This window comes from Melitaea cinxia, chromosome 1 (genome assembly GCF_905220565.1).
Source record: "Melitaea cinxia chromosome 1, ilMelCinx1.1, whole genome shotgun sequence".
In the NCBI taxonomy this organism is placed as follows: domain Eukaryota; kingdom Metazoa; phylum Arthropoda; class Insecta; order Lepidoptera; family Nymphalidae; genus Melitaea; species Melitaea cinxia.
The window spans coordinates 9,390,178-9,534,356 of record NC_059394.1 but is presented as its reverse complement, the minus strand read 5'-3'; the positions used below and the strand labels follow the sequence as shown (position 1 = coordinate 9,534,356).

The following is a 144,179-nucleotide window of genomic DNA, read 5'->3' as shown; positions in this document are numbered from 1 at the left end:
AATAATCTGCAAACATTGACTTTATTATCGTTATTTTTCTTCAGATAAATTATATACTTAGGATAATAACTGGAAGTCTGGAACACATACTTTATATTTTATTTCATTTCGCGAGAATAACAACTATCAACCTCAAGTCATGACGGACTGATTATATAACACTTTTTTTTTCTAATATAGTTCAGTTAATTTGTGTTTTTATTAGGAAAGTTTTGGGGCAGTTCTGATTTGTTTCACTCTATATGTATTTTGGGGTGCTGAATCCGAACCTAAAATTTGAATCAGAGTTATGAAACATGATCGGACTTACATGTCAAAGTATGCTTCGATATTTTTATTTGCTGTAAAACTAAATATAATCTAACAAAATATAATCAGTCCGGACACGACTACCGATATTTAAGGGGAGAATTTTTCAGGTATTTTACTGATAAATCCACTTTTCTACAATGTCATATCTCTCTTCTTACAAAATGGCAGCTATTTTAATTTATAATAGTTGGAATGTTGAGCTGATTCGTTTGCTTTTTTATAATGTCCTCCTTTTAAAGTTTTTTGAAGTGAAACTTCTTTAGGCGCATGAGGGTAAAATGTTTACGGATGAAACGGCAACGTCTTGATGAAACGGCAACGTTTTTGTCGATAGCGCTGGAACGGAAATCTAAAGCATTAGATCTGTATGTATATAAATGAGACTTAAAATTTAGTTTGCTAAAGATGTTTCACTTCTGGCATGTGTACTTTGTACACACACACTTTTTTTAATTAAAAGGGCTATAAACATAATTAGCAAGTATTAAGTAATTTTTCTCCAATTGGCAAACATTAACAAAATACTAAACCTATTATGGCAACGTCAAAATAAATCTCCTAATGTGCGTGGTTTATTTCTAATCGTATAATTATTTTGTTCTGTCTAAAAGTTGCAAAGATATGTACCTATATGCTAAAAAAGCAAAGGAATATTAGCTTTTAAATAAAACATTGCTATTTTTTCAGCAGAGAACAAACTAAGAAGGAAAAACACGGACAAAGCAATTAAAACATTTTTACGAAAATTTATAAAACTGATATAAATAAAGAAATAAAGACTGCTTTGTAATAAGATTTTTATGGCCAACATTGTCCATTTAAATATCTAGGTTTACTTATTTTTAAATTTGAACAAAAATTCAATTTGACATTTTGAAAAACATGTAGGTATTTTTCAACGTAATATACATTTCCAGGCGTCGATTAAAATCTAATTTAATTAATTATTTTGTTTTGTCTGTTAAGTTGTCAGTCCCGGTTGTTATCATAGATACCCGATAGCGCTCGTTACCCACAGTAGACGTTTACATACATGCACAAAATCACGCCTCTTTTCCGTAGAGTAGGCAGAGACTACTTATTTTCACTTGCTACGATCCTTACATACTTCTTTCGCTTCGTCCACTTTCATTATTCCCTTCATACACGCTCTTCGGTTAAGGCTACCTGGCACTTTGACCTGGCCTTTTTTCAAGACGTCCCTTATTTGGTCCCGAAACGTCCGCCTAGATCTACCCCTTCCAACTCTTCCATTCACACTGGCCTTAAACACTTTTTTCACTCATTCTCTCGACATGGCCAAACTATCTGAGCGTACCTTTCTCAATTTTTGTCACTACATCTTCTTTCAGACCACAACGTTTTCTTTTCTCACTATTTCTTATCTTGTCACTCAGTTTAACTCCTATCTAGTAAACGTTTATTAACTATTAATTATCTTCCTGACAAATTTCCACCTTGTAGGATAAAAAAGATGAACTTTCATATAAACTTGTAAGAGAGTTAATAATTAATCTAATCTGTTTAAGAACTCAAGATTTAGGCTTACAAAATAAATATCCACTCGGGTAAAAAAATAAAGTCACTATTCCAAGTAAACAAAAACCGTGTATAGCAGCATCACTTTCTTTGAAAATTGCACAACTGTCACTGGCAATGATCGGATTTAAGCAACAATTTTCTTAGTGTAGTTATTTTTCTTAGTGCAGTGTATTTAGCTATAATGGTTCGTACACAGACCCGTCTTTTTTTAATTTTATGCGATTTCTGTGATGGTTAAACCGTATTTGTGTGAAAAGATTGTATGGGGCTTTAGATTTTTAATTGTGTCACTTGGAGATGAATATATTATCTTTTATTTGAAACCAAGATATCTTCGCAGTGTGACTTCTAATTAATTAAAATGGTACCTGAAAAACACTGATATTTGTGAAAAAATGTGATAGCGTCCTTAAGCCTAACTGTCACTCTTTTATGTAAAAGTTTTTATTTCCCTTTTCTTTCCTTTCGCAGAAAAATAGACATATCTTACAGCAAGCAGACATGTACCATAATAGTTATTCTTATCCATGTTTAATTCTTTATGAACTGACTTCCAAAAAGGAGGTTCTCAATTCGATTGTTTATCAGCAAGCAGACATGTACCATAATAGTATTCTTATCCACGTTTAATTCTTTATGAACTGACTTCGAAAAAAGGAAGTTCTTAATCCGATTGTCTATTTTTCTTTTTTTTTGTATGCTGTTATCTCAGAACTTTTTATTGGGTGGATCGATTTCGAAGATTTTTTTTAATCGAAAGGTTTTGCGTATCATGTGATCCCATTTAATTTAAATTGAGATCTAACTGGTACTTTTCGGTTTATATATTTAATAATCTGTATTTACTTGACTATTTTTTCATCTGATTGGAATATTAAGAGCGTGAATCTCAGTTTTATCAAAATCATTGGTAATTTAAAGACTTTCCATACAAAGTTGCAACCCTTAAGTAATCCCTTTAGGGCTCAAATTTTTTAAAATCTTTCCTTAATGTACGTTCGCATTTTGAATTAAAAAAAAAACTATCCAAATTTCATGTTTCTATCTCATTGTACAGATCAATGTTCTACCTTTATGCGGTTACGTTTCTTCGTGCGTCAGTATGTCAGTGGAAACTTTTCCTTTTATATAGTTCGATTTCGAAAAATAATCTTAAAATTATAAGAGTTACTCTGAAAAATTTCTTTCGTAATTTAAATATATATTTATTATTATACAAAATAAAATTGTGTGCGTTTTACATAATACATTTTTTTAATACTATAAATTTTAATTACTCGAATTGACCGACCGCCGACCTCGCTTTTCCAACAAGTTTCATTAACGCTCTACTGCTTTTGTCTGTAGACTTTGTTATATAGCCTTTCTCGATACCAAACACTAAATCTAATAGTTCCTGGGATTACGACATTCAACGGAAAAAAACTCTTCAGCTTTGTAATAATAGCATTGATTGTTTTTATTAAGGTAAATAAATATTTTTCTCGATCCAACTGGCTGACATTGAGAACAGGTATAGATGTTTCAACTCAGTCTTGCACGCGATCATATGTGTGCGTGCCCTCTTTTTTGTTCGTAATGAGTATGCTGTTGGCACTAGCGGCCTTTAGAGCGTCACCGGGTGCGGTGGCCGAGTACTGAGACTCAGCCGTGAAAGAAGTGTGTGCCCTTGTAGCTATGCAACTTTTATTGGTCTTAGAGTGATCAAATATTTCCTAATACTACAAATTATGTAGATGTTTTCGGATTTTATCGCGGTTTATTAGCCAATTCAAAATTTTATTTACGACTTTGAGCGCTAAGCTCTTTTTTCCCGTAAAGATCACTAAACTATATTAGATTAGATAGATATATAGATTTTAATAATAATATTTAAATATTATTAAAATCTAATGAAGCTGGTGAAATTCACTAATTAATTAGTTACAGCACTAGTATTTAAAAAAATACTTAGATCGTAACTGTTTTTGAGACGTTTTGTAATAATTAGACTATAACGCAAAAAGAATACTGCCTATCCATCTATTATTTTATTTAACGCTTCTATCATATTATTTAACGCTCCAAAAAATGTACGTATTTTTTAAAAACATTTTGTGATATTAATAATTCTTTTATTGATTCTTACATTTTCTACCAAATTAAGTTCTAGGGCATTTGTCAAAAGTCAAAACGGGCCTATTATATTGTGATAACTATAGCTGACCTGCCGAACTTCGTACTGCCTTCTTTTATTCATTTATATAAGAATTACATATACTCGTACATATACTGATAATTAAAAATATTGCTCAAAATACTTGACTTAGTTAAAAAATAAAGTAAGCCATATATAACTGAGGTAGGGCACAGCAGGAATTTCCTGCTCAAAATATGGAGCAGCCCGACTGGGGTAGTACCTCGACCTTACAGAAGATCACAGCAAAATAATACTGTTTTCAAGCAGTATTGTGTTCCTGTTGGTGAGTAAGGTGACCAGAGCTCCTGGGGGGATTGGGGATTGGGTCGGCAACGCGCTTGCGATGCTTCTGGTGTTGCAGGCGTCTATAAGCTACGGTAATCGCTTACCATCAGGTGAGCCGTACGCTTGTTTGCCGACCTTGTGACAAAAAAAAAAAAAAAAAAAAATTTATTACAAAACTGATGACAAACTTTAGCAATATGGCAGCAGAGTTCTTCGACTACCGCCATATCATCCCGAACTTAATCCTATTGAAAATATCTGGGGAATTATAATTATATATATCTATTATTTTACATAATGTCGAACAAAATGTGACAGAAATAATGAAATTTAAATGTTTATGGAAAATTTATATAGAAACCGTACGCAGTAGAGAAGTGATAGAATGTGAGCATTCCGGCGAAGTCAAATTGGAACCCACCCGAGCTTTTTGCGAAACTCAGAAATGTGGTCATATTTTCTAAGTCAAAATACTTACGAAGCGAATAGAAAGGTTTTGAATACCCTCGAGTTTATTTAATTGATCTTCCCTGAGGTCGAGGTAACAGGTGTCGGCATAGTCCAAAATAGGAAAAAGGATGGATTGTGCCAACGCAATCTTGGTGGGAATTGACAAAAGATTTCGTAACCTATGAATGGAACTAATAGCAGAAAATATTTTACGATTAATTCCCATAATCTGTGAATTCCAGGTCATATTTTGGTCAAAAATAATACCGTAAAACCGTAAGACTTTGCCCAGATTTCTTGCGAATTTTAATTCAACTAAAAATATATTTTTAAATAATACTATTTCTAATGTGTTATTGCGCTATACAATTGGTAAATGTAGTGTTCTTTGCAGAGAATTTATGATAATATCAAGATAATGAATATTTGTGTGCCAAAAAACCTCTATTAGGACACCGGGCCAAATATATAGTATCTTTTACAAGTTTGCCCATTTTGCGGAAACCTTTATAACTTCGGTATTTTCTACCTTAAGAACACCAGATTTAGGGATAATTATAGAAAAATGCTTACTCTATTATAGGACCATAATACTAAAAGTTTAAATATTTATATTACCTGTCAGTCAATTTTTTTTTTTGTTTTTTCATACAAATGAAAGGATGAACAAGGGTTGTCACATTTTTTAATCAGTACGGTGACTAATCTAAAAAATTTTGAACTATCATACAATTTGCAGTAGTGTAAAGTACATGCACGTATTACTGGGTAATTTTCCATCGAACAAATCAGTCCGTGAATTTTACAACACATTTATAGACTAACACCACGTTTATCAATTTTTTTTTTCTCTTCGTCAGTGAGCTTGGTTTGTCCTCCAAGTGATTTTAAGTGAATTTTATTAACTTTATTTAAAATCGTTCATCGAGGGATCCCGAACCTCTTTTCTGTCTCCCGATTTGACATCCTGTTATTTTCTACCATATCAACCGCTAAATCTAACATTTCCTCTGAATGATTTCGGTATGCCTATCCTAATATTATTAATATATAACTTCTTTTCTTGTGTTTTTAGGCTTAGTATTCTGCATCCTGAGATAAATTTAAAAATAAATAAATTCAGCAAAATCAACAAATACTCTTATCCAAAATCACCCTAATTATGTTGCAAATACATTCAATAATTAATATTTTCATTTTTAGCTCATGTATTGATTACAAAATCGAATTACAAAATTAATGAAAAAAAAAGGATTATGAAATCACTATTTAGGTATGAGCTTGGGTAGTTTCGAAATTAATATAAAAAAAAAAAAAATAAGTATCTTCTTATCTCGAACCCAATTTAACATTGAGGTGACAACCTTAACGATAATATTTTGTTGGGCAAAGCTGTAACAACTACTTTAGAAAAACTAATTTGACATTGCCTAACCTCATATTTTTGAAGTTAAGAGAGATTTCGCATCTGATATTCGATCTTTCTTGTATATTTATCATAAACTAACAATGGTCCAAAACTTGCCCACCTGGGATTATTACAAATCGAGTTTTAAAGAAAGTTTTATACATGAATTTTGGCCCACAAATATACCACCAACTTCAACACAATTTAATAGCCAACTGAAGTAACGCAAGGAAAAATCAGTTACTTAGTATTGCAGGAGATATATTCAATTTTCTTTCATAGTTTAAAAATTAAGCACAGCAAAAAACTGTTGCCGGTTTGTTTAATATTTGTGAAAAGTACCTTGCTGGGCAAACTCGCCGCCGCGTTGGCGCAACGGTTACAGCCATGGATTGTACCTGTTGCGTTGGCGGTTGTGGGTTCGATCCCCGCACATGACAAACATTTGTATTGGCCATACAGGTGTTTGCCGTGGTCTGGATGCTTTGTACAGTCCTTGTGGGTCTCCCCACCGTGCCTCGGAGAGCACGTTAAGCCGTCGGTCCCGGTTGTTATCATGTACACCTGATAGCGATCGTTACTCGTAGTAGGGAATATATCCGCTAACCCGTATTGGAGCAGCGTGGTGGATTAAGCTCTGATCCTTCTCCTACATGGGGGAAGAGGCCTATGCCCAGTAGTAGGATATTACAGGCTGAAGCGGGCAAACTCAGATAAGCAGGGCAATCTTGTAAGGTTTTACGGTACCTATTTTTTTTTTACTTATGAACTGTAAGGAATAACATTGTTGTTAAATATAATTGACGGCAAAAGAGAGTGATCCAAACGATAAATCAAATGGTGGCGGCCAATAATAATAATAGCCTGACTTTTCACAGGATTTAGTTTTAAACCAAATGAGTTACTCCAATTAATAATTTCACTTAAGTTAATTGTGTGGTAAATGTCATCTAACCTAGAAGAATATTATGGAATTTATGACGTGCATACGGAATTTATAAAAAACCTCGTTGAAAGCAGTGGTACTGAAAGTTCCTCTTCCGACTTTTTTAGTAGTGACGTAAATGAACATCAACAAAACAAAAATAATTTTATTTTTGCGAATGCAAATTAAGTGCCATTATTAGATAATGTTTAAAATGTAAATTTTATTTAGTTGGTAAGTCAAATAAATAAATTATGTAACATTACTAAATTAAGTTTTTTTTTCTTATACAAAAGGTCTATTTCACTGTGCCACATGTCAAGCACACACATTCGTTGTCTCTACAAGGCTTAACGCACACTTATATAATCGCGCACAAGACTGAGTTAAACTTACTATAAAAAGCTGTTCATCACCCAGCAATATGCATCGTACGCAACCGCGCGGAAGGTTGTGTTTTTGTGTGTCAATTCTCAAATTCCCTTTAACAGTTCAACGTCAAACACGTGCTGTTGTAGGGTTTAATTAATAAAGTCTTAATTTATATATTTTTCATTACTTCTTTTATAATTAAAAATGTTTACGCTCTGGTTTTTCATAAGTATAGCAGTATCATGTTACGGAGCTGGTGATGTCGGTAAGTCGTAATTAAAAGTAATATAGTAAGGAATAAATTGACAAATTAAAAAAGTTATTATGACAATTAATATTAAAAGTGCAAGAAGAAAAAAGTGTATGTACATTTTATCGTGTTGTGCTTTTAAGCAGAAGTGTGTCAACCCAGAAAAAGTATTTTTGATAAAGTGTTACATCAAAAAAGTACCAGAAAAGTGTATTTTAATCATAAAACAAATGAAATATCATGTATACAACATTTTCATTACGTCATTAGGCTCCTCAAAACTTTCGTCAATGTAGTTAGTGCCTTCTATTATCACGGTAAAAATGTTGACACTATGTTATTGCGAAATATCATTTAGTGGTTTAATGCGCGTCAAGGCACAAACAACTAACTTCCAAAAAAAACATAATAATATTCCCTCGACAAACCAAGTTTTACTTAACTGTTTTATTTATTAACCGTTGTTTTAAAGTAATTGTTCGCTATTCATTTTTTGTGTGGCTATGGTACTAAAGAATATAGCTACCCCTTCTCTTCCCGTGGGTGTCGTAAGAGGCGACTAAGGGATAACACAGTTCCGCTACCACCTTGGAACTTAAAAAGCCAACCGGTGGCGGGATAACCATCCAACTGCTGGCTTTGAAATGCACAGGCCGAAGACGGGCCCAACCCGCCTGCCCAGCGTGGTGACTATGGGCAACACACATGAGTACACGCATTCTTGGCGCGAACTTATGGAGGCCTATGTCCAGCAGTGGACTGTATAGGCTGTAATGATGATGATGATTCATTTTGGGATAACCAACATAAATCAATTATTACGGTGATAAGATTTTATTTTAGTAAATATTTTTTTTATTTTAGTGGTAAGGTTTTTCAAGGAGTATTTTAAAAAGATTCGATTATGTGGACAATATTATTTGTCTATTATATTTTTCAAAGGTAAACTTCATACTTCATTTGTAGTTTGGTCAGATTATACATAATTATTATTAGATAACTAATTTCTAATTAAATCACCTTAATTGTCAGTCAGTCTGTCAGTTTTGCATATTGAAATCCACTGCTGGACATAGACCTCCCTAAGTTCGCGCCAGACATCCCGGTTTTCCGCAAACCTCATCCAGCCTACGTCAGCAATCTCACGTAAATCGTCAGTTCAGCTGGCCGGAGGACGTCCCACACTGCGTTTGCCAAGACGCGGTCTTCACTCTAGGACACGTCTGCTCCAACGGCCATCGGTCCTGGAGTAAATAAAATGAAAGTAAAAATAATAAACCCTTAATTGACTATTGTTAAATACTAAATAAATTTCAGAAAATATTTGACTTTTTCAAAATTTTACATAGTTATAAAGACATATATAAGACAAGTAGGTATACTTGTACAAATTATGCGATCAAAATTTCGATGTAAATTCAATCAAGATTGTTACCACGGTTACGATAAGACAGACATATAATGTGTCTATATTTTCTGTAGTTTAAAACTACAATATCGAAAAAAAAAGAGGAATCTAATACAATAATCTACTATTGGAAAGTGGTAGTAATATGTTGGGAAACCGTAACTCTAACATAATATCGCTACTGTAAGTTATAAGTTAGAAAACGTCTTATGTCATAAATAAGATATGAGTGATGTGATACAAGTAATAAAATTTATTCGAATTTTAACAAAGGAAAACGTTCATAATTCGGTTGAATTATTTTGTGTATGCATAACGATTAGTAATTTCTTCACCGATTGTATTTTTTTCCTTTGTGAAGTGAAGAAACAATAGAGTCTTAATTATACATGTGTTGAATTACGTATCGTTGTTAAGATTACTAATGCCACAAGTTAAGGTAAAACCGACATTAAAAGTAATATGTTTGAATCAAACTATGGTGGGTTATTTTACCACTGAAATCGCGCGTAACGTTTATCAAAATATAATTATTAATAAGTAGCTGTACCTGCGACTTCGTTTGCCTGGGAGATTGTATCTGGACATTTATTATATTTTTAACAGCGTGATCCTGATCCCGTGGGAATAATGGGATAAAAATCTGCCATGTGAACTCTTTTATCTTATTTGGAGATTTTAAGTTGTTTTTGCTGGCATTAATTAAGAAATATTTGGTTATTTTTCATATCTTTCTGGGGTGTAGGTACTCGCGCGCGGTAAATGTGGTTTTTCCCTCGTAAATCTCGATTACGCGAAAATTCCGGGATAATAAGTAGCCTATATGTTGCTGCATAACCACCTCTATCCTTCATTAAAAGTCCTATAAAAATCGGTTCAACCGTTCCGGAGATTAGCTCGGAACAGAAAGACAGACAGACAAAAAAATTAAAAATTTGTTCGTTCGTGTCTAGTATCGTGTAAATAACTATATGCCCTTAAAAACAGTTATTTTGAAATTACAGACTGACACTTCAGTTTTATTTTTAAGTATGTACTTAGTTGTATAGACATAGGTACATAGATGTAAAGATTACGGCGGCATCAAAGTGCATTAGTTGCTAAACGTTTTCTAATAGAAATATTTGTAAATGAATAGTTTAATTGCGTATCTAAATATCTATACTTTTTACATATAAAAAATGTATTTTTAAGATGAGTTAGATTTTGATATTTTTTGCTGATATTGTCGCTAAATATTTCCAATCAGGAGTTCAGTAAAATAATTAAACAATCAAAAATCAAAAATTCATATTTATACTAAATTTATTCTAAAAATAAAAAATAAAGTTTTCTAAACAAGCTAGGAATTTTACCGGTACCTACTGACTTTTTGAGCGCTGATGTCACTAATATGGCGGCCACGTGTATTCATAATATAGTGGGAGTTGTAGACTCTACGTGTCATGTGTATATAGTGTACACGTAATTTTCACTAAGGCAAATAAAAAAATTTATGGTATGGCGGAAGTTATAAAAAAATTATCAATTTTAAGCACTGTAATTTAGTAATATGTAATAATAAATGTAATTTAGTATAAATGATGAATTTTAAGCAATGTAATTTAGTAGAGTTTAGGCTTAAAATTCAATATTAACCATGTTCGTTGTTGGTCATTTTAATTAACCAATATTTTGACACTCGCAAATGCCATGGTCATGGTTGCCCTCTATTCAAATTTGGTAAATATCCCATTTTACACATAAATCACAGTGTCTGTGATCAAATAGGATTAAAAACCTAAATTATTTATAGAGCTAATTAGAACTGATACCAGTAAATTCTACATGTGCCTACTTATCTGACCTGTGAAAGACAATAATAAGTCAATGTCCATTTTCTTCTAGTTATAGTGATTGAAATAGATATCATTGACGCCTTGTCTCATATTAATAGCATAAAATACAAGTAGCATTCATGATACTAAATACTACACACCTACAATTAATATCATATTACTGATAGAAGTGTATTTAGAACTTAAAGAATATTATTTTAAATAACGTAAAGAGATATTACTGATATACCACGTATGTCTTTATGGATAATTAGCTGACCTTCGCTAGTTTTAAATTTTATAACAATAACGCGGCACATTAGGCACCTACTTTCCTTCCGACTTGAAGAAAAGCTAGTTATTATGTTAAGTGACTACTTGCTGCCCGCGACGTCGTCTGCGTGAACGCTATACAGCACCAAAAATACCTACGATTACACCTTTTAAAATAACATTCATGTGCCCGTTTCTTATTTAAATTTCATATCTACAGAAAAATCTCATAGATGGCGCTGCTTTAAAATTGTCTTGTCTACTTATATTCATTTAATTATGTTTATCGGCTTAGTTACTTATATTGCGTGATTTTTATAGTGTGTAGCTAGCTTATATAGCATGGTTATTAACATAACAACAACATTCAAATATGCGTCGTTAGATTACACGTTGTTACAGAAGGCGTTGAGGAAATAAAGGTTCACTGCTCGTTCCCGGTAGGTGATAGCATGATAATATGTAGCCTATATGTTGACCCGACTTCTTAATAATATTCGTGCCAAATTTGAAGTAAATCCATTCGGTACTTTTTGAGTTTATTCCGGACATACATACAGACAAACAGACAAAAATTCTAAAAACTATATTTTTTGGCTTCGGTATCGATTGTAGATCACATCCCAAGTATTCTTTTAAAAAAATATTCAATGTACAGTTTTGACTTTCCTACCATTTTATTATAAGTGTAGATTATTACTGAAATAAAATATGGCCTATAACATTCAGGAATAGTGTCGATTTCTACGGTGAAAAATTATTTTAAGTTTTTTTCTGTAGTTTCTGAAATTAGCCTCTACAATCCTAGAAACAGACACAAATCTTACTTCTTTATAATATTAGTATTTTATAACCATAAATTTAAACTGACATCATTTTCTTATCTATGAAACACTTGTTTTGCAGATAAATATCTAAAAATATGCAGCCGAAGCTCACCGGACGTGAACGATTGCTTAGTGGATGCTGTCCAGGCGGGCATTGCAGTAATGGCTGACGGCATCAATGAAATAGGAGTTCCTCCCTTAGACCCCTATTTTCAAAAAGAACTAAAACTCGAGTACAAAAATAATCAAGTTAGACATTTTTTTTTTTGTTTTGTTAATATTAAGATGATAGAACAATCGTAAATGTCCTAATTACGAAAAATCTCTGTATGAGTAATATGAACCTTTGCCCCCATAAGATTAATCCATAGTGGTTATTTACACTTGTAGAATATGTATATTTATTTGATAAAAATGTTAAATTTGCATATAATTAATATTATTATTATTATTATTATTATTTTGTAAATTGACTGTGTAGTCATAAACATTGACTATCGTTTTATTAAATAAACCTTTATAATAATTAATGCACTAACTTTCATACATTTTTATTGGTATTTCCTTATTAATAAAAGTTTTATGATTAATCATAACCAATATTTTACTTTTATATAGATACAAGCCAAGATGATCAACAAGAACATACGTGTGCTCGGCCTTAAAGACTCAACGGTCCGTGATGCAAGGTATAAACTAGGAAGTAATTACTTTAATAATTTAAAATAAAATATTATTGTATACGTTTTAACAAAATATATATTACGACTAACCCTGACACCATTCGACATATTTCAACGTATTATTTACGATTGTGTCCCTCCACTGAACTTGACCACATATCCTAAGTGGATAGTAGGAAGGTCTTATGTGTAGGTATCTGTACGGGTTATTACAAATCTGCATACATTGTTTCTCGACCAGTTTGCGTTCTGAAACTAAGTGTCAAATTTAAAGATTTGTAGTAACAATAATGTAGGGTTAAAAATAACGTTTAGTATCTAGCAAGCGTCATAACATGGTTGACACCGCAAGAGACGTTGACTTTATAATTTACTAGCTTTTACCCGCAGCTTCGCTCGCATTGAATTTTTTTTAATACAAAAGTATCCTATGTTACTTCTAATACCTCCAAGAATATGTGTACAAAGTTTCACGATGACCGGTTAAGTAGTTTTCGCGTAAAAGCGTAACAAACAAACTTACATTCACATTTATAATATTAGTAGGGTTGCTAATATCATTAAAAGGAAATATATGATTTTTCTCTTAAAATGTAAAAACTCTAAAGGCTCTTAATAGAGAAAAATATACATTATTATCTATTTAGCATAGTGCTGATGCGCGTTCATATTTTACCAATCGCAATGCTACTAATAATTAGTACTTATATATGAAAAGTTTGTAGGGTTGTATGTATGTTATTCTTTCACGTAAAACCTATGAACTACTAACTAAATAATACTATGTATAATGAAGCTCGATATGTACGACTACATAGGTGGAAATCCAGAATAACATATAGGCTACTTTTTGTCCCGATATTCCTATGGGAACGGAAATTAGTCGGGTGAGCTTGCCGCGAGGCGTAGCTTGTTTGATGTAATGTGTTTATATCTTTTATCATTGACTTTGATAATTTCAGATTACGGGCAGAAGAAGATAGTTTTCATCTAGAAATCGACATGTACACCCCAGCTGTGACCGTGAGCGGCGACTATAAAGGCAGCGGCAGCTTTAATGATTTGACTTTTGTTAACGCTCAAGGAATGTATGTTACCAATATGAGTAAGTCAACGGTTATTTATGAAGCTATGTATACAATTAAAGAACATATCCTGCCCAAAATCTGGTGCAGCCTGTCTGGGGAGGTAGGTGCCTCAACTTTACTACTTTGAAGATCAGTACTAAATAATACTGCCCTCAAGTAGTGTTGTGTTCCTGTGGGTTGTGGTGATCAAGGTGGCCAGAGCTCCTCGTGAGGGAGGATCAGGAGTAGGGTTGCCAACACTCTTGCGATGCAGTTAGTGTTGCAGGCGTCTAAACTCTATACTACTGCTACCGCTTACCATCAGTTGGCGCGTATGCTTGTTTGCAGACCTAATTGTATATATATAGATATCCCATATCATGTCTTTAAAAAGATGGATAGTATTTACAGGGGGGACCTTTATCGTATTTGTTCCATACGCCATCTTGCGAGAATTTGTTTTTTTTTTGGTTTTTTTTCTACTTATCTCACTAATTAAATTTATTAGTACTCAGTACAAAAATTAAAGACATTCCGTAATTTAAGGACTCTTTAAGTAATTTAGATGACAGCAAAATAATTATTAACAATAATCAGGCGAGAATTATTTTTTTTTACGTGATCTATATTTATTTTCTCTTACACAGTATTTATACCTATATTTATTTTTGATAGACGACCCATAATTGATTCTAACGACAAGATAATAAGATTCATTTTTAAAATATACTTCTTAATTCTATATATATTAAAAATTATGTACAGACCTACCTATCTACTAATGTGTCCGTACACTTTCCCCTTCTCCTTAATAATTGTTTTAAAATTATTTATCATTTAAGAATCACTTAGTTGTAGAGACTAGTTATTTCAAGGCAACAAGACAACATCATTATCCTATATTATTAAGCGAGCGATATTTATGTATCGAGATATATCTATCTATACCTACGCTTATGTGTAATTGAGTTCCAAAAATGGCTGCGACAGTTTTGATAAAGTTTCAGTTGATCTAAGAGAGAAAAGAAACGAAAATTTTAAGAAGCCTGCCGCAATTACTTAAATACATAAGTAATAATTCATAATTTTTCAACTTAATCACCTAAGTAATAAAAGTTTATCTTAACTCTTGAGCAATACATATACAAGAGGGGAAAAATAAATAAATGTCGTCATATTCCTGCGTTGAATTTTAGTATTTATCAAAAGAGTTTATATAATCACATAGTTATCATTATATTTTCTTTCTATGCTTTAAGAGTTGAGATTTGTAGCTGAAAAAAACATACGGGTTAACAACTAAACATTTTTTTTTTGATTTACTCACTATTATGATTACAACCTGCAACGAGCCAGCGACTCTTCAGGTCTTACAATTATTTAATTATAGCCGTATCTTACACTAATTACAGCTGACCTTGTGTACACGTGGAAACTTGACGGAAGACCTGAGACTATTAACGATGAAGTATATATGAGAGTCACAGCATTCGACATGAGGCCTGATGTTACTAACATGCATATTCACTTAACCAATGACGCACTGGAGAGCAAAGACTTGAGTAAGTATATAAATCTGATATCATAAAGAAAAGTAGGTCGTATGTTATGGAAAGCGAATTAAGGACTCTCAGTAATATAGATTCTAAAATCAGGAACGACTCTGTACCTATAAATACCGAAATATGGTATATGGTATTATTAATTTATGTTTATAATAGGATAGAAATTCACACTAATATGTGTACATACCTCATTTATATTTAAGGATTCGTGATTGTGACAAACTTTTTTTTAATTCTTACGATTTTTTTTGGAACATAGATCAGTATAGCTAATTATAAGATATTTTATCTTTACATACATGTACAAAGTAGGTAATTATTTTCATATAAGTTCATAATTATAGCTACGTAGTTATAAGACAACCTATAATATTCAAATGGTAAATGTCTGTAATAAGCATTTAATAAATAAGGTACGCAGCATTTAATTTCAAGGAGTACATAAATACAATACCAACACTTATTCAATTATTGTATGACCTTTAATGATTTTTTAAAACAATTAAATATGAGTCACGAAAAACCAACTTCGTTATTCCAGTAGACGTTTTTTGGTTTTCTGGTTTTTGTTTAATTTTTTTTTTACTGTTTTGGAAGCAATGGCGTTGCTAATTTTTAAAGTGCCCTCTCTGGCCATGATTCTTTTATCCACTGGGTATTCTGATAAATTTTCGAGGGATATAAACCTACTGGGTATAGGCCTTTTTCCCCAAGTAGGAGAAGGATCAGAGCTTAATCCACCACGCACCATGCTCCAATGCGGATTGGCGGATAACTACTCTGAAATTATGTGACAATTGTCCGAAAATAGAATGACAGTAACTTTTTACAATAGTGTAAGGGTAAGACCCCTTTATGCTGCACATACAAATCCCTATAACATTATTTTTTTATAAATCTTAGAGTTCCATTGCGGAGGCGGTTAAAGGCAGTCCTGACTTCGAATAAATTTTTTGAAAGGTCCATCCCATCCTTCTTAAATAAAACCCAAAGTACTCTATTACGTAAATTCAATTAGTCATGTAGCCCAGGGCCTCGTTAAAATTGATACTGCTTACTACAGCAATGGTGGTACTTTATACGCCCCAGGGTACAAATCATAAAAAAAGAATAACAAAAAACTTAAAAATGATAAGATTACATCGTTCAAACGGCAAGTAAACAAAAAATAAACGCTTTTACTAAAATTAAAAACACAAATTAAAAATGCAAATTACTAAGAATTTTCGTAAATCTTCGAAGTCTGTTATTAAAATAGTAATAAACAGTTTCGTAATAATATATACTTAAAAATTGTAAAATTACACTTCATCATAGTAGATTTTTTATGTGTCTGAAAATAATTCAAACTGTGCTATAATTTGAATTTATACAAACTGATTAGTAATTTAGCAAGCTTATGTTTAATAAAAAAATGGTGATTTTACAAAAAAAAAATTACAGTGAATAAATCTCTACGTTAAAATGTACAATATTATAGTTTTTAACGAAATTCAAGAGATTATTTTAACAATGTAACAGATTTTTTAATTCTTTATTTTTTTTTTCAGCTGATCTAGGAGTGAGATTAGTAAATGAAAATTGGAGATTGATTTATAAAGAATTGTTACCTTTAGCTCAAAATAATTGGAATAAAATAGGTCTAAAAGTGGCTAACAAGATTTTCTTAAAAATGCCGTATAATCGTTTGTTTCCTAACAACTAATATTATAATCTGTACAGAATCAAAGAAAATAATGTGATAAGCATATAAATGTTATAGTTTTTATTTTTGATTTTATTGTGTTTTGTCATTGGTGTGTTGTGTGTGTATTGTCCTCAGTTAATTCAAATAAAAAAATATATAATGAAAAGAAATATAATTTATACTTAATACAAATTTATTTTAAATCTTATCTTATTCTGAAAAAAAATAAAGTAGCGTTTTGAACATCATGATCTTTAAATAAGTATTACTAAACTTAACAACACACTGTGGCTGACAAGAACCTATATTATGGCTGTGGCATTGTTTTCCTGTACTTTTTCGAAATTAAATATAATATAAATATATATTGACGACACATCAGCGCAACGTTCACAGTGCTGTATTGTGGCTGTTGCACTGGAGGTTGCAGCTAAAATCTCAAAACAGCCTTGGTAATTTAATTACTTTTATACGTACATCAGCTATCAAACTTTACAACTTTAAAACTTTTATATTAAGCCTTACAATTTTATTTTCAATCAAAAGTACACCCCTAAATTTTTTTTTTGCTTTTCTTTATTTTATTTATTTTTTTCCTACCTCCAATGTTATTTTTCAACCTTTATATTAAATATATAATAATAAAAAATTTTAATGTTAATAATAAATGTTACATATATGTCAGCACTTTTTAGTTTTAGCGAGAAATCATCAGATATTATTTGGGACTAATTGCAACTATATTGTAGGTGTTCTTTTTTTAAATCAAAAGGTGCGTTTCTTTACAAAATTCAACTCACAGGTAATGGTTTCTGTATTTATGGAAAATCTGAAGAACTGTACTTATTATATTGTTTTTCGTAGTTGTTATAGTTTATAAGGGTATAAAAAATAAAAACAAATTAATTAAAAAAAATTGAATTTTGTTGTTTTATTTTGTTTTTAAAATACATGTATACATGTCGGCACGAATATTGAGGGCTGACCATCAACCTGCTTAGAAACAAAATTTCGGGTCTGTTTGGTGGTAGCATTGAGGCACAATAGCAAGATAATAATATTGTCGTACAATGATTGGTCAGTCACCCTTGATCTATGTTTGATTGTCTAGTTTCATAGTACAAAAATATAGGAAGTTCTAGTAGTAGTTTTTATCTTTTTTAAATTAAAATACATACCTTAATTCAATTTTCTTCAAAAGCATTTTTAAATCATCATTTTACAACATGTCAATTTTTAATCAATACGTTATAATTAATGTGAAGATATGATGATGATAGATGTGAGCTGATTCCAAATATAGACTCTGTTTGGTAAGAAACATTAAAAAACTAAAATTTTATTCTTTTAAAAACCGCCAATCATTTTGTATTCAGTCAGTTAGATAGCCAGAGCCACCTTAGGGATATATAATAACATATTTATTTATCTATTATTATTAATAACAACCATCATCATCATTACAGCCTATACAGTCCACTGCTGGACATAGGCCTCCACAAGTTTACGCCAAAAATAACGTGAATTCATGTGTTTTGCCCATAGTCACCACGCACGTAATAATAATATATTAATTTATTTATTTATGGTCTGTTATTGAATAAAATGCTGGTCGTTACTTTATTAATTATACAAAAATTATTATAATTTATTTCGAGAGAAAGAGAGAGATTTATTTCGAGATTTTTGTGCTGCAAAAACTACTTAAGTTAAAATAAAAGTAAATTTTGTCAGATATTCGCTCCATAAGATCGGGGACCTGGTGGCAAAGACGGAACTGGTTGTAACTTAGCCTTAAATATTACGTTACTACTGATATAAGCAGACCAGCAGATCTAAAGGTTAGTAAAGTAAATGTATGACAAAATATTAAAAGTAACAAGTTTTGCCCTTACTCGAAGTTTATAGTGATTTATACTTATTTTTGACAACTTATAAAATGCTATAACAAAAATTAATTAAAATTCTTAAACGTTTCTTGAACACAAAACGTTATCTGTGCAGATTCTGATGACATTTACTTTGTCAGTTTTCTGTAATGATGAATTTTTCAGAAAATACAATATAACAACAAAAAACCGGCCTATTTCTACTTTTGTCTTTAATACTGAAACGAACTAGCTAACTCGATCACACCGATTAATCTCCTTCGTGTCTTCTCCATTCTAAGTGACATTGACAAAACCGACTGTGCATTACTGGCACGACAGAAAGCCATTAAACCCAATAACAATAATAACTATGAGACTACTTTGATGTGAAACTTAATGTTCATTCCGATTATTTATATCAAATGGCTTTAATTCTGAAATATTTTGTAGCTGGTTTAGTGAGATATTGGCTTATTCACACAGATTATTGGCAGACAATTGCAAACCGAGTTGAAATAGCAACGCCTCTAAACTCATGGAAAAGGTTAATTGAGGGAATTTATTTATATGATCATGGGATAGATCCATACGAAGGAGACTCCTTTCATGAGTCTCCCATTATGCTGCTGTTTTTTCAATTCTTGTTGAAAAAAGTACCATACCTCTTACCGGTTATATTTACTTTTATGGATATATTAACTGCACATATTCTGTATAAGACATCAAAGGCATTTGTGCAAATTTTTGAAGAATCACAAGATAAGATAAAAGAATATGTTGCAAAAGAATCTAAAACAATGCTCCTTAGTAAGTTACAGCTAAATGAAGCTCCTGACTCTGTGCTATCTGTTTATTTATTTAACCCTTATTCTGTGTTGAACTGCGCGGGAATGACAAGTACTGTTATCCAAAATTTGTTAGTAAGCGTGTCTTTATGGGGAGCTGCAAGTGGACAAAGATGGTTAGCTTGCACATTCATCGCCTTGGCTACACATCAAGCTCTCTACCCTATTCTCCTGGTTGTACCTATATCAATTTTACTAGCAAACATAAATAAGGGATGCAATAAGTGTTCTTATATAAAAACACTTTTAGTCTTTGTATTATGCTGGGGTTTCCTAATATACATCTCAGCCTATATCATGAATGGCTCATATAGTTATGTTTACAATACTTATGGATTTATGTAAGTGTAAAAAATATTTATATTAATTCCTTTTAAGATTTTTATTGGAACTTTTAAGAAACACATTTTTTTTTCAGATTAACTGTTCCAGATTTAAAACCGAATATTGGTCTTTTCTGGTATTTCTTTACGGAAATGTTTGAACATTTTCGATTGCTCTTTGTTTGTGCATTTCAAATCAACGCACTGGCTCTCTATGTCATTCCATTGACATTGAGGTTTAATAAGGAGCCAGTATTACTGACGACTGTTCTGATTGCTCTTTCAACAATATTCAGATCATATCCATGTGTGGGTGATGTTGGCTTCTACTTGGCCCTTTTGCCATTGTGGAAACATCTTTTTACATGTATGTATATTTTTATTAAGTTAATATTATGACACATGATATTTAATACAAAAAAGAAAATATAATTTTAAAATAGAATTTTAAGCCCCGCCCCTTGTAAATGATCAAATTATTTGTCAAATTTTTTGAAAGTGTGTAAGATTGTTTGAAGTGTTTGTCAAATAATGTAAATAATATTATAATAGTTTGACGTGTTTGATGGAAGTTTTGATTGACGGTATGTTTGACAACCCTGTTTGATAGTGTGCAACTGTGTTTATCAAATAAAATCTCACTTATCGCCTTGACACCATGGAGAACACAACTGCAATGTTCCTTTATAATTATAATAATAGGAACCGGAATACTCAGGTCTTTGTAAAGTTATAATATTTATATTTATTATATACTAGCTGCCCGAACAGACTTCGTTTTGTCAAAAGTTAACATAAAAAATCATATTTTTTTCTGTGGGTCTTAAGGAACATACAAAAAAATAAATTTGCCGAATAGGTCAAGCCATCCTCGAGTTATGCGCTTAGCAACATTCAATTTTATTAATTTTTGTTGCTAGGAGTCATTACTTATTTGATCTATTGGTTTTATCGTATGCGCTTTTGTTTGATGAAAACATGAAGTTTGATAGCCAAAATTGACAAATAAATTTGATCGTGTACAGACGGCCCTTTAATGTTTAAAAAGTAGCAAAAATTAGTCCTTTTAATTTTGACATCTGTTATTTTAATTATGTGTTAATTATTACAGTTATGCAACAGAAGTTTATCGTGGGCTGTGCCTTTATCATTACATCTGTACTCGGACCAACAGTTTGGCATCTATGGATATACTCCGGTTCAGCAAATGCCAATTTTTTCTTTGGAGTCACTCTATCATTTGCAACTGCTCAAATTTTCCTCATCACAGACCTTTTATTCGCCTATATCAAGAGAGAATTTACTCTTAAACATGGGTCGTCTCGTCAAATTGATGGCAAGCCAGCTAAGTTAGTTCTTCGATAATTCAGATTTTTGATTTGAGTAAATATTGTATAATGCATTTAATTTACAGAACAAATTAAGAATAGACACAATTTTGTGTATTTCAAGAAGTTTTCCTGTTTTTTAATTTATTTGTATCACTTTAATCATTTTGGTTGTGATATTAGAAAAAAGTATATATTATTTAAAAAAAAAATCTTTTTTTAAGTAAGTAAACAAAACCGCCAGTTTTGAATATTATTAAGTCCTTAATGATTTTTTTTTGTGTCAAAGGGCTTCTTTTAATGGTTGCCGTTTAAGCTATCTCATGTATCACGGTATACAAAGCATAAAAGTTTAAAATGTTCACCATCAAATTCAAATTTATTTATGGGATATTTTTATTCACAATTATAAATCTAAAAGCTATAGTTCATTAATTGAGGCGAAACAGGTCCTAATGTCCTACTTTACAATTTGTTGTTTGTCTATTTGTAACTTATGTAAAAAAACTACCCAGAACTGGTGAAACAGGCCCTTGAGATTAGGTTTAAGACATATTTCTAATATGAAAAGATTTAATTTCAATATCAAATACGTTAAACTTTTTAATATATGGAATATCTTCAATATTGTAGAACTTCAACATTATTTCTGAATTCTCTGATATAATATATATTTTATTATATCTAGGTTGATAGAACTTCAAATTTTATGTATATTCCCTAGATTTCTAACCAGCTAAAAATAAATACATATTTCAATTTTAAACTAAAAATTAAATTATTAGAAGACAATAGACAAAATATTTAATCTGTAATTACTAAAGGCGTATCAAAAGTTTATTATAACTGTAAATAATCTGTTAAATTTTAGTATAACTAATTTATATTTTACAGAAGAGATATTGACTGTTTGATTATAAAAGCTAGTTGTAAATGAACTTCTCATGTACTAATGTCAATAAAACCATTTATTTTTAAAAAAATCCTTTTTTATTGATTTTCACCTGTGTACATAATTATTTTAGTCTTCATATAGGTACACTACGCCCTACTTACACAATGAGCTACTATCTTATCACAGGTAATCTATGACTATACTATCACACAACCTAACGTAAACCAAACCAGTTGTTTTGTCATTAGGTTATTTCAGTGATAATGTAACTAGGATTTTTAATTATGAAAAAAATATTATTGTTTGTGTTATTTTGTGTTTTCTTAACATGTGAGTATCATATAATAAATAAATAATGTTGAGAATTCAGTTATTTGCAGCAGTTTTTTATTATGTTTATGAAGTGTATTGATCCATATCCAATACCAAAAAAAAACTCTTACTAACATTTAGACAATTAGCAAACCATTAAGTAATAACTAACTAGTACATTTACGCCGAGTTACACGAAACAAAATTAAAATTAAAGTAGAGATCAAACTAATTTAATCACAAGAATTTCATACAATTCTTGAGATTAAATTAGTTTAATCACTATTTAAATTTTAATTTCTTTTCGTGCAACTCGGCGTTAGACAATAAGCAAAATATTAATAACTAACCAAACACTAACAAACAAATACCAACACTTGAAATGGAAAGTAAAGATAAGGAAATAAAGGCTTTTTTAAATTTATTTATTATATACAACCACTCTGCTCTGGTGTAGTGGTACGAGTAGTCGCCTAAAACACCGACGGTTTACGGGTTCGAATCCCGCTCGGGAAGGATATGTGTATTAGTATGAATATTCATTTCCGGTTTGGATGTCTGATCAATGATTGTTATCATAAATATGATAGCGATCGTTACTCATACTAGGGAACTTATCCGCCAACACCCAATGGAACAGCGTGATGGATTAAGCTCCAATCATTCTACGTGGAGAAGATGCCTATGCCCAGCAGTGGTATGATACAGGCTGAATGCATGCATTCATATAATACCTTGATCTACCTTACAATGATATAGACATATTTATTTTTTATTTATTAGTTTTACTTTACTATTACACTATTCTGTATTTTATTGAATTCATTTCTCCCTAACCTAAGGATGTCTGTAAAATACTAAATATAGGTACTATAATTATCCTAACAAGAGATGTTTGATAAATCATTTGTATGAAGTAAGTGAACGAGTTATTTGTAGTGTTTATTTTTTTGTTAGAATTGTATTATATCACAGGTTCGGAAGAGGTAGTACTGTCCAGTATACCATCACAACTGTTGGAATGCTATCTAGGCGGTGGACCTATTCTGAAAGCTCCGAGAAGACTTGACGTATTTCTCTCGCTTCTAAGGCGGTTGGAAGTGAATACACGTCTAGATATGAGACTCTTTAGTACTGCTTTGCTAAGAAGGTAACGGTCTTTGGATTTTGTAAATGTTTAGTTTTAAAAAGTTTGTAACTATTTAGTTTAAAAAAATATCAGCCTTCTGCACTCCTCTATATAAACTATAAGTGAGCGAAATTTGCCGCCGCGTTGGCGCAACGGTCACAGCCATGGATTGTACCTGTTGCGCTAGCGGTTGCGAGTTCGATCCCCGCACATGACAAACATTTGTATTGGCCATACAGGTGTTTGCCGTGGTCTGGGTGTTTGTGCAGTCCTTGTGGGACTCCCCACCGTGCCTCGGAGAGCATGTTAAGCTGTTGGTCCCGGTTTTTATCATGTACACCTGATAGCGATCGTTACACATAGTAGGGTTACATATATCCGCTAACCCGCATTGGAGCAGCGTGGTGGATTAAGCTCTGATCCTTCTCCTACGTGGGCCCAGTAGTGGGACATACAGTGGGAAATTTCATACTCCTCCGTCCGTACAATTTTCGTAAAAGGGGTACAAAGTTTTTGCTTCACGTATTAATAAATAGATAACGATATGATATAAGAGAACGAACGTAAAATGAAATTCTAAAATTTTTCAGTCTTCGCTTAGATGGTATTGAACAAGCCGCTAACACTTTAGAAACAGAATTTGTTTTGCCGTATCGAGCTTCTGCCTTTCAATTTCATAAATACAAGCTTCTTATGGAATTGTTTCTACCGAGTCAGCCTGAACTGATAAATGTCGATGAAAGTCTTAACAGTGTAGAGAAGTGTCTTCTCCACAAAATGATGAGTTCGACAGTACAGCCGTGGGAGAGAGGCGATGAAAATGTTGTTTGCCCGATATCCATACAACATCGACAGATGCAACAAAGCGCAAATAGGTAATTTGTTGAATAAAAAGTTTCTTTGTTTACATGATTTTTCGATTACAGTCTGGTTGACGTCAATACTTAAACGGTTAAAAAAGATACAGTTTCATGGCACAATTCTCATACCGAGTTATGAAATCTCTGAGAATTTCGTCTGTCCTTGTGTTTATAAGAATTATGAAATTATTTCTATGGTGTTGTTCGTAAGCTTATACCTTCTTAGTAAGAACTATCTGCAACACTGCAAAAAGAAGCAGAATATTTCTAGTAATGGTAGGTACATAGAACTTACATATACTTTACTTAATAGGTCGGGGGGTCGGGGGGGTCTTTTCGTATTTTCTAGTTAAAAGATGCAATAGAATCTTTTTGGTTGTACTGTTTGTAACTGGCTAGTTTTGATACCGTGAAATGTTAAAAATGAAATTAAAAAGTAAAATAAAATAAAAAAAAATAGGTAAAAAAACTTTTTAAGTTAAACGGTTTTATGTTAAACATACATTGCAATGTTTAAGATAAATGTACTAAAAACCAAAAAATAATAAAATAGATACAGTCGTGGGAATTATAAACATATGCATAGACTAGACTAAAATAAAACCTTGGGGCACGTCAATTGTCTACAATCGTTGATTAAAATGTTTGTTTTGTAATGTTACACTATAATTAGGCAGTTGTTCAACCGACAACGATGGACGTGTGATAAGTAGGGCTAGAATGTGGAAACAAGCTAGCAAGCTCGATTATAAGCGAGTTTTAGGGTTTCATAGTGGTCAGCGAGTAGTACTTTTATCATATGTTTTGTCGATTAAAGACAAACTACGAGCAGTGAAACGATTCCTCGCCAGCCAGCAGTGTGAATGTCCTACGATAAACTAGTTGAAACATCTCTTTTATTTACATGGAGTGTATAACTATTGGAATTTCCATGAGCAAGAAAATAGTAAGTAATTTCCTCACCGTCTGCGGGCCAACTGCCTATTTTAACGACGAATTAAACGATTCTTCTATCGCACATTAAGTCGATAATTTGTAGACAATTGACGTGCCCCACGGTTTTATTTTAGTCTAGTCTATGCATATGTTTATAATTCCCACGACTGTATCTATTTTATTATTTTTTGGTTTTTAGTACATTTATCTTAAACATTGCAATGTATGTTTAACATAAAACCGTTTAACTTAAAAAGTTTTTTTACCTATTTTTATTTTCTAGTTTTTAGTTTTTATTTCGCATTCTGTTTAATTCATTTAGTGCTTCATTATTGCAAGGCCCATCTTAAATATTGAGGTTGTATAGTGCACTGTATTCTTCTTGTCAAGCCCTTTTATTTGATACCCATATTGGTGGGATTGATAAAAAATTGTTATCAGACATTTGGTAGCGGCGGCCAGCTTAGATTTCAATTTTGCATAGTAAATTGTATTCTACTTGTTGAGACCTTTCATTTGATACCCATGTTGATGGGATTGATAAAACCTAAGTTATTCGCCATTTTGTAGAGGCCGCCATCTTGGATTTTAATTTTATATAGTACATTGATTATACTGGTTGAGCACTTTCATTTGATACCCATATTGATGGGATCGATAAAACCTACGTTATCCGCCATTTTGTAGCGGCCGCCATCTTGTATTTCAATTTTTTATAGTATATTGTATTCTGCTTGTTGAGCCCTTTCATTTGATACCCATATTGATGGAATTGATAAAACCTACGTTATCCGCCATTTTGTAGCGGCCGCCATCTTGGATTTCAATTTTTTATAGTATATTGTATTCTGCTTGTTGAGCCCTTTCATTTGATACCCATATTGATGGGATTAATAAAACATAAATTATCCGCCATTTTGTAGCGGCGGCCATCTTGAATTTATAATGATAATGACTAAACATAATTGTATTGTCACCAAAATCCAAAGTGTATACAAAATTTCAGATTAATCGGTTGACAGGAAGAGGGTGAAATTTGAATTACTAAATTTGACCCAAGAATAAAGAATAAAAAAATAATAAAACAAACGGGGTGAGCTAAATAAAACCGTTTAAAAACAATTTGCCGTAACTTTCATTTGTTTTTATGTCCACCAAAATGAGTGAATCAAACGAAAAAATTTGGTACATTTTAAAATTTTACTGTAAGTAATTGTGTTTGCTCGCAAACGAAAACAAAACTGACTTCAATTACATCGACCAGTAATACAACGTGACTACGTGAGTAGACGAAAAAATTGTCAAGTTAATGCGCGTTATTAAAGACAATTGAGAAAAAATACAATCGAATTAAGAACCTCCTCCTTCTTTGGAATTCGGTTAGAAAGGGAAAAATGTCACGTAAAAATTGTGACGTTTATGCGCCTAATACAGTGTCTGTAGGAGTAGCACAAAATTGGTTTAAGCGTTTTCAGTTAGGAAATTTTGATGTCAAAGATCCATTTTGCTCTGGTCACTTAGTACACAGTAGTAGGTATAAATAAAAATGAATGTTACTAAGCTCATGACTCGAAAATGGCTCAACCAATTCGGGTTATTTTTTTTGTATGTTCCTTAAGGGCCACGGAAGGTTTTTATAAACGAAAAAAAAAAATTAAAAATAAAAACAAATCATAAAAATTAATGTTTACTTTTGACAGAACGAAGTCTGTCCGTTCAGCTAGTTACAAATAAACGTGACAATATTTTTGAAAAGTGGAACTGAATCGATATTTGAGTAGTTACGATAAAGTTGAAGATTTGAGATTTGACCATTAAACAGTTTTGACTCATTTAATAAAGGCTGGTGAAGAAAAGAAATTGAGAGTAAGCGGCTAAGAATTTATCAACAGAGAAGATGTGGTATTTCATCATGACAACGTCCTTCATACGTCCTTAGCTACTCGACATAATTGTGTTTGCTCGCAAACGAAAAAAAAACCGACTTCAATTACATCGACAAGTAATACAACGTAGATCGACGAAAAAATAGTCAAGCAACTACGCGTTATCAAAGATTACTCAAAAAGTAGTTATCAGATCTCGATAAAATTTATATGTAACCATATGATAAACATCAGCTTTCGATTAAATTAAAAATTATCAAAATCGGTACACCCAGTAAAAAGTTATTATGGATTTTCGAGAGTTTCCCTCGATTTCTCTGGGATCCCATCATCGGATCCTGGTTTCCTTATCACTGTACCAAACTATTGATATCCCCTTTCTAACAAAAAAAGAATTATCAAAATCGGTACATCCAGTAGAAAGTTATGCGGTATAATACAACGTAGGTCGACGAAAAAAGCGTCAAGTAAAAACGCATTATTAGATATAACTCGAAAAGTAGTTGTTAGATCGCAAATAAATTTAAATGGGACCAATTGGCACACACCACCTTTCGATTAAAACAAAATTTGTCGAAATCGGTCCACACTGTCAAAAGTTCTGATGTAACATACATAAAAAAAAAACAGTCGAATTGAGAACCTCCTCCTTTTTTGGAAGTCGGTTAAAAAATTGAGAGAGTTTGACTGGGAAGCCCTAATGCGTCTACGCCCGTCTAGTTTACAGTTAACATTACATTAAAAAGAGGACTGTCAAAACTACTTGTCGCGGGTTTTTAATGAGAAGTCCCAAACATTTCCACAGCAACAAAATCTTATCACTACCTACGAGATCGCGGCAAGTTGTCAAACAAAATGGTGCATGTATATTATAATAAATGTAAAGGTTTTATAAAATCTTACATTGAATTTCTAAATAAAATACGAAGAAACTTTTGTACCCAGCTAATTTAATTTAATTATTTTGTTTACTAGATATACCTACCAATAAATTAATACTATTTTTCATGAATCTATCCATTTGAATTTATTCATTTTCAGTTCAACCTAATACAGGATACTGCTGGACATAGACCTCCATAAGTTGTGCTCAACTCATGTGTTGTGCCCAAAAGTCACCACGCTGGGCAGGCGGGTTGGTGACCGCAGGCTGGCTTTGTCGCACCTAAGACGCTGCTGCCCGTCTTCTCCTTGTATATTTCAGCAGTTGGATGGTTATCCCGCCATCGATCAGCTTTTTAAGTTCCAAGGTGGTAGTAAAACTGTGTTATCCCTTAGTCGCCTCTTACGACACCCACGGGAAGAGAGGGGGTGGCTGTATTCTAATAACCGTAACCACACAGCAACTTAGCTGCACTTTGCTGTGTGGTTACTCATTTTACGACACCTCAATTAGTACCTACGTTTCATTTTAGTGTGTTACAAATGCAAATACTTTATTAGTTACAGAATTTTTAGTAGATGTCCTATAGAAGACGGAGTTATTCAGACAACATGGGGTACTATATCACCAGGTACGTTGATAGCCGCACTTGCCTCTTCTCTGGAAGCGCAACGAGTGGCTGTCCAGGATATTTTGGGCGCAAACATATTTCGTGAAGAAGTATCTCAATCGTTAATAGACTCAGCTGTAAAAGATTGGTATATAAAAACGGGAGCATTTGAAATCGATGACATAAATGATGTGAATTCTGAAACGAATAATGATATAAGTAACATATGGGCAGCAACTTTAGCAGGTAGCTAATTACATATAATATTAATAACGATTTAAGAATTATTAGTAGGTAACTAGGTACCTAGGTACTATATAATATACGGTATATGAGTAAAGCTTAAACCTTCATAGTAGTTTGTTACGCAAAGGTACAAAAATGCTTATTAAAAAACGTAGATACATATTAATCTTTTGTTTCAGTCGAGGTTATATTTTTAACTAGATTTTGTCATGATTACTTTTATTAAGACAAAGGAACATTACTATTATTAACTTATTCATAATATTTTTATATCGAATGTATTCAAATTATATTTGCATGTAACTTTGGCACTATTAGAAGTCATTAATTCAAATGAGTAATTAGTAATATTTTGGGATAATTAGCCTCAATAAACGTTTCCCACCATAAATTTAAATGTTTTTAATACTCTTCGCTTTGTTTTAGGTGATTTAGCTGAGGTTGTAGTAAACCAAGGTCCTAGAGTTGGAGCATCTTCACAGCATTTCATGATCGGTAGCAGTAACCGATGGAATGACACTCTTCTGCCGCGGGATTATTATCTGTTTCGCAGTAATGAGACATTACCAAATTGGCATTTCACGGATGCGGAAATTTTAGCTGGTATTGACGGTAAGTACAAACTTTTTCTTTATTTATAAAATTTCTGTTCCATATATATTTTTGGTAGATATCTAGGTCAGTTGTATCAGGCAGATGAGTAATCTTTAACAGATAGTAGAATACCATTGTCTGAATATCTATCTACTCATAGATGCGGCAGGTATTGGCGGATTTACCAGTAGACTGAGTAGGTAGTGAGTGCCTAGGGCGATAAATTTTGCCTAAATTTTACTAAATTTTATTTTATAAAACATTATTATATAAATCCTGAAAATGAATGGGCCCACAACCTTTGTACAGCAATGGATATCTAAAAAAAAGGTCAGTTGAAATATTTTTTCAATTGACTTGATTATTTTATGAAATTATGGATTGTGTCTTAAAAAAAAGTCGGTCAACTGAAATAATCGCGACTATGTTTTGGCCGTTTTTTCGGGTGGCTGTGACCACAACCTTTTTATAAACAGAGGTCACCTAGGGGCGGGAAAAGTTGAAGAGTCTACTGGTGGCAAATTTTGTTAATCCACCACTGGCGGCAGGACTTCTCAGATTGAATGTTTTGTTAAAAACTTTAGATAGATGCTTGTTATATGCGTGACATTGTCGTGTTTCTTGAAACAAAAAAATATCTATGAAAAAATATAAGAATAAATGATATATTTCCAGGTCTCATATTAGCTAATCATTTGCCTACATGGGTCGCTCAACGACGAAGTTTACGGTTATCGCAAGTAATAGAGATGTATTATTCTAATGAAGGGGTATCATTCGACCCGTCCGTCCGCGCTTGTAACAGACACGCGTTGTTCTCAAACATCACAAGATCGCAACTGTTTACTGAAACATCTAGATTGGCACACATTCTATCGCTCCGACAGATAAGTGTTTACATACCTAAGGATGAAATGGAAAGAATCACTGATGCAGCCGTAACGGCTTTTATGGATTATGTTCGTAAGTAATATTAGGTCTACAACAATAAGTACTGTTTGTTGAAGAAGATAGACATCTTGTTATATTTTTTTACACTAGGGCGGAAAACAAGTGAATTACAAGTGAGTTATCCACTTTTACCCCAGTCCTCCCTCCCTATGAGCTCAGCTACTGTACTCACCACAGGAACACAACGCTACTTAAGAGCGGTAGATATTATTTGGCTGTAATCTTTACTACCCCAGTCGAGCTCCTCTGAAATATCTAGCTATTTAAACAACCTCCAAAGATAGGCAAGTTCTTGTTGGTTATTATTGACTTACATTTTTCTACAATAATCGTTAAAAAATAGAATGAACAGAATTTTAATAGTAGTGAGTATGTGTATTGTTTTATAATATGACATAAATTTTACTAAATTTCGTAGCGTCAATACTAAGCTTGTACCACCAGGAATGCACGAAGGATCACAGCGTTTCAACAATCGATCTGATTGTTGCCACTGACTCTAGTTGGAACGGTTATGAAGTAGAACAGTTTATGTCGTAAGTATTTTGAATTAAATATTTAATTACATTACATAAAAGGCAATAATCAATACCATGTATATAAGTAAGTATTGTTATAGTTTCAAAATTAATAATTTTTTACTTTGTATTAAAAACATAACTAAATATATTTTATTTTTGAAAGTTAAGTCTCAATATTTATTGACAGATGGATAGGTGGTGCATTAGAATTGGAGGCTCGTCGCAGTACAGTAGCCCTGGTACATGGCAACACCGGTGATTGGATTGTACCTCCCGCAAGCAACTTGACCAGCCTCTTTACTACCATCGCTAATAACATCATTGAATGTAAGAATCAAATATTTATTATTAGCATTTAACATATTCTAATTAAAAAAAAAACTTTTGTTAAACTTAAACCTTATTACAAGGACTCCGTTGCTTACCGCCTGTCCGTCCTACCTTCAATTGTTAGATTGTTGGAGTTTCTTTGGAACCTTAAAGGAATAGATTGGCATTTTGATATTCTCAGATAGTACATACCATAGTTCCGCTTCGCTTCAGCCAACTCTTTATCTTATTTATTATTGTTTTACATATAAATGGAAATCAATATTTAAATAATACAATTAGTAGAGAACACGAGCGTCCATAATGGATTTAAGAGCATGAAGATTCTTAAATTGGTCCTAATCGCTAAATCAAAAGAAAAAGGTGTTTGTTATTTCTTTACAAAGTTGTATTTACAGATGCTTTAACGTTTGATTTTTCTACATTTATTTACAAATGCAATCCAACGCTTGTAATAATTCTACACAATATAGGTACTTATAAATTGTGACTTTTAGGGCCAAACCGTCTTAATCTACCGAACGTTATATCGAAGATCATCCAACACAGTCTAAACCAGTCTTTACAAGATATATCAGACATGAAAAGCGCTGGACACAACACCGTTGTCCTCATAATAAGTCCTTCAGATCGGCCGTCGATTAATGACATTGACAGATCGAGAGCCCTTGTGTTTTCCCTGCGAAGTAGTTTCTTTGACATATTTTTAGCTTACGTAGCACAGGATATGACAGAATTCAAAAATATAAACTACGATTATCTTGATTACTCGGAATTATTTTTAACGGTACGTCATCATGTGTCTGGTACATTATTTATAATATACAATTTTAATTATTTTGTATGAAAAAAATAATAATATGTAAATAATTTTCTTTGTAACTTAATTTTTAGTTTGAGCTGTCAACTTTTTTTTTATACTGAGCTATATGTAGCTACAAAAATAATAGATTATACGTAATGTTAATATCATTTATATTCTTATTGCTTCGTATTTTTGTAATTTACCGTCCTTTTTTCCTTACAGGTTGATTCAAAATCTGTTCAAGACGTCATGAACAAAGTAGATACAAACTTGATAAAATCCAACATACCATCTAGAATAATCGGACCTCAATGTAGAGTTAACGACACTGAATTCTATCAAGTTCCATACGAGGATTTCGTGTTGCCAGGTCGAGAACAAACGTACCGCATTCACCCGTTCTACTTGCAACAACAACCTATCCTATATGTTCAGGTATGTGTGTGTGACTTTATGAGATACGACCGTACGAAGGTACAATCCAATGGAAAATATTACAAAACATAACCTTGACACATCCTTGACATTAAAATTAGTATACATTTAACAAATTAATTGGACTAAATTATTTTGGATCATTATAATTTTTGATTCTGTTAAAATATTTATATAGTTGACGATAATGAAATAATTATACACAGTAGTAGGTATAAATAAGTTTCCGCCGTTTTGAGAGAGAAGGCGCGACTTGTGTTAAAATTTTCAGTTGATAACCGGCTTAAAAATTAATTTGCTATCATATTATTAATTTTGCATTAGCATCATATTTTTATTTTCATCTGAAAATGTCTAAATTTGAGCCAAATAAGCGTCATTTGCTGAGGCGCATCAATTGCTCGTAAAAGTTGTCTTGAGTGAGAAAACATGTCGTGAGTGGTTAAAAAAGTTTAAAAACGGTGATTTTGACGTAGACAACAAAGATCGCAGTAAAAGACCAAAAATATACGACGATGCAGAATTGGAGAAATTATTGGAGGAAAATTCGTTTCAAACACAAAAGGAATTAGAAATCAGCAAGCAGTCACACACCTTTAAGAATTATTTATAAACAAGGCTATTGGATTCCATATCAATAAATATTAATTTTTGACAATAAACGGCGGAAACTTATTCATACTTTTTTTATCAGTTTAAAAACTTTAACTTTGCCTTGGCATATTAATTATGAATATAATTTTATTACTAAAAATGCTTATTACCTTACCATAGTCCATAAGTATATTACTCAGTAAAAATAACGGTAATTATAATATTTACTTTTATTACGGGCAGCTTACGCCATCTTTCAGAAAACATATATACTTATACAAATTTATGGTTTAGGCATTCTTTGTAACATTCTTACAGCGCCATCTATCCTATAATAGAAGTACTACTATATTGGTTCCAAGGAGGTTCATTTGGTAAGACGTAGTAGAGTGGAGGATCCCGATATAATATTATAAATTACCATAATTAAAATCCTCAATGTTTATCCTAGTTCTATAATTTTAACAATCTATATCAGAATAAAATCTGTCCAAATATGTCTATGGAGATTAAAGATTAAAATTCTACTAAAATTATTATATTTATGGCCGTAGTTCCGTAACGATGGCCAAGGACAAATACTGGTGTGCCAGTGGCGTGGTGCTGAGGGGTCTCGCAATTGCCACGTTCTAGCGGAGCGGTCAGTCTACATATTCAACATAACAAACCCGTGTCCGTCACCGGAGTTTTGTCTTCCAGCACATTTTGCTGTTTCAGCGGTAACTACACAAAACTTGTGCGCACGTAAGTAAATTATAACGCTGTTAATACTATATAAAATTTAAATTTAAATATAAAAACACATACAACACACAAATAAAAAATAAAAAATATAATTTCAACCAAGGCCCCGGGGGGATTCGAACCCCCGATCTCCTGTTTACTAGACAGGCGCTTTAACCAACTAAGCCACGGCGCCGCTGATTCAAATCTCGAAAATTGTGTTCTGGTACATGTTGTATAATATTCTTCATATTTTTAATTATTTAAAAAATTTATGATAATAATTTAATGCTTTTAATTATATATTGAAACATTAGGAAATGGATCAGTTCTATTAAAAATAACAATATGATAAATTAAATATTAGTTTCTGAAAGAAAAGAAATAAATGTTTTCTTTTTGTTATTCAACAACTAAAACTATCGATTAAATATAATGAAACAATTTTTGTGTTTTTGTTCTAGATAACGAGTGTCGCTTACCTAATCAAGTAGGTTATTACATCCAACATGTTGGTTTACGCTGTTTGCCGCTTATGGGGTCCGCGACCACATTGTCTTGTTTTAAAGTGTACCTTGTGCTTCCTCTCCTGATCTCTTTATGGTATTATATAAATTAAAAACTGAATTTGTTTTTTTTTTATTGCATAGCATTATTTATGTAGGTACATAAAATAGCGATAACATAAAAACATGTAATCGATAGACTCCTGTTACTGTATGTCCATGTATTTGACTACAAAGGGTTTTACCGTATAATTAATAACATTAAATGAAAAGAAAAAACTTAAATAATAACTTCTCGTCTACCCCTGGTGGGACTCGAACCCACAATCCCCGGCTTAGGAGGCCGATGCCTTATCCATTAGGCCACAGGGGCTTCTCTGGCAATGTCGAATTTAGTTAACATATTATACATAAAATATTTTGACAAAATTTCTTAAAACAATTTTATTTTTATATTATTTATCTAAAATAACATATTTTCACAATTATATTGCTATTATATATAATATAATAAATAACAATTAGTTTGTTGTTATACATATATAATATAATATATTTCACGTGTCATTTATTATGAATCTAAATATTTCTATACTGCCAAAATAACTTCAAATCTGTTACCAAATAGGTAGAAATGTAAATAGGTACCAAATTAGTAATTTTACAAATTTCAAATAAAATCAGCAATTTAGATCCATCCAGCAATTTATCATCCATCTATCATTTTAGAGCCATCTACATATATTGCAAAAGTTAAAAAGTCACATAAGCGTACGTAGTTCTATTGTGAATTAGTTCACTATTTCTTTGGTAGAGTGCGCTGTAACTGAAATTTAAAAGACTTTTTATCTGGATTTAAATATTAATAATTCGATATATTAATCATATAAATTAAAATGTATATATAATTAATTTGATAAATAAAAATACAAATATGAATATATTGTTATGGATGTAAAGTGATTTTTCTCAATCAGTGATATCGACTCCGTGGCGCAACGGTAGCGCGTCTGACTCCAGATCAGAAGGTTGCGTGTTCAAATCACGTCGGGGTCAAATTATTTTTTTTTACAAGTGCATACAATTTACTAATTATACTTTTGTTTAAAAAATGACACACTCCAACCCACGTAGAAAAAAACTGCGAAATAAAGCAAAAATAGAAAAAGTTATTAGAAATTTTAGCTTTAACGAACAATAGGCTCCTTATTTAATTATTTTAGATATATTTATCTCTTCTCATCCTTTAGATATTATTATTTTAGAATGATTTATTTTTTAAATCTGATTGATGGAACACTACCAAAACTACTAATTATAGTAGCTACGTTATTGAACTATTAATATTGCACTTTAAAATGAATTATTTGCAGAAAGTGCAGACAAAGTGACATTTATATTGGGTAGATTGGTTTTTCTTGTCTGCCCTCTAACGTTTTGTTTCAATAACAAGTTATTGTTATTTTAGTTCAGTACGTTTTCTGGGTTTCAATAAAATACATCAATGGGACCTTCAACGCCTTACAGGAAATTTTCTAAATAAACTACATATTTTCACAAAGGTAAAATTAATTTCGTGCAACAGGATATCGAACGTTTATCAAAAATAAAGTTGTGAAAGTCTGACTTGCATTTGCTCATTTCTTTTGTTGTTTTATTTTTTTAACGGTTAAATGGATTCTTGGTTATTATTTGCGACGAATTGACTTTTGGGATTCATCTATCTAGAAGCACTACTCATAGGATATTATCCTAAGTGTACGAGTTAGTAATACGAATAGTACGAGTTACTTGTACGAGTTAGTAAATATCAGATCTGGGTTAGTAGTAACTAGTTTAAATGTGATAAAATTAATATTTAAGTTAGTTTAACAATCAAGGACATTATTTCATAGTAGCTACTGTCTATGTATATAATGGCATGCATATGATTGGCCATGTCAGGACGAGGATGAGGATGATGACTAATTAATCCAATAGGCAAAGTAGGTAACTCACTAGAAGTCCGCATTGAAAGAATAATATAAAAACGTTTATACCAATAAACATTCTATTAGAACTTTTTTAGGTACATAGGTATGTACAAATATATATTAACCTAAAATCATAAAGGTAGATATATACATTGCTTCAACAAAATATTTCTTTCATCTTCCAGTATGTACTCCAGATATTATTAATTGTCCTCAGTACTTTTTTGTACTCTACATACTTTTATTGACATAAATTAGTGTTCTAGGATTATTCCTATGTCTGATAATTTCCAAATAATATTCCGATGACTTGGATAAATTTGTAACTTGTATATGCTATACCAACCTTTTGACTGTTTTTATTGGCATTTTTGTCAGGTCTTCTCAATACATAACATATAAAACATTTGCAAATTGTATTTCGGATAAAGGTTTTCCGTTTATATTATCTAATGATACTATTAGGTAAGTTGTTACTTTAGACCATTTTTGAGGTTCTTAGAAATCGCCGTCTTCTGTATTAAAACGATTACGATTTTCCAGTTTTTCTTTCAATCCCTAACAGCGGGTTGTAATTTACAAGTGTAGCAAGTGCTATTTGCATCTATATTTCTATAAAATCAAACGAATAAGCATCGGACTAGTAGTTTCTGAGATTAGTGCGTTCAAGCAAACAAATAAACAAAATATTCAGCTATAATATTAGTATAGATTACATTAAATATTACTAGAACATGTATCACTACGACTAAATGACGTAGTTCTTTCTTTAATTTGCCGTTGCTAGTTTATAAAAATAATTTGTAATGTAAAATAAGGTCGTGATCGTAAAATTGCAAAACAACACTTTTGTATAAATCATCATTTCTTATTTAAACTCAGCATAATGTCGTGTGAGAGACAAGAAAAGTAGCAAATTTAGCCCTTTGATAAAACTGCATTATAGGTTATTTTCAACTGAAGAAATATTCAATACCGTCGTTTTCAATGCGTGATGCTCGTAATCGAGACGATCAGGTGACTGGCATACGTGTCTGCTGGCGCCTTTGTATACGAATCGCATTCTTGAAACAAGGTATACATGCGCAAAATATCATTGTGTGATTATCTGAGTAATTACAAACAGTTATGTGTATGTATAAGAACACGCCTTCGAACTGACTCTGTATGTGTACCGCTACTTATTTGTGTTGATTCTTTTCTTGAAGGTCATATAATGATGGCGAATCATGGAGCACAGAAAAATACGGTTTTATTAAAAACGTTTAAAACTTTAACCTTTTTTTACATTAGAAATGTTTGGAGTTAAAACGAATTATAAGAATTTTATTCATATGCCATTTTGAGAGATGCAACCGTTGTAATAGGTAGTCATTTTAATTGAAATAAAATTAGGCTCAAATGGATTACGGAGATTTTATACAGGTTAAACAAAGTTGTTCAAGGTGATATTAAAAGACTACTTTCGATAAAATTGTTTTCGAACATTGCATTTTTGTTAAAGATACGTTCACACTTCCCTGTTCTAGTTTCTCCACATCTTTTCGATTTAGCACCCATCAAAAATAAGCAGCGTTTTGTTTTATTTTTTGTTTTATATATCTACATCTGTTTTTCTATTTATAGTACCGACATTTAAGACAATAAATATATACGTATTTAATCATTTAGCGAAAACGCGACCACACAAAACAAGACGTAACTGCTAACATTCATCATGCTTAAATACCTAATGAGAATTAATTAGGTAGATCATTGGCTATAACCTTGGTAACTTATACTGCATCAATCGGTAAATCGATGACGTCAAAAGCAGTTGCACTGTTGACGCAGATTGCATTTTATTATTGTCATTTAAGTTTTTGTGAACTTTTTGGTTCAATTGACCCTTGTTTTGCCTCATAATGCGTGCGTGAGTGCAGTCACACCCAACACGAGCATAAATTAGTGATGGTTGGTGTTGGGTGTGTCCATAATCCGCATAATATTTAAACATAATACACATGTGCGTAAAATATCAACTGTTTTCTTGTCATTCAGTAAATGTTAACATACGTTTTAGTAGAACTTGATAACCTTTAAGGTGTCCTTACAAAAAACGTTGTAGTCATGAGAATAAATTGTCATTATATTAAAAATGAAAAATAAAACCTAAGTATTAAACATTATGTGAAGTACCAATAGTTTTAATATCAGTATCGGAAAAAAGTTATTATAATATTTATTATTATTGGCTGAATGGATCTCTTGTTTTAATTCATTAAAATGCTCCTTTTAGTTATTAGAAAAGTAGTTAGCATTTTAGCTTTATATCTGGATATTGAAATTATCATTAAGTTTAATAAATAATTTTGTTCCGCCGTACATGTTTCATGTTAATTTTTTTACCCTTTAAAAAAATAATATGCTGCAAAGCTGCAAACAAAACTACCAGCTTGATCTTATCCCTCTATATGCCGTCCCATATTTCTTGAAGGCTAAACGTTCACGTGTAATGACTGTTATCTACGACAAATTAACTGCACATGACTTTTCAATTGCAACAATCCATAATGCGCATTCCATTATTGGTTATTTAGTTTCCTATGCCAAACTAAATATATGAAACATGTCATTAATAAATAAAATGGTAACAACATTTGTAATTGCTTATTTGTCGTCCACCTAATATTACTAATTTTCTTGATAGGACATAAGTATATTTATTTTTTTCTTTTCTAGATATCAGTTTAAGCTGGCAAAACAGAAAATTTAAATGTAAAAAATGAAAACTTAGAAATCCTAAAGAAAAAATTACACATGACATCGGCAGATTGGGACATTTAGTCAAACAAACTAGATATTTGTTTGACATATAAATTGTTGAGGGCCGGATTAAAAATAAGGGCTCTATACTATATTTTTTGTGCCATAACCTTGAAACTAGGCAAAGAGATTATTAATATGTAGTAGAAGTCCACTAAGAATGAATTTTGTGCCAGAGCCGCATTAGAAGGTCTAAGGGCTAAGATATATTTTAGAAAAGTCCTTAATTGTTTATGCTATAATTGTGTTTGCTTGCAAACGAAAAAAAAACCGACTTCAATTACATTGACGAGTAGTACAACGTAGATCGACGAAAAAATAGTCAAGTAACTGCGCGTTATCAAAGATTACTCAAAAAGTAATTATCAGATCTCAATAAAATTTATATGTGACCACATGACAAACATCAGCTTTCGATTAAATTAAAAATTATCAAAATCGGTACACCTAGTAAAAAGTTATTGCGGATTTTCAAGAAGTTCCCTCGATTTCTCTGGGATCCCATCATCAGATCCTGGTTTCCTTATCATGGTACCAAATTAGGGATATCCCCTTTCCAACAAAAAAAGGATTATCAAAATCGGTACACCCAGTAAAAAGTTATTGCGGATTTTCAAGAATTTCCATCAATTTCTCTGGGATCCCATCATCAGATCCTGGTTTCCTTATCATGGTACTAAACTTGGGATATCTCCTTTCCAACAAAAAAATAATTATGAACATCGGTACATCCAGTAGAAAGTTATGCGGTATAATACGACGTAGGTCGACGAAAAAAGCGTCAAGTAAAAACGCATTATTAGATATAGCTCGAAAAGTAGTTGTTAGATCTCAAATAAATTTAAATGGGACCAATTGGCACACACCACCTTTCGATTAAAACAAAATTTGTCGAAATCGGTCCACCCGGTCAAAAGTTCTGATGTAACATACATAAAAAAAAAATACAGTCGAATTGAGAACCTCCTCCTTTTTTCGAAGTCGGTTAACAAACTGAAATATGAGTCTGAGCTAGTTTATAGATAGTAAATTTTTTTAGATTTTTTTCAATAGTTTGTATAAAAGTACGTCATTTTTTTATGCTAAAAGTTTGAAACATGCCTAAGATGTTATTAAAGTTATTAAAAGTCCGCTAAAAACGGATTTTGAAACAGGACTGAATTTATGTGGGGTAAGGGCTCGAGAAAGTTTGTATGATAGTCCTTATTTTTTTGTGCTACAAGTTTGAAATTTGGAATGGAGATAGTAAGCAGTTAATAAAACTTCGCTAACAACGGATTCTGTAGCAAAGGCTGAATTAAGGTGGTCTAAGGACTAGAACAAGTTTGTACGAAGCTGTTTCATTTTTCGTCCTGCAAAAACTACAAATTTATTGTCATAAAAGTCCAATAAGAACAGATGTTGAACAGTTATACCTCTAATGGCATCAAATAGGCGTTGTTAATTTGTATTTGTTATACAATCCATCCGCCCGTAATTAATATCAGAGTTCAGTTCTGGGCTACTAAATAAAATTCAGTAAACAAGTTTTCAGTTTTTGTGAAAATTCTAACCTAAGATAGAAGAAATAGGAGGAATTTGTTTAAGGAATCCGGTATTTCTGGAGTTAGAACTCAAAACTTTTTCCATAGAGGTTTGATCAGCATTTTTAAAATTATGGAAAAGTCACTCACATCAAAATCATTGACCTGGATGAATACTGTAAGGAGTAACTTAGGCTATTTTTATTTTAAAAATTTATTTATTTTATAACTATAATAACTGAAAAAAGATTTTTGTTGAATTCCACGCGAACGAAGTTGCGCGCACGGCTAGTATAGATATATATTTAATCTACATATTATTTGTAAAATTCATAAAATCATATCGATCACCTATTTTATAGGGATTATTTCGAAAAAGTCACGTCCTTACTGCCGAACTGCCTACAAGCCAAGGTTGTCTGATGTAACGAAGAAATTCTTGACATTCTATTTATAACACCTACAGAATTTATATCTGTTTTTCCTTTTAACATATATTGCACTTTATAATTATGTTGTTAGATAACAAATATGTTATTGTATTTTTTGTCACGAGGCATTGTGGTAACGGGTAATATGATATAGTCTGACGTCGAGGGGCTTGGTGTATCTAACCAATCAGAAGCTGCCACAAACCGAGTGCGTCACAGACGGAAAGTATTGTAAATCTTATGCAACTCAAAACATATGTTTTTAAGAAAATTTGCAATTAGAAACGCCTACACCGATATAAGACAATGCGTTGTTTATTCGGTTTGAAAAGTAGTGGTGAAATACGCATTCATTTACGCAAATTGAGTTAATCTATAGTACATAAATAATAATAAATATAATCTTTGAAAATACGTGTATTACGGATGCAATAGTATATTTAGTCCAAATATTATTGCTATTCGAGTTTAGCTGTGCGTATCGGGCTTTGATAGTAGGGCCTTGTAAGTTGTAAAGCGTACTCGCAGTTCGCTACTGCCACACCTCCAATTCATGCACACAGTACACACCTACAAACAGATGCACACATACAGAACATCACTTTCTAATCGCTGTAAACTGGGCACACTATCTTATTTTCTACAGCTAGAATTATTTTTAAACTGCATAACCTGTTTCGATATATTTAGCTTATACCGTTTAAATTTTAAACTATGCTTTCAGACATGTACTCGTTGGTATCATGTAAAGCTGTCAATCCCTTGTAATTTTTGAACATAAAAATGGAAATCATTTAGTTATGTCTTTTTTTAATTTTTAAGGTTGTAAAGTTTTTTTATTCTGTTTACTGTTTCCCTTAGTCCGTATGCAAAAAAATTAATGAACCAATTTAATACGTGCTAATGCAATGGCATATTTATGAACTGGCAAATTTTTTGATTTGTGATGGTATTTTTCGACAATATTATCTAATAACGATTGTATGAGGTAGCTAGGTACGTTTTTATTAATTTGAACACAGACATATTTATTACAGGATAAATTTTTAGCCTTTTTTGTTCTATTTACAACAAATCGTTGGTGCATAGCATAATTTTACGCTCAACTCGATTACCAGTTATATTGGCGTAATTGTCACCGATTAAATGCGGAATTTTCCTATCAAACTGAAGCGAATCAATGTTATGGATGTATTCAACGTGCCAGTACATAAAATGTTACGGTCATACTCATTATTTATTCAAAACGAATATTAAACAGCTTCCATAGTAATTAAATGTTAATGAGAGTTTGCTTTACGAATGAATAGTCTTATATGTTTTTTAAGTTGTTATATTTCGTTTTCTTAAGTCGTTGTAATTCATTTTATTTAATTGTTAATGGTCTTGTTTTATCGAAGAAAAATGTAAATAATAGCAAACATTGTGTTGTATACCCCGCCAGTCGGCCTACGCAGCAATAAGTTAGTGCATTGATAATAATAATATAGCCTTTATTCAGTTGGAACTTAAAATCTAATACATGTTCGGTACAGCTGTACAATATTATGTTGGAAAGAAAATAAAAACTCGATGATATAAAAAAAAACCAATTCTAAAATTTGTTGTTTTTTATTTTCTGCTGATCTGTTTGCCATTTGCTAATCGCCAAAGGCCTACTACAATCCTTTCCATTCATGTCTTTTTTGAGCTATTCTGTTTCGTATCACGCCTGCCACTTGTATTATGTCGTAATCACCCCTCTTTTGTGGTCTGCCCCTCTTCTTTTTATCTTACTACAATTTGCTTCATTTGTTTCCATTTGAGTCTTCTGATCTTTGATGGATATATATATATATATATATATATATAGATATATATATATATATATATATATATATATATATATATATATATATATATAATTTAGTTTCAAGGATAACTTCGTCGTCTATGAACCGATTTTGATAATTCTTTTTATGTTGGATAGGAGATATCCCAAGTGTGGTACCATGATAATGAAACCAGGATCTGATGATGGAATCCCAGAGAAATCGAGGATAACCCTCGAAAATCGTAATGACGACTAGTGCGTTTGTTAATTTTATGTCTACTTATTGTATTACTTGTCGATGTAATTGAAAATCGGTTTTTTTCGTTTGCGAGTAAACACAATCATTTATTTTATCATCCCCTTAGATCCAAGTTCACATTTTTTTATTTTCTTTTTAAACGGGATGTTTAAGTTATCAACAACAGCGACGATAGTTTTTCAACTTTTCTATATGCATTACTGTGATTACATATAATCATAAGGTGAATAATTTTTTTTTTTTGAAAATTGATTAAAATAAATTTAAATGGATTTTCAGGCATTTTTTGACTGGCACCCTGTTATCAATGTATTTATTTATTTATTAATTTATTTATTTATACTTTATTATACACCACAACTACATTTTAAACAATAAACACATTAAAAAAATATTTACAGACTGTGAAGTACAATGGGCGGACTTATGGCTATTTAGCCATTTCTTCCAGACAACCCAAATGAATGTATGTATTTCCATAATTATGAAGGTTTATATAAATTAGAGTTTGTTTAACTACATGATGATGTAATAATTTTGCAGCGGGATCGTAGGCAATGAAAATGAAATCATCCAAGTTAGCAAAAATGCCCATAAAAAATTCTGAGCCAAATTGAATTAAATTTTTCTGGAACCAAATTTCAACTATTCCGAATTAAAAAAAAAGAAATCAGATCAGCAATATTTCGTAATCGCGGTACATTCATAAAAAATACCAACCGAATTGATAACCTCCTCCTTTTTGAAGTCTTTTAAAAACAAGCTTTTACTTAATTGCGCTACAAAGAACAAAACAGATTTATCCCTTAAAACTTTTATTATCAACATATGAAGTATCGTTAACAGAAGAAATTAAATAATCGTACATACTTAGTTTGAATATTTTAAAAATAAAATCAATCAGATCAGTGTACATATTTAATTTCCTTGTTTATCTACATGGGTAAATCTTCCGACATACATACTTACATACATTACAAGTTAAAAATAAAACAAAATCTTTTAAAATGTCAAACAGTTTCTATTTTTATACAAAGAATACTCTTGTTGTAAGAAAGAAACAAAAAATAGTTTCGTTTAATTTTAATTTTAAATATGACTTAAAGCGGTTAAAGAATGTCGAGGTCTTCATACAATTTGCGCAAGAAAGGATAAATATTTTTCGTTGCTAATCGATGCACAATTAAATTTTAGCATAAAACACGTGTAATTGCTAAATAGAAGACTTTTCATAAAATATATGACACATTTTATTCCATTTTAATAGAAACGCTATTTATGTTTTACTTTTCGTACCTATAAGCTTTTAAATTGTTATGAATATCTATCAATACAAATTCATACCCTAATTTATTACGTAAATATTATTTTTTTACACAAATACAATACTATATACAAATAAAACACTTAAAAGACGTGAAAGAACAAAACAGTTCTCAAATTGCATCCATGCATTACGTACCCAAAGTGTACGGTTCCATAACATTGGTTCATTGTGTGCGGAATGGAAAATTACTGATTGCGAATTGTTGTAAGGGTCAGTTCATAATGAGCTATAAACTGACAATCATATGTTTGACAAAGCGAAAGCAAGAGGTTGCATCTTCTCAATCTGTGTATTTGAATTTATTATTATTTATATTAGGTTTAATGTAGATTTACTTCATTGTTTCGTGTCTTAATATTTTTTCGTGTATACCTGAAATACAAGAAACTTAATTTCGACCTTAGGAAAACCTTCATTAATCTTGTAGAATAAACTAGGCTATTTTAGAAAACTAAATTGACATATATATACAATTATATATAACGAATGTGTTCTCATTAAAGAGATATGGTTAATAATAAGAATACTCTTTATTGCGCACCATAAAGAAACGTAACAAAATTAATACAAATAAGGAAAGATGTACAAAAGTATTATGTTTGCATGTATGGTTTTTATTTACTTTGATGCTTATCTATAAGTATACAGAGTCCAGCTTAGATTCCTATTTAAGTATATAATTACTAGCTGACCCCGCAAACGTTGTTTTGCCATATATTTATAACTTAGGGGACTGAAAAAAGATGTTGACCGATCCTCAAACCTACCCGATATGCACACAAAATTTCATGAGAATCAGTCAAGCCGTTTCGGAGAAGTTTAACTACAAACACGGCGACACGAGAATTTTTATAATTATAATGACACACAGGTTATTAGTATTGATTTATAATCGGCAGTACATCACACTATTTCATAAAAATTTCAATATGACACCAACACTGTTTATATAAACTGCATTTTATAACAAATTAATAAGTTTAAAATTTGAGAAGTTATTACACCTGCAGTCTTGCAATATGCGTGCATAGAAAAGAAAATAGAAAACTAGCTCATATCATATATGTACTTATGTTATAGCACCGACTGTGCTGTAATATCAAACATGTTTGATTAGAGACTGTTAGGATGTCAATAATTAATAATCTACTAGTTTATATGAAAAAAAAATTAGTTCGTAGATACAAATAACTATTCCACTGTATGTAGCATCAAAACATTTAAAGCTAATAGAAATTACATCAGCTTGCTCTTTAAAAACAAGATTCTATAAAAGCAATTCTACGTTATAGTAATTTCAAAATTTTAATTTACTGAAATATTGTCAGAATGACAATATAAAAATTATGCATGAATATTAAAAAAAAAATGTTCTCGCGGCAAAATGAGCATAGGCCCAACTAGATGGACTGACGATCTAAGAGGGCGCAGGACAGGATGGAGTCGCAAATATAATATTAAGATTTAGGTATGTCCAGCAGTGAACTCTTAAAGGCTGGTGATGGATTTAAAAAAATACTGTTTCTCGTAATCACAGTTAGACATGTTTTCAGTTAAATATAGTGTTTTTCTATCAGCATATCAATGCTGATCAGACTAATATTTTACTTACAAAGACCGGAAATTAATATTTGTATAAACACAAATATCCATTTCGAACGGATATCAAACCCAAGACCGTCGGTGTTTAGGCGCCCGCACCGACACGGCACACTCAGCATTACACTACAGCGAACAGATCAACATATAAATGATTGTCTATTATACAGATGCATATGTCTGTTATATTGATGCGAATGTCTGTTGCCTGATGCAATATAATTTCATTCTCCAAGGCTGACCGAAGTCTAACTCGTTGAAAGTACTGATTACAGGTTGTGGTGTCGGCCTGTGATTGGTCGCCTGTGGAGGCCTGGTCGGGTGTGGCGAAACAAGTCAACATTGATGCTGTTGCACTTCGTTTCAAGCTGTAGTATGAGTATAAAACAGAAAAAACACTGCCTACACACATACACACAATAGGCTAATGAACTCTGTGATAAGGTTGCAAAATAAGAATCAAATAGTTTTAGATTAGTAGGTATAACAACTACATTATGTGAAACTTTATACCTATTATTTCAAGAAAAAAAATAAAATTCAAGATTGCAACGCCAAGGTTATTTGTTTCATTGTGTTTAATTAACAGCGTGTCCTTTGTAAGAGACCTGAAGTAAAATAATTACTCAATTAAAATAATTATGTAAAATTAACGTATACAACTAAAACAACAATTTCATTAAATTTTTAAAATTATTTAATTTTAGTTTCAACTAGCTACTCGGACAGACTTCGTTCTGGTCAAAAGTTAATAGTAATTTTTTTTATTTTTTTTTATTATTAAAACCTTCATAAGAAAATAAATTACCCGAATCAGTTAAGCCATTCTCTAGTTATGCGCTTAACAACATTCATTTTTATTTATACGTCATATAGATACAATTTTATATACAAAATAATTTGATTGTTTGGATGACTCTTAAACCTTTTTTCTGCAACTGTTTTGATTTTTTTTTGTTCATGAAAATAAATATTTGTGAACTTTTATAAACTAGTTCTTTGATTTATATATTAAAAAAGATATTTAAAATTATTGTTCTTGGTAATTTTGAGTTCCTATATTTCTGTACAATTGCAAGCGCCGTGATCACAATAACGTGAATAAAAAAAATCAGCACCAAATTAGCATCTAAAGGTATTATAACTGCGGAAATATTACAATTATAAAATGGTATTCGTAATGGTATTACCTCAGATCTTTGGATTTGGTGGACTGATTTCAAAGGTGGGAAGGTGGTGCATGTCACGTTTCCCATTTAAATTTAATCGAGTACTGACAAGTACTTTTTGATTAATCTCGAATGAGGTGTATTATATCTCATAACTTTTTATTTGATGGACCGATTTTAATAATTCTTTTTGTAATTAATAGCTGGTGCTTGTTGCATAGTCTTATTTAAATTGGATAAAGCTCTGATAAGCACTTTTTGAGCAATGTTTGATAACGCATATTTACTTGACTCTTTTCTGTCTCGTCAACCTACGTTGTATTATTTGTCGATGTAATTGAAGTAGTTTCTTTTTCGTTTGCGACCAACAAAATTATGTAAATAAAGATCGAGTATATTACACAGTAAACCACCCGATAGACCCGATAACCCGATTAGAATTTTTTTCGTGTTCCTTAGAAGGACCGGACCGGGTATGCCCGATTTGGACCGTATAAGCTATGTAACGCAGAAGATTTGTAGGAACCTGATCGATCAGAACCTCTCGGTCCGAATGAGATTTCGTGATCGGATTTAAATCAATCATCTGCGTTACATACCTTCCCTGGTCCGGGTCGAGTATGCCCGGTCCGCTCCTTTTAAAAAACATGAATGTATAGTCTTGAGAAAATTGTTTAGTAAAAAAAATAAGAATTGATATTATAAATATGTTACATAACATAATATTACATTTATTTCCGTTTATGTTTTCCAATGTATTATTTTTATTTATATTTTTACTGTAAATACCAATTATCTTTGTTCATTTTTATATTATTAATTCGTTATTATTATTATGAAGTTTTACGAGTATTTACTTACTTCCATTAATTAACTACTTTCTACTACTTACGACTGCTCCACTGTGTAGAAACGGATTCCCTGCCAGACTGTCCTGATAACTGTATATATACTGAGTGCGCTTAGAAACATCGATAGCGCGATTCAGGCTCAGTTCGCGTAATTTCGATATTTTATTTTTGACATTTTTATTTATTTATATATTATTATTCATATTATAAGAACAGATTATAAATCTTATTGAACGTATATTTGGCATAACACCAAATAGGATTTTATGTAGAATATTCATTAATTACGTGAGCTATTTTTCGATCAGTTTCGACTGCATATAATTATAAATGCATAACAAATAATAAAAAACAAATAACTTTATAATATCTAAGTGTTTTATACATAAACACCAATATATTTAAAATACTATGTATTTAAGGTTAAACAAGTCGCTCATCTTTCCTTACAAACGTAGAACAGTAACTACTATAATGTTTGACGTTGACCATTCAAAATTAAAGCTAATATCAATTGATCTCGTCATTGTCTACATAATAATTATGTATGTAGCTAGAACCGTTAAAAAAGTAAACATTTAAAAATACAAACTTCTAAACTTTCATATTTCAACACTGATTTTACCTAAATTTTGGGCGAAAATGAATAGTATACGGATAAAGAATTTATAGAAAATTATTATTAGAATTAAAGAAATTATAATTATATATATATATATATATATATATATATATATATATATATATATATATATATAATTAGATATTTAGTTTAGTTATTCAAAATTGGAAATAAATTTATTTTGAAAAAAGACAATTAATAGTTTTTCTATAATAACTATTTTGCTAAAAGTCTATTCACATTTTTTTACGCGATTATTTTAGGAATGAATCATGGTGCTTTCATCCTGCGCGCGAGGAGTAGGGCAAGTAATATAATCTACTACAACTAGTATAATCGACAACTAATATAATCTACTACAACTAATATAATCGACAACTAATATAATCTACTACAACTAATATAATCGACAACTAATATAATCTACTACAACTAATATAATCTACTACAAGTAATATAATCTACTACAAGTAATATAATCTACTACAACTAATATAATCTACTACAACTAATTATATACTTTATTGCACTTAAGAACAGAATATACAGAAAATTACATATATAGTTGATGGCTAATATAATCTACAACAAATATAATCTACTAAAACTAACAGAATCGACAAAATCGACAACGAATATATTCTTCTTCTTCTTCTTTTGCTTCTTCTTCCCCTTCTTCTTCTTATTCTATTATTATTAAACATTTGTTAACCGACTTCAAAAAAGGAGGAGGATACTCAATTCGGTGACATTTCTGTGACGTATATATATTTTTTTTATGTATGTTTGGGGATAACGTCGTCGCTTATGAACCGATTTATATAATTATTTTTTTGTTGGAAAGGAGATACCCCTGGTGAGGTATCATGATAAGGAAACCAGGATCTGATGATGAGAGAAATCGAGGGAAACTCTCGAAAATCTGCATAACTTTTTACTGGGTGTACCGATTGTAATGATTTTTAATTTAATCGAAAGCCGATGCTTATCATGTTGTCACATTTAAATTTCATCGAGATCTGCTTAAATCTTTTGGAGTAATCTTAGATAATGAAAAATAAAAAGTAAACCACAATATTCAAATTCTAACTTCACTAAAAGGTACATTGAATATTTTAGCTTTACAAATACACTTTATATATTGTCACGGTTCCCCTGGTCTATTAGAGACGTAAATAAAACCAGGGTACCATGAACAAAAAAAATTTATTAAATTAATTAACCCGGTGAGGTAGAAAATAAAAATGTACGTATATGGGCGGGGTCGAGCACCCAATTCACACAAGCTCCAAATGCAGTTCGGCTCAGGTACTCTCCTGGTTCGCCGTGCAGGTGATATTCCCGGGAGTCGCGTGGCAGGATTCCGCTTTCGACCGGGGGCGGCAGGAACGGGTAGTTCAAGACCCGGCGGAGTGAACTCTCGGCGTCGGGGTTAGGTGGAAACGTAGAAATTGGTTTGAACGTCGTAATTGGTGAGCCAAACGTCGAAATCGGTGACCCAATCGTCGAACCCTGGAACGCGCCATCAAAATATAAAAATAAGCGTTCCAGCACAATTTGCAAACATCCACGGCACTGCGTTACAAAAGAAAGCACCTAAATTGTAGCAGTAGTGCCATGGAATCATAAAGCCAGAAGCGGAGATAATTATTTTTTAAAAGTAGGTTGACTTATATTTCAATATACAATTATAATAAAAAATATTAAAAATGAGGGTAGACTTGAAAGATGAAATCTAAGAACATAATTGAGATGAGATTTATGCTACTGAATACAAATATTATATTTTACAATAGGCATGATTTACTTGCATTACAACTACATAAATTGCCTGCGTTATAAAAATACCACTTACCCAGTTTGGGGGCGATAAACACTGACACTATAATATTTGTTGAATCGAGACAACGCTAAGCAAGGATCACACAATTTTATAAAGTACGGTTACGATGCTTAAATATATATTAGCCACCGTATAGAGACCGTAATAAAAGGTGTGATGTGCGTTAACTATTTCTTGAGACAAAATTCCAAAAATGAATGACGCGGCGGCGACCAGTACTGCCGTTTTTATAAGCCGAGACAAAAGATTCATTTGAATTTTTGAAAAAAGATAAAATGTTGCCCGCGCGAATATTTAAATGCCGGTTGATGAATTTATATAACTTGTTTGTAGAAAAAAATAAATAATTTATGATAAAATAGTGTATCATAAATTACTGTAGATTTTCATTTCATTTAATTATAATAAACTAATGTTTTTTTTTTTTTAAAGAAAAATCATTTCACGTATTAAAATATTAAATTTAAACATATTTTAATTTAGCAGCACAAATAATGTACGTATAACGTTACATATACCCCTCCTCGTCTCGAAAAGGGTTTTGTTCTTAAATAAAACCCGCCTTAGACTGCTCCTTGCATCTTCTCATTCATTCGTTTTCATTCTTCAACTTTCATTTTTCAACTTTCATTCTTCAACTCTCAATCAATCATTTAAAATCATCATTCAAAAAATTAAAGCATCAACAGCATTACATACGCTATTGGCGCGTCCTGTCAAACTTAAAGTCAGTAGTTATTATAAAGCTAGTGACTCATGCTAAAGAACAAGATGTTATAGAGGATTAATTATTTCTTCATCATCATTTCAGTCTTTCCCTGTCCGTAGCCCGTCTTCGGCTTGTGCAATTCAAAGCCAGCGGTTAGATGTTATCCCGCCATCGGTCGGTTTCATAAGTTCCAAGGATGTAGTTGAACCTTGTTATCCCTTAGTCGCCTCTTACGACACACACGGGAAGAGATGGGGTGGCTAAATTCTATTATTTAGTGCCGTAGCCACACAGCACATTTCATCATTCAGGATTCATTATTTATCATTATTATAGTTTTTATTTATTATTATTATTGGAAAGTTTTAGGTCTTTAATATGCCAAACGCCTATGTTTTTTCCGGACATATCTTCTAATACATATACAAGCGGTGATCGTTTTTCAATTACTCGACATTTAATATATTTAGGAGCCAACTTTTTACTGAAGTATTTGTCTTTATCGCTTAATATGTAAGTACGCTTAAAAACTACGTCACCGACGTTGTACTCAGCTGCTTTTCTGCGCAAATTATAGTGAGTGGTATTCTTAACATGTGCATTCCACAATGAGGCTTGCACATCGTTGAAAACTGATGAGAGACAACCGAGGTTTTCAGCGTATATGTCGCGTGGTAAGAACAAAACTTCGTCACCTAAGTCAGAATCTATATAGTGCGAACCGCATAATACTAACTCCCTGCCATACACTAAGAAGGACGGAGTGTACCCAGTAGCTATTTATATATATAAACAAGTAAAAATTCTGTACTTGTACATTCTGTTCATTTTTTACTACTTGAAAATCCTACTTGAAATTTTTTAGATTAGATTAGATTTTAGAAGGCCGGTCCCACTAGGTAATTCCGATACTTTTGACACTCTTTGAGACTTAATGAAGCATAGGAATATCTTCATAATATTATGCTTTACTTGGTACAAGCACCTAATTACGTACTCGACCAACATGTATATATTGGTATCCACTATGACCATATAACTATTGTAAAATTCTCGGGGCTGGTAAGGTACCTAGGGACTTTATTGCATCCACTAATGTGTCTATGTACCTACCTAGAGCGCGAGTTACTAGTAATACTTAGTCCATAAATGTTGTCATTTTCTGTGATTAGCTCCGTAGGTATCTATAATCAGTAGTTCGGTTCGAACTTAAATCTCGATACCTAGGTAGCTATCACATCTGACAATACAATTAATCTTAATTGCAAACTAAGTAAAACAGATACACAGGATAAGACCAATAAAGATATATAATACTAATACAGATTACATTGTACAAATATTTTTTCTTTTGTTTTTTCCTACTCCTCAAATCCTATAAAGCAACTTCAACTATCACCAATTAGTAGGTAAGTACTATGAAAAACATAAGAAATATAGGTAAGTACCAATAAGTAAGTAAGTACTATTTCGTACATTACTTGAAATTCGCCCCGGCTTCGCACGGGTGCAATGCTGATACAAATCTTTGCTGGATGCCTGGATAGACGTTCTAGAAAAACTATTGATATATACTAGCGTAATCTACATCGGTTTGAACTAATTTCATTTAATCAACTCTCAATTTTGTGAATCTTAATATACCTTGATAAATGGTAATTAATAAAAATGCTTTTATAACATGATTTTGTATGTTTATTTTATATTTATATGTGTATGTAAATATCTGATATACTGAAAATTTATTTATATCTAAATTAAAATAATTATGAATAATTTATTATTGTAAAAAGCAATAAATACACAAACTGTTGAATAATTAAAAAATATTTGATCATTACTTTAATATGTGAAACCTATGTACCTATTTTGTTTTATTTCTTGTTAAATAGTTGTCAATTTTAACACTCTACCTGAGCTAGCATGAATGAATACTACCTAAGTACATCAATAGCTTAATAAGTTAGAATATATGTAAATGCTAAAGTTTCTTGATCTAATATCTTATAATTGTTGTACTTATTTACTGACGACTTAGTATTTATTCTTTACATAACCACGTTAACCATTCTTTTGTAATATGTCCTTCTCTTATTATGAAATCTTAAGTCAATATAATAAGGGTCACGATAGTTTACACTTTTACAGTACCTATTATTATTCAACTGTATTTACAAAATAATACGCGTCCTTTTAAGTCTTCTCTATTTAGAAGAAGTTTTTAAAAGAAGAAGAGTTTAAAAATTATTTGACTTGTATTATTTGACTAGCTCGTTGGCGCAATTTGTAGTGGCCCTGCTATCTGCTCCGCGGGTTGTGGGTTCGATTCCCGCCTGAGTAATATTTGTATTTATATATTTATATATGTAATATTTGTGTTTATTAAAAAAAGTATTTAGCTATATCAGCCGGCTGTTACCTATAAAACAAGCATTAAGTTGCTTGCCGTCTTCGGCCTGCGTATTTCAAAGCAGTTGGATGGTTATCGGTCGGCTTTTTAAGTTCCAAGGTAGTAGTAGAACTGTGTTATCCCTTAGTCGCCTCTTACGACACCCACGGAAAGAGAGGGAGTGGCTATATTCTTTGATGCCGTAACCACACAGCATAAGCACAGTGTGTTTGTTATAAGATATTTATTATTTATTTTTTTATTAACTGATTATTACGCTTCAGCCTGTAATATCCCACTGTTGGCATAGGCCTCTTTGCCCATGTAGGAGAAGGATTAGAGCTTAATTCACCAAGCTGCTCCAATGCGGGTTGGCAGTTATATTCCCTACTATGATTAACGATCGCTATCAGGCGTACATGATAACAACGGGGACCGACGGCTTAACGTGCTCTCCGAGGCACGGTGGGGAGAACCACGAGGACTGCACAAACACCCAGACTACGGCAAATACCTACAACCAAAATTAATATACCCAATACAAATCAAAAGTTTGTCTTGTACGGGGATCGAAGCCGCAATCGCCAGCGCAACAGCCAAGTGATGTCACCGTTGCGCCAAAGCGTCGTCAACTAGTTATTAATTATTATCCACTGCTAATTAACAGCTAATTCTCTACTATGAGTAACTCAATTATTTTATATTAATTGGTATAAAATCCAAGATCGACGCATTTATGAGATCAAGGACAGACGCAAGTAAGGAATACCAAACCAGAAACAAAAATTTGTGTAAATATAAATATTAGGAGAGCAGTGAGCGTGAATCGAGACCACGATCATCAACATTATTTTACTTATAACAATTCTACACCAGAACGGTTGACATGTAAGTGACACGTGTAAAAATAGAAACACAAATATTGTTCTACTTTGTTGCGGGTAGCTTTGTAGCAGACAATATTTTATCATTTGTTTTTATTGATGACCTTGTGTAGGAAGATATGTGAGCAATTTTACGAAAGTAATAACTAAGAACACCATCAATCTTCGACAACTTTCGGTTTCTGTCAGTAAGGTCAGAAAATATATTTAACAATTTTAGCCAAATAATCATTACTTTGTGTATAAGCTGTTTAAAAATTTTAAAGGTCAGTAGGGGCGGCAAAAATTGAATAGTCCGAATTGTATTGACGTGATATTAATAAAATAAATAGGTTGGGTCAAAATTAGACATTAAATATTAGATGCAAAATAGCAATAATAATTAAAAAAATAATAATAAACTTTGATTTTTTTTTTGCATAACTTTGTTAAGTACCTAGAAAGAAGAGATCCACGAAGCGGAAAATTTATAGGTCAATTATTTAAGCTTAATGCCATAATTAATAAAAACAGAGATTAAAAAATAACAGTTAATTAACAATGGTGTAACTTTTTGAAAAATTGACATAATTTTTTTTCATCGAGGTTTTTTCGTTCAAATGATTAGATTACACCATAATTTATTCAAATTTTTAAATTGTTCTTTAATACTATTAAAAAAAAATTGTTGATATACCGGCTTTTTAAACGGTAAGCCTTCGCGGATGCCGTAACGACTTCGCGGAGCACTATTTTCAGCCCGATGAGAAAAAAGTCAGGTTCAACCAGATCATGTTTCTGGACTGGATCGGGATAGAATGAGGCATGCCAGATCCGGCAAGCTCTATCAGGACCAGATGTGGTCCAGACAAGGATAGCCTGATGTAAAATATAATCAAGTATGGGTTGTCTGGAAGAAATGGCTAATTAGCCATAAGTCCGCCCATTGTACTTCACTGTCTGTAACTATCTTTATGCTTTGTTTGTAATGTATTTGTGGTGTACAATAAAGTATAAAATAAATAAATAAATAAGTATGGGTAAGGCATACTGGATCAGGACCCGGTCTGGTCCAGATAAGGATAGCCTCATGTAAAATATAATCAAGTATGGTAAGGCATAACTGCAGCAGGACCAGGTCTGGTCCAGATCAGGATGGCCTGAAAGTAATTACGCTGAACTGAGCCTGAATCATGGTATCGATGTTTTTTAGTGCACTTAGTATTACACATTCAGGTACATTTATCAGGACAGTCTAGCAGGGAGTCCATTTATAAACAGTGAAGCAGTCGTAAGTAGTAGGAAGTAGTTAATTAATAGTTAATGAATAGAAGTTAATAAGTAAAATTTAATTAATAATACAAAAAATAATTGATATTTAAAGCAAAAACAAAAATAAATGTTACAATGTAAAAAATAAACGGAAAAAATATAATAATTATTATGTTAAGTAACATATTTATAATCTCAATTCACTTTTTTTTATTAAACAATTTTTCAAGAATATACATTCGTATTTTTTAAAATGACCGGACCGGGCCTACTCGACCCGGATCAGGCAAGTTATGTAACGCAGATGATTGATCTGGACCCGATCAGGAATCCTCATCTCATACTGATCAGGTCCAGACAAATTTTCTGCGTTACATACCTTATCCGGTCCAGCGGGCATGCCCGGTCCGGTCCTGCTAAGGAACACGAAAAAATTTCTACTCGGGAGCTTTAAAAAGTTATAAATAATAAAGATAGAGTTCTGGGAGTCGGGACGTTTTTATTGGAAATTTCCTCCTCTTTCGGAATCTTTTTTCAAAATTCCTTAGAAATTATTAACGAAAAACTAAATACCTTTTATTATCTTATTTTGTTAATAACAATCGCAATTTTAAATGTACTAATAAGCCCTTAAAACATTTTTCTAGGCGTCATTCCGAATTGAATGAGCTATCACACATATTTTTAGGAGCTTTATTTCTATTTAACACGTTTTCGAACTTGTTGACTAGACTATATATACTATACACTAACTAGTCCGTTGACGCAGTTCGTAGCGGCCCTGCTGTCTAATCCGCGGGTTGCGGGTTTGATTCCCACCTGAATTTGGGTGTAATATTTGAATTTTTATATTTGTTATTTTTATGTATATTTAAAAAAATAGCTATAACAATGGGCTGTTACATATAACATAAGCATTAGGTTGCTTAAAAATATTAGCTTATTAATAGTTTTTAATTTCGAAAGATATTAGCTGTTTAATTAGTGACAATTATTCTTGTATTATTAGGATGCTACGTTTTTAATTTATAAGACAAAATGGTCGAACATCTGTGCTGTTTGTTTGCGTGCGTTTTAGGACGAACTTATCATGATATTCTTTTAAATCTTTAATATAAAATCGCTGGATTTTAATTTTTTTTAAGATTCAGCTTGAAACTGCTGGACATAGGCCTCTTTCTCCATGTTGAAGAAGGATTGGAGATTAATCCACCAAGCTACTCCACTGCAGGTTGATGCGGGTAAATTCTAGTTATTATTAGACTAACAAGATGTAGATACCTACTGTTAAGCAAAATGGTAATGACAAGTATCTACTTACTAGAGTTTGTGTATATTTAATGGATATCTTGGTAGCATCTTAATTATATGTGTCATAAAATGTTGTAAAAAATAATTACGAAGGAGAAAACAATTATATAAGTACAATGTAATTTTTTTAAATCATAACCAATAGCTTTGTCTATGTAAGATACCTAATTACTTCGAGTAGCTAATAAAAAATAAAAAAAGCATTTTTTTAATCAGAAATCAAATCCATATTTTGAGCAATGACTTTTCTAAAATATTGTTTATATATTATATATATATATATATATATATATATATATATATATATATATATATATATATATATATATATATATATATATATATATATATATATATATATATATATATATATATATATATATATTAATATTGTATAAATAGAAATATCTAATTGTATACCTTACCTAAATTATTGGATACTCCATAAAACTTTTACTTATCCGACTTATAAATGCAAAAACTTACTGTAGGTTAAAACAGATTTTGGTGTAAAGCAGCCTTATGTAAATTACGCAGAATGGTAAATGTTCTTATTATAGCAGAAAATTGTCGATAACGAACGCAATAATCATTCATTCAAATAATTCTTACATTGAATAAGGTATTCATGTGGACTGACTGAGTTGATCTCATTACATAATATACCTACAAAATATTAGCATTACATTACATTATATACTTTATTGCACTCAAAAAATAGATATAAAACATACAATAATAGAAAGGTTTATGGCAAAGGTGGACTTATCTCTGAAAGAGATTTCTTCCAGTCAACCCATGGTCATGAGTAAGTGTTTCATATAGCGAGGTAAACAGTGCAAGAAGTATTCATTCAGAAGAAAATAAAAAATAAATAATAAATATTTAAAAAAAAAACACCAAAGAAAAAATAAATAAAATAAAAGAATAAAATTTATATATATATATATATACAAAAATGTAACATACTACATATTAACAAATACATATAAAGATACATACCAAAATATAAATATACTTATACATATACATATACATACTCACTATAATATATAAGTAAATACATACATATTCTATAATATACAGATGATTACACATTAGCTAGTGAAAGCAAGTGTTTCTATAATTTATATTTAAAGGAAACAAGGGAAGGACTAGTTTGAATGACTCTTGGGAGTTTGTTCCATAGTATGGAGGCGCGTACCGAATAAGAATTTAACTTAAATTTAACTTTTTTAGCATGTGGTAAATGAAAAATTTAAAAACTGATTGACTGACAATCTTGCATAAAGTACTGCAGCACATCAGTTGTCAAGAATTGATACTTGAAAAGAATAAGAGTTCAAAACATGTTTATAACCTACAAAAAAATGAAAATGAATTGCCATAAGTAACTAGTACGTGCGTTACTTCTAAATGACTCGCACTGCACCAAATTCGATTTATTTTTTTGTTTTGACAGGACGAGGTTTGTATGAAAGAGAATAAAAACTGCTTATTTACTCACAGTAAAAAGTAGAGTTACGAAGATCGCCGACTCACTCAGCTTACATCAGCTACTAATAAATATTTGTTTTACTTTTTATTTCTTAACTTTTATTTAATTGTTATCAATGTTCATACTGGGATATATTTAACGATGAATACGTACAAGTGCCATGTTAGTTTTCCATATAAATGGTATCGATGGTAGGTGGTATTATATGCGTAATTCCTGTGTCTAGAAAAGTATTGACATGATTGACGGCGACATGGACGAATATGATCATGTTTCATGCTAATAGTTCTGATGTTACGTGTTGTTTATAATGTAAATAATAAGCTGTAGGTAGTATTATTTTTAAATCATAATCTTCGATTTGTTTTTTTTCCAGAACTCTCTTATTATGTTTATTCCTAAGTCATTTAATTATGAAAAAAAAAACATAAGGAGGTCTCGGATCAACGTTTTTAACTATAAGATAAGATCCTTTAGAAAAAATACAATACTAACACCCATCAATCAAAAAAAGCGCGAGTATCAGTTTCAGTCACAATTGCTCTAATTCGTCTAAGGTTTAAAAAAACTAAAAGAAAATTACAAGGACATTTTTTTTTTTTTTTTTTTTTTTTAAATAAATAAATATTTACACAATACACACACGGTCGTCTGTTTCTAAAGTAAGCAACTTAATGCTTGTGTTATAGGTTACAGCCGACTGGTATACAGCTACATATTTTTTTTTTTCGATAAAAATACTTATAAATAATACATATATAAATAAATATTTATATTACACCCAGACTCGGGGTGGGAATCGAACCCACAACCCTCGGAGCAGAAAGCAGGGTCACTACAAACTGCGCCAACGGGCTAGTCAAAACATTTAAGTCATTCATAGAGTGACAGATTTAGAAATTGTACTAATATTCAGAATTGGCAGAATTTACCTATTATTAGAGTAAATAATACCTACAAATTACTCAAATTATTTAAATTACGACGAAGACGAGCGGCATTTATTACACTATATCAAACAATTGTGATAAATTTACTCTTTAAGCACTACCTTGATAATATACTCATAAATCATAGTCAAGTGTCAAGCATTTGTATAACAAGGATATTTCTCCTTTCTTATACTATTATCAAATTATATTCTTATTTTTACTATACCTATTCATAAAGGTTTACTTTAAGTATCCCAAAAGAGGATTATTTAATTATTTTATTTTTGTAAATACAAAACGTCCATAATCTTATGTATTTTATATATATATATATATATATATATATATATATATATATATATATATATATATATATATAATATAAATAATACTTATTTATTGTACGTATTTAATTATTCATAATCAACATAGCATATTGAAACAAAATTATTTTTTTTAAAAAAGCTACGGCTTTTTGAATACGAATATAGGTACTCCATAAATAACATTGTAATATAATTTTCATTCACTGATTTATTTACACGTATTTTGCATTTCGTAAATTATGGGTTTGATTTATAAAAGTGGAGCGGGCAGTTGTAAGTTTGTGTGTGTGTGTGTTTTAAAACAAGTTTTATTGAAATCGGTTACCCTATTAGCCGTGAAAGTCAAACAGACATACCGTCACTTTTGTATAATAATTAATTTTGTATAAATTTAAAATATTTATTTGTTAAAAAAAAACTGAGGCATTAAATCATCATATTACTATCTGTTATATACCGAGACTAGTGGTTGTCTGCTGCTTTCCTCGATTCTGCGCGAGCTACTATGTCGTCATTAGTTTAATAGTTACCTAATAACAGGTTTTATCGAATTGTCTGCCATTTCTGTTACACATGAATAGTAGTAGCGTTAGCAGGTTCTGACTCTGACAAGTCAGATCAGACAGCTGTTAACAGTTAAAGGGATCCCAACAAAAACATTTTCATGTAAAATGTTGCCAAGACGAGATCATATGGCTCGCACTGTCAAAAAGTTATCAGATCTCACGTAGAGCCAAGCTTCTAACTCTACACGCCCTTACTCTACAAGCTCTAACTTCAAAAACTCTACATCTTAGTCAAAATATGTAGCTTGGCCGTTTCGTTACTACCGGCTGCCGATGTTATAGATGACATATATTTTGATGATATATATTTTCTCTTTTTATTTTTATTTGTATTATATATTAATTATTCTTCTTCTTTTTATTTTTTCTTTAATAGAACTATTGTATAACAGAAAAGTAATAAACAGTGAATAAATTTTTCACCTTACGCCCACGTGGCGGTGGCGTGGGTTTTTGACAGTGCGAGCCATATGATCTCGTCTTGGCAACATTTTACATGAAAATGTTTTTGTTGGGATTTCACTTCTTTTTGTAAGTTGCTTATGACAATATTTTGTTATTTTGTTCATTTTCTTTCTTTTTTGGGGTGTATTTCTTGCAAATCAGAGGTGCCTTGTTTCATAGATCACTCTCTATCTTTGCCTTTTTTCTTTATTGGTTTACTGTTTATAATAAGCGATAGATCAGGGCGATACTTGGCTTTTAGGCGATTATATTCGACTATAGCTGCCTGTTGTGCTTTAATACTACTAAAGTCAATATTTATTTAATAACCGATTTTTATTTTTTATGTATTTTATTATCATTATTTATAACAAGGAGTAACAAGGAGTCCCTATATCAATTTTCAGACCTCTAACATCAAAATTTGCGGAAGTCTCATACAAACTTCCATCCCCTAGTTTAAGGGGTTGGGGGGTAAAAGTTCCAAGTTTTAGATTTTTTTTTTGTTGTTTGTGTACTAATACTAGCCTACATACCAAATTTCAGCTTTCTGGGACTTCAGGAAGTACTCTAAGAATTTTGATGATCATCAGTGAGTGACGAAATCGGGGTTTTTTAGATATCAATAAAATCTAAAGTATAAGAGCTATGCAATTGAAACTTTATATAGTTAATAAGTTCACTATTGACATCACATCCCGAGAATTTTGTTTATCTAGTATAATCCGAACCCAAGTTATGAGGGTTCAAAAAAACGACGAAGCGCTTCGAGAAAAGATAGGTAGTGCTTTTCGTTTTTTTTTTTTTTGGCTCGTCTTGGCGGGGGCACTACCGTGCCCCCAGATTGTGGACAAATTTTCTCAAAGTGAAGAGGCGAGTTTTGCTACAATTGCAGATGCTGCTCAGGGTGACTAAAATGCTGATGTATGATCAATACAAATTATAGATGACGTTAGTACCATCGTCCTAATATATCGCATCCAGCCACTTGGCTACTCATTCAAAATAGCAAATTCATGATCATATGGTGATATGTATCCCAGTACAAACTCATATTATTATTTATCTGAAGAAGGACCCTGATCTACATTTTATAATTCTCATTTGACCAAAAATAAATAAAAAACTAAAAACAATAAAAAATTCAGCATTATTGGTTAATACTCGGTTTTTAGGCTAACTTTGTTAATTTTATTGAGTACTATTTAGCTATTGATAGATCACGTCAATGAAGTTCTGTTTCTGAAGGATATAAAAAAACGGGCCAAATGCGAGTCGGATTCGCCCACCGAGGGTTCCGTACAAACAAAATTATTAAAAATATTTTTATTATATGATGTACCTAAAAATTTATGCTTTTCGCAATTTTTCCTTTATCTGTGCTATAAGACATTGCTTCGTACCAAATTTCAAGATTCTGAGTCCACGGGAAATACCCTGTAGGTTTTGATGCCCTTGCAAATGTCGAAAATTTGCAGCATAAACGGCTGCATCTTTTGATTGCATTGGTTTAGAAGTTTGATGTTTTCACAGCTTCAAGGGACAGTAGGACATTTAAGAGTTATATAAGACAAAAGATATTATTGGGATTTGTAACTGTTAAATTTAACATAAATAAAAGATATTTTTAAATAAATTGGAATTTATTGATAATTATGTTTGTATCACAAAAAATATTTACAAAGTGTAATTTTCTTAATAAGCTTGTTTATTTATATAGGAGATTACTTCTGCTTCCGAATTTTACTTGCCCATCCGCTGGATTGACCACTCTTGCTGACACAGTGGGCAACGGTTATTCTGCTTCACCCAGAGCGACATACAGCAGAAATGAAAGCTGTGGTTACACTCTCCCCACACAACCACGCAGTCTTGCTTGCCGTAGGAGTCCTTTTTGCTCTCACCCTGACATCTCAGACAGGCGTCTGTGAAAAATATAGTTTAACACTTTAACTTTTAATAAATATATATTTGTTGTAAAGAATTCATTATTATTCTATCATTTAACGGATACACAAACGGATTTTCTTAGTGATCTTACATAATGTATGTTTTGATTCGATTAGATATTTGCAAAGACATATAACATTTAACTAAAAAGAGATAATTTAAGAAAACAAAATTTAAACTACAACATGTATTTATATAGAAGCTGTTTATCATATAAGAAAACGAACTGTTTAACTGCTCTTACATATGTATATATAAAAGCAGTTCAGTTAATATTTGCAATTTGCATCTCAATAGTTGACGAAACGCTGATAATATAATGTAATTGTATGATATCATTAGATACGATAGAAAACGTTTCCGTTTGTAAAGTTTCCACTTCCTTAGTACAATACGTGATGCAAGATTGGTACAAAGATACTGCGTATTATGTAAAGACAAGTAGATTATACAATACCACATAAAAAACTATTAATAATTCAGAAAACATCACTATATCGTTTAAAGATGCATAACGCATTATTTAATAACTAAACAATATTAGTGATGCATAAATGCAACTTAAATACGTAAATAAGAGGTTTACGTGTGTTTTACAATTATAAAGTATTGTTTTGACATAAATTATCGTAAATGTTTTAAGTATTTCTCATACTTTTACAACTGCGTATTAAGCACTTATATTAATTACTTATTATATACGATTAAAATACTTATTATAATCTGTTTTCTTCAATTTCGAAACTACGTCCAATTTTATTTACAAAATAATCTGTTTTAATTATGATTACTATAATATACTTAAATGTCCCGATTATAATAATTATGTAATTGTAAGACATAACTAAAAATGTGTATATTGGATTTTGGAAAGCTTGTGTAAAAATACGCTTAACAATATTTACACAAAATTTTCATAACTATATCAGTTTTAATTCTGCACCCCAACTAAAAATGTTGCATAATAAAAACCTGTACTGTCGGATTACTTTTCCAAGTAAGTGAAGTCGCGATAATTAAATAATTATGTACCCCGTACAAATTATGTACACATATTTACCACCCGGTCTTTGCCAAAGAAAGTAAACGGATACAAGGGCCTGAGGGCGACCTTTGATTGAGAGCGACATTTAATTGTACCAGCATCGTTAATAGTTATTTCTGTTAGGAGGATACGAAACATATGTGAGGACAATGCCGCTGTCGAGCTATTTATATAAAACTGAAATTGATCTTTTTAATAAAATTATGCACATGGTTACAAAAATTAGCATTTTACTGATAATACGTATAGTATTTATTTGATGTACGTTACTTATTTCTTAAATTTCATTTCTTATTTTTTGTGAAAAGGGCTTATGAATAAATAAATCTATATAAACTCCATCTAAAAATAAAAGTCCTATTATGTAAACCTGACGAAAAATAGCTACTGGATAATTAGATTTTTAACTTTTTTTTAATATACTTAAGTTCACTGTGCTCTTGTGGCTTTGATGTCTGATGTCACCAATGCAGGCTCTAACAGAAGAACAGTGCCTTAGCAGTAAACATTTGCTGCTAAGCAATGCTGAGGCAGAGACCTGGTTGGCCTTCTTGAACTTGTTTTATGTTTTTAAATTTCTAATCTTGCCGCTGTATTCGTTTTTCTGTTTCTTTTCTTTTAATTTATTACTTTGTTTTACTATGCAGGATGTAATTGTTTATAATGAGGCCAATAAATAACTTTTCTTTCTTTCTTTGTCATCAAATTTCAAATACTTTTTTTCAAAAGTCTTACTTTCAAATACTTTTTTTTTAAATGAGTTTGTTACAGGATAGTGTGGAGTCCCAGCTAAGGCAATGTGTCCCTAATACAAATAGACTTTAAATATTGATTAACATTTCCCCGTACTTTCATTAGTTTCTAAGTAGAAAATATTTTAATTAGATATTAATTACAACACGAACGAATTGGTGATGCATGAAAAGGCTGTCACAACACAAGAGTAAAATTTGTCACAACGCAGAGTAACCTCAAATACCGAACAGTACTTTTGGAAATCTAATTTGAAACACGCATGCAGGCTGCACCCTGCTAATGTTGCTAGTCTTATATCGTTCAGTTTATCAAAAAACTATTTGTATATAAAAATTACCGACATCGACATTTACCAACATACATCACAGCACTATAGTAGTCCATGGTTACCCATTCCGCTATATTTGTTTACAAAGTAAGACTTTTATTTTTTGATGGAGTTTATATATATATATAATATTGACTCCTCACGATATCTCTGGAACCATAAAGCTTAGATACTTGAAATTTGGTAGGAATATTTCTTTCGCCGAGTAGAGGTCAGCTAAGAACGAATTTTAAAAAATTCCATCCACAATAGGGGGTTAGCGATGGAAAATTCCCTTTATTAAACTATAGCTCCTATCAACTTCGGATTTTATGACAAATCATCCCCAATAACTATTGCGGGGGTAGGCATTAACAATGAAAATTTTAAATGTATGTAACTCCGAAACTACTGAACCAATTTTTATTAAATTTTGTAGGCATCTGTAATTTGGTCAACTTGGGAGATAGGGTAGTTTTTATTTCAATTGGACCCGGTAGGTGGCGCTGCTATCGGTATGTAACTCCGAAACTACTGAACCAATTTTCATCAAATTTTGTAAGCATCTGTAATTTGGTCCAATTGGGGAGTCAGGGTAGATTTTGTCTCAATCGGACACGATAGGAGTCGCTGCTATCGGTATGTAAGCTATCAAATCTGGTAGCTATTTTCCGGGTAGGACAACGTTTGCCGGGTCAGCTAGTATATTATGTATACAATTCTCGTATTGTCACAACGTTAGTTACAATACTCCTCCGAAACGGCTGGACCGATTTTTATGAAATTATATGTGCATATCAGGTAGGTCTGAGAATCGGTCAACATTTATTTTTCATACACCTAAGTTATAAGGTGGAGGGATTAAGGGGGTTAATAACATATATGGCAAAACAACGTTTGCTGGGTCAGCTAGTAATATATAAGATTATAGGTCAATAGGCCTACATTTATATAATCGCAGCATATATTTATTAAAACCATTTAAATTTTCGCTTTTAGTAAGCATAGGCACATGTACGTACTATGGTTTCATGTAAAATAATTTCTCAGCATCAATTTATTCTCTTAATTAAATGTCAATGAACGTTCAGGGAGTGGATTTCTCTTGTTTGTCGAACTTCGAGGAACACACGATAAATTCTTGTTCCTTTTTATAATGCAATGTACTCAGTCATCAGTTTCAATTCTTCATGCCCTAAGTATTATAATAACAAAAGTATACGGTGACATTTAATAATGTACCTTAATTTTAGAAGATTATTAGTTACTAGCTGTCACCTGCGTTGATTTGAGGAAAAAATAGCCTTCTTTCTTCGTTTTAAAGGTGAAGTTAGGTATAGCCTTCCTCTTTAAATGGGCTATCCAAATCAGAGGAATTTTTCAATTCGAACCACTAGTTCCTGAGATTAGTGCGTTTAGACAAACAAACAAACCAATTGTCAGGTTTATAATATTAGTATAGTTTAGTACAGATTACGGTATATAAAACATGTCTTACAATGTTGCGACGTAAATATTTATATAATTTATAATTGACTGGATTGAAAGAATAAACTGGAATGATGCAGTGAGATCAATCGATTTAAAAAAAAATTGATTAAGTCATTTGTTCATTTGTTGTATATTTAAGTAGATTGATATATTTTCCTTAGTTTAAACAAAATAAATTTCTGAACGCACGCATAAATATTTGACAACCAATATATATTTCAATTCTTTTTCATTACTGACATTACTAATAATATTGAAAGATTGACAATATTCAAGCCGTCATAAATATCTAATTAAAATAATTAATTAATGTACAATCCCAAAACGAGGTAATTTTGTTTATTACACATACCTATAACGGAACAGATACGGAATAATTATAATAAATCTAAAGATTTTTATTGATAAAATTACTCGCTAAAATATCGATAATTTTTGTGGAAATACGTAAAATAGCATGACAGGCAAAGAAGAATAATTCCTTTGTTTACCGTCGTCTCACAATGGTGGTTAAGCGGTCGGTCAACAGATGTTTTTGTGGTATTTTCTTGCAGAAAGTTACATATTTTTTATATTATTTCAATGTGTAACTAACGTATAGTTACAAAAATATAAAAATTTTGAGAGAATAATAAATAATGCGATTGGTTAAATTTATAATGTAAATAACCCTTCCCTTTGATTCTCATACTTTTATTTAAAAATCATTGTTATACGTTAAAATGTCTTCTGTTTTTGTCACATTTCATAACGCCATGTGATAAATATAACAATAACGTAGGTACTGCATTGCTCTATAATTTAATTTTCAAAAAAATATCTTACTATCTTCTACATTGGAGAAATCGTCCGTGTTGTCTTGATCCAATTGGAAGCTTACTACTTATTTCACTTTAAAAAACTTACTTATGTACTGTAAAAAGAATAATATATCTTGTCGAATAAACGTACATTTAAAGCATACTTATTAGTTTTTACTTTATAGCAAAAAATTAAAGTTTATTGAAGCTATTATTATTATCAAACACAAAAGACGTGAATAAGCAAATATGTACCTATACTATGTAATGGCGCGTTTACTCTTTAAACAACATTAGATTGTGTTTTATTTATTAGAAACCTTTAAACGTGTATATTAATTGTAATTTTTAAGTACTAAATTAAAATATATATATATATATATATATATATATATATATATATATATATATATATATATATATATTATCGTCTAAACGTATACAACAAAGCAACAACAAAACTAAGCGTATACAACAATATTTATATATAAATATTGCTGGCAAACGAAAAAAAAAACCGACTTCAATTACATCGACAAGTAATACAACATAGGTAGACGAAAAAATAGTCAAGTAAATACGCATTATCAAAGATTACTCCAAAAGTTGTAATCAGATCTCGATGAAATTTAAATGTGACCACATGATAAACATCGGCGTTCGATTAAATTAAAAATCATCAAAATCGGTACACCAAGTAAAAAGTTATGCGGATTTTTGAGGGTTTCCTTCGATTTTTCTGGGATCCCATCATCGGATCCTAGTTTCCTTATCATGGTACACTTAAGATATTTCCTTTACAACAAAAAAGAATTATCAAAATCGGTTCATAAACGACGAAGTTATCCCCGAACATAGATAAAAATTATATATATATAATATATATATACGGTCGAATTGAGTAGCCTCATTCTTTTTTGAAATCGGTTAAAAATAATACAGAAAAAAAAAACAATAAAAACATTTTGTGTAAGATGAATTACGCCATACTTTATTAAACGCGATTATTTACGCCATAGTTATAATATGCCTATTACGAGTAGGTATACTTAATGTCAAAGCATTTTCTATCAGCTTACGTTAGGATGTACCAATACAAGAACGGGCCTTGGTCCGCTCGGCTTCGTAAAGTTGAGGCCGTTATTAATAGTATAAATTCTATTTTATTTCGTACTTTATATTACAGGAAAGTAATTAAGGTTTAATATCTTCAGTGCCGGCTGCAACAATATTGTATCACTTTCGATTTATTAACTAGCACTAAAGAGCTGTATTAACAACATAGTCAGATCATAATTAGGTATGTGTTTATGGAACTACTTTAGTAGCATAACAAATATTAAAAAAAAACACAAATTAGCCTAAGAACTTCAATAATACTATGTATGTACATAATGTAACATATATAATGTTACTGATTTATTTTGGTGGCGTAATTGCTCTTTTTTTCTTGTTGTCGTATATTAGCGCGGTCCTTGAGACGTGTGGTTTTGCGTATGGGGCCATAGGTGGGAATCTGGTGAGTAGGGCTTAGCTCATCATCATATCATCATATGAAGTCTATATTCATAGGCTCCTTCTTTATAACTGACTTTTAAATAGGGGCGTGTTATTGGTCTGTACCTATTTTTTTACTTTGATTATACTTTGTATAATTTATCCGACGTTATAAAGGACTGCTTATCACCAGTTTCAGTAAACATAAAAGTCGACGCACTGTGGCACCTAAATAAATACAAGGTGATTGATCACAAATATTAACAATGGAAATAAATGATACTGGTCTTTACTAGTATATTTTTTAGACAAAGTCATATGGAGGGTAACGGGACGTACACACAAAATATTTATTTTTATGGGAATGTTTATCTACGATAAGAAGATTCATGCATATGACTGATATACTATGAATATCATTTTTTTTTTAATTTATGCAGTTTGTAAAAAGAAAATATTAACAGTTGATATTGCTCTTACATATATTACACTCACACCGATACAATTTTGTACAAGTAAATTAAACGTATAAGGAACCAAGATTTATACTTTCACACATGCACTTATGTGCTTACACAAGGAGCACCAGTGTGTGTTGCGTCCATATTAAAATTTTATGGTTGTGTGACGGTGTGTGCGGGTGTGGCAGTGGTATCAAACATTTACTGAAAATATAAACATGTTCACTACGTTAAATTAAACCCATAAACAAGTAAAGTAAAATAAAATTACCGCTGTAAACATATTTTATTCAAACGCTAGCTGACACAAAAGATAGTGTCTGAAAATCTTTCATATTCTACGCAATTTTCTTCAACTTTCAATAAGAATCTTCTACGAAGTATCGGTCCAGCTATTATCAAGTTTTGCGCTTAGCAATACTTATAGCGATTCATTTTTATTTATAAGCATGGATTATGAAAATTTTTGATAAATTTCAGTAAATCAATTGGCCAATACAGATAAATTATTTCACTGACCAAACTTTTTCATGATTTGTTTACAGTATAACTTTTAACAATGTTCTGATGTAGTAGTCCGTGTGCCGTGTGCAAGCCTGAGCACGATCGATTTTAGCGGATTCGATTCTCGCTCGGCATGGATTTTTACAAATATTTTCTTCCGGTTGTGGGCCTCCCACCTCGCCTCGGAGAGCACGTTAAGCTATCACCGACAATATATCCGCCAACCAACAGTGGAGCAGCGTGGTGGATTAAGCTACAATCCTTCTCCTACATAGAAAAAGGCCTATGCTCAACAGTGACAGGGCTGAATCAATAACTTTTAAAAAATTATGTAAAAAAATTTATATAGTGTCATGGGACACCAGGTAGGAACAAAGTTCCTTCGGATAGTATAGATGCAACACAATTTGAAAAAAAAATCTTGAATTTTATATATATTTTCTAGTTCATGATTTTTTTTTTAATTTTGTTGATTGGTTTTTAATTAATTACATAAAAGTAGTTAGGAAATTTAATAAAATAAATCAAACAAAATAATAATAATAATAATTCAAACTATTAGGTGAAATAAAAAAACATGTGTCTTTATTTATTTATGTCGACAGTATAAAATTACATAAATCATTTAAAAAAAAGTTTACTAGTAATATTTTAGTTTTACAAACGTCATATTATACAGTCGCATGACTGATATTACGTCACTTCCGTTATATATTTTTCTTACGGTTTTAGTATCACATTTTTTTCAGTTTGGTCGCCCAGCCAAATGTCAAGCCTGCCGTAAGGAACTTCGTTCCAAAAATATTAATATGTCTCGTTCTTGTTAAAATCAAAACTGTTCGACACTTCTGTAGCTTCGTTACACTGTCGGTTTGTGCACATTTCTTCCAGTACTTTTCCATTAAAACCTGAGTGCATCCATATTTCAAAGTATGTGTGTATCATTTATGTATGCCACTTGCACGCACACAATTACAAGAACCTTTACAGTTATAACAAATTAGCTTTAAGACTGATTGATTTGCAATGTAAAAATGTAATATTTACTTTTTTATAATTTAAACTTGATTCAGAAAGAAGTTGCATTGTCAATTTACATTGTATATTTTATTGTATGTATAAAAAATATTTCAATGGAAATATTACCTTGAAGTAATTAAAAAGTAAAACTTACACTGTATTTACAGGATTGACACTTGGGCATATAGAATGTAGACACATTACATTATTAGATGGCGTCCACTGAGTATCAGTAAATATACGCCAAGAAATTTCTTCCAAAATTTGCAAGACGTATCATATTATTTTATTTTTTTATCGTCGAATACAAAATACACATATTATTTATTTTATTTCACATACATACTAATTAAATCATTTTGATTGCTAGTCCAGTTCTAAGTATTTTATTTAATAAGACTCACGCGTCTCATAAACTCATCTCGCCTACCTATGTACAAACTGTAAATATAAACTGTAAAAGAAAATGAATGCTCTTTATTATTATATTTCTTATCGTGACCATAATATATACGAATTATTAGATATGTAAAAAAAAATATAATATTAAAAATGGTTCGATGAAAATACATAACTATATCTTGTTACCATTAGCAAACTAAAAAAAAAACCTTAAATTATTTAATGGTAACGATTATTTATTCGTTTATTAATTTTAATAATTATGATTATTCATAGATAATAAATTGATTATGCAAATCTTATTAATAGTATTATATAATTAATTAATTAATAATAATAAAACTATATAATAATAAATTATTGGTAATATTTTTTTTATTGAGCATGGTTCGTATTGTGGAATTTTGGGTTTAGAATAACAGAGTCAAAGAGATCAAATTTCATCTCTTAGTAAATGACACGGCGAAGTTTGTACCACTAAACTTTTTTCGGGACAAAATCGTTTTTTTTATTTTATTTTTTTTATTTATTTATTTTACTTTTATATATTTTTTTACATTGTCCTAATTATAACAAACACAAAAAGAAAGAATTATCCAATCCGGTATAACTGTTCGGAAGTTATGCCCGTAGGTACCTACATATGTTTCGGAAATTAATTTTTACTTATATAGGTTTAGGTTATTTAGAAACAATCAGGAACTCATATTCGTATTGCCACACTCCAAATTATTGTAAAAATAATTGACAGGACTGAAAGTAGTCTACGCTAACGTACGTCTAAACGTCTAAAGTTTAAACTTATGACAAAACTTGATTTTCACAAATTGTGTGTCTTATTTTTTATCAACACGAAAAAAATACGATCTCGATTTTTTTTTATATATTAATATACATAATTTCTTTCTAGACATTAATAAACCCTTAATCTTTTAAGTTTTGATTCTGGAAATTTCTCGTGTATTACTATGTATGCGCGTAAGTATTTACGTTTGCAGCCTTTGTGTGTGTGTGTGTGTGTGTGTTGTGGAAACGTGTGAAAATCATATGTAAACTGAAACCATGGTACTATCGATGGATTTTACCTTTACTTGTTTATTACTTTTATAATGCTTAGATGCTTTGAAATTAAATTCAACAGTGACTGCTTAGAATTGTTCGAAATAAAGCCAGGAGTTCCACAGGGAAGCATACTTTATCCTATTTTATACCTAATATTCACATCGGACCTGCCAGTCAACAGTTAAACCAGAGCAAAAAAAACTTTTATAATGTTATTCAAACTAGTTTCTTTACGTGAGTCCACGTGAAAAACACAATACTTAAATATCTAAGATTATTCCGTACTGTATACCTATAGAAAGGAAAGCTTTTTCATTTGTACTCGATAAACATAAAACTACCAAATCAAAATAAAATTCAACTCAGGTGAAACTACGAGGAAACCTCCAGTATCGACAACGAATTACCGTTTTTACGATTAATTTACTCTTATCCTTCCTTATCTTACAAGTCATTCTCTTATTTACAGTGTCATAAAAATCGGTTGAACTTTATTTTCTTGTTAATGAAATAGAAACGAAACTACTTCCGCGTTGATTACGTTAGATTAGTTGTCACAATGTGAATTCCTTGTTTAAAAATATAATGAAAATCACTACTTATTAGCTACTCGCTACTTATTGTCTAGATAAAAAGTAGAAGCATTAATTAGTACGTTGACGTCTTTCGCCAGAACTGATGTTTAACGTTTTTGTTTCAGGTTCAAACAGACAGCGTTATCTCAGCAAACGTTTACTACCACAAACAATGCTGAGGCAGAGTACAGATTGACCTTTTCTTTTTTCCTATCTTTGTGTCCTCTATCTCTTTTTAGATTGTATTCTTATATTATTGTTAATATTATGTTATACTTTTTTTTTAATTGTTAACGTTGTTAAATTTATAGCCAATAAACAAATTTTCTTTCTTTCTTTATGGTAGAGGCGTACAAATTTCAGTCTAGTTTTTTTTTTTTTTTTTATAAATCAGTTCTCAGATCAATTCAATATTTTGGTAAAAATATTTTTTTTTAAATGTTTGATTTGTTGAGTTTTTGTTCGTTTCAATGCAATAAACTCAAAATGTATATTCGGTTTTAATAACTTCAAACAAAATGTATAGAAATATCTCGAAAATTTAAAACCAGTCGTTAAAACCACGAGGAAAGGTGCAGCAGACTGCAACTTCCAGAAATAACACGTCAGAAATAACCTAACTGCATTCGTGTCAAACGTTCTTACGTTGAGAAGGGAAACCAGAAACGTTTTCATAATGAAATAATTGTTAAAAATAGAAATTAAAATAGCTTTATTCGTCATTTTATAATACAAAATTTTTTATGTATTAATTATTTATTTTAAAAGAGAAGCTACCACCGATTCGGAATTTAGATTCTGTAGAGAAGAATCGACAAGAAATTCCGCAATTACTCTTTTAAAAATAATATATAAATTGTGTTTTAGTACAAAATTAGTGATATCTTGCATGAAATACAGCGTTACTAAGTCCACTAATCTTTATCATCTATGTAATCGTGAACCGAATAATAAGCTTCATCTATTAATTTCTTTTCAATAAGCACTTTAAACTTCTGTTGAGAGTTGAGACAATTAAAAAATCGTTTGTGGGATCTTCTTATTATACTAGATTGTTCAATAAGTCCTGAGACTAACCTGGAAATGGCGCATATATTAAAAACTCTTTTGATTTTTAAAAAGTACTGGCTATCAATACAAGAATATGTGTCAAATTTTTAAAAATGGAACAATAAAATTATTGATTTTGAAACATTTAAGTGACGCTACGGTTGTAATTTCGATACAATGGAAAAAAACGAGTTTCGCGTGTTGATAAAACATTGTTTTTTAATGGGAAAAAATACCGTTGAAGCACAGCAATGGCTTATAAAATGTTATGTAGGATCAGCTCCCTCTAAAGCAACCATTTGTCGGTGGTATGCCGACTTCAAACGCGGTCGCATGGACACCAATGATGGGGAACGCTCAGGTCGTCCAAATGAAGCAGTGACTCAACAAAATATTAACCAAGTCCTCAAAATCGTATTGGAAGATCGGAAGGTAAAAGTGCGAGAGATAGCCGAGATAGTGAAGATTTCAGCTGGTAGTGTTTTCACTATTTTACATAAAAATTTGGCCATGAAAAAGCTTTTTTCTAAGTGGGTGCCGCGTTTGCTTACAACTAATCAAAAGGAACAACGTATCAATGATTCAGAGCGATGTTTGGCGCTGATGAATCATAATAAAAATGATTTTTTACGTCGGTATGTAACAATGGATGAAACCTGGATATACCATTTCACTCCGGAATCCAATCGGCAGGCAGCGGAGTGGAGAGCGGCTGGTGAAAGCCGCCCGAAGCGTCCAAAGACTCAGAAATCGGCCGGTAAGGTTATGGCGTCTATATTTTGGGATGCGCATGGAATACTTTTCATCGAATACCTTAAAAAGGGGCAAAATATAAATAGTGACTATTACATGTGCTTATTGGAGTGATTGAAGTACGAAATTGCGGATAAACGGCCTCACATGAACAAAAAGAAAGTGATGTTTCACCAGGACAACGCGCCTTGTTACAAGTCCGTGAGAACGATGGCCAAAATTAACAAATTGGGCTTCGAATTGCTTCTTCATCCCCCTTATTCGCCAGATTTGGCTCCCAGCGATTACTGGCTGTTTGCAGACCTCAAAAAAATGCTTCAGGGTAAGAAATTTGACTCAAATAGTGAAGTTATCGCAGCAACGGAGGCTTATTTTGAAGCCTAAGACAAATCGTTCTACACACATGGGATAGAAAAGTTAGAAAAGCGTTGGAGGGACTGTATCGCTCTTGGAGGAGACTATGTTGATGAATAAAAATTAATTTTATAAAAAAGACCTTTTTTTAGTACTTAGTCTCGGGACTTATTGAACCACGTGTTACATGCGAATACCATAACCCAAAGAGGAGACGTTAAATTTGCGTAGTTGGAAACTTACTAATTACAATTTTGTTATTCCTTCTCGTGTTTATATTGCCATTATTACTATTTATATCTTAGCAATCAATTTTCTTGTGAATATACATAATAAATGTCTATCTTATGAAAAACATTCCGCACGGAGAGGAGACTCTACTCTCTCTCCTTTTTGCAAAATACAGTTGTTTCTTTTAAAAAACTAGGTCGGCAAACAAGCGTTCGGCTCACCTGATGGTAAGCGATTACCGTAGCTTATAGACGAGATGCAACACCAGAAGCATTGCAAAAGCGTTGCCGACTCTACCACCAATTTCCCCAAGGAGTTCTGGTCACCTTACTCACCAAAAGGAACACAACAATTGAAGACAGTATTATTTAGCTGTGATCTTCTGTAAGGTAATGAGGTGAGGTAATAGCTCAGTAGGGCTGCTCCGTATTTTGAGCAGGAAAAATTCCTAGTGTGTCCTACCTCATTAAAAATTTCCATAGCCTATAGTCTCAATATACCTACAGTCTCAATATCTATAGTATTACCCCACAGACAACACCGTAACACACCGTAAGACATAACACATTTTATTTTGTTATTTTTTTTTCTCGTAAATGTTCAAACACGAAATATTCATAAATTAAAGATAAACAAATTTAACATTGTATCATTTGTTAGCACTTAGCAGTTTAATAAAGGACCCGGACATAAAAATATAATAAAGATTATTCACAAGATTTTATACCTCGAATCACGAACAATTTTACCTCATTTTTCATAAATTCTTATGTAAGACGACTTTTTATAACAAACACTGTGTTTAACCTTATGTAATGATCACACTATTTTCGTGGTATTTGATTGAGTAATTTTTGTCACTTCGTTCAACGTTCAATGTCTTTAATTATATAGGTAGGTCAAGTAAGGCATGGCACTTCTATAAGAACTACTAAAGATTTAAAACGTTAAAAGTAGGTAAAGTATTATACAATTATACAAAAATCTAAGTATTTAAATAATCACTACATACTCGTAGTATAAAACAAAGTCGCTCTCTCTCTGTCCCTGCACATGTATGTACGCTTAAATCTTTAAAACCACGCAACGGATTTTGATGCGGTTCTTTTTAATAGATAGATTGATTCAAGAGGAAGGTTTATATGTATAATAACATCCATTAAATAGTGGAGAAATACTGTTATTTTTGAGTTTTTCTAATGTTATGTCGTAAATAATTATTATTTTTTTCGCTTAAATTGCAAACGCAGCCTGAACCCTACGAGATTTATCAAAATTATGTACTAACTATTGTACACATTAAAAAGGTCTACAGAAAACTCCGCTATGGTGTATGTCTATCTCTTATGGATATCCCACAATAACATTTTTTTGTCATTTACTTTTTACGACAAATAATGGCTAATTTTCAAAACGATTTTAACCAATACAGCATTAATCCTTGTCTAATTAAATACCTTAAATACATTGTTGATTTAATATAGATCTATATGTCCCTTTACAGCATATGATTTAAATGAATATTTTCGAAGATATTACAGATTTAAAAACTGCGGTACGTAGCGTTTGCGGCGGTCCCGGCCGGCTTTTACTCTAAAGTTAACGCGAGCGGGCCACGGGCAGTAATGAATAAATCAAAATTACTGGATCGATTTTAATCATTTTTTCAGTGAATGATATAGGCTATAATTATATTTTATACCCGTGCGAAGCCGGAGCGGGTCGCTAGTAAATTAAATAAATTAGGATTGCGTTAATAGTACATCAAAGTAGAGTAGTGTAGATACTTTTTAAATAACTCCAGAGCACCTGCTGGTGAAAAGAAAACGAAATCATTTATCTATCCAGCTGTCATTACTCTAAAAAAAATCTTAATAATTAAATTTTTACCGACTTCAAAAAAGGAGGAGATTTCTCAATTCGGTCGAATTATATATGTATATATTTTTTTGATGTGATTTCGCTAATTTCATGGTTTATGAACCGATTTTGTAATTCTTTTTTTCGTTGGTAAAGAGATATTCCATGATACCTTCGAAAATCATTTAGTGACAACTAGTGCGTTTGTTAGTTTTTTTCGTCTACCTACGTTGTATTACTTGTCGATGTAATTAAAGTCAGTTTTTTTGTTTACTAGCAAACACAATTATTATTAAAAATTAAACCATAAAATAAAAAGTGTAATTTATACGGTATACGGTCATACGGTCATCTATTCCTAAAACGGACAAGTAAATGTCTTAATTATAAGTAACAGCCGATATATATATATATATATATATATATATATATATATATTGTATGATATATTTAATTTTTACGACCCGTGACTAAAAATTTACGTATAAACACCTTTACTATGGTAATATTATTACTGTTTCCGGTTACAAAAATATATAATAATTGTTTACGTCAACACCTAAATTTTAATGTTTACAGTTTATGATGTCGAGGAGCCTTGACCGACTCTTCGGGTCGCATTTTTTTTGGGTTTTTAAAAATAAACATAATTTATAGATAATTTATACTAAATTTTAATTTGAAAAATTATTATTTCAATTTGATGTCATTTAGTGCATGAAGATGTTAAAGACAGTATAAGCTTATGACAGGCTATAAAATCAGACCCAAAAAAAGCAGGTCTGTTATCAAAAATTTAAATGAATGCAGGTAAAACTTGAAGGTACGTCTAATGGCGATGAAACGTTTTTTTCATGTGTATTCATTTAAAAGCTGAGAGCTTTCGGAATAAGCTAATACAATCTAAAACATTTTGTATATCTACGATTTTATTTTTGTGTTACCCACACATTAGGAATTCTAAACATTTTGTATTATAAACCGTTTTTAGTCGGATTATAAAGTATAAAATATCAACTCCATGACTTCAAGAAACGGACCGATGACTGGCTCTATTAATTGTTACATAGTATAAAACCAAACAATTACCCGTGTGTATCTACAAGCTACTGCGACTGCATTATTTTGTGATTGAATGATTTGTAAAACTTGGAGGGTAGTTATATAAAAATGTTGACCGTATTGTTACTAACTCGTTATATGCTATTAACTTAATCTTGTAAGCTTACGGTGTCGAATGGTGTGCGGATGAATCAACAATTATTTTTGTCACATCGTTAAATGTTTCAGTTAAGATTATATTTTAAATAAATAATAAAAATAATATAATAAAAATGGAGACAAAAAAATTAAATAAATAAACGCTTCACACTCATCGGCCCGCAGTAGGATTTTCTCCTGTGTCGGGGGTCCGGAAACACACACAATAATAATAAACTAGCAAAAACATCCAGACCACGACAAACATTTATATAGCCAATACAAATTTTGTAATGAACGGGGATCGAACCCGCGACCACAAGCGCAACAGCCAGTGCTGTGACCGCTGCGCCAACGCGTCCTCAACTATAATTAGAGTAACTCTAATATAATAAAAGTAAATCGTTTATATATTGTTGAAAGACTGCTTATAGTACCTATATAGAGGTGAGAGGAAAGTACTACTGTAACAATGAATATCAAGAAATCTGTGAAAGTGGAGGTCTAGACGTAAATTTGAACAGAAGAACTTTTTAAGCGAAAAATGTGATTAGACAATCCGCATAGAGTGTGCGTAACGGCAAGTGTTGTAACTTTCTTACTCTCAAGTGGAAATTTTTAATCGAAATGTTTATTATCTGTAATCATTGATAAGATAAGACACTCCCGCTGCACCGAAGCGTGTGTCGCATAAGCAGATAATATGCAGATGCACATTACTATGATAATATTACAAATCATCTATTGCCTAGGCGTTTAGGAAAGAAACCTAAAAAAATAAGACAACTTTATTTTCGAAAATAAAAAACAAAACAAAAAATGTAACAAACTTTTAAAAACAATATACAGAAATAATTGTGTTTGCTCGCATACGAAAATAAACCGACTTCAATTACGTCGACAATTAATACGACGTAGGAAGTCAATAAAACAGTGCATTAACCACGCATTACTAAAGATAACTCAAAAGTACTCGTCAGATCTCGATCAAATTCAAATGGGACTACTCGACAAGCACCAGCTATCGAATAAAGAAAAAATTATTAGAATCGGTATGCCCAGTAAAAGTTATGATATAACTAACACACATGTAACTATATAAAAAATACAGACGAATTGAGAACCTCTAACTTTTCTTTGAAGTCTAGAAGTAATAAAAAAATATACAATCTATTTTACATAAACTTATTTAAAACTCGGCTTGGACCTTAAAATAATAGGAGAAATAGTTTATGTAGCAACTCATCAATTTTCGTCTGAATCGTTTGTTGAAATTTAGTAACACGACTGATGATTAAAAACGGACGAAAGCTTCTTGAGAAGCGATATATGAGTGCAACACATTCCATCAAAGAACATTCGAGAAGTCAGTCAGGGCCCTATTGCTGGCGCTAGTAATATTCCATTGGCTTTTTGAATATACGCATATGTGTGTGTCGGTGCATGTATGTTTGTTATGCCGTCTGCATTTATAGTGTCGACGTCATTCTCTGCATTGGTCACTCATTTGCTTTACAACTAGACAACATAGTTGTGTGTTTGAAGAATTCTTAAATTACCTACCTCTATTAAAAATGTATTGCGTTGTATAGCAAACTTTTTATAAGTTACGTTCGAGAAAGATGAGTAATTATTTATAGTAAATATTATTTTATTTAATATTTAAAGCAGATATTATTTAAAATATTGAGATAAGACTGTATTATTTAATATTCCTGAATGCAAGATTTGATTCAAAATAGAAAATGATATACACTTATATTAAACCCTTTAGTCTCCACTGGATAGAGTTAATGCAGCTCCTTAAGCCTTTTGTACATAACACAGGTTTTTCTAAAACATACACACACACACACACACACAACGGTACTCGTATAAGTGGCCCACGTAATATTTCAAGGTGTCTCTATCGCCTATGACGTATCAATGTCCGACGTGCCGATTGCTCTTGGTCCACATGTGTGCGCAAGAGGTTCGAGGGCGGGGCAGGCCGACGATGCTTCTGGCATTGCACGTATCTATCCCAGAGCGCACGTGACGCCATGCACGCACTGTCTCGCATTTCACATGTGAACTTATTACTATACCTTGCATACGTCCATTATTTTATTTAAAATGTTCACTCATTGCAACTGTTTGTAGGGACTGTTTAGTAAGTGCTGGTAAAATTCATCTGCCACATAAATTACTGATAAGCTTTATTAGCGGTATGGAAAATAGTTCCATAGGGCCTTTTTTTCAGATTTCGATTAGAAGTTCTTAACATATGAAGTAGTTTGATGGTGAAAATATATTTAATAAGTATTATCATTGTTTGTTTTAATTACATCATAAAATATAATTTATTGGATACCGTTCAGCGTCAGATATCTTTATCAGCAACCGGTGAAACAGGCCCTAAAAGGCGCTTTTAAAACAAGTCTCGAAACGACATTGAAGTAAACAATTTCACAATTTCCGTATGCTTGCGTCACACACATAAGAAATATTCAAGATGACTTTTAGTGTAGGAATACGATCGTAAACACTTTATTCTTTAATAATTGCATTTAATTATTATTATTCAACGTTTTCTTCCTGATATTGTGACGTCAGAATTAGACACAAATTATCATATTCATTAGTCGTAACCATTCAATAACGCTTATTCCTTGCAATGCTCTATCGTAATCAATCTGCGTCGAGTGATTCGTTTAAGCCATCGTTGAAAAATAGGGGCGATCATACAATTCCTATCATCATATCTAAAGAATCTTATAAAAGAAGATGATACATTGAAAAATTAAGTCTCGGTTTAATGGTACATGAGGCCCGTCTTCGGCCTGTGTATTTCAAAGCCAGCAGTTGGATGGTTATCCCGCCATCGGTCGGCTTCTTAAGTTCCAATGTGGTTGTGGAACCTTGTTATCCCTTAGTCGCCTCTTACGACACCCACGGGAAGAGAGGGGGTGGCTAAATTCTTTAGTGCCGTAGCCACACAGCACGCCGTAGCCACACAGCACCCGTAGCCACACAGCACGATAGATAATATTAGATTCGGTTCGAAATATGTACCAATATAATTCTTTTTATTTTTAACCGACTTCCAAAAAAGGAGGAGGTTCTCAATTCGACTGTATTTTTTTTTATGTATGTTACTTCAGAACTTTTGACCGGGTGGACCGATTTCGACAATTTTTTTTTTTTAATTGAACACACACCACCTTGTGTGTGTCAATTGGTCACATTTAAATTTATTTGAGATCTAACAACTACTTTTCGAGTTATATCTAATAATGCGTTTTTACTTGACGCTTTTTTCGTCGACCTACGTTGTATTATACCGCATAACTTTCTACTGGCTGTGCCGATTTTGATAATTCTTTTTTTGTTGGAAAGGGGATATCCCTAGTTTGGTACCATGATAAGAAAACCAGGATCTGATGATGGGATCCCAGAGAAATCGAGGGAAACTCTTGAAAACCCGCAATAACTTATTACTGGGTGTACCGATTTTGATAATTTTTAATTTAATCGAAAGCTGATGTTTATCATGTGGTCACATATAAATTTTATTGAGATCTGATAACTACTTTTTGAGTAATCTTTGATAACGCGTAGTTACTTGACAATTTTTTCGTCGATCTACGTTGTATTACTCTTCGATGTAATTGAAGTCGGTTTTTTTTCGTTTGCGAGCAAACACAATTATTTAGTTTTTTTAAGAATGAAACAGAAAGTAGTTGTTTCAACGCATTTATAATTCTAACCCATTTGTGATCTGGTCTACCTTTAAATAAGCCAGTTTTTAAGAGGTACTTTTCAATACTTAAAAGCACTTTACTTAATATAAAATGGTAAAAAATATTCTACAGTAAATATTCTTTAAGATAAAGCCGTAATACGCGTTTTGAAAAAAATAAAAATACATTTTGTATCAACCCTATGAAAGGATGCAATAATGAATGCAAATTGTTTAGCGGGTCTAGTGAGCATCATGACGTTCAAGACCCGCCCACATTCTTATCTACATATGATCGAATCACAATATTGGCGAATACGAAATCACTACGCAGATGTGACGAAAAAAAAATAGGTACAATAAATGGCTGATTGTGCTTGGAGCAGAGTTGTTTTGATTATATTTTGTGTAGTTTGTTATTATTTAAAGAATGATGACACTGTAACATTAGGGTGTGTCTTCTTTTAATAAAGATATGATGATATATGAGAAAATAATGAAACGCACAGATTTAGATTTATAGTAATTAGTTTGCATCGTTTCTTTTTGCATGTACGGACTAAATGATTATTTTGTACAGACAGCATAAAACAATATCGTAATAACTACGATTGCATATGGTTGACTAATTTGTCATCTAAAAATATTATAAGAGATACTTTGATTAAAAACAATGTACAAAAAGGGCTCATTAAGAATATTCTAATTCTATTCGGCTGATAAAGATCTTTAAGCCATCGCTTCAGTCTATAATATGGGCTCTTTCTCCATGTAGGAGAAGAATCAGAGCTTAATCCACCACGCTGCTCCAATGCGGGTTGGCGGATATAGGCTTAAAAACATAGTAGAAAATATTCTGTCCAAAATTTTTGAGCAGCCCGACTGGGGAAGTAAATTAAACCTTATAAAAGGTCACAACCAAATGGCTATGTATAATATAAAATGGCTTTGTATATAGTGATCTGAAGTATGTAAAATACTGTTATCACCAGTGTTGTGTTCCAGTGTTGAGTAAGGAGGCCAGAGCTTTTAGGGAGGGCTTGGAGCCAGATTGGAAATGCGCTTGTGATGCTTCTGGTGTTGCAGACTTCGATAGGCTACGTTAACCGCCTACTATCAGGTGGGCCGGATACTGGTTTGTCACCCTAGAAGAATAACAAAAAACACCAAATTGGCACATCAAAATCTAGGAACTTTCGTAAATAATTTTCTGATACATTTCAAGAGTCAAAAAAGTGTAACTTTTGAACGATTGCTCTAAACTGGATAATTATTTTTGTGTTCGTGATCGTCAGGACAAGGTTTGTATAAAATAAAACAAAAAAAATCGATACATTCACGAAAAAACTATTACGATACGAAGTCCACCTGACAAAGTGCAGTCCTACTGAAAAATAAATCATTGTATTGAAAACGTTAATTAAAAAAGTAAAAAGTAAGAAAACTTTGTCACTATGAATTCAGAACACATAACCATTATTTAGTATTTTGTGTACAACAGATTAAATATTGCTTTACAATTTCATACTCCGGGAATTGCTTACATGATATAGGTACCTAGCTTATTTTGTGTTACAAATAAAATTTTTATAGCTACATACTCTTCTATTTCGACTAGTCCGTTGGCGCAGTTTGTAGTGCCACTGCTTTCTGTTTCACGGGTTGAGGGTTCGATTCCCACCTGAGTCTGGGTGTAATATTTGTATTTATTTATATATGTATGGATTCTATGTATATTTATCAAAAAAAAAAATAGTTATAACAGTCAGCTGTTACCTATAACACAAGTATTAAATTGCTTACCATAGGAACAGACGACCGTGTGTGATAAGATATTTATTTATTTATTTATTTTAGTGTTTGTTTAAATAATATCTACAATATAAATGTAAATTATTTTAATAGAACTAGTGTTTCAATATTAAGTACCTACCTATAAGACACCTATTATTTTATTACATTATAGAAGTGCAAAGTGATTCTTGAAATAGAGCTACATAGATAAGACTTATACACAAAAGAAAGATTCAGTATAATTTAAAATAAACAAATGCAATTTAAAACACACCAATATATACTATTTATACGTCTTATACATCCCCAAGTTAATATCTTTATACATTACTAACATACGGATAACTAAGTAAAACCGCTAACTTTATTATTATCATCCTCATCATTATATATAAGACTAGTAGCTACTCAATGTGATATTATTATCTAATACTGCTAAACTGACAAAACTTTTTTTATGAATACGAAATGTACTTATACGAATATTAATAAAATTGCATCTTATATAGATGAAAATGAATGTTGCTAAGCGCATAACTCGAGAATGGCTCGATCAATTTGGCTTTTTTTTTATAGTATGTTCCTTAACAACTACGGAAGATTTTAATACCTACTAAAAAAATTAAAAAAAAATATTATAGTATTAACTTTTGACAGAACGAAGTTTGTCCGGGCAGCTAGTAGGAAATAAAACATTCGAAGAAATTCAGGTAAGACTCGATAGTTATCGTGTGCGTGCGGTTGCACGCACACTGAAAAAGGCTCCCACATATAAATGCAATGCAATGCAACGAGAGGGGTGCAGGGGGCTCGAGAGGGGAGGAGGGGGAGTTAGTCGTACCGAGAGCTGCCAACCTTCTATAAAACTTTACGCTGCCATCTGCAAGTTTCAATTGATAACTTGAGCTCTACAAAATACGGTACACGCTACCAACATTTCCATTTGCAGTTGATCATCTTTTCAAAAAACTGAATGTTGTTCAACCTTAAGTTATTGTAGCGCGAAAACTATTTCTTTGGATAATAAATAGAATCCATTGATTATTTACACAATATGTGTTAAACTCATAAAAATTTCCCAGAGTACGTAAACTGTGTCAAATAACTAAACAATCGCTCGCAGTTACTGCAAGTCTCGACGAGGCAATAGCGCAGAAATTATATTATTTTAAGTAAATTCAGTGATGTGTGAAATTCATAAGTGAAATTCGCTTATTTGTGACTTTTAAAAACTTTTTACATAAATTACAAAATAAACTTTTAACAAGATGAGTTTCAACAAAAACAACCCCAACGCCATGGGCAAGATAGTGGGATATCTCAAGCAGATCTCCACAGAAATGGTGAGTGAATTTCTTAGAAACATAGTTATTTATTTATGTTCGCAAATTTATTGAGATGCTTATTTAATACTTCTAAATAAAATATTATCTGAAGCTAACACAAAACAAGGTTCCCAGCACATCGAATTTAGAAAATTTTAGTGCTGAGTATCAGAAACCTTTTTAAATTGGTTTCGAAAGGTCTGGAAAGTAGATTATTTTAACTGGACCTACTGTCACTTCAGTCTGAACAGTCGATGGAGGTCGTTGCCTAGCAACCGTGATTATCAACATCTCAAAAATCGACCAAGATCAATTACTGAAATCATTCTCCTTCGTCTCTTCTCTCTTTCTCTCATTCTGCGTGACGTAGGCGAAATCAACTGTGCCTTACTGGCACAGCATAATGCTATTCATTAAACCACCCAATAATTAATTATTTAATGAAAGTTAAGATAAGATGCATGTTTTAAAAAGAATACCGGAGAAAAAAAATATTATTTTGAACACCTATTTAAAATTGTAAAGCATAATCAATTAGGAAGAAATTTAGCGATTTACACGAAGAAGAGTACATATCAGCTAACTGTCCTTGCGTGGTTAAATGTTATTTTAAATTGATTTCTACTTTATTTATCACAATGCAACAAGTTTGTGTTAAAATCTTCTTCAATTTCTATATACCAAACACCTTTATAGGGTTAAAAAAATATTGCCCAACATAACAACAGGAGGTAATTTTCAAAAACAATCATGTCCACTTTTCTACAATTCCACTTACGACAACATTCAATAGTAAACATGTTTGAATTGGCTATTATTTTGTTTGGGAATTGGGCTAGACCTAAATTTTTGATTTGATAATTTTTTATCAATGTATGGACTTCATTTGAAAGTTTATAAATTAAAGCTATGTACGTACGAAAGTTTCTACGGCAGCGCTATCTTGCGGAAATACATTATTTTAACACCAACTGACTGCAGTTGTTTACATACCTAAACACATTTGTACTTCACGAAAAGTTTACTAGATGGCGTTAATAACTGTTTATACTTTACGAGAATATATGTTACGGAAATATTTTGACGTCACATAAATACATAAAAAATGAATATAGCGTGCAGTGTGCAAGACATTATTGTTAAATAATTTTACCGTTACGATAAACATTTTCATATTTACTTTATTTTCTCTTTTCCTTTGAATTCAAAACTTTTTAGAATTAAAATCAAATTAAATTTTTACATTTCAATTTTAATTAATTTCATTTCATTTTTAATTAATTTTTTTAATTGAAATATAGGCGAATTTAAAATGTGTAGTATGCATGATATTAATCTGGGTTGTCTGGAAGAAATGGCTAATTAGCCATAAGTCCACCCATTGTACTTCACTGTCTTTTTTCTGCTCTATCTTCATGCTTTGTTTGTAATGAATTTGTGGTGTACGATAAAGTATAAAATAAATAATAATAATTAATGTTAAAGAGTTTTATCGTTACGAAAAACATTGTCATATGTAAGTCCTTTAATTCCTCTTTACCTTTGAATAAAAACAATTTTTTTTAATCAAAATCTAATTTTATCTAATTTTTTATTGCATAAAAAAATTGAAATGTAGGATTTAAATAGTATCTAGGAGTTTTTATTTTCGACCAATGCAGTAAGCAAGTTTAATGGCTGTTTTTAAGGTATGGGGAACTGCTTTACAATAACGATTAAAACAACATCAAGGACCGTCACTAATACCATAAGGGCGTTTCTTTAGAATAAAAACACCAGCACATACCATACATATCTCATTAATAAACCTTGTACATAAATTTCTTATTTCAATATGAATTCGACAGTAAAGTCGGATAAAAAAATTGTAAAATTTAATGGTTATAAAAATTATGGATACAACTAAACATGTTTTTAAATTATTATTAAGTTTATTTATTTTTCAATGCAGTATATTATTAACCACTTAATTGAAAAATTTATTTTAGCGCTTCTTATTATGAGAAAATCAGACGGTTGAAAATGGTGTAAAGAAATAGAACAAATGCGGCATATAATATACAGCCCATACTCGCAAGTACGGAAATTTCGGTAAAATGAATGAAACCGCGAGCGACATATAGCTTATATGTGCATTCACTTCGTCATCACGTTGATAAGGAACGTGATACTTTCCTTGACCTTTTACTGTAAAAGTTCAATTTCAATAACATCACAATTATTACTAGCACTAACATTATGTAAAATAGCTGGAAAATTTACTTTACTAAGAATTAAATTAATGAGAGCATCGATAAAGGAGTTTAACAAATAAACTAAATATTTGAACATGCACAAAGATGTGGGACCTACTTTATTGTGATGACATAAAATAAATATTTTGACGCTTATTTTCCGTTTTAAGTATCCCCTAAGTTTTGGTATCGATTTAGAAACATTATACTTAAATATTGTTTAATATTTTATGATTCAATTAAAAGAAATAGTGTAGTGGATAAAAGTTACAACACTTTTCGAGATGGATTACAGGTGAAAAAAAAAAATTATAAACGAAAATTTAAGAAAAACATATTCATATTTAGACAATGCATAATGCACTAATATGTATGCCTTTTGTTTAAGGACGCTAGTCTTCGACATTGTTTATGCTAACATTAAAGGAACCCCATTATAACTGAACGACAACTGTGTGATAACATCAACAATCAATTTGAATATCAATACGCGAATGTAGTGTTCCATAAGTACAGTTTTAGTTGTTAAAGTTACTCCTTGTGCTAAAGCTAACGAAGATCATAACTTTTGATCTGTGATGCATAGACCAAGATGATAGGGATAAGTTCTCTAAATGTAGTTATTAGGTTATCAAAAACATGTTTTAGCCATATGCACATTTAAGTCGTCAATAAGCATAATTTCTCTATCTGACCCAGACTTAAGGTTACAATTCTTATCGTTGTGACTGTCTTACGCACATAACGATAGTGGGATACAATAAATGGGACTTATTTGCGGATGTCCTCTTCAGTATCGAATGTTTAGTGAGCACATTTGACCATTTATTTGTAGTAAAATCAGTGCTAATAAGTTTACGGACGGTCTGTTTAATATTATTTTCAAAAAAAAAAAACGATTTTTCTTCAGGCATCAGAACATTGAATTAAAATGACCATATTTTTTTGTTACAGGGCGGAAGTGAACAAAATCGTCGGGCCCAGCCAGACGAGGAACGACTCTATCGTCCCCGTGGCCCAAAATACGCTAGAGTTCCTTCAGGACCCACCCTCTCCGCATCGACTACTTCCACATCTCTGGCAACCTGCGGCTCTCAAGGAACGTTAGTTCCTAACTACGCTGCCATCCCTGAAATTGCATCAACAGAAAGTAGTAGTGAAGACGAGCAAGATTCTTTCGAAAAAACTCGTCGTCATTTCCAACAATTGCGCCAAATCAGTTTAGGAAACGAATTTAAATACAAGATGGAGATGGAGATTAAAAGCGCAAAAGAAGAAAATTTACGTAACTCTATACCATTTGTTAAACAGTTAAGCACAGAAACTAATAAAGCTAAAACAGATTATACCATCAATGGAGAAGCTCAACCCTATGCGTCGACAACACAACGACTCTTCTTATGGACCCAGGTTAGATTAAATATTTTATTATAAAGTTAACGAAACGAATTTTCTAACAAAACAAATTGTCATAAGAACATTCCGTATTTTGTTCTTTTAATTTAGTTTTCTTTACTTGGAAAAATGTTTTCTATTTAAAGTACAGTAAACTCTTCGGTGAAATTACTGTTTGCGAAAACTAGGGATAGGTTAAACTACAAACATAAAAATTCTTATGTAAACGCTGATAAGACTTCATATAAGTACGAATCACTAGCTGAAATTCAGAACTTACCAGGTCTAAGTTGACTTTGCTACGTTTTGTTTCGCAAGAAACACTTTAGTACAACTAATGTTAAAAATAATAGCCTTTCAGGTGTACTTTTTATTTTAAATATTTTTAAATTACTATTTATTACAATAATATTTAAATACATATCTATTTATTAAATTTTATTACAGATTTACGTGGCTTTTGCTGTGTCCATGGGTTCATTTATCAATGGCTTCTCAGCAGGTTACACTTCACCTGCACTTCCTAGTATGAACGAAACACTCGTTATTACTGATGAAGAGGTAAAATTAAATAATAATTTATATACATTGTACAATATTTTTTTGTATCAATGTGATTTTTATGTATAAACATATATATTATATAATCCTTTTATTTATTACAGAATAGCTGGATTGGAGGATTGATGCCTTTAGCCGCTCTAGTGGGTGGTGTTGCAGGAGGTCCTCTTGTTGATTGTTTAGGAAGAAGATTAACAATCATGGGCACAGCATTGCCATTCTTTGTGGGTTGGATGCTTATTGCAAATGCTATTAACGTTCATATGGTACTTGTTGGACGCGCTTTCTGTGGAATCTGTGTTGGAATAAGCAGCCTTACGTTTCCTGTATACCTTGGTGAAACCATTCAACCAGAAGTGCGGGGATCATTAGGGCTTTTGCCAACTGCATTTGGTAATACGGGAATATTATTAGCGTTCTTTGCTGGAGCATATATTAACTGGTCCTATCTTGCGTTCCTCGGTGCGGCTCTTCCAGTGCCTTTCTTTTTATTGATGATTTTAACTCCTGAGACACCAAGATGGTATATATCAAAAGGTCGCGTGGAAGATGCCAAGAAAGCTCTGCAGTGGTTGAGGGGTAAAAATATAAATATTGATAAAGAAATGCTAGAATTGACGCATTCGCAAGCCGAATCGGACCTCACGAGTAGTGGCAATGCTTTTGGACAATTATTTACAAGAAAATATTTACCAGCTATTTTAATTTCTCTTTGTTTAATGTTGTTCCAACAATTAAGTGGTATCAACGCAGTAATATTTTATGCATCAAGAATATTCAAAATGGCGGGAAGCAGTGTTGATGAAAACGTATCCAGTATAATTATTGGCGTTGTAAATTTCGTATCGACTTTTATCGCAACTGCTATTATTGATCGCCTCGGAAGAAAAATGTTGCTGTATATTTCATCCGTAGCAATGATTATCACCTTAGTAACTTTGGGATCATACTTTTACGTATTAGAAGCTGGAACTGATGTCAGTAATTACGGATGGTTGCCTCTAGCTTGCCTTGTAATCTACGTGTTAGGATTCTCGATCGGTTTTGGACCTATTCCGTGGTTGATGTTGGGAGAAATCTTGCCCGCAAAAATTCGAGGCACTGCTGCAGCATTAGCAACCGGATTTAACTGGACCTGTACATTCGCCGTGACTAAGTCATTCCATAACATAATTGCTGCTATTAACATGTACGGCACAGTGTGGTTGTTTGCTGTATTATGTTTAATTGGACTATTTTTCGTCATCTTCTTTGTACCTGAAACTCGTGGTAAGAGTCTGGAAGAAATTGAAAAGAAACTAACTGGTGGATCGAGAAGAGTACGTCGTATGAGTAACAAAAAACCCATTCAAAATAATTGTTAAATGTTGTTATGAAACCGTCTTTCGTGTCAATACATTCCCAGAAGAAGAAGATTACTTTCCTTGTGACGTTGGATGAATAAATATAGTAGAAACAAACGGGGGGTTAATTTGTGTGGCACAATGAACCTTTATTGTGCGTACTGAAGACTGATTTGGATTGTATTCATAGTATGTGTAGTTTGTAAATATAGAAATTTAATAATGTAGTATAAATAATTGATAGTTCCTTTTAAATGTAATTAATAATAATATACAATAGCTTTGTAACATAAACGTGGAAGGAATACAATAAATTATAATCGGCCCAGTACTTTTTTTTAAGGTACAAATTTTGCCTCTATTCATTTACATAGATAGTTTTTATGGAATAAATTCGTGAAAGCGATCTGTAGATGCACAAGAAATGACCATGACAAACAATAATATTTAATATCATAGACAATATAATAATTATGTGATTTATAAAATAAACTTCAATAGTGGAATGTAGTAAATCTGTAGTTTAAGTACTCACTTTGGTGTGTATTCCGTATATTACGGAGGCCATATTGATTTAATTGGTAAGCCTTAATGTAAAATAAAATAAAAACTAACATTTAATATTTTGCTTTTATTACATAACCTTTTTTTACATAACGACAATTCTATTTTTCTTTTTACAATGAATGTCAAGTTTTAATAAACTTTATTGAGACAATATTAATTTAAAAAAATAATAATGCAATAACAAAAATGAACTTCGAAGTAGGAACTCTAACATATCTTTTACCAAGCAATAAAATTAAAGCTTTTGTTTTAAAACAAACAGTGATGACTAATAAGAACATAATATGTAGTTGTTTTAGATAACTCAAACAAAAGTAATGAAAGAAATAATAAATAATACACTCCATATTATATAAGTAGTAATTATAGAATATCAATAGACTTACAATAAATAGTCAGTTATACGCATAACATTTATTGCTGTAGATGAACTTCGTATTATCGGTTAATTGCAATATTCTCAAACATTTCTGGTATGCGTATTTATTACCAAGTTTTATGATATCCAATAATGAGTTTGAGAATAACGACAGGAAACACGAACGAATATTTCATAAGATGAAGTTAATAATTATTATTTTCTTAATTAATTTAATGTAGGCAATATTTAAGGTATGCCATTAAATTTATTGATGCAATTTACTTGCAATTAAATTAATTATGTATCAAAAATATTTAGCTCAAGGAGGATTTTCTTTTTAGTATAGGTCTTAAGTCTAAGCGCAAGTTTCACCAATGTCTGATAATGCTATATGAAGTATAACGGTATCCAACAGATAAAATTTCACGATATTTTTTGAAATAATATAGTGATAGTTCTTTACAGTGGTTTTTTACGCACGCTTGACTAGGGGAGTAAGTTAGTAAATGCATGACGAGAGCATCGGTCGAGTGATCGAAAGAGTGATCGGTCGAGGCGAACGGAAGTTGAGAGAGAGATAAAAGTTAGTGAAGATAGAAAGAGAGAGTTACGTTTTTACGAAGTTTTACTTCAGTCGTGTGGTCTACAGACCACACTTTTTTTTCTCTATTTTTATTATTCGGGCATTTCTGGTCGAAACTTGTAAATACAAAGGTTTTAGGTTATTAGCTGAGGAAAAGAAGATCTACCGTATATTTTAACTTCTGCTGATAATGTCTATCAGTAGCTTACGCGTGAAATAAAATTTATCAGGTACCGGTAAAAAAAGCTCTAAGTACACGGTACCCCAATATAGCACCTTTTTTACCTTTTTAATGTACAATTAACGGCCTTATCGCTAATGTGGATCTCTACCAGGCTGTGTTGCAAAGGATTTTACATATTAAGCGAAATTAGACAAGGTTATTATGTTAACTGAGGTAAGGCACGGTAATATCTTGGTTAAAATTTGAAACAGTCCGACTGGGGAAGTACATCATCCTTACAGAAGATCACAGCTAAATAATATTGGTCTGAAGCAGCTGTGTATTACTGCGGTGAGTAAGGTGGTCAGAGCTCTTGGAAATCCATCAGTTGAGCCTTAAGCTTGTTTGCTGACCTATTTGTATATAAAAAAGATAGGTAAAAACAAGACAGAGGTGTGTATGGTGTTAATAAATATATATAACTGAGTTAAAACTTGCCTCTTAGTTTATTGTGTTTAATGCACTTCTAAATAAATAAATGTCTTACTTAAATTGACACTATATTTCCCATTTTACGGTAATAAGTAATAACATTTTACACTTTTGTGTTTAGCGAGTTTAGCGACATCTTTCAAGAATGCACGTTACGATGTTGATAAGTTTCATTGCATCTAGAATTCTACTACAACGCCATCTTTGATACAATGACGTTATCTTCACATTAACTCAAATCAAATACTAAAACTTTAGTGTAATAGTAACAACAATGCATCTGCGATATCTTACATTTTTATAACAATTGTTTGTGATATCAATATTTATTTATACAAATAAAAATGAATCACCGAATTTTACCGCGTACATATGCGCGTATAACTACTGGACCAATACACCAAATTGGATAATTCTTTATTTTGCTTTCCTCATTGTTAGGACAGGGTTATAATAGAAAATTAAGAAAAAACATACGACTTATTTACAAAAAGAAAATTGTTGGTACGCAGTTCGGCGAATAAGCTATGTATGTCTATTATATAATAATGTACTTATATGATTTTATCGAAAACAAAAATGTGATAAATTCTCGCCTCTCGTATGTTGCAGCTATTATAATCAGATGTTGCCTTGTTTATGTTTGATGCAGTAATTGCATCCATAAATTTTGTTGTTTACCTGGAGTTCGTTGTAAGTTTACAAACATTTTACAAACAACGTATGCGTTATTCTGTACAGAATATACACTTGTGTGATTAATATTTTAGACAGGCATTATATACCGCAATAGTTTGCATTACAAATAATATAAATATATAAATAAATGTCACAAACAAAATTACATTTTATTGAAATTTTATCAAATTAATTATATTATATGGCATCTCAATTAGGCTTATGTAGGTAACAAAATGTTCAAACAATTTTTATTTCATCACAACATTCAATTTACTTTTTCTCTATAATGAAACAACATTTTCGGATTTTATCGCGGTTTATTAGGTTCTTTAGATGCCCGACGTTTCGGATACTTTACAGCATGGTCACGGGAGGACTTTACTATTTCTGTTCAAACTTTTAAATAATTAGAAAAGATTATAATTACAATAGCTTTAATGTGCAAAATATTCTGGTGCAGTCTATCGACAGCCGTTTTGATGTGGGTAATAGTAGTGCTGTGTGGTGTGCGGTTACAGCAGTAAAGAATATAGACCCCCCTCTCTTCCCGTGGGTGTCGTAAGAGACGACTAAGTGATAACAAAGTTACACCAACACCTTGGAACTTAAAAAGTCGACCGGTGGAGGGATAACCATCCAACTGCTAGCTTTCAAATACACAGTCCGAAGACGAGCAGCAGCGTCTTCGGTGCGACAAAGCCAGCCCTGCGATCACCAACACGCCTGCCCAGCGTGGTGACTATGGGCAACACACATGAGTTCACGCCATTTTTGGCGCGAACTTGTGGAGGCCTAAATCCAGCAATGGGCTGCGATAGGCTGAAGTGAATAGTCAGTTCTCCCCCATCATGCTTCAGAGACCACGTAAAGGTATCGGTTGCAATTATTATCATAGTCACCGTGCCCACATACCGTACACCTACAGTAAAGAAGTGTGTTGGATAAAGTTCCAACCTTTCTTGTGTAAATTTGCCCACTAGTTCTTACTACTACCATTATATTACTACTTACTACCTTCTACGACTACAGTCTAATTTAGTTTAGTTCAATATAAACACATTTATATTATTTCAAACATTTCAACCTCTTAAGTATTGATGTACGATACAGTTCGCAGTCTGTGAAGTCAAAAGTTGTAGTCACATGCGTTACTTGGCTAACTGAAACGTCTATCAGCAGGGAGTGAAAAAGGTTCGTAAAATTCTTCGGCCCATCTAATACGGTCTATTCTCTAACAGAAACAGAAATTCTACTAACAGAAATAATGTAAAAACGTAAAGTTTTCTTTGACAAGTTGACCTGTATATGATGAACCAAGTATAATGACGAAATTGATTTTATATATTTTATTTTACATAAAATAACCAAGAATATGGGAGTTTCTATTCTGAAGAAAATCACAGACATAAATGTGATCTTAAGGTTGAAACCTTCTGAAGGATGCAACCTCGAAAGACAATCAGTTTTTCCAATCAATTCGTACTCATATAAATCGCGAAGATCGAGGAGAACTGGTCATTTCTCCGATGTTGCATGCGCGTTTCGCATTGATTCCATCCTATTTTCAAAAAATTTATATTCTTTATTTTTGACAAATTTTATAAAAGTTATAATAAAAACCAACAAAATGAAAATATTAATGAGAGCGGATACTCATTATAGTATAGTCGTGAAAGGCAATGATTGTGATAAACCGAAATATACTTTTTCACAGGTACGTACGTATTTAAATATTTTTGTATAATGAGACAAAAAATCTATTTTCGCAGACTCAGAATTTATTTGAAATCTTGAGCAAACTCGGTAATTCTTCTAATGCCCTGTGCGGTACTTATTTTTTAAAACTAAAAATGTACTTGTTTGAAGATGCTAATACATATAGAAAACTCCTTGTTAGATCAAAAAATTCTCTTTTCTCTAGGAAACCCTACCTTTTCGTTTTCGGGAGGTAGAAAACTACCTAATATATCATACTTTTATAATAACTTGCTCGGTTTCATTTGTTTGTACGGCTCCAGTTCTGTATTTCGCGGTTATACAGTGACAATTTAGGTCCCTATTAACTTGGCCAATGTATGGTAGGCATACACAACACCGCGTGTACAATACCCAAAGCTGTGGACAAATGTCTTTGTTTTCAACAATTTGGACCGATGTTTGTATGAGAGTACCTATATGGAATTGGACATGATTTTCTCGGTTATGACTACAGTGGTTTAATTTGAAATCTAGTGACGATTTCAGCTCGCTACACAATCTAGAAATAGAGTTATTTCTTTAGAAACAATTTTATATTGTAAATAAATAGTAAAGAAGAAGTTTAGAAATACAATGTAAACAACGCAGACGATATCGCGAGGACCAACTATCTTTAACCAAGAACCTACGAACCCAAAAAAGAAATTAAAATCGAACCGGTAAACAGTAAAAAAAAAAAATTACGCGGTTAAAAAATAACAAAATCTACTCGTACAATACATTTTGTTTAGGATATTCAACAACAAAATTATCTTTAAACGTTTTCAATTTAGTTTACCTAAAATACATAATTAGTATAGGGATACAAAGTATAGCGTTTATAAATATAAGAAAAATACATCGAAACGAGAACTGATTTGATGCATCTTGTCAAGTGGGTGCAATGATTGTTGATGATTGCTTAAATTGACCGTAGGCGGTTCGTAACGCACACACCTCCCCGCAATCACGTCATATTCAGTATTGTTTTTCACATTATTATAACAACGCAACATTTTAGAGATCTAAATATTCTTACTGAAATGTAGATTCAATGAGATTCGATTCGGTACTGACATTATTAAAAAGATCGTAGGTAAACTTTTATCCTTATAGGTATATTAAAACGAAACCTATCAAACAAGACATTTTAAACAGTTAACTAATTTATTTATATAAATTAATTATAGGTTCTGGCTGCTGTTGCAGTATCGATGGGATCAATGATAATTGGGTTTTCATCTGCTTATACGTCACCCGCTCTCGTGACAATGGAAAATAGTACAAGAATAGATGTATCAGCCGAAGAAGTAAGTACCCTAATAAAAGAATGACTCATTATCTTGTTGTCCACATCGTTTATATTACACTAGCGACACGCCCCGGCTTCGCACGGTTGCAAAAACTATCAAAGTCCCTTTACTATATTTTGTATGTAGTAAGTATACATATAAACCTTTCTCTGGAATAACTCTATTTACTAAATAAAAACCGTAGTTTTAAAGATCTAAGCATACAGACAGCGGGAATCGACTTTGTTTTATACTAGATATGTAATGATGTAGCTGGTTTCATCACTACATATAACTTCTAAGTTTACAAGTTATATTATAGCGGTATCAAAAAGAATCATTATTATTTAACTAGCATTATTTCATTGAATATACTAACTAACATTATTTCATTAAATATACTTTAATACCATTATACCATAGATACCTTGGGATACATTGTAGTTAGTAATTTAGTGGATAAAAAAGAGCAAACAGCTGTTTTAATTTATTAAAAAATCTATGTAGAATTCATCATTCAAAAAAGAAACTAAACATTACTCAGTCTATCGCATAAAATAACCGCGTTTGATTGGTCAGCCATACTCAAAAGTTTTAACCAATTGGACTCTTTGCCTTAGATTGTTTATCACATTATATTGTAGGCACCAATAAAAAAAAAATGTTTAGAGTGTTTATTTTATTAAATCATTTTATCAACTATTCACTAGATTTTGACCGCTCTAAAATTGCGTTCGCAACACTTATGAAATAAATGAGATTACTGACAGGCAATAAGTACCTACTAGCAATTAACGTGCGAATAATTCGCACTCAATAAGTAAACAATTTAGTGACCGTCAATCTTGAAAACGTTGTTTCAAAATTAAAGCCGTGATATAGGTATATAATTTAAAATATATAATTTAAATAATTGATTAATTTACAAAAAAAGCATTAATAATTTTTTTAATTGTGTATGCCGGTAGAGCAAGCAAATTATCTATAAAATGAAATATAATTTATGTGGAGTAATTGTGAATTTTTTTTTCTAAAAAAGGAGGCAAACATTTTAACCTTAGTGTATTAATATATATGATGATGATAGATATTATTAATAAGTAATAATTTGTACCAATATTATTTTTCTTACGGGTTAGGTAACTTTTTTGAAGTTATACTTCTATTGCCGCGTTGGGGAAAAATGATGACAGTAAATTTTTACAATGCGCGCGCGGAGAAGAATTTAGCAACGTGAAGTTAGCAAGCCAATGAAGTATAACTACTTACGTGCGTTTAAGTACATCATCATTATCATCATCATCATCATTTCAGCCAATTGCAGTTCACTGCTAGACATAAGCCTCCACAAGTTCGCGCCAAAAATGGCATGAACTCATGCGTGTTGTCCATAGTCACCACTCTGGGCAGGCGCGTTGGTGACCACAGGGCTGGCTTTATCGAAGATACTGCTGCCCGTCTTCGGCCTGTGTATTTCAAAGCTAGCAGTTGGATATTTATCCCGCCATTGCTCGGCTTTATAAGTTCCAAGGTGGAAGTGGAACTGTGTTATCCCTTCGCCTCTTACGACACCCACGGGAAGAGAGGGGTGGCTATATTCTTTAATGCCATAGCCACACAGCACGTATAAGTACATACACACTTTTTTATAAATTTGACAATTTGTTTCGTCAGACTAAAATAATATTATATCATTATTATTTATTTTTCATCTCATACGTAAGTCAAAACTTAGTAACATTGATTCATCTCCACTATACTTCTTTATCATTCCTTTACATACAAAATTACATAGGTACTTATTTCGTACATTTTCCGGTATAATATTGTTTTATGTTTTTTTTATAGTGTATTTAATTTTTGTGGCATTTAAGGAACTTCCGTAAACAACTGCAATACAATACTTAATTTGGTGCAATAACAATAATAATCATTAAACAAGTTAATCGCGACAAAATATTCGTTAAAATATGTATTTCAATAATTCATAAACTAAAATATTCATAAATTCCTTAACAAAGCATTTTTGACCACTTGCTTTGTGCAGAGCATTTTTATAGTAGCCAAACTATATCGGTATTTTTGTGCATGTAACATACATACTTTAATTGGTATTTTTCTTTGACAGGCAAGTTGGATTGGGGGCCTCATGCCCTTAGCTGCGTTAGCGGGTGGTATGCTTGGAGGCCCTTTAGTGGATTACATTGGTCGACGTAGAACAATTCTCTTTACGGCAATTCCTTTCTTTATTGGATGGATGTTAATAGCTACGGCTGAAATCGTCCATTTAGTATTGGCGGGTCGAGCTATATGTGGACTTTGTGTTGGTGTCGGATCATTAGCTTTTCCTGTTTATCTTGGTGAAACAATTCAACCTGAAGTTCGAGGTACTTTAGGTCTATTTCCCACTGCTATTGGAAATATTGGTATCCTTGTTTGCTATGTAGCTGGAAAATATTTGGATTGGTCTCAACTTGCATATCTTGGAGCTGCTCTACCTGTTCCCTTTTTAATACTAATGTTTATGATCCCTGAAACTCCTCGATGGTACATATCTCGCGGCAGAACTGAAGAGGCACGTAAAGCTCTCCGATGGCTCCGTAGTGCCAATACGAAAATTGATAACGAATTGCATGAGATAAGTCTATGTGATGCAGAGAATAGAAATGAATCTTCACTCAGGGAAATACTTAGTATGAAATACATGAAATCTATATTAATATCCTTAGGACTAATGCTTTTTCAACAATTATCTGGAATAAATGCTGTTATCTTCTATACGGTTAAGATATTTAAAATGTCGGGTAGTTCTATTGATGAAAATTTGTCTACGATCGTAGTCGGAATGGTTAACTTCATGTCCACATTTTTAGCCACAGCTCTTATAGATAGAACTGGCCGAAAAATTCTGTTGTATATATCATCCGTCACAATGACTACCACATTAACAATTTTAGGTACTTTCTTTTATGTGCGTGATAATTTGCATACAGATGTATCTAACTTAGGTTGGCTGCCTTTAACTAGTCTTATGATCTATTTATTAGGCTTCTCTCTAGCCTTTGGACCAATACCGTGGTTAATGATGGGTGAAATTTTACCAGCCAAGATAAGAGGAGGCGCTGCATCAATATGCACAGCTTTCAATTGGTTATGCACATTTATAGTAACAAAGACATTCTATAATATCTTGATCGCAATTGGACCCGCAGGGACATTTTGGCTATTTGCTTGTATTTGCTTTGTAGGTCTATTTTTTGTTATAATATGTGTTCCAGAAACTCAAGGAAAAAGTCTTGAACAAATTGAAGATAAAATGACTGGGAGAAAGGCAAGAACTCGTAGGTTGAGTTCTATTGCTAATATTAAGCCACTGCCAAGCGGCTGCTAGAATACTGTGTGCTGCCTTTTTTGTAAATGAAACTTGAATATTAAAACGTTATCACTTTAAAATATATATAAAGTGTCCTAGAAGATTATAAATAGGATAACTCTAACTTTTTAAACAAAACAAGGTAAGGATGGCTTATTTATAAGCTGTCACTATGGTTTATGTATAGTAAAAATTATAAATAAAAGATACAATAATTACTAAGTATATTTTATACTTTAAGATATATACATTTTTTTTTGTTATAATCAATCATTATAGTAGCCATAGTTTAAATAAAATTGTTTTCAAACAATGTAGTAAACAGTATGGAACATTTTTGTATAATTACATAACAATGTTTATTATTATATTGATTAGACATTAAATTTAGTGAACAATACTTTTATTTATAAAATTAATGAATAAAGTGTTAAATATCTGAGATAAATGTTTTTCTTAGTATTGATTGAACCAAACTGCAATACCTCAAAATGGCTCTAACGATTTTCATGAAATTTAGTATGTAGGGGATTTCGCAGGCGATAAATCTATATAGCTAGGATTAATTTTTAGAAAATGTCGTTTTATCCCTATTTTTAGGCAATGAAAAAATGGCTACAATAGCATTAGAATACAATGGTAAATTTCACAATTGTCAATAAAGTTGTAATAGCTCAGGTGGGAAATCGACCGGTAGGGGGCAACTGAGAAAACTACAGTTCAAATCCCCATGTCTCCGGATCAACTTTTCCTTTTTTTTTTAAATTGCACTGATGATTTTTATTTAAATAACCAGTTCATATTTTTTATTATTATATCGGTAAAATCGGAAAATAATATTCATATTTTATCAATATGTAATTTGTATTTAAATATGATTTCGAAAAAACACGATTTACTAAAAAATACTGAGCTAAGCTCGGTCACCCAGGTACAACTTATACTAACCTTTATAAATAAAAGTGAATTACTAAATTGTTATTTAGTTCAGCCTATTGCAGTGTACTGTGGGACATTCTTTTTTTTTGTGCTACTTACTTTGATCAAATAAATCAATATATTCACAAAAAAATATGGTGGTACTACATTAGTGCACATCAAAGGCTTTAATTGTTTACTCTAGTCTCTGGGTTTAACACATAATTTTTTATACTTCCTATATTCCATAAAATCTATTGCGAAGTCTGTTTACTTTTTATATTTAGCAGGTAAAAAGCCGTAATGTAGTACAATATATATATAAAATTATCCAGTGACACAACTTTACAAAGTGAACTCTAAATAAAATGATCTCAAGATCCAGCATAAAATTCATAAGCTATATATTTAATTCCAGTTACTTAATAAACTTTATTTCTAGTCTTACAAAAACAAAGTGGTAAGTCTTTAGATTAAGAGCCGTCGAATTATCTAAGCTCAAAATTAGACCATTTATCGACACAGTTTCGTTACAAAAAAAAAATAAATAAAAATAACCCTAACCTATCTAACTTCAAAATGACGGCTCTTAATCTAAAGAATAGCCAACAAAGCTGTTACAGTAAATGTGACATACATTTGTTATTGTGATACACATTTTACAATGAAACAAGAATAGTTATATTTTATTACTTACTAGGGTTATATTTATAAGTATTAGGTATTATGTACAGCAGAAAGTAGTACTAAAAAGATAAGTAAAGTAGTAATTTGCTACAACTTGCAATTAGTACTACTTTCTTTACTAATTTCTACGACCTTAATGCTAGAAAATCATTCAAATAAATTTTAATAATGCGGCTCTTAGTTGTGCTGTAATAACACAGGTTAATTCTCACATGCCTTCAAAAAAGTTGTTTTGGGATTGCTGAGGGATTAATTACTTATAAATGATTTTTGTGTTTGTTGTTTATGTTTGTTTTTAACTTACTACATATATTTTTAATTATTCTTGTCTGTATTTCAATTTGTAGATATAATATTTTAATAATACTAATGTTACATCTCTTTTTGTGCATGTTGTCACAACTTAAAAAGTTGCGCATTTAAGCTTAATTGTAATACCTATAGTTTTTATGTGTAAATTGTAATGTGGCAACTATTGTTTGTCCAAATGAAATAAATAAATAAATGTCAAATACAAAAGAGATGACAAAGCAGAGATCAAATCAGCTGAGATCGATCATTGCAATTTAAATCATAAGATAAATTAAATTTTACACATTTAAAACTTTGTAGTAAATTTTTTGTTTTTAAGTATGTACTTAAACCAAACTCTACAGGAAATACATGTTGTAGGCCTGACAATGGAAAGCCACTGACTAACGACGATGATATGAAACATGTTTTTAACTTTTAAGTAGCGTAATAAGTTTTAAAATAATATATTTATATGCTAAACTCACCCATGACTTGTACGCGGCAAATAGCACAAGTATCACATTCTACATCCCAGCTCCACATAGCAACTGCATTCCACTTTTTGAGAGTAAACATTTTATCTGGTTTCTGTCCATCACTGTCACCACGTTCAAGGGATTCACAATCTTCTCCAGACATTTTTTTAAAACAGTGATATACTTCTTTAACAGTAAACAAAAACCTACAAATTTTTATTTGTCAAATATTTTGTCAGATGACAGATGACATATAAGACTGGTTGACACTTACAATGACAGTTAACAAGCGTTTATAAATTTGCTGGGAATAACAATAGTTTATTAAACATTATACATATTTACAATTCACAACTTATAAAAAATAATAAATCATATCCACGTGGAATTGTGCCAAGAATGCTGGAAGCATTTCCCTGTTGAATCGCTATGCCGATTCTCTGGGCAAAAAATGCACCAGCCCTCTTGTCGCCAGTGGAGGCAATAAGGCAAGGAGCTATCTCATTTAAAATATTTAGCACTGCTACTCCAAGGTCCAAGTGTTTCGACTGCAAACGGCACAAAGATGAAATGTACAATTGTCAATAATGAAATAATTCTGTAACTACTATCTATCATTAAACTCACTTTATATTTATTTGATTTACTATTTTCTATTCTAGCTGCATATTTGCAGTCTGATCCTTGTAGTCATTCATTGGAAAAGATACGAAGCCGTTTAATCGATGCGGTTGAGATTATGTTATTAATAGACTTTCAAAAGCTATGGAAGTGGGTAGAAATAGTAAGTATTTTATTGCTAACCCGTAGCGTTACCTGGAATACTGGAGTGACGTGGGATACATACAACTTGTAAGCCTTTTTGGTAACATCGGATAGATCCTCCCTGATCTTAAAGATGATGGAAATTCTAAACTTACTACGAAAATGGCTATTTTTGATTGTTAACAAACAACTTAGGAAATCACTGCAAATCATTGTTTTTTAAAATGTTATGTGAATGTGTATAACGAATTGCTTCTAACAAAGCAACAGTTATATATTAGAGAGGGGACAATTGTATGGAAGTATAATTTTGTACTCAGATATACAGCAGGCAGCACTGACGCAGCTATCTGGGGAGAGCTTGGATGTATCTGTATATATGGCATATATAAATATATGGAGGTAGTCTGTCCAATTCTAATGGACCACATGTTGGAAGTTTATTTTTGTATCCGATGCACCTTTGACCAGACCAAGATCCGTAATAAAAAGATGTATATACACTTGGGCTTGAAAAGGATGTACTTTTCTCTTTTATACGAAAAGAGGATTTAAAGGGACTGATGTTAAGGAACGGGTAAGCATGGTGATTTCAAGAAAGCTAAGAGAATCTATTCATGTGGTTGATGCTAAGAGAGGATAATTCGTTAAAACGGGACCATAGAGGTTAAGAAGTCAACTGAAGAGTTTTTATAACAAATTGATCGCATAACATTTTTCTTTTAAGATATAAAGGAAGATCAACACACTTTATCTTTAAGAGATTTATGAGCAAAATATATATTGGAGAGAGTGACGTTGTTGTTTAAGCTCTACGGATCCGCAAATTAATAGATTGCAAATAAAATCTACCAACCACGGAGGCATAATCAGATGTAGCAATTTCTACCTGAGTACCAGAAGATGGACATTGTCATAACCCTGCTAAAAGTTCCAGATAGATCTAAATAAAAAAACATGATTGATGGAAAGTTATTGTAAACTATTGTGGTTTGAAACAGGGATTGCAAATACTTTATTTAAATTTGATACATTAAAATACAATTGTTATCTGGCACTTTTCGATCCAGTTAGATCTATCAGGATCCTCAATGGAACTGAACATTTTATATCGGAGTTTTTCCACCGGAAAGCGGGTCTGATAATAAGGTATATACTTACATTGTACTCGCCTTTAGCTAAGGTAATACGAATGACTGTTGACAGAGTAAAAAAGTTTTTGTGTAAAATTATTTTATTATAAAAATGAAACATTTAAATTCTACTATTTCGTAGTATTAACCTAAAGCATCTTAAAAGTAATTAAAATAAACTTAGATACAATGACAAAACTCTAAGGGCGGGAAATCTTCTTAGGTTTTTTTTTTGTTATTTATTTATTCATTGTTTATAAGTACCTACAGCTATTAAAACTTCATATCTCACAAACTGACCCAGCGTAATTCGTACCGTCATTTTTTTCTTGAATTATAAATTTTTTATATTATTTTATACAAACCTTGTACTGACAGTAAAAAACTCAACAACAAAAGAATGATTCAAGTTGTGAGGTCGTTCGGAAGTCATGCGAGTACAAACATTTCGGCAATTAATTTATATAATATGTATAGATTACAACACCTACATCTATGTAAATGGACAAAACTTTTTAAATAATAGTGATTCTGGTTATTTTAATTATATAAAAATTATTGATTCTGTTAACTTTTAAATAGAAAAATGTTTCTAAGCATTTTGTATTCGCGATTTTTTTTTCTTTATTCAGAATACTAATCGGAATTGAATGTAAAACGGTGGGATACTTATTGACGAAAACTATTCACTAGTGGTGGACAACGCTATAATATGACGGATGACAGTAACCGCAGTAACCCGTCAAATAGCGTTATCCACAACTGATGAAACAGGCCCTAAGGCTTATCTTATTGTAAGTTAAGTCTCTACACCTCCAAGGAATACTCCGAAAACTAAATTTTAGGTTTTTGTTTTTAAGAAAAACCAAACATAAATATGACAATAGTATGTTCCCTAAATTTTATTAAAATTTATGAGAATCTAAAATGCTTATAGAGTTAACTAACACCATGTAAACATAAGTACTTTTGAAAACCGTGCGAAGTATACGTAGACCAGCATCTAACTAGGGTATCCTCTTACTTTCAGTTATACAGTTAACTATTCCTTGTAGATGTCGGTCAATTGAGCCCTTTACGTAAAAAAAAATTTAATGCATATAGTTCAAGATATAAAAACTAAAATATTTAAATATTTTAGTTTATATATTTAGTTAGAATATTTTAGATTTTTAAAAAACTAAAATATGTGATTATTTTTAATGTTTATTTTTCTTACTTTTATGACAATAAAACTATTCATATAATTATGTGTTACTACTGGTACTTCTCAATTTCAAAATATCAACATTCTCTATTAAAATCATTGAGTTTTAATGAAAGAAAAAAAAAGTTTTATACATTTGTTTTAGGATACAATATATAAAATTGTTTTCTTAATTATTTTAAATAAATTCAGTAAAATTATTATAAATTAGGAAACGTTAAGTGCTTAAATGTAATTAATAACAATGGATAAAATTAATAACAGAACGCTAAAACCTATGGTGCCGCAACCGCTGTAACATCCCAACTCATTTATTTGAATTTGATACCTTAAGTTATAAGGAAATCTGCAAGCGCTCTCTGTGAAAGAAACAAAATTATTATTAGCAAATACGTACGTAAGTAATAAACGTAAATTTTTTATCATTTTAAGAAACAATAATATTAAATGTAATATAATAAATATAAAAATACGTCTAGTAGGAAATTAATCCTGTGTCGGGGGTTCCGGAAACAGACAGAACACATCAGTCTGATCTGTACGCATCAACTATCTGCGGAACTTACACCTGCATTTAGAATTTTCTGTGATCACTGCGTCAGTGATTTGTAATATTACAGGTAAGCGAGTTTAACAGTATGGATGTAACAAAAAACATAACGGTTATGTAACTTTCTTGCTTATAGGTCGCATAATCTATCGAAATCAATAAATTTAGTTATCAATAAAAAAATTAATATATATTATGTAGCAATTAAATTATATTGTCTACTATTAACGTATAGATTTAATTGTAAATAACCACAAGCTTTTACCTGAACAAGTGTAAGTCAACGGTCCATCGGAAGGCACATTAAATTGTACAGAGATATACATCAATGGGCACGAGTTAATTGTATAATATCCCTCACAAGGCGTTTGCAAACCAATTTCAACGCTACCGGAACTTGCGATGGTTTCACATATAGCATTTTGGTCTGTACCTGTAGTCATGTTTTGTCTGGAAAAAAAATAGAAATAATCAAAAACTACAGAGTATGTCACCATTGACTTGGTTTTAAGCGTTAAATCCAATTCCGAATATGGAAATCTACCTATTTTGAAAAGAGGGACAAAAAATTAAATAAAAATATTTAAGGTCTTTTATACGACAACAGTTATTACGCAACAGAAAGGAAATTACAGTCGACCTTATATTTATTTATATATATTATTTACCCAATAAAAACTAAATAAAAAAGCCTACGATTTAAATATCATTTGGCCATTTGGGACAGTTATATTTAAAAAGTAGATTCGTGGGTAGATAATGATTTAGAGTATATAATGATTATTAGTTGTTAAATTGTATTCTGTGACTGCTTTTTTCAGACGTATCAAAAACGAATCAATATTTATTTTACTTATAGTTAAACTAAAAAAACTCACGATGGTTGTGTATCGAAGCGTGAATAACAAATTACAAGACTGCCAAAACCAGCACCAGTTCTTGTTATGCGAATGAATCTGTTTCCATTACCGCCATAAAAGTAGTTAGGACTAACAGAATAATAGTTTACGTAGCCTGGTTCTACATAGTCGTGGAATTGCATTCTATTTGAGTTTGCTTCGATAGGATAAGTTGATCCACAGGTGGGATTAATTATTCGTCGTCCAACTAAAAAATGTTAAGTATATTTTACGTTTTTATCATGTTATACTCGTTACGAATGAGGTTTTATTGTATTTTGGTCAAAAATTTAGTAAATGAATGAACGTGAATGAGAAGCAATTTGTGACCTACTTGTCACTGTTAAAAGCAAAGATTACTATTTGTAGGTCTTATACAATACGAAAAATATTTCAGAGAACAGGCTATTCCCCCTTTTATTCTGTTTATTATTTAATAAAACGTAATCTTATGTTATGAAAGTTTAAAATCATTAACATCAGTTGTAGTTAAATGTTTTTACCCTTGTCTTATGTGTCGCCAGAACTTTACAACTCAGAAAAAGGTCGCGTGTTTAAAAAGTGTAAAACACTCTAGTATTGTGTATGGGAACGTTTATAATTAATTTTATATTTATATACCTTGTTGGACTTGCCGTAGTACATTGTCCATATTATTATTAACATTAGTGCCATCTGAAGTTAACGATATTGTCATGATGTCAGTATGTAAATTACGTACTAAAGGCCATAAAGTATCACGCTGATCTGTTGAAGTAGCGAACAATATTCTTAAATCTGAAACGAAAAAAAAAATATAAAGATCAGTATTTGTTTTTGCCCGCCCACCAACCCACCTGCCCAGCGTGGTGACGACTATCGGCAACACACATGAGTTTACGCCATTTTTGGCGCGAACTTGTGGAGGCCTATATCCAGTAGTGGACTGCAATAGGCTGAAGTGATGATTTGTTATTTAAACCTTGAAATAGGATATTTCAAAAGAAACTTAGATAAATGTAAATGTTATTTTTTTCTCAACGGTAAAATTGAACAAACGAGCGAGGCACAGTTAGCGATTATTGCCATAGGTATCCAGGTGCCAGTATGCCAGGGTATCTACTACACTTTATGCATTTTAAGAAAATAGTAATACATCGCTATCACTTTGCTTAACCCCGCCCATTAATCAATTAAATCGTTGTAAATTAGAACACCCATCTAAACGACTGATTTTAACTAGTAAATTATACTCAGCATACTACGAAATTTTTACGTAAATATACTATAGTCACATTTTAAGATTCCTCTGTCTAGATTATTAAACTTAAGCTTGTTATTTTGGAATCTTCCTTGACTTACAGAATATCGTAATCAATATTTATATCCGATGATTACGAATCACAGTTTACCATTTATAATATTTATGGTTATTCCCACTTACCAGGTACAGTTTCGTTTAGGATCCTTGCCTGTTCTTGAACTAGCACGTTATTTTGAACAGCGGAGTTAAGCAGAAATAGAAGTACTGTGGAATTCCCACCAACATAATTAGCAGTCCTTTCATTTTCAAGTTCACTATGCATCAATATTCTAATATTTGTTAATGTCGTTTCAAGATTCACACCGTTAAACACTAAAAATAAAAAGAGAGTTGTACATATTCTAATAAATATATAATATATACGTAATATATTTACGCCATATTTATTATATACTAGCTTACGCGCGCGATTTCGTCCGCATGGAACAGATGCGCGCGCAATACTTGATCATTATTTTGCTGCGATGTTATTTTAAAACTGGGATATTTCCTGAGATACTCATTGAAATCGAATTATGTAAAAGGCTATTTTGTTTTAAATTAAATACTTGTGATAAATAAGTTATTTATTTAGATAAGGATTAATATCATCTGTACAAAAACATATTCTCAATAAATGCAATATTTTAGAACAAACTTGGTTAGCATAAAAAAGGTTATAGTGAGCCAACCTTAAAAGATAGATATATGCTTTCGCGGACTTTTTTTTTTAGAACTTTTAAAGAGGATCAATTCTGTCATACATGATTTTTGCGAAACTTTATCTGTTTTCACAGCACACGCAGCGGAAGCTCTCAAAATAAAAAAAGAACCCCCGATTTTGAACATTCTTCATTGTTGCTCCGCTCCTTTTGGTGTTAGCGTGATGATATATTGCCTATAATCTTCCTCGATAAATGGGCTATCTAACAATAAAAGAATTTTTCAAATCCATCAGTAGTTTCTGAGATTAGCGCGTTCAAACAAACAAACAAAAAACAAACAAACGAACTCTTCAGCTTTATAATATTAGTATAGATGACTCATCTTATAATTGTGTTTGCTTGCAAACGAAAAAAACCGACTTCAATTACATCGACAAGTAATAGAACGTAAGTTGACGAAAAAATTAACAAACGCACCAGACGTCACTACGATTTTCGAGGTTTCCCCTCGATTTCTCTAGGATTCCATCATCAGATTCTGGTTTCCTTATCATGGTACCACCTCTGAGATATTTCTTTTCCAACGAAAAAAAAATGATCAACATCGGTTTATAAACGACGGAGTTATCGCCGAACATACATTTAAAAAAAATATACGGTCGAATTGAGTAACCTCCTCCTTTTTTGAAGTCGTACACAGTCGTAAACGTTTCCATTAATATATATATATATATATAAACTCGTACATACATACTCATATATATATATATATATATATATATATATATATATAAACTCGTACATACGGTCGAATTGAGTAACCTCCTCTTTTTTGAAGTCGGTTAAAAAAATACAACGTTACCTTTATATCACATAAACAAACACGCATTAAAGTAAGAATGCAATATAAAATTTAAAGAAAACTCGTTATAGAACTCACTAGTTTGATGTCTCGACAGTGTATAATTTGTGTGAAAATCTGCTAGGGAAAAGGTTTTATTAATAATGACACTTCCGTCGAAAGCACTTAATAAGGTTACGCTTGACCCAAATTTTCCAACGTCTATATTATCTAGGAGCCATGAGATAGCAGGATAGATGGTCTGATACTGCCACGTCGAATCGACCACCAAGTATAGATTCGTTTTAAGGCGATAGTTTCTCATCAAATTTACTGTTTGTTGACAATTAATGTCATTTAAATTATTAGCTGAAAGTAGAAAAAAATATACCTATTAGAAATTTTTATTCATATTTTTTCAGTCTAAATATTGTAGTCAATGATTTATCAGCAAAATTTTTATTACAATTTGTCTAAGCAGTTTTTACTTTTTATTTTTATATAGGTACCTTCTACTATTTTTGTAGTCTGATTTGATCTTTATATTAAGAATTATTTAAGTTACTCATGTAATTTTGTAATCACTGGATACTTACATACGTAGTTTTGGAAATTAGTAACTGCATTGTTAACAAGTTGTTCTAAACCTCCGATAATAGTGCCCCGCAAAGGTATATTTGTATCTAAAGCAGCAGCAAACGCATTAGTTTCTGCGACTAAGTTAGCGTGAGTTATAAATTCTTGACTTAAGCTTGGTCGATTGCAGGCTCTACGAGTCTGGGACAATACTCCATTCTAAAAATTAATTAAAATTTTCGTTAGTCTCCATATTATAGCAAAACAAAATTGGTTTAAGAATCAATAAGTTTTACAAGTTACCATTTCCGTGTAATACATATCAAGAAGTTGAGACAATTTTATTGGAGGTCCCTGTAACTGCGAATTCACAATATTACCCAAAACAAAACCATCTATTCCACCACGAAGCTCTGGTTCCGTCATCTCAACATTATTTTGACTATGAAGCATATAGAATCTTTGAGCTTGCGATGAATTCCAATTACCAGCTGTACCGACAGTTATTACGGAGCTACCTCTTTCGGTGTTTTGAATAAGAACGGCTTCGGCTAAATCTCCTATAATTGTAAAAAATGTTAATTTAATAATAAATAACTGAAATTATTTTAAAGCAATAGTTTTAAAATAAGTATTGCTTTAAAATAAGTAATAATAAAAAGCTTGCCTGATAAAGTTGTAGGATAAGTCGAGGTAACAAATTGTTGAATATTCTGCGAGTCAATGATGGCACCTCTTGCTAGTTCTCTAATTGATATTGTCTGGTATTGGGCTCCACCGGCGATACCTGCAAGGACATTTCCAGCAGAAACAGCGCCCCACCTCGTGTTAACGACCCCTTCAAGAATTGGGCATTGACTCTGCATTTGTGTCTGACGTTCAGATTTTAAACCATTTATATCGGTGTATTCAATGTCATCGTTTGGATTATATTGTCTCATTTGCCCGTTTTTGTCCAACGAATTTCTGAAATAATCAATACACCTTTTATATATGTATATTACAAATTATATGAAGTCGAAGTAGTAGTAAGTATTAGTAGCTCAACATATAGACCACATTGATGTTTATAAAAAAAAATGGTACATTTCATGTTAAGCATAGCCTTAACCTGCATATCGACGATGGAAAGGCATAATGTATTATCCGCCATCTAGTAAAATGATCAGGAGAGACGATTAAAGTTTTAAAAACTTCATAACTTTTAAAGTATTGGAGATATCTCTATGAAATTATGTGAAATAGTAATAAAATTTATTACAAATGTATACATTTAATAAAAAAATAACGTATGTCTAATATTTGTATTATTTTATGGATTTAATACAAAATACCATAAAATCTCAGATAGGTAAAATTAGTTTATATCCAAATATTACATCCAAAAAATGTCAAGCAAAGTGTTTTATATTCAGAATATAATTTAATATTTTCAAGTAAATTGTTTTATATCCAAATAAATGTGATATTGCTATCGCGTAAAATGACTTAAAAATAAATCCAATCATGACCAGTGAGAGGTAAACACTTTTATGTAACCTTTTCATATCTATGCGAACCTGGTAAAACAGTTGTACAGACATCAGTGTATTCGAACAAAGAGGGTCAAGTAGCTTAACCATACACTTAACTACCATTTAAGCCACAAACTAAACTTTAAAACAAAACAAAAAAAAAATGAAAAATAAATGTTTAACTGAAATTATATTTATCATAAAGTTACAATTAAAAAACTGAATTAAACTTTCATGCTGACGTTTACAAACTTACTATATAACATATAATTATTATTAAACTTAAATTAATACTTGATAAAAAAAAATTTTTACTTAACGATTTTCAGTATTTTTAAAAGATTTACAAAAAATAACTCAAAATCTTAACACCTAACTATTAAAAAACTTTTTAGTCCACCATAACGAGTGGTTTAATGAAACTTCTTAGGTAATACTCAGTTATCATCTATCTCAACATTAGAAATGTCTCCGAAATCTGAGTCTGGTAGAACATCTGCCTTATTGGCGGAGGTACGAAGATTCAAATACTCACTATGATATCTTTGAGGAATGACAAATGGTCAGTTTGTATTAAAATAGATTCTAGAAAGAACAGAAAAACGACTCAACGCATAATGTTACCTTATTTTGGATAGGTAAAATGTATTATCTTGGAAACAATGGCATTTTAGAGTAGAGTAAAATGTATTAACTTACAATGACTAACATTTAAAATCGGAGTAAAATGTTTTAAGTCTACTGATCAAGAAAACTCAAATTGGGTATAATGTATCAATTATAAAAATGATAATATTATAATTTGGTAAATTGTTTTAACATTTAAATTTGGTTAAAGTCAAGTAAGGCAAAGTAGTATAAGATACAATTTTTAGTTAAGAGGTGTTTTAATGACAAAATCCACTATTTACTATAGAGTTAAAACACAAGAAAATATGAAAAACTTCAAAATCACTGGTGTATTAACGACCATAAAAGTCGTCAGATCGAGCTGAAACCAAGACCATTCGAAAGAGTTCATTCTCCAGATTCCAACGGTATATATAACTCGATATCGCCAAAAATGGCGGTTAATACAATATGCCTTTCCACCATCGATATGTGAAGAATTATGACAGGTATCTGAGCAGATATACTCGGTAATCTGTAACACTTATACTCGTAGCTTACATGCATTAGCATTTTAAAAACGTATTCGTATAACGTGTTGTCGTTTAAGAATGAATTAACTTACATTGAAGGTAGATCCAAAATTTCAACATCATCTTTAAATATGTGTTGTGAAACATCACGAAAAGTTCTTAAAGCGCGATACTGCGATAGTGTATTACAAGAATTTTCATTGCCTCGAATGCGAAAATCAACGGTTGTAGACAACATATGGTGAAGAGCACACTATAAAAATATATGGGGATCATTAACAATAATTTGATAAACAAATTTATTCTTATAAAAATAATTAGATTATTAATTATACATCACTTAAATATAATAATCAAAAATTATGATTCGAGTATTTCACCAACTAAATTAGATAGCGAATAAGTAAATTGTACTTAAATACAGTTGATTTAATATCGTACTTAAAATAAGAACATGATTAATTATATACTAATTATATACTACATAAGAAAGTGATTTGATTAAATGTTATACCTTTAAAGCAGAATTTAAAACATTGTCAGGCAACATTAGCAAATTTCCAGGAATAATTCTGGTTAAAAGCAGCTTGTGACGATAGAAAGAATGGAATGTAGGTGCAAATGGCAACACCGTAGACGATATAGGCATATTGCTATCTGTTTGATGGAATTCAATACCATCTTGTCTGTATCTGTAAAAAAATGTGAATAAGTACTATTGAGTTCGGAAAAAAGTTTACATACGTTTTGATACTAAGTTTTTTTTTTTACCGCAACCACCTCCGAAGTTATAAAGCCGACCGATGGCAGGATAACAATCCAACTGCTGGCTTTTAAATACACAGGCCGAAGACGGGCAGCAGCGTCTTCGGTGCGACAAAGCCAGCCCTGTGGTTACCAACCAGCCTGCCCAGCGTGGTGACTATGGGCAACACACATGAGTTTACTCCAATTTTGGCGCTAACTTGTGGAGGCCTATGTTCAGCAGTGGACTGCAATGGGCTGAAATGATGATGATGGTGATAATGATGATGAATAAAAATATGAAATTACTTACGTATGAAGTATTAAAGCAACCAATTGTCTCATGTCCATATTAACGTCGGGATGATCTTCAATTTTACGAATAATATCTATCAACACCGACATAGTTGTTGGAGGTAAATTATTTCTGTCAAGTAACTCTCTATTCGTGTAGCATTCTCTCAGTAATGGTGCTATACTTGACTGGGCATTCAACTGACCATGCACACTGCTGGTAGCCATCAATAATATCATCGCCAACCAAATCATGGTTAAGCCTGTAAGTTAATATTTAAAATTACACAAAAAAATTTAATCTCATTAAATATTTTTCCTATAATCTATATTCCGTTAATATCTACTATTTTTCATAGACATGCATTTTAACAATTTTATTTAATTCTATCTCACAATACTTTACATGTATACGAGTAGAACTGTAACATTGCAACGATGATGCGTGAAGACAACTTTACGGGCTTTCCGAGGAACTGCGGGGAAGAACATACACAGAGAAATAGATTATTATATCAATACAAATATCAGTTCATAGGCTTCATTCTCCTACGTGGAGAAAGAGGCCTATGCCCAGCAGTGGGATAATACAGGCTGAATGCAAAAATATCAGTCCAGAGCGGGATTCGAACCCGGCCCTGCGAGCGTCTTACACTACTACTCGCACCCCTACACCGGAACGATTGTATCGTTGTCTGGCGTTTTATGTTGAACCCCGACATATGATTTCTTCGTACTGGCGGGTGTTGAGTTTGTGAGGTAATTTGGCAGAGAAGCAATAATATACTGCAGTTCAAACATTAAGATAAAATTATGATGGAAAACAAGCGTACGGTCCCTTTGTTAGTAAGGACATACCGTACTCTATGGATGCCTGCTACTCTGAAAGATTGTAAACGAGTTGTCAACCCTAGCGCCGACGGTCCTATTCAGTGGCTCTGGCTATCATAGGAATACAATTACATAACATTACTAGTCCTGTCAGGCTACTCCAAATTTCAATATTTGGAGTATGCTATGCTATGTTCTACCTCAATTAAAATACTGATGTTACGGAAATGTTACTACTTACGGAAACACATGAATGTTTTATTTTTTATTTTAAGTATTGTTTTATATTTTCATACTTAACTTTCAATCGACTATTTCCTTCAAATGTTTTCCACTGTTTTTATATTTTGTTATTGAATATATAGAACTGATTTAGGTAGTTTATTATTATCAGATTATGGATAGGAAATGTAACGTGACGGACATTATTCCAAATGATATCGATTTATCATCGATACTTATGTAGTATGTTTACTAAAATGTAACTCATATTAATACAATAAAAATATCAATGACAATACGTTCAGGTATGTGAATTTTCAGTCATTACGTAGGTATTATAGTCATTGAAAACATGATTGAGCATCACTACATAGTATAAAGTATAATTGTGTTTGCTCGCAAACGAAAAAAAAACCGACTTCAATTACATCGACGAGTATACAACGTAGATCGACGAAAAAATAGTCAAGTAACTACGCGTTATCAAAGATTACTCAAAACGTAGCTATCAGATCGCGATAAAATTTATATGTGACCAATTAATAAATACCAGCTTTTGATTAAATTAAAAATTATCAAAATCGGTACACCCAGTAAAGGGTTATTGCGAATTTTCGAGAGTTTCCCTCGATTTCTCTAGGATCCTATCATTAGATCCTGATTTTCTTATCATGGTACCAAACTAGGGATATCCCCTTTCCAACAAAAAAAGATTTATCAAAATCGGTACATCCAATAGAAAGTTATGCGGTATAATACAACGTAGGTTGACGAAAAAAGCGTCAAGTAAAAACGCATTATTAAATATAACTCAAAAAGTAGTTGTTAGATCTCAAATAAATTTAAATGGGACCAAATGACACACACCACCTTTCGATTAAAAGAAAATTTGTCGAAATCGCTCCACCCAGTCAAAAGTTCTGATGTAACATACATAAAAATAAAATAAAACATAAAGTCGAATTGAGAACCTCCTCCTTTTTTGGAAGTCGGTTAAAAAGTAAGAATGTGAAATATCGCTTTTGACTCTAAAAATATCCAACAAACTTTTATTCCCTATTTTACACGTTTCAGGGTCAAATTTTATAAGCAATAAATTCCTACACACATCCCCTACACATTACGAATCTTATGATAAAAACTTTTAATCGTGAAATAATAACTTTCAGTTAGACTCTCAGAAGAATTTTAAACTAGATTTTTTTAAGCCTTCGTTAAAAATTCTTATTTCTTTGTTAATGAAAAGTTTTTTTTTTGCATGATCCCCAGACAAACATACAAAATACATTTCACATTCGAGAAATTTCTAAAAACGATTAAGTTTTTTACCCATTAAAAGCCAAGAATTAAAGTTTAATTATTTGAACATTAAGAGGATATCAAAACTTTAAATTTTTCTGAATCATGTCTTGCTTAATAGATTAGGTTTAAAAGTGGTGAATCATTCACTCCATTAGTCAGGTACCTACAACATGTTATTTTATAAGTATAGATATATTCCTTGTTACATTATACTCCCGCTCTATAAAGAGCCCTTATTAGATCTAGTAAGGTATTTATGTCAATGACATAAAACCGGAACTTAGGGTTCAAAAGAGTTGGACCACAGTATAGTCAGTCATGTCTAGTGCCTACTAAGATGACTGAAGTAATTTTATAAAAAAACAATTTCTATCTACATATTAGAACCTCATTAATAGCTTTTTGGGGTATCAACACAGTGGATTACTACCTAAATTGTTTTATAAATATTATTATTAGTTTGTCCATTGCAACCTAACCTGAAACAAACCTGCCGCAATAGTTACATCAAAACGTTGATTTACCAATCGTGAGCATATACTAATATACTTTCATAAAAAAAGTGTTACGTTTGTGATAAGGATTTCAATATTCTATTTATTTAAAAAATATGCAAATATGTCCATAATAAAATTAGCGTGACGCCTGTATACCATATATAAATGTATAATACATATTATATCATACTTACGAAACTTAACAAAACCTCAATCCACTTGTTACAATATTGTCTTAAATAATTATCAGGCTTTGTTCTTTTTGCACTACACCTTATCAACAAGTATCACTTATGATTCCTCACTTAAAACTTAATTGAATTCAATTGTAACAGATTTCACGAATACTTAGTTCTTGCGGCGCACCCAGCGCATACCTAACGAATATTTATAAAATAAAGGGCAGTATTACTTGATAAGATAATGAAAGCAGGTCTAGATAAATTCGTACAGCGATAGCCGTACTGTACGTTCTTATCGTCGTATATCTGTTTTTTTGCTAGCGATTACGGCGATAACATTCAATGTGGCGAAACCTATTACTTCGTTCTGTACCGATATTTTTCGACACTTTATTTATCATTTTATTAATTTTATCTAATTATCAAGGTGACACATATTAATCGTAACATACTAACAAATATGTTGTCGTTTTATTTAAGTTTCTATATATGTCTTTTTAATTTTCTGAACTTACATGTCATTAAAATAATAGTACACACGAGTGGATGAGAAAGTGTGTCAAAAACTCAAAACCAAATATACTGTTTGGTTTTTATGTGAAAATATTAGGTACTCCCTACACCAAAATAAAATCTACTTCAATTACATCGACAAGTAATATAACGTAGGAAGACGAAAATATAGTCAAGTAAATACGCGTTATCAAAGATTACTCAAAAAGTTGTTATCAGAGTGTTATCAGATTATTATGGTACCAAATTAGAGATATCTCCTTTCCAACAAAAAAAGAATTATCAAAATCGGTACATTCAGTAGAAATTTATGCGGTATAATACAACGTAGGTCGACGAAAAAAGCGTCAAGTAAAAACGCATTATTAGATAGAACTCGAAAAGTAGTTGTTAGATCTCAAATAAATTTAAATGGGACCAAATGACACACACTACCTTTCGGTTAAAAAAAAATTGTCGAAATCGGTCCACCCAGTCCAAAGTTCTGTAGTAACATACATTAAAAAAAAAATACAGTCGAATAGAGAACCTCCTTCTTTTTTGGAAGTCGGTTAAAAACTCAATAGGCCTGCATTGTGTCTGAGATATAAAAATCTTAACTGGTTATGAGAGAAAGAGAGAAAGAAAATGTGTGCTCGCACCTCTCCCTCTCTCTTGCTCAGTTCGCCTCGCCCGATCATACTTTTAGTAACGCTCTCGTCACGCATTCACCAGCTTACTGCTTCCTCCCCAAGTTAAGCGTGCGTAAAGAAGCCCTTTCGAAAGAATATGTCCAGTAAGCGAAATCACAAGTTTAAAAAGCTTAAATGTATTGTTTTAGAGTTTTTTTTTTAATGTTTCATTCTAGTTTAAAATGAAACTAGACATGATTAAAAGGTGTTAGATGTTAGATGTTTGTAGATAAATGTTTTCCACAATATACAAAGGATCTTATATAACACTAGCATCCCGCTTGGGGTTCGGGCTCTTTAATTTTTGTCAAATAGCTGTGTGAAGCCGGGGCGGAATGCTAGTAAAATATAAAAATATTAAAGTTTTAAATTTATTATTGACGAAATTTTATAAAAATGACAAAACGATCGACGAGGATGGGATTCGAACCCACGCGTGCAGAGCACATTGGATTAGCAGTCCAACGCCTTAACCACTCGGCCACCTCGTCGCTTGAGTGTTATTGCTAACTTTATGATAACATTTAAATAACACATCTTTCCAATTAAACCTCAATACAAATTAATTATACTAAAAATAAACTTGAACCTTTTTCCACATTACACTATATTTTTCATATTTCTTACACCAAAAAATTTTTACATTCATAAATAATATTCAACAAAAATACACATCCACGTGTGCGTCATATATGAAATAAAATTAATTACGTTCATAATTATTATATTCAACTAGCATGAAATAATTAAATATAAAATATTATTTCCCATAACCATACATAGATAGGATCTCGAAATGTATGGGTTATTTTCAGCGCCATCTATTGAAATATTGTAAAACTACAACACCTTACGGTACAGTACTATTACTTTTATTAGAACATGTTGACTGCACTGTTTTGATTTTTAATACTAAAAATTAGATTTAAAAAATTATGTGAAGTTTTAGTCTTTCTATACAATGTAACTACCTATTAAATACAATGTTAATGTTTTTACTATAAGCGACATCTATGTTACAATGAAATAATCTTAAATTCGCTACTTAGTTCAACGTTGTATCAAAAGCTGTCGCTTAAAGCTTATATTTTAATATGTTATTTGATTTCGTTATATGAACAATTTTCATTTAGATGTCAAAAAAGGTTTTTGATAAAATAAAAAAAAACTGTTATTGTTTCATTTCAATGCATGAGATAATGTATATTATTCAAGATATGGTTATAAATAGTAGAACCTGTTTCACTGGTTGTGGATAACGCTACTTGGTATATTTATTAATAGATATATTTCATACTAGCTGACCCGGCGAACTTCGTATCGCCTAACACAAACTTTATCGTATGGTATTAAAGTTCAAATTGACTTTTAAGTATTATCACAAATCTTTTGTATGGGAGTATAGAAAAGTGTTGTTTTTAGACTTTTTCTGGAAATTTAAATTTTTTTTTTTTAGAATTTTTCTCTCCGTAAGAACCATCCTCGTACTTCAAGGAATATTTAAAAAAAAAAAATTAGCGAAATCGGTCCAACCCTTCTCGAGTTTTGCGCTTAGCAACACATTCAGCGACTCATTTTTATATTATAGATGTACTGTATGTATGTTTCTGGTATTTTTTTATTAATATATATATATATATATATATATATATATATATATATATATATATATATTTCATATGAAAAATTATATTATATTGTATGGTGTTGTGTTGTATTGTACTGTGTATGTCTCATATGCGCCTAATATTTTTGTTGTATGTTTTCACTATTTATATATAGTTATAATTTCACGTTTTAGATATAAGTGGAAACTTTGCTGGCTTAAATTTTGTTATTGTTTTGTGAAATAATTGTACTGTTGTTGTTGTTTGTTCGATGAGTTTTGTTTTATTCAAAAGGTGGTGTGTGTCATTAGTCCAATTTAAATTTAATTGCGATCTAACCAGTAATTTTCGAATTATACTTAATAATTCGTATTTACTTGACTACTTTTTTCACCTGTTGTACCGATTTTGATAATTATTATTTTAATCGAAATTTGATGCTTTTTTGTGGTACCATTTAAATTTGATCGACATCTGATAACTACTTTTTGAGTAATCTTTGATAACGCGTATTGACTTGACCATTTTTTATCTACGTTGTGTTACGAAAATATATGTAATTTAAGTCGTTTGTTTATCATGGGCGTGCAAACGCAATTTGCAATCGAATTCACAATTTGAATACCAGATTTACAATGGAATTACAGATGAATCTGTTGAGGAGAAATAGGACCTAATGACTTAGTCTACTTCCTGCTGTTAAGGTGTATTCGTAACTTCGTAGGATAAACTTTATCCACAATTTGTTGAACCGGCTCCATAGTATGGTTATCTACGCGGATATTGAGCACTAACCTTCCGCTTTATTTCAACATTTCATAGACGTCACGTTCACGATTGCGATTCAGCGTGTATCATCCCACTGCTGGGCATAGGCCTTTTTCTTCATATAAGAGAAGGATCGGAGCTTAGTCCACCACGCTGCTCAACTGCGGGTTGGCGAATAATATATCCCTATTATGAGTGATTATCGCTATCAGACGTATATGAAAACAAACAGGACCTACAGTTAAACGTGGTCTCCGAGGCTCGGTGGGGTGACTCAAAAGAATAGACATCACAACCGTAGAGAAATATTTGTATAAATACAAATATCTATCTGGAGAGGGAATCAAACCTGCCTACTGCCGGTGTTCAAGCGCTTACAAGGTAGAGGAACCACTACACCAGAGTAGTTGTTTACATATATACCTGATACTTTATAGACGTAGATATATATGTGTGTATATTAATCATTACCTACCAACTAAATACTTTTACATGTTATTTATTTTTATTTTCGTACTGGACAACTATTTTTTGTTTGTGACATCTACACGATGTGCAAAGCTGTGCTGTGCTCTGTCGCTGAGCACTTAGTATCCGTACTGATACATGTACCTTGTCACCAGCTGTTACTTACCCGCTGCTGTATAGTGGATATATCCTGCCTACATCTCAAATTCACAAATGATTTCGGTCTTTCACCACAAGGAAACAGCGAATATTTAGAAGTATATTGTCACGTGGTAGTTTTCAAATGTTGCATGGTAACGTTCGAACTGCACTGTAAATTAACTGAAGTTACGAGGTCGCTATTTCAGCATCTTAGGTACCTATCCAATGATTACCGATTTTATAAACTATTTTCTATATAGTAGTCGTGTAACTAACGCATTTATCTCTTCTTCAACTTTTTTATATTCAAAAATCATACTACGACACTTGAGAAACGAATAATTAGGTATGGTTATTTAACGTAAATTTACTATCATTAATAGCACAATAAATTAAAAACAGATCCTACAAACAAGGAAATAAGAATAAAAGACTTTATTTTGCAGTAACAACACCAGCAACTGTACCGAATTATGAAAATCCCTTTGTGTCAAGGATTAAGATGTTGCAATATAGGTAGCAAAAAAAAACTAACTAGCCCTTCGACTCAGTTCAGACTAAGTCAACTCTTGGACATAGGCTCCCCAAGTTCGCGCCAGACGTCCCGGTTTTCCACAATTCTCATCCAGCCAACACCGACAACCTTACGTAGATCGTCGGTCCAGCGGGCCGGAAGACGACACGTCTGTTCCAATGACCATCGGTCCTGCGACACAGGTGACCACTTTCAGGTGTTACTTTCATTCTCTCGCGGATAGTGTCATTTCTAATCCTATCTCTGAGAGAAACCTCCAAGCATAGCCCGCTCCGTCACACGTTGAGCGACTTTAAACTTGTGGACCAATCCCTTCGCCAATGTCTACGTCTCGGCTCCGTATGTTAATACAAGGAAGACACATTGCTCGAAGACTTTTGTCTTCAAACATTACAAAATTTTCGTAAACTAGACGAAGCCTGCCAAACGCCACCCAGCCCACCCGAATCCTCCTATGGGCTTCCTTCTCGAAGTTGTTGAGCGAAGTTGGATGGTATAGCGTACGTAAACATAATCCTGAACAACTTCGAGAAGGATACCATCGACCAATACCGGTCTTGGTAGGACTTGTTTGTTAAACATAAATTTCGTTTTGTCCAAGCTTATACCGATGACCGACTCATCGGGAAGACTCGTTTAGGCCGCCCAGCATTTGGCCTAGAGCTCATCTAACGTCTCCGCAAAGATGACGACATCGCCGGCGAAACGAAGGTGCGAGACTTATTTGCCATTGAAGTCGACTCCCAAACCAATGTCTTAAAGACATCCTCCAGCGCAGTGGTAAACAGTTTCGGTGACATTACATCGCCCTGTTTTACCCCATGATAAAGGAAAATGCGTCTCATTTGCTGGTCCTGGATATGAACAGTCATCATCGCCGCGTTGTACATAGATCTCAGTACCTCTTTATATCGCCAGTCAATATGACATCTCTACAGAGAACTCAGGACAGCACAGGTCTCGACCGAGTCTAAGGCTTTCTTGTAGTCCACAAATGCCACACACACAGCGGCTGATTGGCGACGAGTCATCGCCCTTCGACTAGAAAATAAAAATTACCGGTTAATTAAAAGGTCAAAAGCTGTGAAGCTTCATTGCATTCGTCTGATTATATTAATTAAGCTTCTATGAAAAGCAGGTCAACACGACGTAGTCTAGACTTGGCTTCTCATTGAGATTGCTTTTCAACACATTACATTGATTTGTGCGGCCGACCGTCGCAAGCTCTCTGCACCGAGGATGTGTGTAGATGTGTGGAAACAAAGGATTTATTACTATATTTTTTTTCTTTGTAATACTGCAACCCACAAACAACTAGTTTCATTCGCTATAAACACACTACTTCTATTAGTATCGTATTGATTGATGTAGGATTAACATCGGAGAAAAGATTTTATTTTCGTTTAGGTTTATAATTGTTTTCAAAATTTATATAGAGAGTAAAAATTTTTTCATGACTTGAGTAGTTACTTTCAAGAATGTAGAATTATATGTGTTACAGTGAAGCTATAGAAATGCTTGGACTTAGTTCGCAAACGGCAGGATTGGCGGGTAAAACATCGTCGGAAGGTCTTCGCACTCGGTAAATTTTTCAGGATTAAGAAAGTATCTCACATTACATTCGATTTACGGTTTCTTTAAATGACGTCTGTGCATCTGTTTCTAACTCATTTTTTTTTAATATCAACAAAATACACTTCATATAAGTACCTACCTATCACCTACCATATTCTCATAAATTAAAAACGGTTTTTTCGGAAGTAAGACTTGGTAGTAATAAAAAATTTAATATTCATTACCAGTTTGGTCAAATCCATTTTTATACGTGTTTTTAACCGACTCCCAAAAAAGGAGGAGGTTCTCAATTCGACTGTATTTGTTTATGTATGTGACATCAGAACTTTTGACTGGGTGGACCGATTTCGACAATTTTTTTTTAATCGAAAGGTAGTGTGTGTTAATTGGTCCCATTTAAATTTATTTGAGATCTAACAACTACTTTTCGAGTTATATCTAATAATGCGTTTTAACTTGACGCCTTTTTCGTCGACCTACGTTGTATTATATACCGCATAACTTTTTACCGGATGTACCGATTTTGATAAAAAAAATTTTGTTGAAAGGAGATATCAATAGTTTGGTTCCATGATAAGGAAACCAGGATTTGATGATAGGATCCCAGAAAAATCGAGGGAAACTCTCGAAAATCCGCATAACTTTTTTACTAGGTGTACCGATTTTGATAATTTTTAATTTAATCGAACGTTGATTTTTATCATGTGGTCACATTTAAATTTTATCGAGATCTGACAACTACTTATTGAGTAATCTTTGATAACGCGTAGTTACTTGACAATAAATTTTGTCGATCTACGTTGTATTACTTATCGATGTAATTGAAGTCGGTTTTTTTTCGTTTGCGAGCAAACACAATTATATCAAATAAACATTATTTGAAGACAGTACATCGTTAGAAGAATTAATAAGTAGGTATTTCTGAAAATACTTTTCTTCGGTACATACTTTAACAAAATTAAAATCTATATATCCTTTCATTCTCGGAAGCAGTGGGGGTCGTCAATTAATCACGTGCCTTTTTAGCAACTTTTTAACTCCTCTTCCCCCTCAGTGAGATTTCTGAGACTTTAGACTACAAAAAAAACACGTATATTTTTTTTCAAATTAAATTGAAATTTTCAGAATATTATATTCAAAAACAAATATAATCTTTTTGAATTTTGAAAAAATAAACATTGTGATACAAATTTCTATATCAAGTATCAAAATTGTTATTTTTTTTTTAAATACCCGTGATACCTTATTCGGATAAAGACCCCTCTCTTATGATATTACGTGGTGTTGTTCCGATACCGCACCCCTCTTTCTAGCCTCATGTACCTAATTAATGGACGAACTTATGATTAAAAATGATTTCGGTACATCCATTTCAACAAAGGATAAGAAAGACAATTTTAAATTGTGTTCACAATAAATGGAAGATTAAGCATTTATGTACCTATATGTATATTATGCGAGAGTATCTAATAGCTATTCTTTGAATTATCATTTTCATTTTATTAACGTATTCTGAAAAATTTTACCTAACTTTGAGAACATATCTCGGTAAAGGAGCAACATCTTATAATATCCTGCGGAATATCGATGAGGAAGTCTGCCTAAGAGATTATCCTCTCACGAGATTGAGTCCCCACTTCCGAGCTTGCAGACGTGAAATATAATCGTCTATTGCTCGCAGATTACCAGACAGATGACAAATCTCTTCATTTTTAAATGTAAGTTCGCAATACCTAAAGCATATAGGTATATCCAATATATAAATGAAATTGTAGCTTATATACTTTTTTTTTTTCAATACATGCACATATTATTGAGTTGCATATTAAATATTCAAGTTTTTGTGCCGTTACTGTGAAAATTACCTAGTAACCACACACAAAGCATATTCGTTAATTTGTCTATATTAATTAAAGCAAAATCAATATTTATTTATTTCAGGCATCATTTTACAGGTTATCAGAAAATAAATTAATATCTATACACTCCGAAAAATATCGAGCCCGTATAAATTAACGGGTATTAGTTTTATTAGCGGTTCAATATGAAAGCAGGAAATTCGTCTGCAGGACGGAAATGTGCGGATAGATGCGGTAATTACGGCGAGTGCAAACGGCTAAGTACCAACGATTTAAGTTTGTTATTCTTCGTAAGTTCGTACTGGCCAACGATTATTCATGTGAGTGTAATTGTATTAAAATTAGAACAACCTTAAAAATATATTTTTATTAATTTAAGTATTGTATATGTATGTAATTATGGGTTCGAAGGCAAACGGCTGTACACATCTAATTTTGCTTAAAATATGTTTTTAATACACCTATTCTATTACGTTTACATCATACTCTTTACCTAACTCTTAGGCGATTAGATGAATGTTAAGTTTGATTTTTTGGGGAAAAAAACATTAGGTATATACTTACTAACAATAGCAAAGGGATAGCAAAGTATATACAATTCTTGCTGTCAAAATATAATTAAGTAAACTGCTCTTTATTCTATTTAACAGGAAGTAATTCTAATATTTGATGACTCAGTTTTGGAACACATCGTACTGTAAAAGTAAATTGAGTGAAATAATAATTGTGTTTGCTCGCAAACGAAAAAAAAACCGACTTCAATTACATCGACAAGTAATACAACGTAGATCGACGAAAAAATAGTCAAGCAACTACGCGTTATCAAAGATTACTCAAAAAGTAGTTATCAGATCTCGATAAAATTTATATGTGACCACATGATAAACACCAGCTTTCGATTAAATTAAAAATTATCAAAATCGGTACACCCAGTAAAAAGTTATTACGGATTTTCGAGAGTTTCCCTCGATTCCTCTGGGATCCTATCATCAGATCCTAGTTTCCTTATCACTGTACCAAACTAGGGATATCCCCTTTTTAACAAAAAAAGAATTATCAAAATCGGTACATCCAGTAGAAAGTTATGCGGTATAATACAACGTAGGTCGACAAAAAAAGCGTCAAGTAAAAACGCATTATTAGATATAACTCGAAAAGTAGTTGTTAGATCTCAAATAAATTTAAATGGGACCAATTGGCACACACCACCTTTCGATTAAAACAAAATTTGTCGAAATCGGTCTACCCGGTCAAAAGTTCTGATGTAACATGCATAAAAAAAAAAAAATACAGTCGAATTGAGAACCTCCTCCTTTTTTGGAAGTTGGTTAAAAAATAAAGAAGTACTATATATTATATATATTTCAACTAAATTGTTTTAAAAATTTGTAGAATTCGGATTAAGTACATATTAGTTTTTCCTTGAATTAAAAAAATGCGGACCTAAATAACCACAGCTATTCTTTTGTAATATTGTAACGCTTAGTGAATTAAAATAGAAATAAAAAATGGTAATGCATCATCAAAAGTACATTTGACGTAGACGATGTTGCTACATTTAATAAATTCCATAACGAAAACTTAAAATAAACGAGTAGATACTTACATACGTCATAACGTGTATTTTTTTTCCAAGATATCATTGATGATTGATTCAAATGTTTGTACGATTGGTTGTATGAATTACCAATTTTGTTTGTGCTATGTTTATTTACATCAAATAAGTTCGGATAAAAATATATATATTTTTTTAAATCTTATTGTGTATAGTTTTAACATTCACTAACATTTTTAATTTTTTATTCAGGATAAATAAGACGTAACAGACGGATAGGCAGAAACAGATAATTAAAGAGGTAATATAAAATCAAATGAAAGTGATTTAATAAATATTTTTTGTACGTCTATTCCTTAAGGCCGTGAGGTACAGCTAGTCAACAATACTCCATTTGCAACACAGTTGTAATACACAGTCTAATTGTAATTCTGCCGGACAGTAAAGTATATATCGATATTGTGCAGTCGGGATATCGATTGCACTTCAAATTCCCGTCGGTCGGTTATTCTTTCACCCGTGCGCTGCCGCGGTGACGGCAAAATCAACGACATGGGTTTCCCGGATATATTTACCGTATTCACAACGCAAATTAATTGGAGTGCCGATCGGACTCAATTATAACGAACAAATGGGTAACTGGGGATTTATTTCAGCACGAATTAAATGAGATTCACCGATCGACAATTACACACTCAGGAGTCTTTCCCTGTTACTTGAACTTTACACACGATCAAGTTGAGAAATCCCTTTGTCTTAGTTGAAGTGGTTGTGACTTAAAAGCTTAGTTGAAGGCGAGTTATTTTGCCATAGACTCTACAATCTATCGATTTAAGTGCAGGAAACTGAAATTCAACCAATTGTGAAATTTATTTGCAATTTTCTTTAGTCGATATGTTCGTTGAAAAGTTTGCATTCAAAAGCATATTACAGCATCCAACTTTTTCCGTCTGCCGGAAAATTGTAGAATTGTTATGAATATGATCGTCTGTTGTATGAAATTACTCGTAACTCGTTTATTTGTACCTACATGTGCATTCGTTTTGGAGATTTTATAATCAAAACCTTTTAGTTTTGTCATTCGTCTGGGTTGTTTCAAAGTTATTTTACTCTAGAATATTTGATTATATCTTTTTGAATATTATTTGTGTTTGAATTATGCTTTTCCATATCATTGCAGTTACATTGCCATAAGTTTTTGTTTAATTTAGTTGATTATGGCTTTTGTTTGTCCTTAACACCTTGGAACGATTAATCTCTTTTAATGTGAAAATGTAGTGGTTGTACCTACTTACATTATAATTCAGACCGCGGTAATGTTGTACCTACGTGAGGTATTTAACTCGGGTGACTCTGAAAAATAGCCCTTATTCTTAATGTACGAAGATCTAAAAAGAATAAAAGAAAGCTCCGCATTTCTTTTAAGAGGCGACTTAAACTCGAGAAATAATTACCACTGTTATAAGAGCTTTCCTGTATTAATGAAAAAAAAGCTTACTGAATATGTTTCGAAGAAACATGAGAAATAAATCTTTTGTAATAAGTACTCGTAATATAATGCAAATAATAATTAAAACTACAATGTAAAGCAATAATATTACTATTGTTTTAAACATTCTATTGTTTACTTATTGATCACTGATTTTAATTCATCACTTAGAAATATAAATAAGTACTGCAAAGTGCTGAGAGAAAATAACGCACTTTAACTTACAGTATATATTTAATTTACCTGTCCTTGACATCAACAATAAATCGCAGACACCATAAAAAATACAAAAATGGCCAAAAATAATTTGCTGCAGCGAAAATTAAAATGAGAGATCGTCAAGAATAGCGTAGCGGTTGTATTTAGCGGAAAATGAAATGCTGAAAGATAGTTAGGCGGAAGAGGCGAGGGGGCGGCTTGGCGCAGTACGGTCTGTTAGACGGCTACATCGCTACACAGCTGCAACAGTGCATTACAGCTTTTATACAGATGTGATAAAGGCCATTAACGCTTATAAAAATTAACAGTCGTCAGCAAAAATACCCTTTATATTATTTTAGCACTTGACGTGAAATTACTAAACAACAAATAACAATAGCCTTGGTATTACAATTCTCGATATCTTAATATATTAATACATTAATTGCACTTTATGATTCAAACTACGTGATTATGATAATGGCTTATTAAATACCGTATTTGTAGAGTAGAAACGCTAGTATTTATAGAAGGTATTAATAATATTATAAATGTTAAAAATCATCATCATCATCATCTGAGGCATTACAGCCGCGGGTGGGCCTTAGCCTGGTCCAGCAAAGCTCTCCAGTCCGATCTGTTAGAGGCTTTCCTTCTCCAACTTGTTATTCCCAAGGTCTTGATGTCTTGTTCGACGCCGTCCAACCATCTGAGCTTGGGCCTTCCTCGACTTCTGCGGCCCTCCGGTCGGCCTTCTAAAAGGCGCTTGGGTACTCTGGCCTCGTCCATTCGCAATACGTGCCCTGCCCAACGCAGGCGCCCAATCTTTATGGTCTTAATTATATTTGGCTCATCGTACATTTGGTATAGCTCGTGGTTATAACGCGTTCGCCATCTCTCATTTTCCATCACAGCTCCGAAAATGCGTCTTAGTATTTTCCGCTCAAATACCAACAAGGAATTTTCGTCTTTTTTGCTCAGCACCCAACATTCGGAACCGTAGGTGAGTATGGGCCTTAGTAAGGTTTTGTACAAGAGAAGTTTTATGCTTCTTGAAAGGAGTTTCGAACGTAAGTATCTTAGTAGTCCGAAGTAGCACTTGTTAGCCGCCATTATTCTTCTACTTATTTCTGAAGACACATCGTTGTTATCGGTTACTAAGGATCCCAGGTATACGAAATGATTGACGCTAGCGAAGGTGTTATTGCCAATATTAACTCCTTGTAGTAGGGTTTGCTGGTCTTTTGACGCTTTCAGGTACTTAGTCTTAGCCATGTTAATTTGGAGACCGGCCTCCACAGCTGATTTTTCAAGAGCAAGGTATGCACTCTCCATTGCAGGTAGAGATCTTCCTATCACATCGAGGTCAATGAGAAGGATACGACGAAGATGAAGACGAGGAGGAAATGTTAAAAAGCTATTCGGAAATAAATTTCTATTAGATACTGCGTCTTAGATTACTATTTACGAAAATACGTAGTTGTCGACAAAGAATTGTTAATTAATTTTATTATTGACTGTCATCCCTCGTGGTTGGAACAGTATTAAAACAATGTCTTACTATTTTACGTTGTAGCTTAAAATATCTGTGTCATAAGCTATCAGCTTATCATATTCTATATTTCTTTTGTCCATTACAAAAATACAGTATCTGTAAAGTTTTCTTATGAACAAAATATTATTTTTAATTCGTTTAAGAGGAAAGGGTACCGAAGAGACTTTTCAAAAATAGGTATTTGAATAAAATGTTTCTGTCGCCCTGCATGCCGCTACCGCGCCCCGCGCCATCTCCGCCCCGTTTTTCCTATGTGTGACTGTCGTGTTGTTAGTGTGCGTGCGCCGGCTATTCAGCTATTAAGGACGCTATCACATTTTTCTACAAATATCAGTGTTTTTCACGTACCATTTTAATTAATTAGGAGTCACACTGAGAGGGTATCTTGGTTTCAAATGAAAGATAATATATTCATCTCCGAGTGAGACCATAAAAATTCTATAGCCCTATACAAACTTTTCACACAAATACAGTTTAACCATCACAGAAATCGCAAAAAATTAAAAAAAGACGGGTCTGAATTGGAACCATTATAGCCTAAATACACTGCACTAAGAAAAATAACTACACTAAGAAATTGTTGCTTATTTAGTCCTCTATGCGTAGCGCTAGATATTTTATATAAAAATAAATGATATTTCCATTTATGAGAAAAATAAGAAACGCTCTCAAATTTCTTCATACATTTTTTACAAGTGAACCATCGTCGTTCGTCATTCTGCGCCGAAACGCGCTCATGGAAGCACGGCTGTATCGCTTCAGCGCAAGTAATAATTACGTAAAAAATGAGTTCCTTGTGTGTACTGTGCTTGGACGAAATTGATACTTCACAATCGATTGTCTTTGCTATGCATCTGGTTTATATATAATAATCAATAATAATAACTAATCTTCGCAATTTGTCTTCTTTTCAACCGACTTCAAAAAAAGGAGGAGGTTACTCAATTCGACCGTATATATAATTATATATATATTTTATGTTCGGAGATAAGTTTTTCGTTTATGAACCGATTTTGATAATTCTTTTTTTGTTGGAAAGGAGATATCCCTAGTTTGGTACTATGATAAGGAAACTAGGATCTGATGATGGGATCCCAGAGAAATCGAGGGAAACTTTCAAAAATCGTACGGGTGACTAGTAAATTTAATCATGTTTTCATTAAGTACTATAAAGCACTACTATTTAATAAAGGTCTGGAGTCGATCTTATGATGGAGAAGAAAGATAGTCGAGGGAACTCTTCAACAATTTATAGCAATTACCTGCTTTTTGATCTTAATTCGTTTCTATTGATGAGAACTTTGCACATGTATTAGTTATAAGTGCCATTACAGTCTGATGATGGAGACAAAAGATAGTCGAGGGAACTCTTTAACGATTTATAGCAATTACCTGCTGTTTGAACTTAATTCGTTTCTATCGATGAGAACTTTGCACCTATATGAGTTACAAGTGCCATTACAGTCTGATGATGGAGACGAAAGATATTCGAGGAATTACCTGCTGTGTGGTCATGATGGAGCCCATAAACACTCGAGGGAATTTCTCAACAATTTACAGCAGTTACATACCTTTTGCTGTTTGACGACCGCTTTGATATAATTGTGCATGTGCCGCGTCGGCGGCGCCTAAACACTGACGGTCGCGGGTTCAATTCCCGCTTGGAGTGGATATTTATGTTTATACAAATATTTATTTTTAGTCTAGTTGTTAATCCTTGTGGTTCTCCCAACCTAGCCTCAGAGAACACGCTAGGCTGTCAGTCCCGGTTCTTATTACGTACACCTGATAGCAAACTTTACTCATAGTATGTCGACGCGTTAGCGCAGCGGTCACAGCACTGGCTGTTGCGCTGGCGTTAGTGGGTTCAATCTCCGCGCAGGACAGACATTTGTATTGGCCACATAAGATGTTTGTCATGATCTGGGTGTTTGTGCTTGTGTATTGTGTATGTTTCCGGACCCCCGACACAAGAGAAAAAGCATCCTTGTTAGGTTTACCCATCACTAAAAATTGTAAAATAAAATAATTTTAAACAAAAAAAAAAACCGACTTCTAACAGCAAACTAAAAAGTGAAAAATAAACTTACTTAGTACAAAGTAATTCGTATTTTGATTTAGTTAATCAGAAATGATTAAATAAATATTTTATAATATTGAAGAAGTTTCCTGTTTGAAGTCGGTTTTTTTTTTAAATTATTTTATTTTAAATTTACATTCATCATCATCATCATTGTTCCGTTTGCAGAGTTATAAAATAAATAAATTTCTAAAATAGAAGCAGCCTATGTTACTCCTTATTGCATAAGATATATCCCAGTGAAAGTACCGTCAAAATCGGTCCACCCGTTTCAGAGATTAGCCGGAACATACCGACAGACAGACAGACAAAAATTGGAAAAATGTTATTTTGGTATATGGACCGTGTATACATCCGTATGCATTTAGTAAAAAGCAGTATTTTAATATAACTAAAGGACACTCCAATTTTATTTATTTGTATAGATTGTTTACGTAAAATATGTTATGTTTATATTATTATAATGTTAAAACTATAATAATATAACTTAAAATTGTATGTGATTTTGAATTATAAAAATAAGCATATTATTATCTATTATATTTTATTGTATAGTACGACGAACGAGTAGTAGATACCCTGACGCCTTAAGACATCGTCATAAACAGAGTAGGGGAGAGGTTCCGTGAATAGTAGGTACTTAGTAACAGTTACCAAGTTCGACTTTAAACTTACAACTAAATTTACTAATCAATACCAGTAAAATTAAAAATTAATACTTTCAAGTACCAAAATTAGTTACGTCGCGTCGGTACAAAATCGAGCAGATAGCGGTATCAATGTGTGCGTACGCGTAATATTATTGTGTTGCGATTTAAATACCTAAACTTGAGCGAGTGAAAAATGTGATAGCGTCCATAATTGTTGACGATATTTTAGTATTCGCATCTTTCGTTTGTGATTGACTACGAGTACATATAGCGCATAGTGCTATGTTTCTGAATTTGGCTTGTTTTATTGAATTTGTTCTGCATCGTATTGCTGTGACTCGGTTTACTATTATTGAATTTCGTAAACTACTTATTATTTATGTTTTATTATTTTGAATTGGATACTCTTTGTGACTTGATACATGTCTATATTTTTGTGGGTAATTATCGAAATACTTAGGTACTTTATTTATGAATTAGGTATGTAATTACATGGTTGAGGTGTGTGTAAGAATGGGTAATGAAATACATACATAATTATAGTGTATACATGTAGTACATAGTATAAGTGTAAGTATAGTATATATATGTAATGTAGTACATACACAGTATAAAATGTTTGCCTTAGTACCTATATAATTTGTAATGTCTCATGTTTGTCGCAGTTATTAATACATGGGTATAGGTTATATATATTAATTAACATATAATTGCGGCGATACAACAATGGTTAAAAATAATATTATAAATAAAAAAAAAACAAGAAAAGCCGCCTGCGTGAAGAACAACTATTAGAAAGTCAATTGAAAAAGCTGGAACAAGATAAAAATTCAATAATTACACAAAGATAGCTAAATAAATTACACCAATTTCAAACATTATGTACTGTACACTTACAAAAATCATGAAGGCGACTTTTTCAATTATTATTTTATTTATGTTTTTTTAGTTAGGCAAATTACGTAATCGATTGAATTTTTTTAAAGAGTGGTTGATTAACATGACATAACATAACAATAACTTTATTGAACACCAACAGAAAATAATAATACGTATCAGATTGATTTTTAACCGACTTCCAAAAAAGGAGGAGGTTCTTAATTCGACTGTATTTTTCTTTTTTTTTGTATATATGTTTCTTCAGAACTTTTGACTGGGTGGACCGAGTTCGACTTGTACGCAAAGGAAAAAAAGCCGACTTCAATTACATCGACATGTAATACAACAAAGGTAGACGAAAATATAGTCAAGTAAATACGCGTTATTAAAGATTACTCAAAATTTTTGTTATCAGATCTCGATGAAATTTAAATATGACTACACGATAAACATCAGCTTTCGATTAAATTAAAAATCATCAAAATCGGTACACCTAGTAAGAAGTTATGCGGTATAATAATACAACGTAGGTCGACGAAAATAGTCAAGTAAAAACGTATTATTTATATTACTCGAAAAGTTGTTGTTAGATCTCAAATAAACTCAAGCTAGACCAAATGACACACACCACCTTTCGATTAAAAAAAATTTGTAGAAATCGGTCCACTCAGTCAAAAGTTCTGAAGTAACATACATAAAAAATACAGTTAAATTGAGAGCTTCCTTCTTTTTTGGAAGTGGGTTAAAAATAGAAACCGATTTTACACGTCTATAGAATTCCTAAGTCGACAAGCTTGAACAATGAAAGATTTAGTATAAACGAAAGAGGAGTGAGAGGGAAATTCAAGAAGTAAGCTTTCCTCAGAACGAAAACTGCGTTCATTGGAATCACTAAGAAACTTAAATCGTCGTTTTAGATAAGCAGGTACAACAGGATTAAAAAGAATAGAGTAAAGTAAGTTGAGAATATATGTATTCCCGAAGTAGGGAATTGGGTGCCACTCAGGGCGTAACTACTGCCGTATCAGCCGTATCAATGATACGGGGCCTCCTATTTACAGGGCCCCTAAGGTGTGTAAGCAAAAATTACTAAAATGCTATCCACAATGTCACTTAATCTTGTGCTTCCTGGAAAAAAGAATAAAAAAACTGTCATACATACCTATAGAGTTTTAACTTCAGAAATGACTGAAGTCTGAAAAGCAGTCCCCTTTTATCCGAGTCAAGCGTGCGCCCAATTGTTGATAACATTCTGTATCGTTTATTTCGGGATTCAGTTAATCATTATGAACAATGAATTAATCTTTTTTATATAAGAATGGGGCACACAAGCAGACGAAGCCATCTGATTTATAACGGCTACCGTCGCCCATGGCCTTTAGAGAAAAGATGTAGACACTAGACGCTTTAAAACCCCCAAATTTTAGCAAGGTCATTCCACACTTTGAATGTACGCGGAAACATTGCGCACGAAGCTCGCACATTGGTTGCAAACCACTGGTGGATACAATTAGCACCACTAGACTTCTTGACATCGAAATAATGCAGAACACGACAAACGACACTGCTCATAGTGCACATTACGCATCGCGTGTTTGCACCGTGGAATGCTCGGTGGTGCTTTTCCCTCATCGTCAAGAGTTGAATTCGACGCAAAAAGAGTGCAAAGAATTTCGCTTACTTTTTCGCATAATATGCCAGAGAGCCTTCAGGTTCGCGCAATGATGGAAGTGTAGACTAAAAAAAGTTACCTTCGACAGCTTTTGTAAGAAACAAAAGGCACGGGTTCCATTTGGAAAGCCCAATAGTCTCTCGCCAATTCTGCTGTGTTTGAACTTTGCCCTAGCGATTTACTACCTGTAAGACCTGGAGGCAGCGTTGAATCTCTTCTTCAGGTTATGCGCCTGTGAATCCCCCATATAGATGCGGAAGATTCATAGGAATTCACTAATAGTATTGGCCTCACAGGCTGAAGCGAACGATCCCCCGCATCTATTGCTGCAGGTCAAGGCTAATAACTCTCCAGCTTGGAACTACAAGCTCTTTAAATTAGCTTAAAATCCGAAATTCAAAACATTCATTCCATTAAAGAACTCATGGAATTATTACTGATAAAATTCAATAGCCTTGCATCCAATTTTCCGGAGGTATTAACTTGATGTTTTTCAAAACTAAAACTGATAAAAAATTACCTAAGGATTTCGATGGAACAGGAACAGCTACAGCAGACTACACTCACTATTGTCTATTCTAGGAGGAAGTTATAACTTATAATCAATAAACATTTATTTTAATTCAATGCAAGCATTTTTTGTGAGAAATCTTTACCCATCATTTGCCTGCCCCCCCCACTAATTTTGATACAGGGTCCCAAGGTTCCCAGGGTTCCAAGGAATGCTACGCTAGTGGGGCCACTTGAGTTTTTTACGCAATTCAGAAATATGATTCTATTTGCGAAGTCCAAATACGAATCGCATAGGTACATAGATTCGACCAAATTTAATAATCTGCTCCTCAGTAATGTCAAGAAAACAACTAAGCAATTTTTTACCGATGAAAAAAACAGAGGAGGTTCTAAAGTCGCTACGTACCTATATTTATTTATGTTTGACCATGCATAACTTTTTACAGAGTATTCCGAAATTGATAAAAAAATATATTGGAAAGAGTAAACCCCGAAGTTGTTTTTCGCCTAGGAGGCGAGGAAGAAGCGCGGCTCGCAGCTTGTTTGGCATAGGCATGGGAAAGAGCAGTCCTAATTTTTTAAACTTTCTTATTGTATTTTTTATTAGTATTACGGTAATAATAATCATAATATACTTTTTTGAAATCCTTGTATTGAGCCCTTTTGGTACCAAAAACAAACAACACAGTTATTTACCATAATTATCATTGTTATTTCTTAGCGAAACCCTTCGTTAGCCCAGGTTTGCACAGTGTTACAATAAAAACCGCATATACAAATACGGTTTTATTGTAGTTATGAAAAGAGAAATTATTTAATTTTGTTAATACGAATTTTAGAAAATATCGACTGAAAATAACATCACTAGTGTATCGATATAATTGTCGACTATAAGGCATCACTTCGCTGGCGTATATACGTATTGCTTTGACCCTTCCCTCCCCCAGACCTATCCCCCAAAAACCAAGAAAGGGACAACTGCAGCTCAGACCGTTTTAGGTATATAATTTTTGACCAAAACAGTGTTTCGTAGTCGACTGTTTTCTCCTCAAAACATGGCAATTTTTTAAAAATTTTTTTTTTAGAAAATAAAAGAAGACTTCGGCTATGCCCCTATGTTTTCATTTTTTTGAAAATATGCATATATTTTTTTTAATGAGTGTCTGAAAATGTACAAAAAATTATGCAATATTTCGAGTTTTTGAAGTCTCCTAATTCCTATGATAATAAGAATATGAAAAAAATCAAAACATAGGGGCATGGTCATGGCAGCAAAGAGTTCTATGTCACAAAAATATTTGATCTAGTGTCATTATCCAGGGAGAAAACAGTCGACTACGTTTGTATGGAGAAAGACCCGGTACCCTTTCCTCTTAAGTATTTTAAGATTTTATCGATGACATAGTAGATATTTATATGCAGATAAAAATAGCAGATATAGATAGCGTCGTTAACAAGTGTACAACGGATGTTGCTTGCAAGTTTCTTGGAAAATATTGTGTATCTAAAACCAAAATAAATGGATTTCAAGTAAGCGTAAGATATTGTTTGAATAGAAAATAATACAAGAGACAATTGCGTGTTTCACCCACACTTAAACAAGTAGGTATGTACTTCATGTATTAATTTATTTACTTTTTTTCTACAGGTAAATGTTATTCATATACGACTTGCTCTATAATATTGCCAACATTAAAAATATTTTATGGATTTGATGAAGATGTAGGTATATTTTCTGTTTCTCGTTACGTAATACAATTTTTTTATATACATGATATATACAATTCATTATTATCATGCTTAATAAAATAAAGGAAAAAAGTATTTGAACAAAAAGTTTACATAATTTTTTGACATTAAAATTTTTTAAATTATAATAGGTGTTCTAACCACCGCACCCCCTGTTACATACCATTAACAAAAGAAATGGAGAATAACCCTAAGTACCAAAAAAGATCGGATACTTAAGGACGTAATATTGTTTATTTTTTTACATTGAATTTTCCGTTTTTAATTGTAGGTATATAATTTTCAACATTCAATCTGTACATATACGACGATTTAATTATGACTATGAATCCCTAATGGAAAACAGACATTATAAATAAATTATTTTTACTAGCTGATAATTTACGACTAAATGCACATCTGCTCTCATGTCTATTCAGAATATATTTTCTAAATGACTACATCTTAACACGTGGCAGACATTGCATTAAAATTTCAAAGACGGCAGCAGCACTTGACCCCCGTTTCAAAATAGCCTCGTCTCTTACATAGTAGTTCTTTCAGTGCGAAAGATCAATAGATATAGAATATATGTGGAATAAATGTATAATATACAATACGTGTACACTTTTACAACACATGTTATAGATTTTTATTAGAATATTTGATTTAGAATATAATTTGTAAAATGACTATCCCAAAATTCTTGTAAACCTTGGATAAAGAAATTTTTGGTTTTAATTTTTCTCAAACTCCCGCTCGGAATGAATATTTATATCAATATTTCTTTCCAGTTTTGATATCCTTGTGGGTCTCCTCACTTTGACGTATTATATAGCTGATAGCGATTGTTACTCATAAAAGGGAACATATCTTCCAACACACAGTAAGCCTTGGTGGATTAAGCTCTAACCATTCTCCCATATACAAATAGGCGTACACTAGTGGGATGTTACAGGCTGAATCGTAAAGTATTTTGCTTCTCAATAATTCTTTGACATCTTTTTTATTAACTTAAAAATAATAGATCACAACAACTACATTGTTAATTAATTTATAAAACTAAGTTATTGGTTGATAAATATACAGACTATAGGCTTTACATTTTATTTAATTAGTTTCGTATTACTCACAAAAAAAAGGTTATTATCAATAAGCAAAGTTACCGTAGTAGAGATTGCATTTAATTTTGTACGACGGTCTCGGAAAATATTACATATAAGTAAATCCTAAGCTTGAGATGAGAGTAACGCTCCAGACTAGAAAGGTCAGAAGCAGAGGTAAGCGACCTGGCGATAGCACGGCGCGAACTCGTGACACTGTCGGATGCGAACTGGGGTAACCCTTTCTTAAACTCACGTCGGTTATATTTCATTTGTGAAATTAGAACCGTAATGTGCACAATTTTTATATCCGTATGACACGCACCTTCTGTTTTACTTATTAAAATACATTTTTGTTGTTAGTTACTAGCGGAGTACCACAGTTCTAGATTTATAAACGGAATTCCATGATGGTTGTTGAATAAATATTTTTATGGAATATTTATTATAATTATATATATGCTGCTTAAATATATGTTAATATCAATAATTACAATCCCTAATAATATAATACTCGGCCCGAAAGAGTATTTATATTAGAGATGAAACGGATATCCGGTAACTATCCGGTATCCGGCCTATCCGGCCTTGTTTTCACTACCCGGCCGGATACCGGATAGTAATTCAGTATCATCATCATTGGCCTTATTCCGTCTATTGCAGATGATTTAGACAATGTCAGACAGACACTGTGTTGCCTAGGACACTCGTCGGGAAAACGCAGAGTTACCTAAGCTCTGCGCCACCCTCTCGACCTCACTGGCTAGGCCCACAGGAACGGCGAGTCGATACGTGTGGAGCCAGTTCGGCTGCAGGAGTCTTTCGCATTTTAGAGCTATGCCACGAATGCTTGACGGAGACCTCATTCCGGGTTTCAAATGAAGTCTTCCTTCTCCAGGATCCTGATGATTTTGAGCCAGGTTTATCCCTCGGTCGCTTTTCACGACCCCCATGGGAAGAAAAGCAAGTGTGTGTGCGTGTGCGATACACCAAACAGCTATGTTCTGCCGGATATCCGGCGGCCGGATATTCGGCTATTCGGCCACATGGTTGACCGAATATCCGGTATCCGGTATCCGGCCAAACTGCTATCCATTTCATCACTGATTTATATATATATAAACACTGGAAAAATATTTAGTATATTATTTATTTAGTACCTATTTTTAAAAAAAATACCAGAAGGCGCTACAATCATGAATGAATGTGGATTGAAAAACCTTTGACGATTTCTATCGAACATCTCCAGAACTCATCAACAGAGATACGAGGACGGGATGATAAGTAACTAGGCCACTGCTATTTAAAAAGCTAAAATTCAAAAAAATTATATGTAATTTTTAAATTCGTCACCTGTGTTCTAAATTTGAATTTGGTGGCGTGAAAATTTTATTGATATTTGGCATTTACAAACATATTTCGTCAACTGTTTTCAAAATGGATAAAATTGAACAAAGAGCGGTGATAAAGTTTCTTCATATAGAGGGCATGAAGAGGAAAGATATCTACGACGAGTTAAAGAATGTTTTGCGTGAATGTGCTCCTTCTTATGCCACAGTAAAAAACTGGGTGGCTGAGTTTAGACGCGGTCGTATATGCGTCCAAGATGAGGCCCGCCCCGGACGTCCAAAAAGCGTCACGACTCCGGAAATGGTCGTGAAAGTACATGATATGGTTTTAGCAGATCGACGATTGAAGTTATCTGAAATAGCTGACACTACAGGTATCTCAGAAGAACGGTTACATCATATCCTAAGTGATCAAAAAAGGATTCGGGTGCAAAACTCAAAAGAATGTCTGGACCGTTTTAATAAGGCCGTTTTTTACGTCGATTTGCATCAACAGATAAAACATGGGTTCATCATTACACGCCAGAATCAAAAATTCAATCACAACAGTGTACTCAATCGAGGCCTGGCTCCAAAAAAAGCCATGGCTATAAAGTCAGCTGGAAAAGTGATGGCTTCCGTCTTTTGAGATGCAGATGGGATCTTGATGATAGATTAGATTTAGAGAGCTTCCTACAGGTCAAACAATTAATGGAGAATACTACGCTAATCTTTTAGGTAAGCTTCATCAATGTATTCAGCAAAAACGACCAGGTTTGACGAAAAAAAATTATCTTCAACCAATACAACGTTAGGGTTCACACATGTACTAAGGCTATGCAAAAATCAACGAATTAAATTATGATTTGCTGCCCCATCCACCTTATTCGCCTGATCTAGCGCCAACAGACTCCACTTATTCTCTAAGCTCAAAACTTTTTTGGGCGGACAGAAATTTGCTACAAATTATGAAGCCATAGCCACTGTAGAGGAGTATTTTGCAGGCCTCGAAAGAAATCATTTTATGGAAAGCATTACTGCTTTAGAACGAAGATGGAATAAGTACGTAGAGGTTCACGGAGACTATGTCGAAAAATAAAATTAATTTTATCACGGAAAGTTAAGTGTTTTCTTATTACGCTAGTTACTTATCATCTCACCCTCGTAGTACACAGCTCTATTTTTAAACTCAAAATAATTCTGCGATTCGGCTCTGAAACATCGAATAAATTCATGTACTCAACACAAGAACAACGCAGAAGATTATAATCATCGCAACAAAATGGTCTTTAAACATCATTAAAATTACCTAAAATAAAATTCGTTCAAAACTGATAGCAGAGCTTAATTTTCAATTCTCAAGCAAACTCATGCTAAATAAGGTAAAAGTTAACTTTTTCTCATAAGTTTTGGTATTAAAATTTATGTAAAAAATTTGATATCTACTGAAGTTTAGTGAACAAAACATAACAATGTATATATATATGTAAACGCATTTTATTTTAAAATTTATATATTTCTAGTACGAAGTACGATTTTTCGTTTTACTACATTATTTTGTGTCTTAGTCTAAGATCCAAACTACACCTGAGCTTAACCCACTGCTTAACGGATAAAAATTAAATAATTATCTTCTTGAGTATATTAAAGATAAATCACGAAAGAGTTGGCTGGAAAATTACCGGCCAGACTATATTATATACGCCGGATATCATCGTATTCGCAATGAAACAGCGCCCATTTTGATGTAAGATTTATTTATTAAGCTTGTGGGAAGCCACAGGAAAACCAAGGAAAGGCAATAGTCAAACCAACGTTTCCATTTTCCACAGGCTTCATACTGTCGGTAATATTTGTCGGTTCATTTTTAAATGAAAAAAAATATTCAATTTTGAATTAAATATAGCCTGGCCAGGAACTTTTCAGCCAACCATTTTGATATTTTTTCTAATATATTAAAATAAATATACAATTAATTTTGGTGAAGTGTGGCTCTAGTTCGGTTTTCCTACTATCTAACATTCTGGCGTTCGTGCACGTGGCATACGAAATAGTATAGGCTTAGTTATATTATTTCGTTTGTCTACTAAGTTACATTATTAAATCTTAACTAGCCAACTCACTGTTTATCTTTATTGAGTCTTACAAATTCCTATTTACTCCTTGCTAAGTTTTTCTATTAAAGTGTATTTTTGTAAATTCATATCACGGTTATTCATCACGCAGTAGGTATATGTAATTAATATTGATAAATTTATATAAAGGTAAATAAATAAAAAAAACACACAATTGTAAAGCTATATGTATTTACTTTAGTTTATTTCATGAAGCTTTACTCACCCCTACATTATTAAAAATGTCTGGGGGTAAAGTTATACCTACAGGAATTCTTGATTATACGCAACTCTTTTGGTTGAGTTTAAAAATACAAGATACGTTTTTTTGTTAGTCAGAGCGAAGAATTCTTTAAAGCGAAATGTATGTATACCCTGTGTAGTCCATGAAAAATTCAAGTTATCTCACAAACCCGAAACACACCTTTGAACATACAATGTGCGATTTATTACTGTTCGAACTAAGAGTAAAGGTTTTAAGACGATTTATGAAGTTAAAGACCCGCCACCCCATTATATTTTATTCATGCCATTCGTTAGCTCTTGCAAATCTCTTGTTTAAGTTCATAACCATCCTATTAATTTTGCACTCATGAATTTATGGATATATTCTTTAACAATTTTAATATTACTAAATATATTTTTAAACGTAAAGTAATTATTATTTAACAGTCCTGTTAAAAAAAATTTAATCGAAAGGTGGTGCGTGTCATCTGGTCCAATTTAAATTTATTTGAGATCTAACAATTACTTTTCGAGTTATGTCTAATAATGTGTTTTACCTTGACTACTTTTTCGTCGACCTACGTTGTATTATACCGCATAACTTTTACTGGGTGTACCGATTTCGATGACTTTTAATTTAATCAAAAGCTGATTTTTATCATGTGGTCACATTTAAATTTCATCGAAATCTGATTACAACTTTGTGAGTAATCTTTGATAACGCGTATTTACTTGACTATTTTTTCATCCACTTATGTTATATTACTTGTCAATGTAATTGCAGTCGGTTTTTTTGCGTTTGCGGGCAAACACAATTATCTTATTTTAAACTCGACACTATTATGCTATGAAACGAAATTTATTTAGCATTATAACAATTACTTAATTTTTAGTCAGCAAAGTATTGCCATCAATTTGTTTATAAAATTTTCAATTTTAAATTTTCTGTACTAACACTAGGTTATAAGAAACATTGTTACTAACACTATATGGGCTAGTCCTGAAATAAATGTTATTATTATTATTATTATTATTATAAATCAAATTGATTTAGATAGATGATATTGCAATCTCAGAACCTTTCATAGATAGCGCAAAGTTATTGCCCTCATATCTCTACCGAGCTCCGTAAATTGACGGGAAACGCCAGTGATCCCTGACGCTGAATCTTTGCAATACATATTTCATGAACTTTCACATTAACAGTTCTTTTATATCTTTACATGTCGTAAAAAGATAGTATCATATATATAAAGAACTCAAAGTTTAACTGTAAATAAACACCATATTGTTTTATATACTAAATTAAACAAGGTTTAAAAAGTTATTGGAAGGTGTAATAATGCTTATATCCATTGAAATATGTCCTAATATGTACTGAAATAAAAATTTAATCCTACGATTTTATAAACAAGGTATGTTAGCAAAACTTGATGAAAATTATCTCTTTAAGGGCCGAGGATCGGAGGCAGGATTAAATTGAAATTAAATCTAATCACCCACGAAGAAGCCACGGATACGGTTTACAAGGTTTGATATAACTATATCTACTTTGCCGACTTCACTCTACTCATCAGTATAATATGTATCTTATTGAAATACAAAATATTTTAAATGGTGTGTATTTAATAATCTTTTAAATCATTTTTAACAACAAAATATAAAATTTGTATAACCGTATATAAAAATAAAGTACATATATTAAATATTTAAAAATCTACCTTATAATTTTAAGACTATATTGTTTAAAGTTCTATGTACCTCTGAAGTTTAGCGGTTTTTAAGGACAGAAAAGAAATAAGTTTATTTTCGGATTTTTTATTATAGATAATAA

General features: G+C 32.0%; 7 protein-coding genes and 4 non-coding genes across 12 annotated transcripts; 6 read left to right on the top strand and 5 right to left on the bottom strand.

The window, feature by feature from the left end:
* Window positions 1–7,529: 7,529 nt before the first annotated feature.
* LOC123669382 (circadian clock-controlled protein daywake-like) lies at window positions 7,530–17,138 on the top strand. Its single transcript, XM_045602991.1, has 6 exons — window positions 7,530–7,738; window positions 12,128–12,297; window positions 12,667–12,737; window positions 13,694–13,836; window positions 15,211–15,360; window positions 16,914–17,138. Exons 1-6 carry the CDS (start codon window positions 7,678–7,680, stop codon window positions 17,066–17,068), a joined length of 750 nt encoding a protein of 249 aa, XP_045458947.1. The 5' UTR covers window positions 7,530–7,677; the 3' UTR covers window positions 17,069–17,138.
* Window positions 17,139–19,343: 2,205 nt separating this feature from the next.
* Window positions 19,344–22,400, top strand: LOC123669371 (phosphatidylinositol glycan anchor biosynthesis class U protein). The gene is made up of 3 exons (XM_045602982.1): window positions 19,344–20,107; window positions 20,185–20,456; window positions 21,201–22,400. Exons 1-3 carry the CDS (start codon window positions 19,344–19,346, stop codon window positions 21,452–21,454), a joined length of 1,290 nt encoding a protein of 429 aa, XP_045458938.1. The 3' UTR covers window positions 21,455–22,400.
* Window positions 22,401–22,476: 76 nt separating this feature from the next.
* On the top strand, window positions 22,477–34,754 carry LOC123653417. The gene is made up of 12 exons (XM_045589414.1): window positions 22,477–22,498; window positions 23,600–23,774; window positions 24,344–24,628; window positions 28,879–29,174; window positions 29,601–29,786; window positions 30,444–30,731; window positions 31,138–31,255; window positions 31,428–31,567; window positions 32,068–32,357; window positions 32,598–32,810; window positions 33,959–34,148; window positions 34,592–34,754. Exons 1-12 carry the CDS (start codon window positions 22,477–22,479, stop codon window positions 34,744–34,746), a joined length of 2,358 nt encoding a protein of 785 aa, XP_045445370.1. The 3' UTR covers window positions 34,747–34,754.
* Trnat-agu lies at window positions 34,250–34,323 on the bottom strand. Its single transcript has one exon. It is a non-coding gene; the product is annotated as a tRNA-Thr (tRNA).
* A 179-nt stretch (window positions 34,755–34,933) lies between the features above and the next one.
* On the bottom strand, window positions 34,934–35,006 carry Trnar-ccu. Its single transcript has one exon. It is a non-coding gene; the product is annotated as a tRNA-Arg (tRNA).
* A 611-nt stretch (window positions 35,007–35,617) lies between these two features.
* On the top strand, window positions 35,618–35,689 carry Trnaw-cca. Its single transcript has one exon. It is a non-coding gene; the product is annotated as a tRNA-Trp (tRNA).
* A 27,159-nt stretch (window positions 35,690–62,848) lies between these two features.
* Window positions 62,849–102,758, bottom strand: LOC123656405 (RING-box protein 2). The gene is made up of 2 exons (XM_045592098.1): window positions 102,483–102,758; window positions 62,849–63,083 (listed from the first exon to the last, which is right to left on the bottom strand). The coding sequence occupies exons 1-2, from the start codon at window positions 102,634–102,636 to the stop codon at window positions 62,902–62,904; spliced, it is 336 nt and encodes a 111-aa protein (XP_045448054.1). The 5' UTR covers window positions 102,637–102,758; the 3' UTR covers window positions 62,849–62,901.
* On the top strand, window positions 84,887–91,470 carry LOC123656377 (facilitated trehalose transporter Tret1-like). Of its 2 annotated transcripts, none has more exons than XM_045592069.1 (4): window positions 84,887–85,334; window positions 88,505–88,960; window positions 89,393–89,506; window positions 89,611–91,470. In XM_045592069.1, exons 1-4 carry the CDS (start codon window positions 85,260–85,262, stop codon window positions 90,868–90,870), a joined length of 1,905 nt encoding a protein of 634 aa, XP_045448025.1. In that variant the 5' UTR covers window positions 84,887–85,259; the 3' UTR covers window positions 90,871–91,470. The 2 variants fall into 2 exon arrangements, with proteins under 2 accessions (XP_045448025.1, XP_045448033.1); XM_045592077.1 differs by lacking the exon at window positions 84,887–85,334 and adding an exon at window positions 88,327–88,414.
* LOC123656395 (facilitated trehalose transporter Tret1-like) lies at window positions 95,324–100,540 on the top strand. The gene is made up of 3 exons (XM_045592088.1): window positions 95,324–95,410; window positions 96,624–96,743; window positions 98,854–100,540. Exons 1-3 carry the CDS (start codon window positions 95,324–95,326, stop codon window positions 100,114–100,116), a joined length of 1,470 nt encoding a protein of 489 aa, XP_045448044.1. The 3' UTR covers window positions 100,117–100,540.
* A 3,027-nt stretch (window positions 102,759–105,785) lies between the features above and the next one.
* On the bottom strand, window positions 105,786–114,340 carry LOC123669361. The gene is made up of 12 exons (XM_045602970.1): window positions 114,105–114,340; window positions 113,562–113,739; window positions 113,140–113,300; window positions 111,059–111,357; window positions 110,695–110,951; window positions 110,412–110,610; window positions 109,915–110,184; window positions 108,451–108,642; window positions 107,649–107,804; window positions 107,007–107,235; window positions 106,394–106,578; window positions 105,786–105,937 (listed from the first exon to the last, which is right to left on the bottom strand). Exons 1-12 carry the CDS (start codon window positions 114,338–114,340, stop codon window positions 105,804–105,806), a joined length of 2,496 nt encoding a protein of 831 aa, XP_045458926.1. The 3' UTR covers window positions 105,786–105,803.
* A 4,372-nt stretch (window positions 114,341–118,712) lies between these two features.
* On the bottom strand, window positions 118,713–118,794 carry Trnas-gcu. The gene has a single exon. It is a non-coding gene; the product is annotated as a tRNA-Ser (tRNA).
* Between the last annotated feature and the right edge of the window lie 25,385 nt (window positions 118,795–144,179).

What these genes read in the sequence shown, in the direction of transcription:
- LOC123669361 (XM_045602970.1), bottom strand. Translation starts at nt 114,340, where the DNA reads ATGATTTGGTTGGCGATGATATTATTGATGGCTACCAGCAGTGTGCAT. An exon ending in ATTTTGGATCTACCTTCAAT is followed by an intron (nt 111,358 to 113,139) that starts GTAAGTTAATTC and finishes TGATTATTTCAG; the next exon opens with AAATTCGTTGGACAAAAACG. An exon ending in GTTGACTTACACTTGTTCAG is followed by an intron (nt 105,938 to 106,393) that starts GTAAAAGCTTGT and finishes TTTCTTTCACAG; the next exon opens with AGAGCGCTTGCAGATTTCCT.
- LOC123656377 (XM_045592069.1), top strand. Translation starts at nt 85,260, where the DNA reads ATGAGTTTCAACAAAAACAACCCCAACGCCATGGGCAAGATAGTGGGA. An exon ending in AGCAGATCTCCACAGAAATG is followed by an intron (nt 85,335 to 88,504) that starts GTGAGTGAATTT and finishes TTTTTGTTACAG; the next exon opens with GGCGGAAGTGAACAAAATCG. An exon ending in TCGTTATTACTGATGAAGAG is followed by an intron (nt 89,507 to 89,610) that starts GTAAAATTAAAT and finishes TATTTATTACAG; the next exon opens with AATAGCTGGATTGGAGGATT.
- LOC123669382 (XM_045602991.1), top strand. Translation starts at nt 7,678, where the DNA reads ATGTTTACGCTCTGGTTTTTCATAAGTATAGCAGTATCATGTTACGGA. An exon ending in TTACGGAGCTGGTGATGTCG is followed by an intron (nt 7,739 to 12,127) that starts GTAAGTCGTAAT and finishes CTTGTTTTGCAG; the next exon opens with ATAAATATCTAAAAATATGC. An exon ending in AATGTATGTTACCAATATGA is followed by an intron (nt 13,837 to 15,210) that starts GTAAGTCAACGG and finishes CACTAATTACAG; the next exon opens with CTGACCTTGTGTACACGTGG.
- LOC123653417 (XM_045589414.1), top strand. Translation starts at nt 22,477, where the DNA reads ATGAGCTACTATCTTATCACAG. An exon ending in AATTTTAGCTGGTATTGACG is followed by an intron (nt 29,787 to 30,443) that starts GTAAGTACAAAC and finishes ATATATTTCCAG; the next exon opens with GTCTCATATTAGCTAATCAT. An exon ending in GAAGTAGAACAGTTTATGTC is followed by an intron (nt 31,256 to 31,427) that starts GTAAGTATTTTG and finishes ATTTATTGACAG; the next exon opens with ATGGATAGGTGGTGCATTAG.
- LOC123656405 (XM_045592098.1), bottom strand. Translation starts at nt 102,636, where the DNA reads ATGTCTGGAGAAGATTGTGAATCCCTTGAACGTGGTGACAGTGATGGA. An exon ending in TTGCCGCGTACAAGTCATGG is followed by an intron (nt 63,084 to 102,482) that starts GTGAGTTTAGCA and finishes TATTTTTCACAG; the next exon opens with ACGCCTGTCTGAGATGTCAG.
- LOC123669371 (XM_045602982.1), top strand. Translation starts at nt 19,344, where the DNA reads ATGGCTTTAATTCTGAAATATTTTGTAGCTGGTTTAGTGAGATATTGG. An exon ending in TACAATACTTATGGATTTAT is followed by an intron (nt 20,108 to 20,184) that starts GTAAGTGTAAAA and finishes TTTTTTTTTCAG; the next exon opens with ATTAACTGTTCCAGATTTAA. An exon ending in GTGGAAACATCTTTTTACAT is followed by an intron (nt 20,457 to 21,200) that starts GTATGTATATTT and finishes TAATTATTACAG; the next exon opens with TTATGCAACAGAAGTTTATC.
- LOC123656395 (XM_045592088.1), top strand. Translation starts at nt 95,324, where the DNA reads ATGAAAATATTAATGAGAGCGGATACTCATTATAGTATAGTCGTGAAA. An exon ending in CGAAATATACTTTTTCACAG is followed by an intron (nt 95,411 to 96,623) that starts GTACGTACGTAT and finishes AATTAATTATAG; the next exon opens with GTTCTGGCTGCTGTTGCAGT. An exon ending in TAGATGTATCAGCCGAAGAA is followed by an intron (nt 96,744 to 98,853) that starts GTAAGTACCCTA and finishes TTTCTTTGACAG; the next exon opens with GCAAGTTGGATTGGGGGCCT.